At 44.8% G+C, this 144,179-nt stretch overlaps 2 protein-coding genes, 1 long non-coding RNA gene and 2 pseudogenes across 3 annotated transcripts; 3 read left to right on the top strand and 2 right to left on the bottom strand.

Moving 5' to 3' along the window:
- Window positions 1-27,769: 27,769 nt before the first annotated feature.
- Window positions 27,770-30,286, bottom strand: LOC149998099 (acid-sensing ion channel 2-like). Its single transcript, XM_090257549.1, has 2 exons — window positions 29,576-30,286; window positions 27,770-27,844 (listed from the first exon to the last, which is right to left on the bottom strand). Exons 1-2 carry the CDS (start codon window positions 30,128-30,130, stop codon window positions 27,770-27,772), a joined length of 630 nt encoding a protein of 209 aa, XP_090113675.1. The 5' UTR covers window positions 30,131-30,286.
- A 238-nt stretch (window positions 30,287-30,524) lies between these two features.
- On the top strand, window positions 30,525-38,433 carry LOC149998098 (uncharacterized). The gene is made up of 3 exons (XR_016514035.1): window positions 30,525-30,784; window positions 31,049-31,164; window positions 38,194-38,433. It is a non-coding gene; the product is annotated as an uncharacterized LOC149998098 (long non-coding RNA).
- An 11,062-nt stretch (window positions 38,434-49,495) lies between these two features.
- LOC149998097 (protein L-Myc pseudogene) lies at window positions 49,496-88,993 on the top strand (annotated as a pseudogene).
- A 17,470-nt stretch (window positions 88,994-106,463) lies between these two features.
- Window positions 106,464-107,926, bottom strand: LOC149998096 (eukaryotic translation initiation factor 2 subunit 1 pseudogene; annotated as a pseudogene).
- Window positions 107,927-114,791: 6,865 nt separating this feature from the next.
- LOC149998095 (C-C motif chemokine 2-like) lies at window positions 114,792-116,690 on the top strand. Its single transcript, XM_090291086.1, has 3 exons — window positions 114,792-114,935; window positions 115,731-115,848; window positions 116,189-116,690. Exons 1-3 carry the CDS (start codon window positions 114,860-114,862, stop codon window positions 116,292-116,294), a joined length of 300 nt encoding a protein of 99 aa, XP_090147212.1. The 5' UTR covers window positions 114,792-114,859; the 3' UTR covers window positions 116,295-116,690.
- Window positions 116,691-144,179: the final 27,489 nt, after the last annotated feature.

The following is a 144,179-nucleotide window of genomic DNA, read 5'->3' as shown; positions in this document are numbered from 1 at the left end:
TGCAACCCAGGCAGCACCACTAAGATCACGCCCATCGGGCGCCATCATGCAGAATCCCAGTAGGAAGCCACCCAGGTCTGGAGGGAGGAAGGTAGTGCCCTGTCCTGCTGCCTTCTCATCTCCTGCCCTCTCAGGGAGTGGCAGAGGGCTCACTCCTGAGAATGGCAGCCAGATCCTGGCAGGTGTCCCCCGAGAGTCACCTTGGTCATGTGCATGCCTCTTTCTCAGATCTCTGCATCACTGTGACAGTGACAACAGCCACACAGGTAAGGTTTTGGCTAAGAGCCTGGAGCCGATGGCCACACAGTCTAGGTCTAGCCTTGGAGCTGCCACATCACCCAAATGGTCACGCAAGCCTCAGTTTCCCCGTCTCGGATGGAACAATGCCACCCCACCTCATGGGATGGGTGTGCTTGTTGACCACCTCTACTGAAGGCTTGGCCAGGCGTAGGGATCATTCCAAGCCCTTTAAAGGTTATCATGCCATTTTATCTCCCCAACAACTTTGTGAAGGTGGTTTTATTCTTCTGGCCATTTTACAGATGAGGAAGTGGAGGCATGGAGGTCAGTAAAAGAAATAGTACATAAGAAGTGCTTAGCACAATGCCTAGCCCCTTGTAACAGCGCAATGGCTGTTATCACCTGCTGTTACTACATTTAACACACTTTCTAAGTAGTTTTAAAGCTGCTTCAGGCTCCTAAGCATCATTGATCTGTACAATAGCACTTCTAAAATCCAGATTACTACAAGAGCCTTAGAAGTGGCCTCCTGACCCTCCGATCCGTGCTCTTCCGTGCTGCTAGGAAGATCTTCCTAAAACTTCCACAGTTATCTTCCCTCTGTGGATGCCCCATGTCTTTTAGATAAAGTTCAAACCTCTTACGTTATAGGAGAAGATCCCCTTAATCTGGCCTTGGTTTGTCAGCCCGGTCTCGGATCCCCATGCTCCCATATCACGATGTACACTCCAACTACCCCCCAGTTCATTCATGAATATGTCCTGATCACTTACCCATTAGGACTTTTATGTAGGTCGTCTCTCTACCTGTAATAATTTTCCTTCCTTATTCTTGTAAACACCTTCCCTTCCTAATAAGAGTTACCTCCTCTGCCGAGTTTTCCCTGCACCCCGCGGCAGACTGGCACTCTCATGTCTCAGGGTCCCCAGTGAGCCTCATTGCCCTCCCCATGTCCCCTGGACACTGCATGTGTCCACCCGCGGTCTGCCTCTCCTGGTAAGCCAGGGCCTGCGGGGTGGCCAGGCCTTGACCTTGGGATACGAAGCTCCCCAGCTCAGGTCGTGGCACACAGCAGGTGCTGTGTATGTCTTGTGTTGTTTTTATTTTGAATTATGACAAAACACCATAATCTTGTCCTTGATGAGGAGACAACTGAAGGTCTCAATGCAGTCTCGGGGACAATGGTAACTTAACAGAACCCACTGTAGCTCGTTTAATCAGAAAAGGAAATTATTGAAGGAAGTGAGGCAGCTCGTGGGATCCCCAGGCGGCCAGAGAACCAGCCTCAGAAGGGAACAGCCTGGGAGGACACTCGGCTGACAGGACCAGGCCGCTCCAGTGAAGTTGCTGCCCCTGTCATCTCTGGGCAGCGGCACGCCGGCTCCTGTCCTCATGATTTAATAAAGGAGCAGCAGTGCTCTGTAGGGGGTAGTTATTCCCATCTGATCAAGGAGGAAACAGGCATAACCGTGGGCTTGGCTCGCAGCCCCACAGGCGGTAGGTGTTCTGATGCCTGGAGGCACCCACTGTGCTGCAGACACCTGGACATGGGTGGGGCATGGGCGCTTCCAGAGCTGAGGAGCCCAGTGAGTGCCCAGACACCTGAACCCCCAGTTGCAGGGAGCACTGAGGAGACAGGGCGAGAGGTAGCCAGCACCCCACCCTGCGCGTCTCCTCCTCTCAGGCACAAAGCCGGACCACGCGTCCCAGCCCCCGCTGCAGCGGAGCAGGGCCCTGGGATGGAGTTTGCTGCTTAGCAGAGTATGAATCCAAGAGAGGTGGGTCAGCTCTGGGCTGGAGCATCTGAAAACTGGTGTGTCTTCTCCACCATCTCATGGCAAGACACAGAGGACCTGGTGGAGGGCTAGAGGCCCTGGGGGAAGCAGAGCCGCCACCTAGGAAGAGCCCCAGCTCCAGCTCATCACTAGCAAGGCCACCCTCCAAAAGCTGCAATGTGAGGAAGACGTGAAGTTTGTCGTGGCTACAGTCTAAGCCAGTGGGATGGAGGGATCACTGTTAGAGCGGTCAGCCCACCCTCACAGGTGCACACGGGAAGGGTGGCCCACTGGCTCACACTCCAAACCAAAGCGCCCCAGGCTGGCAGGCAAGCAGGGTGCGAACGCGACTCTGCTCGGGCGGCAGCCTTCCAGGCCGGGGAGCACCGTGAGGTGTGGGAGGCTGGCACAGCCAGAGAGGGCGCGGAAGCCCTGTGCCCCTACCCCTCTTCACCCTATATATCTGTTCCTGAGTTGCACCTTTAGAATAAACCAGTAATCATAAGCAAAGTGACTTCCTGAGTTCTCTGAGCCATTTTAGCAAATTACGAAACTCTAACAAGAAATAAGGGGAGCCCTGGTCCATAGCCAAGGTTAGAAGTTCCAGGAGCCTGGGACTTGCGATTGGCATCTGAAGTCGGGGGTAGTCTCTTCACCTGCAGGGGCAACTATCTTCACTAGTGTAAGAATGGAATGGAATTGAAGGACACCCAGCTGACATCCTGAGAGTCATAGAAGAGGCTGGTGTGAAGAAACCCCCACACACTTGGCGTCAAAGTTTAATGAGTAGAAATAGATCAAAGAGGTGCCCGAGTCAGGGCTTCTCCAACCAGAAGCGAGGGCTAACGACTGCAGGACCTGGTCTCGTCTCTCTGTACCTACCATCCACTCAGCCCACTGTCCCCCTAACACATCTGCTCATGGCTCCTTAGCTGCATTCCGAGCTCTGCAAAGCAAACAGCGAGATGGTCTTTGGAGCTCCCCTTCTACATCACATTCTCAAACTGACTCTGAGCTGACAGAAACAGCAGGCCTCAGCCTCAGTTTGGCTGGGGAATGCGACCCCTTCCTTGCTCCAGACCATTAAGCTCACCCCATTCCCAAACCAGTCATGTGGCAATCAATTCTGCCCCACAATACATAGCTAGAATCAAGAAAGAAGACATGGGGTCAGGGGCCCTTCCCCACCTGAACACATTCCTTCACCTTCTGTGGAGTCAACCAGGAGCCCCAGCTCCCCCTCCCCCCACCTGGAAGATGTTATCAGCTCCAAGGAGGAGTCAGATGTCACCTGAGTCCTTCACAAGGAGGCAGGGACTCAAGAACTTAGAACCTGTCCCATTCAAGGAAAGAAGTAGGAAAAATGGTGAAAGGGCCATCAGGGTGTACAGAGTGCAGACTCAGACCCTATGGGCTCAGAGTGTGGCCAGAGACAACCTGGCCATTCCTGTGCTAAGCATCCCAGGCTGTGGGCAAAGGAGGCTGACCCACTTTGACCCACATTCCAGCTCTGTCATATTCTAGCTGTGTGACGGTGGGGAAGTTACCCAACCTCTGTGAACCTCTGAGTCATCAATCTGTAAAAAGGGGATTATGATCATTCTGCCTCACAGGGCTGTTGTAAGAAGTAGATGAGGAAAGCACAGGGCATGAAGGGCACATGGACCCAAGAGCAAGGAGATCAGCAAGGTTCTGTGCCCAGCACAGTGCCTAACGTCTTACACAAGTTTAGAAAATGTTTGGGAAAGGGAAGAGGAAAGAAAAGAGAAGGAAAGAGGAAGAAAGAAGAAGGAAGGAAGAAAGGAAGAAGGAAGGAAATGGGTGGTAAGATGCTCAGGCCAGAGCCATGAATAATTAACACATCTGATCTGTGCAAGTTTCTAGGGGGTGCAGGTAGAGTCTCACAGTCTGATCGAAGCACCCCATGGGATTCCACTCTGCCTTCCTTCCCAGCCCTACGGAGGAGCCCCACTCACCAGCTGCCAGTGACCCCAGGCATAGGGACCCCTCCCCCTGCCCCCCCCCCCCCCGGGGCCTGACACCAGTAGGGGAAGCTGTCCTCGTGAGGGAGCCAAGGGACCCTTAGCCTCCCTGGGCCTCGCTGTGCCTGCAGAGGGCGACCTGCTTTCCCCTGCAAAACACACTTATTCAAGGTGATAGGAGAGGAAGGACCTGTTGCTGTCACTGCATGACTTCAGGCAAGTCACTTAACTTCTTAGAGCCTCAGTTCCCTCATCTGTAAAATGGGAAGGATTAATAGCCCCTGCCCTGCAGACCCTCATGGGTGGGGTAGTTCTAGCACTAAACTAGGTGCTAGATAAACAAGTGATTATTAGTATTGCCTCCAGCACTCTTTGAACAAAGCATTCATTGGTGTCCTGCAAAAGTCAAGTAGTCAAGAGCTGGTTTCCTTCTTGTTTTGCAGAGAGCTTGGTTCAGGGGTGAGGATACATCCATGGTGAGGGTGTGCCAGGTCCAACTCAGTTCTGGTGGGTTAGCACCTCCTGGGTAGCTTGAGAACCACACCGATGCCTTGGCCCCTCAGCAGCCATTCTGATTTGGTGCATATATGGTGGGGTGGGTGGGCTCATTCTTTCCTAATGTTCATAGGTGTTACCTTACGTTGAGAACTCCTGGGCTCCCCAATGAAATGAATGTGAATAAACCAGAGGAGGAGAATAATCTAAAACTCAGCCCGCAGAGTGATGAATAACCCCCTCCCCCAGAGATCAAGGGCCCGTGAACTACGAGAATGAAACATTTATGAATCTAGTTTTTAATAGCTTAGATTTATCATATGCGAATTACATGTCAAGCACTATGCTAAGCTCATGATAGCTTATCCCACTGAACCCTCGCACCAGCCCTATGGGGTGGGGACTGGTGTCACCCCATGTACAGAGGCGGAAACTGGCAGAGCTTATTATTCCTATTTACAGTGGAACCAGCACCCAAGCCCAGCCATGCCTGACTGAGGCCACGCTTTGTGTTGCTTCGGTCTGCTGACCAGTGCTGGAGAGAGAGACCTGGATCCTCACCCTGTCCTGCAGTCCTGTTTTACTTTGGGCACATCACTTGCCCTCTCTGTGCCTGTTTCCTCATCTATAACATCAGGTCTCTGGGGTGCCAGCTCTGTCGTTCTTAGACCTACAATCTTATGAATCCCTCTTGCTTAAATCCATTGCCCCTTTATCCTTCTTCATATTTCAATTTCCTTAACCTCAAAATGTATTTCAAACCAGTGGAACTAGCCTAGAGATCTGCTCTTAAGAGAGGTTATTACATTTTGGCTGCTCCAAGATATGAAGCAGGGAATCCTCTTCCTGAGCTTTTCCCCCTATAAATCCAAGAACTCTAGGGAATCGTTGCTGAGCAGAATCAGCTTTGGAAATCCTGCTACAACATGACTACATTTGATAAACACACATATCATAGGCTAGAAACCCATCTCACAGTCCTAAAAGGCTATAGCTCATGCTCTACCTGGGATTGCTAATTCCCCCAAAGTTTGCTCTGGTGTGTTAAAATGCTGTTGGCTAAGAAGGGACATCACCACTTTCTGTATATACCCTCCTGGAGATCCACAGTGTATGGCAGCCAAGTAAAGGTGCTAATAAGTCCTGCAGTCAAGAAACTTGGGCAGTTTCGATTCATCCAGATTCTTCTCAAGCTTCCTTGGCCACAGATCCATCCCTTTTACTGAATACCTAAACTGAATCCTTACAACAGGGCATACTTGTCCCTGCCAAAGCTATGTGCTATCTTCTTGATTCCAAGACCTACGCTTCCTTGAAATTCAGAAGATAGGCTGTGAGCAAACCAAGTGTGGAAGGAAGGCTATTGCTAGCTGACACCATCCCAGACACACCGCTTCCCACCTTCCAAGCAGGTCTGATGAGCTGGGAAGGCTGCAATTAACAAGGCAGCTGGCCCAGCGGCACAGGAAGCACTGTCCCCCAGCCGCCAGGTGGGTCCAGCTGGGTGACAATAAAGCCACCATGGGAACTTGCACCTTGTCATTTTAAGGGTGGTTTTTCACCATCCAGGCTGTCTGTGGGGTCAGGGGAGGGGGGAATTAATCCATTTGCACATATAAAAAGACTAAATTAGGGACACTAAGATGGACAGTGATCTAACTGAACCTTCCACGTTAGGTCCAAGGCAGGATCAGTTAGGGAGCAATCACTGCCACCATCACCTCACCCAGCAATGCTCCTTCAACCCTCACCCTGTGCAGGCTCCGGCGACAACGCATGACGAATGAGATTCAACGACGGCCTTCCAAGGGCTCCCAGCTTGCATGGAGAGGGATGTGCAAACAGTTAGCACACTGGACCCTTGTACCAGAAGTTAAGGACAAGGGTTCAAAGCAGCCTAGAAAGAGGAGAACTTGATCTGCCTTTTTCCAATGCACCATACATGTACTGAGACTCTTCCATGTCCCAGACACTGTTCTGGGCACTGAGGGACCAGACAAGAAAGACAGCCTCCCTGTCCGAAAGATCCTTTGCCTCCAAGTGTTTTAGCGCCCACACCCCTCCTCCAATAGAATGAAACCTTTCTTCCTCTAAAGTCTGGAATTCCCCTCCTTGGTGCTTGTCACACCATAAGGAATTTGTTAGAATGTTTGTTTTCCCAAAGGGCCTGCAAGCAGCCTAGGGGCCAGACTCCCCCCAACTCTGACTACTGATGTAACAGGAGCACCCCTTAGCAACTGCCTGGAAGACAGCAGATGCTCAGCAAATGCCTCTGAAGAGATGAGTGCGGGGCAAGGGAAGTTTATGAATCACTGTATTCTAACGTCACTTGGGTGCATCCCCAGGAGAGGAAAACACGCCAAGGTGTTCCACGCAGGGAGAACACGGGTCTGGTCTGGGGAGCAGGGAGAGACCGGGAAAGCGCAGGGAAAATGTGGAAAATGGGTGGACTGTGAACAAAAGGACACTAGGGAAGAGGGAGAGGAATAAATCCTAAGCATGAACAGTGTGAGCAAAACTGAGGTATCCAGGGGGAAAGCAAGGACTCAGGGAAGAGTGAGTTACACGTCCAACCAGAGTTTAGGGAACTGGAAACTGAGCCTGGAAATGCAGCGTGGGAGGCAATGGGCACCTTGACTGATTATAGAGCAAAGCAGTGACACCCTGAAAGCTGAGTTAGGATGGGGCCATGTGACAGTGGTGAATAATGGCATGGGAGGGAGAGCAGCTGGGCAGGGGCTGCTTAGAAATATCCATTCTGAGTCCATCATCATATCCCTCAAAGGAACTGCCAGCCCCGGCTGCACTGCCCAGGACCCAGAAGAGTCATTCTTACGCTGGTACTGCTCCCTCCCCTTTGAACTATAAATAGCCACACATCAAGGTCTCTGCCCCCAGCGCAGACACAGACGCTCCAGGGCTGGGCTGTCACCCACCAGGACCTACACACAGCCAGCCCTGACTGGTCACCCCACTGTCACATGGGGGAAGCCAGCCCATGGTCCTCTGAGAGCATGGGCAGTGGCTAACCGGAGGTGGCATCCTCCTGAGCTGAATCCTGTCTCCAGGTCCCCAAGCAGTATGTTAACCTCCACCAGAAGAGCGAGGGAGAAAGATTTCAATCTGGCTGTGCATGCCTTTTCTTTAAACCTACCCAGGGGCCTTTGCTGAGGACCACTGCTCACCTGGGACCCAGCCTGAGCATCTGGAGCAGGGTGTCTGGAAGTCTGAGTGCTGGCCCTTCTGTGACTTACCTTGGGTCTAGCCCCTGCCCTCCTCTCTGGGGGGCATGGGTGCTCTGGGAACTTTTGAGACAACTGTGGGTGCTGTCCTGGAATGTGCGGTACCGTCCTGTACCCAGAAGCTTCATGCTGGGGTTCGCTGAGGAAGAAGATCCTAACACCTTGTGCAGGGTATCATAATAAACTAGGAATGACAAGTGTGGCCAACCTCGCTCAGGACCCTGACTTTGCCACCTGCTAGACCGTGACTGCAGAAAAGCTCTTGAACTTCCTGAGCTTCAGTGTCCTCATCCGCGAGGCAGGGATGATGCCTGCCTGCCTGACCACTGTGGGCTCCTGAATCAGATGGCAAGGGTACACAGGAATGTTCTCCATAAACTGAGGGCTCAGGAAAAGCAGTCTGTGGCCTGCACCTGTTGGCCTCTAGTTTCATGGGAGGAGAGGAGGCTCTTGGGGAATACAGTCTCCCCTAAAGAGAGGCATAGACCTCAACCTAACCAATCAGGGGCCTGACTAGAGTCATCACCCCAATTTAACAACTGCCTCCCTCCCTTCATAGAGAAGAATAAACTGGGATCACCTTTGCGAAGGAAGGGAAATACCAAATATTTACTGTTTATTGTATGCCAGATTCTATAGTGAGCATCCATTAGCTAATTTAATTAAATATTCATACCAACTCTATCATATTATCATACATAAAAGACATCATATGTATCACATATGTGATATATATGATGCATTACATATGTGAGATATATGTATATATTTCTCATGTTAGAGATGGTGAAAGGATACAAACTCAGGTCTCCACCTTTTTTCTTGGTGCTTTTCTACTCTTCTCTTCCTGGTGCAGAGGAAGGGACTTTCTCTGGGTCAGTGGGGGCAGTGCCATGGTAAGGCCAGTAAACCATAGCTCTTTCCCCTTCCCTTCTAAAGAAAGTGCTGGGAGGAGCCGGGAGGCGGACCCCGAGCCGGGAGGTGGGCCCTGAGCCGGGAGGTGAGCGCTGGGCAACTGGTCCACATGGACTGGGAACAGAACATCAGTCCACATGCTCCGGGAGCAGCACTGGCTCTGGGACAAAAGCCCAGAAGGATGACACCCATGTGCATGGCCAAGGACCAGGGGACCAGTGGTGCCAACAAGTGTGGCACCCACCTGGCTCGGGGTGCCTCCCAGGGCCTGGCAGCAGCAGGGGAAGCTGTCCTTGCAAGGTAGCCAAGCACCCGCGGCTTTGCTGGGCCTCCCGGAGCCTCCCTGTGTCTGCCGCACACCAGCGCTGTCTCCCGTACACCACACTCATCTGCAGCTGAGGCCAGCCCTCGAAACAGGATTCCATCCCGTCTGCAGAGTAAACCAGCCATGCTCAGCCAGGAACAATTCTGCCCTGCAGGAGACACTGGGCAGTGTCTGAGATATTTGGGGTTGTCAAAACTGGGGAGAGGGGGGGCATTGCAGGAGGAGTGGGCTAATACTGGCCAGGAATACTGCTAAGCATCCTACAATGAGTAGGACAGCTCCATCACAAAGTTTATATTCCAAAACGTCAATAATGCCTAGGCCAAGAAACCCTGAGAGAAGAAATGGACTCTCAGATACTCACTAAGTGCACACAGCTGCTGAGTGCTAGACTTGGCTTCCAGGTACTGCTTCTCTGATCCAAAGCCAGGGCTCCTTCTTTACATCTGGGGTGGGGAGACCCATCCCAGCCAAGGCCAAGGAAACTGAAGGGGGAACAAGCCTGAATTCCTTCCAGCAAACAAGAGTTGGCGATGCCATGGGCCTGAGATGCTCCCCTGACGTCTGAAATACCTGACAGACACTGCCCTGAAGCTCCCCAGGACCATGCTGCTACCATTGGTTGTACCAGAGGTTTGGGAGTTGAAACAGCGACTTATTTGCATTTGGAACTTTCTAAGTGGTTGGTTCCCACTGTGACCATCCCCCGCCACCCCGGCACCCCAACTGTCTTTATCTGCTAACTGCCAGGATGAACTCCCTACAGCCCAGAAGGAGCCACAATGCCCCCCACCAGGACAGCCACCTTGACCAGGTCCCTTGGGTTGTCTGTAAAGACAGATAACACAGGGCAAAGAGTGACACGCAGGCAGCGCTCAGTCAGGGAAAGAGCGGCCGGCCAGCAGGTGCGTGAGTGCGGCCACAGGAGCGAGGAGGTGGGAGCAGCCGGCCAGGCAGTGAGTGCCATGGAAGTGCAGGGGGAGGACTCCACCTGAGTCCCGGACGAGACAGGATGAGGTTCTGGGTCAGCGAGTGATCTGACCCCGTTCTCCATGCCAGGTGGCATCATGTACCCCAGAAGCTAAGTCTCTGTTCTGACTGTTCCAAATTAATGAGGTCAGACCTCAGGCAGGAAGGCTCCCTCCAGACCCCTCTGGTGGACGGACAAGCAGCCTGTCATTCCTAAGAGGGTAGCAAAGCTGCAGCCCTTCCTCTGGTGCCTTGGACCCTCCCCCCAGCGCATACCTAGGTGGTGCCTTCTGGGACACCTGTCGTCTACACCCCTTGCGCTGACACAAAGAACATCACCCGGAACTTAGAAGTCCTAAGTTCCTGGGCAACTATTGTCAACCACACCACAGAAAGACTGGCAACCAGAGATGAAGTTTAGACGCCACAGGCAGGTTTGTCAGAGCCCGGGAGACAAATGGAGTCCTTTGCCAAAAACAAGCTCTTCCTGCTAGCGAGGTTGGAAGCCCCGCTTATCGTAACCGCAACAGCAGACCCTCGCAACTCCCCCAGGTTCTGGCCGGCAAAGCCTCAGCCAGCAGCCAGCTACGTGCGGCTTGGTCTTCTGTGGCCCAGTGGTCACACACAGGCCTGCCCTGGGTAACAGGAATGCTGAGCAGGCACATGGCAGGCACAGACCATACGCTGCAGATAAAGCGGCTAAGGACCAGGCTACGCTAGCACCTCAGGGTGAGGAGGCCAGTCAGCAAGCCCAGCGCTGGGTTTTGCTTCCAGCCCTCCAGGCTGCTGCTTGTCTTGCTAGCAGCTTTCAGTCCTGGCTGAGCCTTAGCAGCAACCTGGTGAGGTTTGAAAAATCCTGATGCCCAAACTTCAGGGCAGACATCTCAGGGGCGGGATCCAGACACCAGGCATTCTTAAAGTTCTACAAGTCATTTCAACGCACAGCCAGCGCTGAGAAGCATAGGCTTAAATCTTCACTTTATGCCTTGATTAGTTCTGGTAGCACTCAATAAGTTTTTCACTGCCTGAGGATTGTTTACACTCCACAGTCCTCCACCCCAAAGACTTCCGAAGCACAGAGATGACTTCAAAGTAAGAGGCCCAATTAACATAAGACTCTTATTTTGTAAATAATAACTAAAACAAACGGAAATCCTTACTTTTGTAACCTCTTTCGTATTGAAACCATCTTCAACCAGGATGCCGCCAAGCATGATTCTTAAAAAAGGTAAAATGTGATCACGTCACTCAGGACCCTCAACCGCTCCCCACTGCCTGCAGCACTCAGTTTCTGCCCTACCCCGGTGGCACGTGCTCCTGCTCCTGACTCAACTCAAGCACACGCCTGGCACACTCTGGGCCCACCTGCCCCGTAACTTCATTGGCACAGTCTCCTGGCCCTGTGATGTCTTCACCTGCCCCTTCCCTTTGTCGAAATTCTACTCCTTTTGAAGATCTAGCTAAAATGCCGCTCCAAAGCCCCTCCCCCATTAGAATGAATCCCTTCCTCCTCTGCTCTGCCTCCTGCCCCATGCACAGTACAGCCACTTCCCTCTTGACAGTTCTAATGAGAAGCACGTTTACGGGGGTGCAAAGGGTGAAGGGGAATACGAAGGACAAACTTCCAGTTATAAATAAGCCACGGGATGTAGTGAACCACACAGGAAATATAGTCACTATCACTGTAATAACTGGGCACAGTGATGGACAGTTCATAGACTTATCTTGGTGATCACATCGTATCTGCAGCCCTCTAAAAATATGAGAGTCCCCTCAGGACAGGGGACGTGCCTTATCTATCCTGACCCAGGTAGGCCCTCGGGAACGCAAAGTGAATGAATGTGCGAACAGCAGGTGGAGTTAATTTTGCGTTGTGGATATATGCTTGGCTCTCCTCCACTGAGACCTTAGCTGTCACATGCTCTTTGGTTGTGAGTTGCTTTTCCAGCAAACAGATTGAAATATATTTTCCCAGGAAGAGAGATTTCAACCCATCTAGTGAAATCATCACCCATGATCTGGGCTCATTAGCGTGCCACATAATTAGCGCCCCTAAGCAGGCAAGGCCAAGAGGGGGTTACACAGAAGAAACGTTGGGTCTGCTTGTGGAATATCAGGCGGGTGATGCCAAGTAAGAGTCAGAGCCACAATGCCAAGGGCTCCTGGGGACAGTCATGCTTGCATCCACTGGGCACCCCGCCCCCCCAGAGAGCCCCACCGCACTGCACATTTTGCACCCAGAAGTCCCTCCCTGAAGGCTCAAAGCCAGAGAGCTGTTGAATTATCTAGTTATCCAGGGAAATACGGGCTGAAGGCAGGAGAATGTGAAAGGGCACCAATTGCCCCATAGCGCTCTGCCCCCTCCTAGCAGAAGCTCTTCTTCACGCACTGCCTAGAAAGGTAGAAGAGGGCAGTGAATGGGACCATGAACTTGGAGACCTTGGCAATTTCTTACATTCTTGTGCCTCAGTCCTCATACATACAATAAAATGGGAGAAGTAAAAGGGTCCCCCTCATCACACTAATGCAAGGACACAGTGCATTCTTAGGAGATGCTTTCAACACTGTCTAGCACATAGCAAATGCTCAGTAACTGTTAGTACAGGTAGTACAATGAATGGACTCCACATGGGAGACTTTCTTTCCTGCCCCACCTCCTCTGCTGCCACTGAAGATGGTCTGTTGCATGAATTCCTAGACACAGATGCAAGACAGCACAGGTATCGGGCATCTTCTTTTTTTTTTTTTTATATTTATTTGTTTATTTATTTTTAGAGAGAAGGGAAAAGAGAAAGAGAGGGAGAGAAACATCACTGTGTGGTTGCCTTTCATTCGCGCCCCCAACTGGGGACCTGACGTGCAACCTAGTCATGTGCCCTGACTGGGAATCGAACCAGCAACACTTGGCTCACAGGCCAACACTCAATCCACTGAGCCACAGCAGCCAGGGCCTGGGCATCTTCTTAAGAAGCCTTTAGGGAAGTGAGGAGATACCATGGGACAGGCCAGATAATTAGGATTCCTATAGCTGATACTTCATGACCTGCCTTATGCTATGTGGTAAGTGTTATCACAGCCCTGTTCCACAAACCCCAGTGCCTGTCACCTCTGCCCCAGGCCTGCCTGGGCTCAGCACCAGTGAGGACCATGGCTGTAAGAGAAACATCTCCACCTTGGAATTCTGTGGGATCTGGAAAGTGTCTGTGGTTGCCTTGAATACAACTTCTATTGACCTCCTCTCCCCCCTTATTCCTTGTCCTTCCGGGAACTCACCATCCCTCAAAGCCCTACATGGCAATTATTACACCAACTCTAGCCTCTGAAAACTGCTAAGTAAAAGACTTCCTTAACAGGAGGAACTGTAGTTGACCTCCACTTGATGAAGGAAAGCCCTTCTTTACTAAAGAACATCAGCTAATAAATGTAGAGAGAATGACAGAATTGGGAAATCACTACTTTGCAACCTCTAATGAAACTGTTAGCTCAGGTTCAAATATTATGGTAAATAGTGTATTTGCAGGGTGCCATAGTACCTATCATGTCACAGATGGTGGGAGATGACTTGATGATGGCAGGTGATGCAATGAAAAGACCCCACAGTTGCTACCTTAACCAAGTGACCAAAACTAGCATCTCTAAGAGTGGGACAACCACAGAATATGCCCTCCCTGCTCTGATGCAACACGAAATGAACAGCTTAATTTATGGAGTCCCTCGTGCCAAAAACATTAACCTGCATCTCATCAAGTTCTTAAATGTAACTCCCAGTTTATAAGAAATACAGGGGAGCAAGGAGCAGGCTAAGTGAAACCACAAGTAATCAGACAGACTCATAGTGTTAAATAATTGTAAAGAACAATTGGTCTGTTTTCTTCCAAAAGTCAATACTAAAAGAAGTGTGAATAGCAGCATTACTCCCAATTGCCCAAAAATGGAGACAACTAAAATGTCCATCAACAGATAAACAGATAGATAAAATGTAGCATATCCTTATAATGGTATACTATTTGGTAATAAAAAGAAATAAAGTAGCAATACACACAATATGGATGAACCTTCAAAACATTATGTTAAATTGTATACCTGAAACCTATAAATTGTATTAACCAATGTCACCCCAATAAATTCAACAGAAAAGAAAGAAAACACTCTGCTAAACAAAAGATGTCTGTCACAATAGACCATTATGGTGTATAAACGCATTTGTAGGAACTGTCCAGAATAGGCAACTGTATAGAGAGAGAAAGTAGATTAGTGATTAGAGATTACCTGGGGCTCGAATGGTGGGGCTTGGAGGAAATGAGGGGGTGGTGGTGATGACTGCTAATGGGTACAGAATTTAATTTGGGGTGATAAAAATGTTCTAAAATTCAGACTGAGTGCACTATATCCTAAGTCCACTGAATTTTACACTGTATCGGGGTAAATTATATAAGAATGGTACCTGAAAGCTATTTTTAAAAGCTCTGTGTGTGTGTGTGTGTGTGTGTGTGTGTGTGTGTGTGTGTGTGTGTTATGTTGGGGGAAAGCTTTTTGATTAAAGAGAGAATAACTGAATGCAACACACAAATCTTGATTGTATCCTGAACGGGTCCTGAATGTTTAAAACTAAAAAGACATAAAAAATTGGGGGACAACTGAGGAAATCTGAAGAAGAGTGGAAGGCAGCCTGGTAGCTGCCGGAGTACACCTAAGGAGGGTAGGCATCGGGGCGAGACAGGAGGGCAGCCGGGTGGGGACTGGCCCCCTGAGAGGAGCCATCGGAGAAGAGCAGTAGTCCGGTGGAGAGAGGAAGATGGGCACCATTCATTGAGCAAATAAGTGAATGAGATCATGGGAGGGAGGTTTCCTACCACTGGAGAAAGGAGGGACTGATACGGAATGAGGAAAACCCTAGGATGGCTCCTGTGGCGTTAGACTGGACCTGGAAGTATCAGTGTAAACTGCAGGTTTACAGTGTAGATGCAAATGTGTATGTGGATACCCCAGCTCTGCCCACTGAGTGTGGCCAGAAGCAGCAGCAGCAGCACCCTAGTAGCAGCGAGCATACCTAACACCCAGATCTTCTGACTAGCATTGCCCACCGAAAGGAACCAGGGTTCGCTAGGAAAAATGACTCATTACGGGACGGAGGGAGGAAAATAAAAAGATAAACCTAGAACATTTAGCTTGGCCAGAAATTTTTGAAGTGCTCGAAAGTTACAGGAAAATGTCAGAAGGGACAGTCTAAGCTAAAAGGAATTCCCAACTATGGGAAAATTTGAGTTTTGAAATAAATAATGATATTAACAGATTATAACCCAATGAATAAAGAAATCTGAATCTATACTGATATAAACAAACAAATGAATAAAAATGGAGAGGAGAAAGCTCTTCTGTATTTCAGAAAGCCAACTAATAAATGTAGATGGAATGATGGAATTAGAAAACCCACCATTTGGCAAGCATCGCTGTAATAATTCAGGCAAGAAAAATCAATGGATAATGAAACTAGAGGGTGAAAGAGGGATGAGAAATGGGGTTTTACATAATTTCTAAATATCTCCCCAGAAGATACCATATTAATCAAGTGATAAAAGTGAACACTCTAAGGATTGGGACAAACAGGTATCACGTGCCTCCAGATAGGATGCACTGCGAAGAATCCTGCCTCAGCTCCGTGAGATTCAGCCAAAAATTCATTATCTGGGTTGGATCAAGACAGAACATCAGACAAACACAAACTGAAAATCATTCTGCAGAAGGACTGTCTTGACTTATAAAAAATGTCAAGGTCATAAAAGGCAGGGAGAAACCAAGCAGTTCCAGAGTCAAGGACTCTAAGGAGATAGGACACCTGAGTGACCCTGGGTGTGGTCCTTGGGCAGAAGAGGACATCACTGGGACCACTGAAGAAAGGATACATGGGAATTCTTTACACTAGTCTTGCAACATTTATATGTTTGAAATTATTTCAAAAGGGAAAAATATACAAATCCCTCCTTCTAGAAGCCTGTTGAAGCCTACCCTGTGTTGCCTCTGGACTGTGTGCAAATTGCTTGTTTGGTGTAATCTGTCTACTGCTTAGCCTCTCCACTAGACTGTAAGCTCCTTGAATTCTTGGACTGGGCCTTATTCATTTCCATTTCTCTGGAGCCTCGTACAATGGCCAAAACATAGAAAGCGCTCCGTAGCTGTGTATTGAATCAATGTGCTGGGCTTGGCTGGCACATCCCTGGGCAGGCTGACTGTTGGTAAATTCCTCTAGATATTAAGCTGAAATATGCCTCTCTGCAAACCAGAGAACATCTGTCTGCCCTTCAGCAATGAGGTATGAGTCCTGGAACAGTGTCCTGCTTCTAGCAACGTGGTGTGTGAGATCACAGGCTCCAAGGGGCAGCCTTCCTGAGCATTCCTGCCTCATTACTTCGGGGAGAACAATAGCCCCTGTTTGTTTAATCCCAGCGCATTGTGGCAGAGCTCACTTGTGATTCATGTGTCACTTGAGCTCCCAGAGGTTTGCAGCGTAATTCAACATTTGTTAATAGCCACTTAAAAATGTCCCTGAAATAGCTAAAAGGCCCAAGGGATAGAAGGTATTCTGCTAAGAAATCATTCCAGGAAGGCAGACACAGCCTCAGACCAAACTTGAGAAGACACTGTTACTTCCTGTGCATGGAGAGATTTCTCTCTCGTTGGCTGCCTTCTTACATTCCATGAAGGGAGAAGCAACACCTCTCAGGGCCACCATGGGGAAAGCAGACCTGGAATTCTCTGCATCATCATGGTGGATGTGCTAGAACCCCTTCCCAGTCGTTTCTGTGCAGAAAGAGCTCCCTCAATTGTTATGTCCAGGGTGGGAGGAGAAAACACAGGAGAACAGTCCAGAGGATTCCAAGAGAAAGCCCCCAGTTCAAAGAACGAAAATGAGGAAACAGAAACATAGTTATTGGATCAGAAGTTCCAAGGTTTTTGCGTAGGTGGAGATGGCAAGAGGCGACTCATGTAGGTTGAGGTCTACTGTGCCACATAACGTAGTTTACAAATTATTTAATTCTCCCAAAATCAAATTACATAAAATTGTCCGAGGTCACCCAACCAGCATGAGAGTGTAGGATTTGAACAGAGATAGTCTCACTCCAGAGCCCACTGCACCCTTAACCATTGTACTACACTGCCACCTGCAAATTCGTCAGTCAGAGCACACTTGGACGGAATGCACAAAGTCAAGCCACTGAGTCAAAGACAGAAGCTCAAGCTCCCAGTGCCAAGCCCTAACAGCCTGATTCCTTAAACACAGATGTTTCTCCTAAAGTTATCATTTCTGCCACCCAGAGTTGGGTTTAAAATGGGGAAGTGTAGACAGAAAGAGCGAGCAGGGAAGAATCACATGCCCATCTGAAAACTGACACTCATTTTCCAAGGTCAGACCCTCTGAACGCCCCAGTTGGCAACTTGGAGAGATAGCTGGTGCTACCCTGGCAAGAAAAGACTTCTCTGTCTACTCAACTTTCCTGAAGAGGGTGCTGTGGAATTGCGTGGCCCTTCCACCTGTGCATTCCTGAGCCAAGAGGCTGGGCAGGAGAGCGCAAAGGGTGCCTAGCATGCAGAGCTGGGAGGGCGGGAGGACCACAGGCACATAAACAGCTCCTGGAGGTGTGGGTCTTGCAGTCGGCAGACATCATGGCAGCGGGATCCAAAGTCTACCTTCTTCTTAAAAGGGAAAGGTGAATTCATGAAGCTGATGCACAGAGCCCCAGCTGTGCAACCAGTGACACCAACTACACCCAAGAAGCATGACCTAAGCCCCGAAACCACCCACCAAAGGAAAAGGTCTGGAGTGGGCCACCTCTCAGAACCAGCCTTTTGACTGCATCTGGGCAGGCAGGAATTGTAGCTGAAAGGTCTTGTTCTAAAGATTTGGAATATTCACTTGCAACATAAAACCCCTCTTCTGGCCTTCAGCCACAGAAAGCTAGGCTGCCTTTGCCTCCTTCCTCAGTTTACCTGCACAAAGACAAGGGCTGCAAACTGAGGCTTCCTCTGTATGCCACCCTCCGGCTCTGTGTCAGCTCTGGTAGCTGCCAGGCTCTGGGTCCTAGGGAAGGATACAGATAAATTGAGGGATCTTTGGCCTCAACTTTAAGTCTTTCGAGCTAAAGAATTGCTGATGAATGGCCTGAATTCACTCAGCTCAGCCCTGCACAAATAAGCTTGATATCTTCACAGAGAACCCCCAGGGAAGATTGAAAGGCATGAATTCTAATCCGGGATGGTGCCACTTTATTGCTGAGAGACCTTGTGCCAGTAACTAGACCTCTCTGAGCTTGAGCCTTAACTATGTTCAACTGTGAAATAGATACATTGTTACCTTTTCTACTTTCAGAATCATTGTGAGGCTCAAATAGCATCTTATAAAGAAAGCATCAAGGATCTGGAACCAGAGTATCTAGTTCAAATCCCACTTCCACCAATTCTTAGCTAAGTGACTGTAGGCCCATTGTTTACCCTTTCTGGGACTCAATTTTCTCCACACAAAAAGCAAAGCTACAAATATTACATATTTAATAAGGCTGCTGTGATGCCTGAGTTTTTCCATGTAAAGTGTTTAATTTAAAACAGCACCCAGAACATAGTACATGCTCAGAAAATGTAAACAATTATTAGCAGGTTTTGTAAATTACACAGTGCTGGTCAAATGGAAGGAAGTCTCCTTTTGATGTGGTGTCTACAGCGTTTGCCACCAACAGTAATGCAGGCGCTGGGTGCCTGGCTTGACTGCAGCCTCATTCCCCATAGTCAGGATTTGCTGATGTCATTCTGGATTTCCAAAATATCCTTTTACTTTTGGATGCCCTATCACCATGTTTTATCACCAGCTCATCTTACTAATAATAAAAATAAGAGCAAAAAAAGAGCTGACACTCTCACCCAGAGCTAAAAGTTGCACTTACATTCTTTCATTCAACTGCTACAAAAAGTCCTATGAAGTAAGTGCCAGTATGGTCATTATTTAATAGGTGAGAAAGCGCATGCCTGCAAGAGGTTAAGGGAATTGCACAAGATCACTACCAAGATCTTTTTTTCACTCATAGAACACTTCACTTCTGACACCAAATGTGTGGGTTTTCCCCGCACGCCAGGCAACTCTGACACTAGCTACCCCACATCAGTGCGGACTCTGGGTGAAGGGCTCAGTCCCACAGGACGGGCCCCCACTTCAAATGCCAAGCACAAATCCAGGCCCCCTGTTCTTCTGACCAACTTGCTATAAATCAGGGATTCCCATGATCCCCTCCTCAGCTTCAATAAGCTGCTGGAATGGCTCACACAACTCAGAAAATGTCTGCTTCCTATTGCTGGGTTAGTAGAAAGGCTGTAACTCAGTAGCAGCCAAATGGAGGAGAAGCGCAGGGCAAGGTATGAGGAAAGGGACAGGGAACTCCCAGGCCCTCTCCAGGCGCGCCGCCCTCCCAGCACTCAGGTGCTCACCAGCCCGGGAGCTCTCCAAGGCCCTTCACTTAGAGGTTTTGATGGAGGTTCTGTTGATGAGGCAGAATTGATTAAATCATTGGCCACTGGTGCTTAACTCGATCTGCAACCCCTCTCTCCTGCCTGGAGATCTGGGGGTGGAGCTGTAAGTTCTAAACCTCTAATCGCAAGATTGGTTCCTCTGGCAACCAGTCCCCACCCTGAAGCTACCTATGTCCCATCAAGGGTCACCTCCCTAGTATAAACTCTGGTAGGGCTGAAGGAGTTTATTAAGAATAACAAAATATGCTCCTCTCTCTCCAATCCTTCGAGAAATTCCAAGGGTTTTTCAAAGCTCTTGTTCCAGGATCTTGGGATGAAGACCAAATATAGATCTCTTATGATATCACATTATCAGTGATCCAAGCCTGGAACCTATGTGTCTTTCACTGAATTCCATGGTTGAACCACGAGTCCAAAATATCTCAGGTGCCAGAGCCCTGCTAACAATTGCCGCAATCCCCTGGTGCTTCTGGGAGGTAGGTGCTCCCGGTGAGCCTCCTTCCCTGCCGATGGCCGGATCTACCTCGAGCCCCACCCACCCCAGAGTTACTGCTAATCTGCATACCTCTAAGTCTCCCCAGCCCTCACATGGAACCAGGCCAGGCCCAGTGGCATTCAAGATTTGCTCTCTAGGATGACATCTAGCATGCAGAGCTTTATGACAAATTCCTCTGTGAACTGCCTTTCAAAGAGCCACGTATACTCGCTTTGAGAGAGGCCAGATCATGGAAGAGCCACTCAGATCCCTAGCTACCGACACCCACACACTTCCTGAGTGAATGTCTGCTCTTTTTTCTCCAAGGATTCTCCCCCCGGCACTATTCTTATTCCCAACTTCTGAAACACAGCCTCAAGGCCACACAGTCCTGGGAAACGGGTGTTTCTGCAGGCCGCATGTGCTGGCTTACCTCTATTATCCATTCTTTCGAATGCCAGCTGCCAGTGGCCCTCACCTCAGACCCCAAGTTATCTGTTCAGGAAAGAAATAAATTCCAAGACACTCAGAGTTGGAAGTAACTTCAGAGGTCATTAAATCCAACTCTTTACCTGATATTGATCCACCTCTACGGCACCACCAATAAGCAATTGCATGGCCTCAGCTCGAGCCGATGACAGGGCACAAGGACTCTAAACTCCCAGGACGGCTCCTTCCAATCAGCTGCCATCCACCTCTCTGAACGTCTGCCTGCCCGTTGGCACTAGCTCTGCCCTCTGGCCTCGCACAGAGAGCACCTCATTCCTCTTCCCTGGGATTGCCTTCTAAGTGTTTGAAAACAGCAATCATTTTGCCTGGAGTCACCCCCTTCCCTTTTCAGGCTAAAGAGTCTCCGTGCTATCCCACGCTCCTCATCACTCATGGTTTCTGTGACATATGAGGAGCATCACCCCTGGTCAACCGTACATTTCTCACTGCCTCCTGCTTTATAGATGGGCCAAGACACTGCCAACATCAAACGCAGCTTCCCCATCCTTGTGGCTTGAAGCCAGACTGATGCACATGCAGGAAGCAGCAGCAGGGAAGGCTGGCGGGGGGGGGGGGGGGCGGGGGGGGCAGGGAGGAAGAGAAGCTTGCAGAGAGAACTGGGAAATGATGAGAATGCAGGTGTTGAGGAAGGTGTGAGCTGGAATGTGAGCAGCTTAGGGGGTGCAGAAGCTGAAAGAGTAAGGCTAGCTCAGCTCTTAGGGTACGGGCAACTCTGGAAAGGGCTTTCCTTGGGCAAAAAGCTCCGAAGAAGAACAAGCCAGCTGTGCCCAGGTAGTGAATCCTAATTTGAGAGATGCTCATTTGAATTATGAAAAATCTCCCTTGAAAACAGTTACAGGTCCAAGTTGAGGTCACAGATCTAAAAAGCCAAGGTTTAGAGGACTTGAAATGGGTATTATTTTCTTTCTAAGCCAGACATAGGTCCACATGCCTAGACGATTCTCCTTGTTACCAAACAGAGGAGAAACTAGAACTAACTGCTATACAGGTTGAGTTCCCTAGAGGTTGAGAAACCCCAGAGATGGGGGTTTTTGACCAGGTGATTTATTTTGGGAACAATACTGGGAAAAGCCTGGAAATGAGTGAAGCATGCAGGACGGGGCAGGAGAAATGGTGAGCCAAGTTGTGGCATTAGGAGAAGTCTAGCTCAGCCTAACCCCTTTCAAGAAGCTCAGGGGTGTAAACTGCACCACAATTTGTTTGGTCTTGAGACAAGATAACTGGCATTTTGTCCTCCTATGTCAGTGAGGCACGAGCCACTGGCTTCCCCCAGGCAGCAGGGAGGTGCATCACTTCCTGGGAATCTCAGAACAGACAGTCCCAGTCAACGAAGGGCACGCTCCTGTTCTCCATGCAGATAGGAGAGGGCGGGAGCTGCAACCCTGCAGTAGTCAAGGGGACCTGGGCGGCACATTCATAGCATCTTCCACGGATGACCTTGTTCATTTACACATGAACCCCACTCACAACTGCAGGATTAGTGTGATGGAAGCATTCAGTCAGCCCAGTGAGGTACAGACAGACACGTGGACAGGGTTTTCACAGGAGGTTTCTGTGCATCCCTTAGCCCACTGATTGTCACTGATTGTGGGCATGTGCCTGCCTCCATTGTAGAGCTCTATCTAAATCATACAGACAAAAAAAATGGACAAATACATCTAGTTACAAAATAACATCAACCCTCTCCCCCAAAATGTAAAGTTGTAGTTGCAGCCAACAAATGTGGAGTCAGAAAATAAAATTTGATCATGTTCTATGGCATTTTTAGAGTTTCACAGGTTGGTAAGTCCTTGGGAATCACCTAGTTCAACACCCTCCTTTTACAGATGAGGAAACTGAGGCCCATAGAGACTAATAACCTTGCCCAAGGTTGTACAACTCAGTCAACAGAAGTCATTAAACCCGGGCAAGTATATTCTTTCTGTGTTTCACACTTTATGCCTTCTGAATATAAGTTTCCATGTTCACTGAGGTAATCAACAGAGAATGCACCTGAGCCATGAGCCAGTAAGTGCCAAGGGATGGAAAGATGTTTCAGAATCCAAAGGATAACACTTTTCAGGAGGCTGTTCCCAAATAAACAGGCTTCTATCACAGAGTTCAGATTTATCAAATAATGAACATGTATTTCTGAGTACTGGAGGCCTCCACTAGCCAATAACCACCAAGCCCTGTCTGCGCAAACTGGTTTTGAGTCCACTGCAATGGAGAAATGGCATTTCAATCTCGCGGGGATGACGTAGGCTGTCAGTTTCACATTGTAATAGATCATGGGTCAAATGGCCCTGCTGGTTAAGTTCAGTATTTCAACCCAGTTCCATCAAAGATAAACACTCAGACAAAAAAGAAAAAGCATGCAGCACACTTCCAGATAGCTCTAGACGCAGGTGGTATGTTTTTGTTCTGATGGAGAGAATGGAACACTTGGTACTTTGAAATGTGAACTGCTCTATAGAGCAACATCTCTGACAGCAAACTTAGTGCTCACAGCTACCAATTCAGTCTTTGGGGGACTTGTTTCAACAGGATCTCTTACTACAAACATCAGTCGCAAACTAGGATTCACTTTACAGAAAATTTTCTTGAACTCATCTCTTCATTAAAGGAAGGGCTTTCTGTAAAGAGAAAAGGGCACCACTGTAGAGAGAAGGAAAAGGACTAGTTCCAATTCAGTATGCCCCCAGGTGGCGGTCTTTCATCAGCAGTGCTGAGGTCTAAGAAGTCCCGAGGACAGAGGCACAGACATGTAGGCTCGCCCCATGAGCAGCTGGGCATTAATTCAGTGGCCTGGACCGTAGCTTCAGCTTTACTTTGCAAGTAGATGGTATGGGTCATTATAATAGTTAGCTCCCAGTCACTGTCCTACCCTTCATCACATCAGAGAAAATTCAGTAATCTGTGAAAGCTTTACTTCCACTGAGCTCTGCAAACCAGAAAATTCCCAACCAAAGGCTGGCACCATGGCAAACTACTCAACCAGCCTGGCAGTGGTTGTGTCTCCAAAGACATGGCAAATACTCATACAACTTCAAAGGAATATGAGTGATCATGTGATCATCTAATTTGCATTAGGTATCATTTAGACTATCGATATAAAACTAGAGACCTCACAGGTCGGGGAGACCCAGCGTCTGCATGGGTGTGCTGAGGCATGCCATGTAGATGGTGGTATGAGGAGACTCACAATTGGTCCTCAACCGGGAGCAAGGTCAGGCCACATTCAGGTCTAACATGGTGTCAGCAAACATATCTCTGGGTTATCCTAGCAAACATCCAGCAAACAATGGGCTTCAGGTAAATGCGCGGCTGAACTGTCAATAAAGTCAAGTCACTGGTGTTCAGTTGTGAACCTAAAACCCAAAGAGGCTGAGCTAAGAAAGGAATCTCACAAATTATCCCTGGGTGCTTCTGGCAGATAAGATAAAACATATTCCACAAAGAGGGCAGTGATCAGACCATGGAGACATATCTTTGGATTTTATTTTTACTCTAAATGGACCTTTGAGGAAAACTCAACACGATGGACACCACCCAGGGACCAAGAAGACAAGAGCAAGCTGACTCTGCCTGGGTGTGTACTGTGCGTCAGAGATGGCACCTATGGACAGGTGGGATCCCAGACATAGGGATACACACACACATACACATATTATCTGACCAAATGGAGCTACTCCCAAAATGCCAAAATAATACATGTAATGATATCTGGGATACTATTATGGACAATTTTTCTCCCTTTTCTATTCTTTCTCAACTTACGTTTTCTCCAATAAGCATGGATTGTTTCTATAATCAGAGTATGTTTTATTAAAATGATAACAATTATGAGACAAGTCACCTCAATGCAGGTGGTACCCACGTACCTATCCTGAAAAGGGAGGCTGAAAAATGGCTGTTACACTTTATTTCAACTATTGAGTCATGTTATATTCAAAAACTTTAAGCCCACTTAGCATACTCTAAAGACACATTTTGAAAGCTTACCATGTGCTAAATAGTTCTAAGTACTAAGAATAAAAAGTTAGTCAAGACATCATGTCTTACAGGGAGGAGAGGCAGAAATAGGCAATGCATAAAAATGATCAGTGGTTAGAGAATTCAAAAATTAAATTAAATTATCTCTAAGTCTCCTTTAGCCTAATCGCTTCATGATTCTAATGCAAGGAAAAATGTACCAACTGCTCTAACAGAGGAATAAGCCAAAATGCTATTTGGGAGACAGAGAAGGAAGAGATTAATTTAGATTATGGTCATGGGGAGACACGCTAGCAATGGTTTCCTGGAGAAGGCTACAGCGACATTAGAGCTGGGTTTTAAAAGATGAGTAGGATTTAAATAAGTCGACATGGAGAGAGAGGTACAAAAGGTAAAAAAAAAAAAAAAAAAGGTAAGAAAGAAAAGGCCCATGAGCAAAGACTTCTGGGTCAGTTCAGGAAACAGTAAGTAACTATTTAATTGATAAGCCTTTACTGAGTATTTACATCCTTATACTTGGTGTGATGTTTGCAGAGAATGTGTTCAATGAGACAAGACTCCTGCTCTCAACTAGCCACCCATCTGGAGCGGATGGGAAATGGGTTGTGAGCTCTCTGATGCCAAGAATCTGGTCTGTCTTTATCCCTGCTACAGAGCACAGCTCTACTTGATTGATAAAGGAATGGATGCACATGCACTAACACAACACAGACACACTGTGATAAAAGCCATATACCTGGTCCATAGGTCACTTAGCGCCCACGAGTTTCCTGGGTTGAGTTTAGGAGCATTGGTTGGAACATGGAAGCCAAGACGGTGGGTAAAGAGAGGACGTTTAGGCAGAATTGATATGAACGAAAAGTACTGGGAGAAGGGAAAGTTTAACATATTATGAGAATCACAAATCCCACAGACACAGAAGTTGCCTGTGCTCTAAAGCTGTTGGTGAGTCACAGCATGGAAGAGTGGGAAGAGCACTGGATTGGAGTCAAGAGAGCCAAGTCAAGTGCAGTCTCAGTTAGTATTCCTGTGGGACACTAAGCAAAGGAAGGGCCTGCCCTGCAGTTGGCATCTACCACGCTCTAGAACTTGACATACCTCGCCTCGCTGGATCAGTACCACAGCTCTAGGTGGTAAGTATTATTTCTCCTGTTTTTAGAAGTGGGGAAAGTGAAGTTAAGAAACTTGCCCAGGATTACAGAGCAAATATGGGGCATAGTTGTAATTCCAACTCAGATCTCTGCCCAAAGCCTACATTTTTCACACACCCACCTCCTCATGCAATAAGAAGTAATTTCAGGTTAGCTATGACTCACCAGCCATGTGTAAGAATACCCAAGAAATGCTCTTACTAAACCTTTCCTCCATGTCTCTACAATGCTATGGGATATAGATTAAAAAAAAAAATCCATATAAGTGCCTCTAACAAGATCTCAGTGGAGAGATCTTTCAGTAAGAAAAGAAATGCTTTTCCTAATAAATGTGTTTTAAAGTACAAATACACACAAGTAAGGAAATAAGGTTAAACATGCAAAATGAAGGGTCATTTGCATTCCTGAACATGAAGGCAGATGAACTTCAAAGTAAGAGCAGAGAAGCAACATCAAACAGTCATGTGCTAGTCACAAACAGTGGGGATGCCCCCTGTCAGCACTAACTAGCCACTGAACTCAACTGTGATCTCCATGCTAAGAAACCCCAACTCAGTAAGACTGGGCTTTATCATGGGCTCAAAAAACAAACACACAAAGAAGCAAAACCAGCAGCAGCCACCTCTCCCTTCCTGGTTTATCCTGACAGCATTACTCATCAACTGACCCTATGGTGGGCTGCAAACAGGGCAGGTGGGTTGGACGATAACCTCTTCCACCTGCATAGCTGTCACAATGTGTGAAAGAACTTTCACACATACATTGCCTCATACAGTTCATCTTCTCAATAACCCTGTGGGTTAAAATTTACGTACTGCATTACTATCACATGTTACAGAGCCTAGAGAGGGTACACGTTACCATCCAGGAAATAGGCTAGACAATGGTGGAGGTGGCACTGTCTTCCTCCTCCTAATCTTAACCTCAGATCATCCAACATGGCCAGAGTACCCCCCTCCCCAATCCAACCCTCTTCATCTACTCTAGGTCAGTGGGGGACTCCCCACTGCATGAACACTGAGGAAACAAAGCCCTCTTCTGCTTTCCCAGAAAGAAAAAGCATGTATCTAACTGAACTTAGATTGTCTCGGATGAGGGCTAACAGTGCATCTGCATGGGATGGAGCACACCTGTTTACATGGCAGTTGGAATCCCACACCTGGCTTCCTGGGGCCCTTTAACCTCCACAAACAGCTTTTCTCTCTGCTAAAACCATGGCCTGTTCACTAATTAAAGAGTATTACGCACTTCGTTGCACAGCAGCTGAGAGCTTGGTATAAGGAAGCTTATGTGAAAGTATTAGCCCTGGAGATGGCATTAGGTATGCTTTATAAAAACAAACAGAAAAAGTAATCCACCTGTGACATCCCCTCCCCCATACTTAACTTCTCTAAGTCAGCCACAGTACTTAGAGATAGAAGCCATCCAGCTTAGTAATTAACTCAAACAGAGAGGGATGTGTAGCAAAGAGAATGAAAGACAGGCCAGTGAACACGCTTCTCCAACAACTACTGCAAGCTTTCTGCTCCCTTCCGATGTGGGAGTCCAAGAATAAGCACAACTACCCCACCACCCCAGGCCAAAGGACAGGAAGACAAGGGGCAATGGGAAGGATTACCCCTCACTGCAAAGTCTTGGAACAAACTTAGCATCACGTTCCCTCTCGTAGAGGCTCAATATGGCTGCTCACTGTGATCAATGAGTGAAAAAGACCAGCCTCCCATGTGGGGTCTCCTCCAGGTTTCCGGAAGTATGTGCCTTTTGTGACCCTCCCTGAACAACTTGAAGATCCAGCCCTGAGGCTCATCCTCTTTTCAGTCCTGGGGGAGCACACACACTGAGGGTCAGTCCAAAAAGGGACTCGGTGAGGATGACAGGCAATGACATTTCACTTATTGAGTAATAAACCTTATCCACAGGCAACTTCACTGTTAAGGACACATCCTGGAGAAGTCAAAGGCTCGGGAAAGGCTTTAAAAGCTGATCTTTAGCCTCTTGGAACCCCAGTAACTCAAATGATGGGCCAAATGCAGCCCGAGGTCAAGGAACCTTTATTTCTAATTGGAACTTGGTCATGAATTGAGAGGAAGCCAATGGCTGAACATGCGGTTATGAGAATGCTTGAGGACTCTGTCCAGGGTCTGCTGCTGACTACAGTCTCTCTGTACCATCCTCTCTCTGCTGTCTGTGTTCCCTGTGGGCTCAGACAGACAGAGGAACAGCAGAGTGCATTTCGAGCTGCATGGTGCAGTGGTGAAGCTGAGCGTTGCCACGACACTAGAGAGAATGGGCTGGAATACAGGGATGGTTGCAGCCTCCAGAATGAGGCATTTTTCCCATCTCTCCCCAAGCCACCTACTACATCATTTGTGTGTGACGTGTTTTAGGATCCCGTTTGCTTTCTTTAGAAGGGCTTTCAGTACTGCTGGTCCCTTCTCCCAGCTCAGATTCACTTCTTCTTTAGTACACACTACTACTTGCTTTGCTGTGCTTTCCCCTCACAATGTTTAAAGCAGATACTACAAAACAGCTCCACCAGGAAACAGAGCTCTGAAGGATGTGAGAGGCTGTGCCCCCCGGCACTCTGAGCTCTTCCAGAATCAGAGACAGCCAACAGCAAGCATAGAGACTGTGGGCGGAGACTAGTTGTAGCATTAAAAGAAACTCAGATCAAGAGGCTGGTAGGCAGTGAATCTGAGAGCAGGCGGAAAATGGGTACACCATGGGAAAGGTAGGGTTCGTCTTCATTAGGTGAGGGCCCCAGTCTAGTGCTGACGACAGTCCCTTCACAAATGCTGCACCTGCCATCCTGAACTTACAACTGCAATTTGGCTCAATGCTCTGAGACTCCAAACCTCCTGATTCTCCCTAAGGCAACAATGGGAGAAGCAGCCACACTGGGCTTTGGACGTTCCCACAGACCCTAATGCCGCAGACTTGCCTAGAAGCAAGGAGTTGTCTGCAGCTGCAGCCTGACCTGCTACGCCAAGTTATGCTTAGCAGCCCACTAATTGGGCCAGCAGAGGACCCCGGCAGCAACAGCTCTCTTCCCCACCCTTCTCTCTCTGCCCCTCCAGGAAGACCCAGCCTGAATGTGAGCCACATCCCCTCAGCTTTGCCTCTTGACTAAGCTCCCCACTCCTTCCCCAGGCATTCCCATTCCACAGCTGCTCACCCCCTCCCCACGCCACTCCTCCTGCATCCACATTGTGAAGCGATTGTACAAACAGCAAACTGAGCCTCTCGGTTTGAAGCTGACGCTCCCCGACAAGCCAGCCTGGACCGCTCCACCCTCACAGCCCATCCTACACATGGGCCTCCACCTAGACCCTTCTCTTTGGCCAAAGCACCCTGGACACCTCTTTGCTTCTGACCAGCCACCAGAACAGTGGAGTCCCAGGGTCCCCAGCCTCTCCTCTCCCCACACGGAGCTCAGAATCCACACAAGAAAAGGAAGCAAAGAGACTTCCACACCTTTGCAGCATCACCTGCTCCAGCAAGATCCCAAAGCCACTGGAACCATCCAGGCTGCCTGGGTCCCCACACCCCCTCCTCTGGAGGTTTTAGCTCCAGCCCAGCCCACAGGATGCAGTGCCTGCTGGCACTTCCGAGCACATAGAGAGAGAGAAAAAAATGCCACCTCGTCAATGACAAGCTGTTCCAATCACACAGCTCAGACACCAAATGCCCCAGACAACAGACAAATCAGGCCTCCTCCTTCTGGTTGGGAGGAGGCCAACTAAGCACATCTGGAGAAGTGAACCCCCACGGTAAGCTGTCTTCTCACTCCCCCCACATCGGACCAGACAACAGTGCCCCCTCCCAGCAGGCACACTTCTCCAGTCAGTTCCAACAACTCTGGCCAACTACCCTCTTGGCCTTCAACGGAGGCACTACTCTCTCTCCTGCTCCAAAGCACAGAGAGATGCCAAACCAAGCAGGAGACCACCAGCATGGCAATTCTCCACAGGACCAAGCACAAGAGGAAGCTGAAAACCAAGGACTCACTGTGGTGAAGTCTTGGTGGCCACACTCCTGCCCTTTGAACTTGCAGTAGAGCATCATGTCCTTCAGGTCATGGCCCACGCGATGCAGGAACTCCAGCATGCTGAACTGCTTGGGTTTGTAGTGTTTGAAGTTGGCCTTCTGCCGCAGGGCCTCCAGCACTGTGGGGTCAGCCAGGTGCGGGTCGGGGATCTGCAGGTTGACGTCCAGCAAGGCCAGCAGCTCCCCAGCGTGGTACAGGTCATTGGTGGTGAGCCTGGAAAAGCGGAAGCCATTGAGGTTGCAAAGGGTCACAGCTGGGAAGACCAGGCTTTGGGCCACTACCTCATCCACCTTGGTGACGTGCTGGTAGGAGAAGTAGTAGGACACCCTCTCGGAACTCTCCACCAGCAGCAGGCCCAGGGAGCCCACGAAGGCCACAGCCCACAGCACACGCCGGATGGTCAGCGGCCCGTACACGAAGATGTGGCGGATGCCATGGAGGGTCGAGGTGTTGGCAAAGATCTGGAGGCTAGAGGGCTGCAGGCTGCCCTCGCTGGGGCTCTCCTTGAGGTCCATGGGGACTCTGTGCAGTTCGGCAACTGGCTTCAGGTTGATCAAATTTCAGAGAAGAGTTCCCAGTCCTTGAGCTCAGCTTAAACCTTGACGTTCAAGGCAGAGAACCCAAAATGAGCCTCGAGCCAGCTGCCGTGAGTTTATCCTGAGAGCCCAGCCGCAAGCTGACACGGGTGAGTGTTTATATAAAACCCATTCAAACTCTAGCTCCTGATTTTTTCCAGGCGATAAGGAGGGCTGGTTTTATTTAGGGAGACACCAAGGTGATGTGGAAGAGATGTGGGTGGGAAGGGAGAGCTTAGCCAATGGAAATACAGTCCTCCCCCCTACACACGCCACTAGAGACAAGATTAAAAGCGAGAGCGAGGGAGAAAATGCTTAAAACAAGTCGCTGAGCAGCTCGGAGCCTGTTAACCGGCGCATAATGCCCCGTGTTAACCATCCCAGGGATGTCAGGGCGGCCACGCTGATGCACTGCGGGCGGGCGGCGCCGTGCCGAGCCGAGCCGAGCCTTCAGAGCCGCCGCTGCCGCCCCGGTCCTCTCCCCCGCACTGTTTTAGACTCCGGATTCCGTTTCTCGCCACCGGCCTCGGTCCTTCCTCTTCTCCTCCTCCAGACCCCCATTTTTGGGGAAAATTCCAAATGCCGGCGGCTACGGTTAGCGCCTCGGAGAGGAGGCAGCGCGCGTCCGCGGAGAGGCGAGGGCTGACCGGCAGGCTGGATGGCGGGGGCTCGGGCCGGGACGCGTCCCTCCCCGCCTCCCGGAAGAAAAGCAAGACCCTCAGCGCGCAGAGCGAGCTGGCCTCTCGCACCCCTCCTCCACCAGGCCGCTGGGGGAAGGGCGCAGCGAGGAGGGTGGAGGCGAGGCCTGGTGGGGGCTGGGGACTCGGTGAAAGTTTCTTTGTAGCCTTTTTTTTGCAGGGAGCTAATGGGGGCTTCTCCCCGAAGGTGAAAAACCGGCCCTGGAGTGAGGACGTGACACCTCGCCCTACAGATGACAGAAAGACACTTGACTTGATAAAACTCCCATGAGCCAGGTATGTGGGTGGAGGTGGAATTCCTTAGCACCAATGTCTGCTCCCGGGCCAGGCTCAGCGTGGGGTGTCCAGAGAGGAGATGGTGGTAAAGGTGGAAGGAAAGCAGCGATCTAAAACCTCTGCTGCCGGCGGGAGGGGGACAGTCCAGGGAGCAGGAGCCCTTCCTGAAATGGGAAAGCCAGACGCCCCTTGGCAACAAGTAGCCCCCACCCCAGCAGAGCCAGCAGGAGATTCTAGCTGAAAATGAAAGGCAGCTGGGGTTCCAGGTAGGGATGGCTGCATTCTTTTCCGGGTGTGTGTGTGTGTGTGTGTGTGTGCACGTGTGTGTTCTGCCCCAGAATATGCCAGATGGAAGCACAGCTGGAGCTATAGGTGGGAGCAAAGGATTGGGCTTCCAGCCACCTACCTACCTCTTTTTTTCCCTGAAAATCCGCTGGATGTCAGCCCCTGCTAGCAGGTGGGTGTGGTTTGTCCGGGCCAGAGATCAAATGACTGGATCCTATAGTCAGTGATGTTAAATCTTCATCAGGAGTTAAGGAAGAGAAAGTTCCAGTGGCCAACCCAATGCACATTGCCAAGTGACCAGGAGGAGCCTTACTGAGCCAGCCTGGTGTCCCCAGGGTTTGCCAGGCTTCAATAATGCTCCTTGGGACATGGTGAAGGAGGTAGCTTAGGGAATGTCCCTCCTGGTATGTAACTGCTCTGAGCTGTTTCTCTATCCCATCTGCTCTCTTGCTAAACCAGATCCAAACTGAGAACAGTGTCTTGATGTACTCTCTGAGGCAACATGTGACATTAAATCAGTGGTTTATTGATCTGGGAGCTCAAAAAGCAGAAACAGTAAGCACAAATGACAGGCTAGTCAACCACATGCATGTGCTATCACAGAGGTCCCAGACCCTGCCTGTAGGGCTATCTGGATGGGGCGCCAGGGTTTCAAAACAGGTGCAAAAACTAAGCATCTATCATATATCAGGACCTGTGTGAGTGTGCCTTCTCATCTCACTTAAACCCTTCATATCCGTCTTGACAGGTGTATGTTGTTAGCCCTAATCTGAGATTCACAAATGGAAAAAGCCCTGACCAAGTTACAAGCTAGGAAGAGTCAGAGCTGGGACTTGAACTCAGGCATGTTTGCCTTTAAAACGCAGCTTCAAAAAGCAGATCCAAAACATTCCTTCCCAAATTTAGGAGGTGGGCAAGCATTTTTACCATCACACACACAACTGCCTGCCAGAATCTTAAGAGGTTATAGAGAGGCTTTAACCAGATTCAGTCATCCAAATGCTCTCAACAGCACCTTACTGTCTCAAGGCTGTGTCCCTGAGGCAGCTTCTAGAGCGGGGAAGGCAAATGGAATGTACATTTTAAGGATATGGAAAGGGGAGAGGAGCCTTTCATTGCCTGGACCAGCTCTCGGTTAACGGACAGTCATATCCAATGGACAAGCTCCCCCAACACTCCCTCCCCTGTGATAGCTTTTACAATCTTACATGACCCCTGTTCTGCAGTGTGCCTTCAGAAGGGTTTCAGTAGTATGGAGAGGGCTGTTTTGAACAGCTGTCTTACTGCACTAGAGGCAGATTCCACAGCAATAGTAGGGGCACGATAAAGAGAAAATACTGATTAAGATAATGATTCCCAAAATAAGGAACAATTTCTCCAGAGAAAGCCCCACGATCTGAACCCCTGGCTTGTTAAGTCCCCTAGGTTGGAGGGTCAGATCACTCAGGGCTTTCACTTGTGTCCTCACATGACTTTAATTAAAGAATATTAACAACTCATCAGCTATAAACATGCAACATTTGTTTGGATGATGGCACAGGTGCCTCCCTGTAAGGCAGTAACAATGTCCAAGGCTATCCTGTTTTGGAAGACAGCTTTTCTCAGAGACATTTCAGGGTTCAGTAAAGATAGGCTTTGCCCGCTATCATTTAAGTCGTGCTGGGTGAATTCAGTCAGGCCTTCTATGTGTTACTATGTCCCCAGGCCCATGGAGGGGGACAGTGACCAAGTGATTGTACCAGTGAGAAAAAGCAGTGCCCACCTGGCCTTGAGAAGAGGGAGGTTGGCAGCGTTAGGAACTTGACCTGGTTGTGCATACCATTCATATTGCCAGGGAGGCAGCACTCTTCAGTTGTGAGGAGATGGACTGGGGGTAGGATATGTGTGACCAGTACCCCTACTTTCTCCCCTCCTTTAATGGTACATATTCCATTCCAAGTATAATACATTTCAACAGGTCCTGTTTGCAACAGGACAATGAAATCCCGGTGGAGACTGAGTAGCTCCCCCTTGCCCAGGGGTACCAAGTAACTCACCCATGCCGGTGGATGTCCCATTGCCAATTCTAGTGGATAATGGCCCCCTTGGCTGTGCTGGGGGTTGGTGTTCTCAGCAGCATAGCACGTTGGTCCACGTGAGAGTTGGGGCAATGGCTGTTCCCCACAACTTCTATACCTTTTCCACACTAGATGTCTCACCAAGGGTCCCCAGCCTGGCTTGTGAGGCAGCAGGCTCTGCTGGTACTGTACTCTAGTCCACACGGAAGTCACTGGATCCAACTCAAGTCCAACATGAATCCACAACTTGGGAGCGTGGCGGAGAAGGAAACAAGCACCAGCAGGTCGATTGTGATACAGCCCAGCTGTGGAACAGCTCAATTATGAAATAGCAAAACTGGAAGGACTGGGCAATAAAGCGGCCCTCAGGTGGAGCCCCTCTCAGGCTAGATGGCTAGGGGGCTCTCCTCAGCTCTTCTCTGCTCAGGCCTGCCCAGTCCAGTCCATACCCACGCCGTACCAGGAAAGGGGAAGTGCGCGTCCTAAGCCCGAGGGGAGCGGACTTATATAGTGAGAAGCCCCTGCCCTTGATTCCTGATTGGTCTACCCTCATGCAAATGAGGACTCCAAATCCTTACAGGTCCAACAAGCACTGTCCTGATTGGTTGGAGTGGAGCCACTCTGATTGGTCGGTGAAAATACAAATGAGGATATAGTGCCTCAGTCCTATTAGTTGAATAGGATTCCAGGAACTCCTTTATAAGGGTTGGTTCAGAGGATAGGAACCCAGTGCAGGCTTGTCCCTAAAGCACAGTTTGCATGAGAGACCATGTTTGAAAATGGCTGCTAGGTTCTATTTTTTAAATTTCAGCTCAGTTTGCCACCAGGCATCTTTCTTGGTAGGTATTCTTTTTCTCAGGGTCCACATGGCCAAGGTGCTTTGACTCATGAGTCATTTCATCTGTTTTTCTTAACATTCCATTTTTCCTTTCCACTAACCATGCCGCTTGCAGGTTTTAGGGGACAGGGAACCTCCGTTCAATGTCATGTCTTTTTGCCCAGTCTTGTGCATTATGACCTTTGAAATGTGATCCCCAATGACTGTCTACTCAGCTGGAGTATCCACAGCTGGTACTATGCTTCTCTAATCCCATAATGGTGATAAACTGGTATGCACAGCAACAGGGGAAAGCTTGGATTAGACCAGATGCAGTGTCCACACAAACCAAGGCATATTTAGAACCCTCCCTTGGAGGGACCAGATCCGTATAATCTGTTAATCTCTCACAGGTGGGAGCTCCAGTGGATGGCCACAAACTCCTTGGGCAGTTGCCTCGGGCATTGTTTAGAACACACACGGTCTGCTGTTAGTGCATTAACCAAGTCACTGGATTTCAAGGGCAATCTGGCATCCTTGACAATATGCCATCCCACCCAGGTGCTACAGTGGGCACTCTTCCTGTGTACTCAGTCTGTTGTATCTCCTGAAAGGTCTGTTGTTAAGGCTCATACCTGGGCTTCCTGATTGCCAGGGTGTATCAGAGCATTATGAGCCAGAACAAGGAAGACAATGAGAACTTCCCGAGGCTCTTGCAGGCAAATCCAAATGTCTTTCCACCTATCCTGACTTCCCGAAGTGTTATTCACAGTCATTCCTTGGTTTTCCAGTGTCCGAGCCATTGGTTAGTCTCTTTAGAACAGCTCAACTGTCAGTGCAGCGGGTTAATGGCCAGGGCTCATGAGTGATCACCAGCCAAACCTCTCTTGAGTTCAGCCCACAGGCTGCTGTGGTTTATTCCCGCTTCCAGGAATCTGTTTACCAGGGCTCAGTGGAAATTTCCCCCATTCTCTCTCTACAGGCCACAGGTACCGCCACAGAAATAAGGGTGGGGGCATTTGGAGTATCTGCATGCTCTAGAGGACCTAGGAGCACCTGCATCTGTCAAGATAGTGGGCTGGTGGGCAGGGTGCTCCTCTGCAGCAAATAGATGTGCCATTAGTCAAAGTGGCAGTTTGAACCATAGCAGAGGTGGTCAGTGAAACATCTTCTCCACCCACCCATTGATAGGAAGTGGACTGGACTTCTTGCCATGGTGTGCTGTTCCTTCCCGAGAGGCTCAGCCTGGAGGAACACTGAGTTACTGCTCTCTGGGAGTTTATAGTTTTCTGCCCCCTTCCAGAGCTGCGACCAAAATCCTAGGGATACTGTCCTGTTGCCTCCACCTCAGAGCCCAACCCATACCCTCTGGAGTCACAGACACATATAACTTGAATGGTAGCCCAGCTTGGGAGGCGCCCAGAGCTTTAATCTCTTTCACTAGCATTTTTGCCCTCTCAGAGGCGGCTTGCTGCTCTGAGCCCCAGCCCCACATGTGCCCGTTCTTGACCAGGCAGCATAAGGATGGAGGCACTGGCCGGTGGGAATGCAAGTCCTCCACAGCCCCCAAAGCCCTTGAACCTTTTTCACAATCTCGGTTGGATAGGCTGGCGCTTTATCAGTCACAGCCTCTGGACAGCGTGCATCTCACCCAGCCAAATGACCCCCAAAACTACATTGGTGCCTGGGCCCTGAATTTTCTGTGGATTCACCTTGCAGAGGTTCCGGCGAAGTCTGCAGTGTCCTACAGCAGAGGCAAGTCTTCACGTGTTGACATTATATCATCAACCTAATGGGCCTGTTTTACTGATGTCGGGGACGATACCAGGGACAGGTCTCAAGCTACCATTTTATCACATGTTGTGGAACTGCAGGTGGCCATGGGAAAGCACTTGAAGGGTCTATTATTGCCCCTCCCACATGAAAACAAATTTATCTTAGTTACCAGAAACCTATGCTTGTCAGAGTTTTTCCAGGAATCTCCTCGAAGACAAGCTCTTTTGCAGGAACTTGTAGAAAAGCACAGAGTAAAACAATAACTGTTTGTAAATAACAAAAGACTTAAAAACGGTCATCATCAAAGATCTGATGAGGGTTCATTGTAATGCCATTGACAAGGAAATTTGGTTATTCCTTTGATATATTTTTAAATTACGACTGATAACATTATACCAGAACATGTCCGATTTTTAGGGATTTTATACAAACATACCCTAAAGAAAATTTAGCATCATTTATTTGACAATGCTTCACATGTAATTTAACGTATTAAATAAGCCTAATTAGTTTAATATCTCCCTTTTATAAGGAGAGAGAACATATCTTTTGAGATGTTCCAGGGGGCCCTCTGGAATATCCCCAAATTAGTTCAAGGTCAACAAGAATTCATTTAGAATTTAATTTGGGGGAAGTTTATCAAAAATATCAAAAGTTTTTAAAACTCTGTATGAAATAGGACTCTTAAGTCATTGTGACACAGTACATTACCCATTTGACCAAAGCGACAAAGACTCTAAAGGCAATTACAGAAAGTTACATAGTTGTAAAAAAAAAAAAAAAAAAAAAACAGAGAGAAAGAAAAAAAGAAAGGAAGAAACTTAGCTCTTTTAATAAAGAAGACTCGGTAAAGACAACATAAAGCATAGGAAATTATTTGATAAAACACAGAATCTTTGTTTTCTAGGCAGATTACTTACAAGGTAAAGAAAAACCTTTCCCAGTCTTATCAAGAATAGACACATAGTTCAAGAAAATTAAGTTTTCATTTTACATAAGTACACTATTGATATTAAAGCTTATTTTTCTTTAAGCCAATTAGATAGAGCTATTTTATAAATTAATTTTGGCAATACCCTCCAGAGGTAGATAAACAATTAGCATTATGGTTTATATATAAACATCAGATATTCCAACATCCTCAGAAATGCTTTTGTGGTATTCACTTGATTAAACATTCCCCTCTGCAATCAGCTTTACAATACCTATTTGCTTTGCGCTGTGGGCACGTGTAGGAGGTGTGGGGACTAGGTTTAGATTGGGACTACTTGGCCCAGCCTTTCGGGTACTGCCTTAATTGTGTGTAATTGTGGTCTTTTGATGAAGGCAAAATGCTAAGTGTATAACTAAACATTTAAGGGCTTTGCAGATAAATTAATTTGCAAGTCAGGCCATTTAACCCCCTATTAGACAATGTGCCCGGATCTTTGCTGTGGTAAATGTATTCACTTAAGAATGAATAAATGGACACATGGACAAATTCATGTTCTCTTGACATAGAGACTGGTTTTCTGAGATGCATGAAGAACTGAACTCTCTTCCAGCTTTGGGGAACCGGGCTTGTCTGGAGCCTGGAGCCCCGGAGACCATGAGAAGCACAAAATGCAGCCTCCCTCCTGCTTTCAAATAGTCACAGGTGGGAAGGTTAGGCAGCTGATCTACAATCAGCTCTAATGCCAGTTTGCTACTTAACACGTGCCAGATGCGTGGTGCTGCCATCACTCCCTGATTTTTAAAAAAGAAAGAAATAAAAAAGAGAAAGACATATTCTTTTCTAATATACAGATGACATTATTATTTCTAACTCAGAGGGGCCTCAATATATTACAACTTTTCTTCCTGGCTCGTCATTGCCATAAAGAAAAGTTAAAAATCAACAATTATAAACCAAAGTATTCCCTGCTGTTGGTTGGCTTATAAATAAACACCTCATACAACAACTATTCCCATTTAATTACCTCAGTGTACACTTACCAAATAATTTTTCATGAATTGTATACCAGGGAGGAGCATTGAGCAAAGCTGGGCATTTAGTGCATACCTTTTGAGATTTTATTTATAGTCATTTTATTATTTTTTTTTTTTTTCTTCTAGGAGAAAACTAGAGAAGCCAGATCACACAGCGTGGACTTTGGTGGCTCAGCTGCCAGTTCCTCTGAGCCCTGGCATGGACTGAATTTGCTGTGTGGCCTTCAGAAAACTATGTAACATCTCTGTGCTCTTTCCTTGTTTATGCTAAATAATTGCTGAGGCTTCCACCTGCACCAGCTTTCCGTCCGCTGCAATTTGACCCAAGCCTTGACCAAATCATAAATGCAGAGTTAATGGGACAAAAATTAGAATTGGGGACTCTGCTCATTGACCCCATGTCACCATCTGCTGGAGCAGTGTGATGACAGGGCCCGGTGAATCTGAATTACCCAGCACTGGTTAAACCTGCAGATTCCTGCCCCACTCCCTCGGCTCCACTGAGCCCAATTCCGGGGGCTCTTCTTTCAGAGGGTTATGGAGGGCAGAACGGGCTTTCCACCCAGAACCAGCCGTGCACCGAGAACTGCTACTACCTATCAGACACCACAGACTGGTCTCTGGAGTTTGACACTTGCGTTTCCCGCCACCTGCCGGGACCGATTTCCCCTAGGGCTGGCTTCTCATTTGTCCTCTCCTCTGAGAGGCCTTGGCTGGCCTCCCCGTCTTCACCTTGCACCCCACTCACTGTCCCATTATGTGTTTCCTTTTCTTCTCATCACTAGTCATTTTCTGAAATTCTTCTCACCTGCCTAGAATTATCTGTTGCTCCTGCTGGAATAAAGGCTTCCAACCTCTACCCCCACTCCCACCCCTCCCTCACTCCGCGGGGCAGAAGCCCAGCCTGCCTTATCGGAGACTGTGCCCCAGCACGCAGCACATGGGAGGTGCTCGATAATATGAGACTTCATGAATAAATGAACACTGGCTGGACTCCCTTATTTCTGATGCTGAGACTGCTTCTCTGAGATGCAAGAATGAGGACCCTCTTCCAACCCTGGGGAACCTGGGGCCTGCCCTGAGCCCAGGTCCTTAGGAAGATGTGGGGCACCTTCTGTCTCCCAGCACCTGGGGAAGACCTTAGTGGAGCCAGAGTCAGGGCATCTAGCGGGGGGCTGTGTGCCTGGAGAACCTCAGTGGGGGTTACCTGATGAAAAAACTGACTTCAGAGCTCAGGACTAAGTTCTCCATCATCTACAAAAGCATGGGTGCTGGTGAGAATATGAATTGAGTGCTTCTTCCCTCTCAGTTAAAGGTTTACTCCATCTTTATCCCCCCTGACTTTGAATACCTAGCTGACGTTGATACTTCCAATTCAGACTTCTCTCTACTTTCTTAATCTGATGGGCTAATGATGTCATAAGGAAATAACTTAAACAGTAAATGTTGAATCAATACTTGCTGATGTGAAATAAGGAAGTTCACCAGATGACCTCCGAACTCTTGCTTACCTTCCATCCATTTTTTGATAACCAAAATTTAGTTTTTACTATGAGCACTTAACCCTTTGTATAGAATCAATGGCTTCTAACTTTCTCTTATTTTGTTTGCTTTCAATGAGACACATCTACCTATGGTCCCTTAGTCCCAGGTAGGCTGATGAGAGACTTCTGGACTGCACCTGACCACACCCACTTCTGTCCTGAAGGCCCCTCGTCCAGCCCCTCCGTGTAAACACACGAGAGTCCTGTTGTAGAAATGAAACAGGCCTGGTTCAATTGTATGCCGTGGGGGAGACCAAGTTCCAGGGCTTGGAGGCCCCGCTTTCTGCTTTGATTTCACATCATTTCCCGTCTCCTCGAGGCTGTGGAAGTCCACCCCACCCCAGCCTTCTCCTGCCCAGCCTCTCCGCTCTGTTTTTTTCCTCTAAATATTCTTTTTTTCATCTTCTTGTCTTTACACGTCCTTCTCTTTGAGTCTCCTAGGTCCCTCTGTCCCGGGGAAGAAGTAGAAGAAAGAAACCATCACTGTTTGCTTTCTCTCTGTCCCAATCCCTGGAGCCCGTGACTCCACGCATAGAACAAGGAAGCAGAGAGGCCCCCAAGTCAGCAAGCCGCAGACAGGCTTTCAACAAAAACTTTATTGGCACCACCTGGGCCGTGGGTGAGCTCGCCCTCCACAGAACACCAGCGGCCGGGAAACGGTGCCCTAGAAGCTGGGCTGCCTTGCTCTTGAGTGGAACTGCCTCTCCCCCTTGTGGTTACAGTGACTGATGTTGGGGAACAAGTCATTAACGGTGGTGTATTTTATCATCCCGAGAGCTCCCGGCTTCTCACACAACCTCTGACTCACCACCCTGTCTCACCCACCCACCTGCCTTCTTACATCAGTGCCCTCCCCTGTCTGTTCACCCATCCGCCCCTTTAAAAAGTGCTGCGGCCCGTATGGATAGGTGCGCCCTTTGTTTGTGTGCCTGTTTGCATTTGATGCCTTTTCTGTAGCTTCTGTATTCATTTTAATTCAGTGTGTTACTCTCTAGCTCTTGTGTAAAACAACGTGAAATAAGAGGAACGAAATAGGAATAAGAAAGCAGGAAACAGGATTAAGAAACAAGGAGCAATGCATTTACATTTATGATCATGTTCATCTTTTTCTCTGCATTGATATACGTTCTAGTCCAAAGTCACGACACAGGTTTGCATGTGCCCAGCCCCGAGGTGGGCAGACAAGGGAATAACCGAGGTGCAGAGAGCATGGCCCCTGCACTCTGGGACTGTTCCTCTGACAGGCAAGGCACTGACGTCACATCCATGGTGCACTTGATGGGAAACATGGCCCCATTCGATTTCTGTAAGCAAAAGAGGGGTCACATTTCCATGACAAGAAAGAAGAAACTGAGACTCCAGAGAGCTGGCTGGCCCTGAGAAAATAGCAGGAGAAGCTGGGCCTCAAATCCTGGCTTCCCGACCCCAGATGTCATGTTATTTCCACGCCGCCTTTATTCGAGCCAGGCTTCCTCACAGATGCTTCACAGAGCTGTGACAGTGCCACATCCACTGGCCGTGAGAAGAAGAGTCGGCTCCAGGGAAAAGGAAATCAATGAGGGCTGGAGAGAGTGAAGAGAGAGCCGGGGAGGGGTGGGTGGGATTCGGTCCGAGGGCTGCTGTGGGGAGGTCCTTCCAGACCCTGTGTGTCCTTGTGTGTGCCATTCCAAAGGGCCACAGAAAAGCTTCCAGCAGCTGGGTTTCCAAGAGCCTATTGTAGAAGGAGCGAGAATGAGGTAAACGTCTATACCTGCTATCTCTGTATATAAACATACATAACATATGTATATCTGTTTCCTTTTTCTGGGTCTGATTATACGTTCAACGCAGTGAAGTTTTATTGCCTGCTAATTTTGGTCTGGTCGCTTTGATACAGCAACGTGGGAGGACACCAATAAGGGACACATTTCATTGTTGTTGGAGGAAGTCATCAAGAGAACATAACCACTAGCTGAACCCGGTCTGGCTCCCATTTTACAAGTGAGCACACTGAGACCTGGATTGACGGGAGAGAAGTGCCCCGAGTCACAGAGCAGCCAAGCCGCCAGAGTCCAGGCTTGGACCCACATCTCGTCACTCTGTGCCCTGCAGTGCTGGGTGAGTGCCGTCAACACCAATTAAACTGCGGGAGGCAGGCAAGAGACTTAATAAAAAATAAATGCAATCCAGGATGATGGATATATTTAGGGGATGAATTATTATGAGATGATATAAAAATAGATCAAGAGAGAGCACATGAAATTACAAGCCCGACTGTGTGAAAGACGGGGAAGTTACAGGGAGAGCGTTGGGTACATTTAATTAATTTTGCTTGGAAAACATTCTGAGGCTGCCACCTGAAACCAAAACATGCAATCTTCACTTAAAGTAACAATACCTGTGGTCCTACGAGGAGGAGTTAAAATCCAATAGAGCTTGCAGCTGTTGATTAAAATAATGCCAACAGTCAAGCGCTTCAATGGACAACCCCAATTCCAAAGTAACCACATGCTTGATGCCAGTGCATCAGGTGCGTCTGTGGGCTGAACACCCACCGACACTGAAAAGTCCCACTAAGTTTCTGTCCAGATTGAATTTCCAGAAAGGGAAAGGAATCAACACATATTGGGAGCCAAGATCTCCCTTTTTCCTGGGAGGCTGTTCTGCCCATTTTACAGACAAAATGACTAAGGTTTAAAGATGTTAAGCAAACTGCCCATGGCCCCACTGAAGGTGTGGGACTGAGCTTCCAGCAGAAGCCCCAGGTAACTCAATCACGCTGTCGCCCACGCACCTGTGAGACTGTGGCGTGCCGCAGCCAAGTTCAGGTGCTGGTGTCGGACAGCTGTGAGTTGAAGTCCTAAATCCACCACATGACCTCTGTTACTTGAAGCATGCCATGTAACTCATCTAACGCTTGGTTTACTCATCTGTGAAATAGGGATAGTCCCAGTACCCCCCTCTTAGGGAGGATGGGAGGACGTGAGGAGCCAAATCGTGTAAAGTACTGACAAGTATCTAAGAGCTCAGTGACTATAGCACCATTATTAACATCGTCATTATTATCAATACTATTGTCGAAGGAGACCCAGCTGGCATGGCACCACAGCTGTGGACCTGTGACCTTTCTTGGCCTCCATGCCACTCACCCTGTCCCCATGTAAAAGGGGAAGTGTGCAGCCATGAATCTGGGTTTAAACATGACCGCAGATACTCAGGGTGACATCAATAATCATAAACCAGGCTCCACTCAGGTCCCATGGGCAAGGAGAGGACTCTCACAACAGCCTTCAGGACCTTTCCCCTGACATGGGTGAGAAAGTCTGATGGGGTCTCCCTCCCCTGAAAGTGCTCATTTGGACACCGCCCCCCCTTGTGGAAACATCATAGCACAAGGATCCACATTTAAACCCCAAAAGATTCTCATAAAACTTATTTAGCTTTCAGAAGAAACAGTGATCAGGCATTCCCTGGGCTTCAGCTGTTTTCACATCCATTTTATCTTAACCTACAACAGCCCTGCAGGTATTGCGACGCTCATGACAGGTGAGGCTCATGAGGGACGTGGAAGTTAATTCATTCGTTCATGGTTCTGATGGAACTTGGAGCATTAGCACATGGTGGGTGGGCATGCCTATGTCAGATTTCTCCTAAGGCATATTCAATGTGGGTGGAAAAATGGAGAAGGCTTGAGGGGTCTGTTTGTCTGAACAAGAAATGAGAGAAGCATGGAGAAGGATTATGCACTTCCCCATCTCAGAGTAAAATCTAAAATGCTTTCAATGTCCTGTACTTGCTACAATAGAAATTCCTAATATTTCTCCTATTATTTACATCTCTCTTATATCGTCTACTTCCCCAACTAGAATAGGAACTTCTAGACGGTAAGGACTTGGGGCTGCCTATTCCCGCCTGTTCCCTAGCATCAAAAATAGCTCCTAACACATGGGGGAGTTTTGATCAATATTTGTAGAATTAATGAATGAACCTTAAAACAAATAATTGTGTTCCTGATTTTCCAAAAGTGCTCCAGGTCTTGTAGTCTTCTATGAAAACAGATATCCAACAGAGGTGAAAGAATTTCCTTAAAAAGTAACAAGTCAGACCTATAGTGTCTGAAGACCTCATTATGTCACTTTACCTCTGTCTCCCAAATAGGAGAATTGCCCCACTAACTATAAGCCTTGTGAGGATATAGAACACACCCTATTTAGAGCATTCAGAGACTAGCAGAGAACTTGATACATAAGAAAGGCTCAAAACAATTTAGAAAAAGACAAAAAGTGTGGCCTGGAAGAAACAAAGCTTCAGCTCATCTTCACCCTTTTATTCAAGTAGTGGTTGATTTACTCCCCTGTGCCTGGCTCTTACATACAATGTATACAAGGCAAACGTGCCCGCCACCCTCCCCCGGCTGGGTCTAACTAGTGCTTGCACACAAATGAGCTTCCAGCTGTCACAGTTTCTCTGATACTGCAAGATGGACGACAGGCCCAGATAGGAAGGAAGGAAGGAAGGAAGGAAGGAAGGAAGGAAGGAAGGAAGGAAGGAAGGAAGGAGAGAAGGAAGGAAGGAAGGAAGGAAGGAAGGAAGGAAGGAGAGAAGGAAGGAAGGAAGGAAGGAAGGAAGGAAGGAAGGAAGGAAGGAAGGAAGGAAGGAAGGAAGGATAGGAGGCTTAATTTCTTGTTTCTTGCCAAAAGAGACCAGAAACCACTAGCAATTATGTCAAAACCATTACTGCAATGCCAGTTTGCTTCTAGAGTTACATCTGCACTCCAGGAACTTGAGTTACACTCCAGAGAGGTCGTTAGTGTCTGTACACACGTTATTGAGGGCAATAGTGTCCTTGCCAGTCTGGGATGCTCTCAGTCAAGTGTGACAGCGGGAAACGGGGGTCAAAATAATTAACCTCATGTGATTTTGGCAGGACTCCTTGCATTGCCCATATGCATGTAATGTTTCTTTCAGTTGAATAAGCTGGAAGTATGTTTTTTAAAAAGGTTCTTCTCCTCTTCTTTTTCCACCACTGTGCCTGTTCCTTTTTTTTTTTTTTTTTCTTTTTCTTTTTCTGGTTCTTGTTCCATATATTTTGTGACTTACTTTCTCTTCTTTATTTCCTTTTTCCTCCCCTCTTCCAAAGGGGCTGCTGGTGATAGTTCTGCTGGGCTTTTCAGAACTATAATTCGTACATCAGATCATAGCTCTTGGGAGAAAACCAGAATTTCTCACTTGGTAAAGGCCTTTTGTGACTTCGTTTTAATTAAATTACTTTTCGATTCCTAGGCCTCCGTGAACTATAATCACATCCAAATATTCCTCTTGACCATCTGTACCTGAGGATGCAGCAGACACCCCTGCAGCCTCCACCTGGCCAAGGACCAGCATGGCACTGGGAGTCAGCTCTGGGCTCAGATACTATTTCTGCTATTTGTGACTGTAATGGGACTCTGGAGTGGCTCATCTGTGAAATGAGGATGATGATATTTATCAGATTATGAGGAAAAAATGAGAGGGGTAGCTGAAGTTTCTCTCAGAGTGTGAGTTTTAGTGAGTGTTAATTTCGTCCCTCCATCTACTCTATTCAACAAACATGGATTAACACCCAACTCAGTGCAAAGTGTGCACTCCATAAAAGTTTTATAACTGGGATGACCTGTTTCACCAAGTTAGGGTACATTTACAGTCATATGTTTTTATTGTTGTGAAGTGAATCACTCAAACAATTTTTCCTAATTGACACGAAGTCCAGAATCTTTCTCCCTCTTCGTGTTTTTCTATTTTACGCTGGCCTCATTCCCACCACTTATCCGAGGAGCCGGGGGCCTTGGCTGTCTGTGAAGCACCAGTGCAAATTCTTTATGGTCAGACTGCAAGTCGAATTTCTCCTCTTCCCCACTAGAGGTCACTGCTGAGGAACGGTCTCAGGCCCTCGCGGCTCTCCCACCACCATTGAGGGGATGCCCGCAGGTGCTGGCCTAGATTATCGCCCAGACCGCAATGGGGGGTTGTGCTTGGGTTAAGATGTTAGTTCTACTCATTCACTAGCACACGTAGGGGGGCCAGGAGTTAAGAAGCTTCCAGACTCATTCACACTCAGCTTCCGCCTGACCTGCTCAGGGCTCCCTGATCAGTCGGCCTGGCCCCTTCTCTCCAGGCCGTGAGCTTGGCAAGGGCTGGCACTGTCCATTCTGCTGATTTCCCTCCTCACATGCCTCTAGGGCAAGGGTTCCCATCTCAGCCCTATCTCACCACGTGGGCCCACAGGACCCCTTTGCAGACCAGTCCACACCATCCCAGGCCCCTGCAATGACAAGGAAAGAGGCAGCTTCTGTTAAGTACCAACATGTCCCCCAATAGAACACACTCCCAGCCCTGTTAGCACCTTCCCGCAAGGCACAGATTCCTCTCACAAGAGGTCTCTCCATGCTTGCCCCTGGTGCTCCGTCACAGAGAAGGGGCTGCCAGTGTTTTTTCCCTACACAACTGCAGTTGTATATGACCAGGTGCCCAGCCTTGGGTTTTAAAGACATAAAACAAAGCCAAACAAATGAACAAAGCACTTAGGAAAATGTGAAATAACCCCCAGAGCACTGCTCTATTCCTGTAACCAAATCCTTCTCCATCAGAAACACCTTAAGAGAGACAACGACCCCCTATGTACCCAAGAACAACTAAGAAAATGGCCACGAAGGCATACGCAGGGAACAGTCACCTGGAGCAGCCCGAGACTATTTTTGTCGCTTCCACTGTCTCCCAACCCCTGCCGCCCCACCAGGAGACCGCCCTTCATAGCGCTTCCGGGTGGGGGCGGGGGTGAGGCTCTTGGGCTCTTTGGGCTGCGGATGGGCCTGGCAGAAGGGCAATTTCCAAGTCAGTCTCCATTTCCCATCCTTCGCACACTGTCAGTAACTGTAGAACTTAGGAGGTGAAGGAACCAGCGCCAAGGACAAACACCACCCATTCTCTTCTCCGAGGTAATTCCCTTTGAAATCACACGGCCTGAAGCACTTCAGCGTTGACCTGTATTCTCTGCCTCTGCTTCCCTTCTGGGGACACCCAGCGAGGTGCTGCCATGCTCTGCACAGGGAGAATGCGGGGGCCGGGGTTAGCCAACCTCAATAAACAAAGCAGATGAGGCTGAGCAACTGTTGACACACGAAGAATCTGCTTCCAGCAGTTCAGGGTCTTGCTTGACTCATAATTTAACCTTGAATACCGCTTTCAAAAGTCATTAAGTCCCCGAAGCCTTCATCTCTAGCAGTGATTAGCCATAATGCAGTAAGCAGGAAGTTAATATATTTATGTGTAAGGAGGCGTGTAACGCGTGAAAAATCGATTCATTCTGCATTCACTTACCTGACTGTTTACCCCTGTCTGCTCAGTTACAGACACCGCGCTGAGTGCTGGGAGGCATGGCAATGAACAAACACGGCCTCCATTCCCCCAAGGAGCTTACAGTCTCTAACAGGCGGGGACAAGGAATCAGCATTTATGGAGTACCTGCAGCATGCCCAAAATTCTGCTGGGAGCTTTGGTACCCATTCACCCTCACCCCAGCCATGCAATGTTCTCCATTTTATGTATCCATAAACTGGGGCTCACAGAGGTGAGATAGTTTACCCAAGTTCACGTGGTTAAAACAGAAGACCCAGAATGCAAACCATGGTCTGTCTAATTCCAAAACCAGTGCCATTCTTAGCACTTTCATTCTCCAAGATCCAAACAGAAAAAGAAGCTGTCCCACTGGCTTCTGGGCCGGGTCCTGCTTCCCGGTCGGCCCCACCTGTGTAATACGAAGGTGTAAGCGCACGTTGGCTGAGCCTCAGCAGCTTGGGGTATTCTTCCTAAGAATATTGAGTAACATGACCACAAACTCACAACTATCAACAAATGAATCTGAAAAAACAGGACAGGTTTCTTTTCATTTAAAATCATATTAAGATACCCAAAAGGGATGGTTGAGAAGATAAGAACCCTCTCTAACATGAAAAATAACAAGAAAATAATGTGCTAACCAACAGCACTAATTATTATAGCACTCACTGTGTGCCAAGTACATGCTTTGAGTGTGATATGATTAGAATTTAATCCTCACAACAACCTTATGGGGTAGATATGTTGTTAGTCTCATTTTACAGATGAGGAAGTCCAGGCACAGAAAAGTTAAAGAACTTGTGAGTCACATATCTAGTGAGTAGGGGACCTGAGATTTGACTCCAGGGTCCAAGCTGTTAGAATGACAAACACTAATGATGATGTAAAGGTAAGGTGATTGAAGGACAGGGAGATGGTAGATAGATGATAGATAGACAGACAGAGAATGATCTGAGGTGCACAAGACTTCGAGGACTCAGTGAGGAGGAGGAACCGGGAGCCCCGACTCCAGCAGAACTCTCTGCCTTCCACTCTGGCAACACAAACACTGTATGGTTCCTGTGGAAACGTCCTGCCAAGACTGACCCCAGCCCTTCCACCAGGGAGGAAAAAAAGTTGGTCACATCTGGATATGTTTTCTTTTATCCTGGGACACATGGCACCACTGGCCTTGGGGACCCTGGCACCTGACCCGTGATCTGGCCTGAGGCTGAGCAGGAAGTTGCTCCCAGCACGGGGCTCTCCAAACCTGCTCTCTGAGATCACGTTACTAGTGGGACCCCTGTGTGCTGCACCCCTAATAATTCTTGGCACCTTTCATCAGGGAGGGGGGTGGGTGGGGAAGAGCAAAACTTCATGTTACCGAGTGTGCTTTGTTTCCCAAGGGAAGAGTAGAGGAACCTGAATTGGTTAGGGTTAGATGCTCTGGAGCCAAACGCTTGCCTGTCTCATTTCCTAGCCTGTGGCATCCAACCCTGTACATCCCTAAAGTACTGATCACCACCCAAAAGTAAAATATCTGACACTGTATATGTTTATATATTCATAGGTAGTGTTATATATAAATACATAATGACATGTGTGTGTATTTATCACCCAAACTCTGAAGACCTTTGAAATGGGAAGAGGGCACTGTTAGTGATGTTGGGACAGTAAGCACAAAATGAGACTGTCCTAGACACATTGGGATCTAAGGTCACCTTACTTATATAGGACCATCCACATCACAGGCATTGCTCTAGTGACACACATGTATCAACTCATTTAATCTTCACAACAACTCCTAGAAGGAGGAACTATTATCACCTCGACTTTGCTGATGAAGAAACTGAAGCTCAAGGTCACATGGCTGGAAAGTAGGCATTGCTCTTACTCTAGCGTGTATGTACCATTCCCTCCGCTGTCCAGCAAGAGACAAGTATGCCTTTTCCCTGGCTCTGGTACTAAACTTGGCCTCTGCCAGAGGCTTGGGGAAGAAGCTAAAGGAAGAAAAGGAGAAAGAAAAAAAGTGGACCGAGGGGAGGGGATCCCCAAGGGTAGACAAAGCCACAATAGGAATCTAAGCCATAGGATGTGTCGGTGCAAATATCTAGTCACTTTATGCATGTTTGTGACTCTCAGGATTGGCAAGTGGGGCCTTGAGGTCACCAAATGAAAAATTATCCTTATCATCATGTACCTGCTTTGGGGGACATGCCTGTGAGAGCCTGTCAGAGGTGAGAATAACATGGAAGAATTACACATCTCAGCCTCTGTGTCTACCTGCCCCACCAATTGTTCTCCTGTAGCTCCCCAAGCAACAGTTCAGTGAAGTCCAAGAAACTTCTCAGTTGCCATGAAAATGGCAAGGATGCATCTAACAGGAAGCAAGAACAGAAGAAGCTGTTTCTATAGCTTTCTCAGGTGACCACGGAGCAAGTTCTCCAATTCCCCTTTACAGCTGGAGACAAGGGTTTCTCTGGATAATAGAACCATCCTCTGACTGACATGGTGGTTACCACATGTTCACCCTGTTCTGTCCCAAGTCCACTATGCACAGCAAGCCAGGTTCCCCCTTTGAGCGTGATGTCTTCTGTGAGAGTGTCATTTCCAAGTAGGTCATAAAACTGGAGCAGGAACAACAAAGAGGGGTTCCCCAATGATTACACAAAGCCATTTGCTGTCTGTAGCAAACTCACATTGGGGCATCAGTGGATGGACGTGGAAAGAGACCCCACAGGAGCGCCTGTCCTACTCATTCGTGGTTGGTACCAGCCCCCAGGTAAATCAAAATAATCCCGCTCCCGGAAGGATGGTCTTATTTCCCAGGCAGACTCATCCCCTTTCTACCAAACCTATCGGCATCAGAGGATTTGTTTTACAAGGGGGTACAGGGAAGTCTAGGAAGAAGACAGGGAACCACAGAGCTCACAGAAATGCTGACCATGACAGGACAAACGGGAGCAATGGGGGAGGGGGAGGGGCAGGCCACAGAACTGCATCCCTCGTCCGCTGTGTCCTTGAGCAACTCGCTCCTTTTCTCCGAACTCGGCTCTTGTCTCCTCGGAGATCTCATCCATCTCTGACATTTAGAGCTTTTACGGACAGAGTGACAGGGCACAGGGGGCTGACGCAGTGTCCAGGGGACATCTGAAATGCCTGTAGAGAAGCTGATGCTTCGGCTCAGAAAGACATACCGCCGGTACATTTCTTTCCCCGTTTTCCTGAAGACGAGACGTGCCTCTCCCTGCCTCTCCCAGCACTGCGAGCTCATCCCAGCTCCCTCCCAATGCAGTTAAACCGTTTGCCTGACTGGCCCTCTCTTAATTAGCGATGTGATGAGGAAGTCGGAGATAAAGTGTAAACAAGCAGAGAGTCCCCCAACTTCATTTTTGTTTCGACTTCCAACTTCCTCCCACAGATGTATTTTTTGCTCTACAATCATTTCCTTTCCCACCTCATTTTCTAGTCCTAAAGCTTGAGGGGGAAGCACTCAGTCTTATTTAACCACCAACTGGAAAAGAGCCATTGTTGCCTACACCTCAGAAAAACCGAGGCCTGAGTAAGAAACAAACACCCGTGCAGACACACAGATTATCCCTGCGAAAGAGTCGACTTTGAATTTAGCTTAAACCTAGAGTGCGGTTCCGTCCCTTCACCTGCTTCTGTTATAACTGTTAAAAACAGAGGGTTCTGGCTTCGGAATAAGGTAAGAAATCCCAGCTCTCCCCTCTGTAGTTATTGCAAAGACCTTTTGTTTGCTTTGCTACTGCAGAAGCCAGCCTGGAGGACCCAAAGCCAAGACCACGTTTCTGGGTTCTCACTACCCCTTCTACGTAATTCTAAGCTCACTGGGAAGGTGCCCCTCTCCCCTCCTGCCGCTCTTATCCAGATGTCTGAGACTCACAACTGATCAGAATATACCTTCTTTTTCTGTCTCTTCCCCAGGGTACAATATTCAAATGCATACATCTTCATTCATTATCTTTTAAAATATGTTCATTTATTTTAGAGAGAGAAAGAGAGAAACATCCATTGCTTGCCTCCTATATGTGCCTTGACTGGGAATTGAACCTGCAACCTAGGTATGTGCCCTGACTGGGAATCAAACCCCAAACATTTTGGTGTACAAGACGATGCTCCAACCAACTGAGCCACATTGGCCAGGGCTTCATTCATTATCTTTCCAAAGCCTTTAATACAGTGCACACCAAGATGGGTATTCATCCTCATTTTACAGAGAACACCAAGGCGGAGAGAGGAGAGGGGACTCCCTCAGGATCACACACTAGGTATACCAAAGATGTAAGTATTTTAACTGCAAGCTTGACTCCAGAATCTGTGCTCTCCTTCACTTCTGCTTCTGGGGTTTTGGGTCCTAATTGGTGGGTAACAGAGGGCAGGGAGGGGGGATGGAGGTAGGAAGAAGTGGGTCAGGAGTAAAGAAATGTTGCTTACTGTATTCTGCCACATTTCCTTGGGTCTTCTTTCCTTTCTTGGCTGAGAGCATGCATTATTTATTCCTCACACTCAGAATTTTTGCAGCCGTAAGAAAGGTCAGAAGGGGAGAAGAGAGTTATCGAAATCCACAGCTATACTCAGGTGCACTTAGAATGCCATATTACGGTCTAATGGATTCCATTTGGGACCCAAATAGAGATGTAAGTTGCGATGTTTCTTCTTTTCTTCTCCTTTGTTTTTCTTCCTTTTTTTTTTTTCTATATGAAAAAGGTTTACAGGCAAATTTGCGCCATTCCTGGACCCACTCCCCTCCCTCCCTCCCTGCCCCAGTGCTGTTTTCACACCTAAATCAAGGCACCTAGGATGAGTGTAGTGACTCTAACGCCCTCTGGCATAAGCTCTCCACCTCTGATTTTGCAACCCCCTTGGACATCTTCCACTTTCTCATTTGAAATCCTCACACCTATTCATTTTAATTAAAACAATAAATACATGCTCTTTAGAATTCTGAGGGAGTGACTTTGAGAATACCAAGGCATAAAAGCCAACAGATGGGATGTTGCAGTTCCAGAAAAGCTGGGAGCTCCGGGCTGGTACTTGTCAGTGTGGTGATGCCCGTCCCTCAGCCACAGGGGCATTCCCATTGTGGGGTACTGACCTTTCCATCCCCCTTGCGTGACAGTCCCTGACCTGATTTTCAGTCGTGTTCAGCCACAGTGAGCTGTCAAGATGGTCTGTTTGCATCAGAGCCCGGAGACCTGCGGCTTTTACCAAAAAAAAAAAAGGAAAAAAAAAAAAGCCTGAATATCTAGTTCATTAGTTAGTTCTTTTTCCCACTGCGTGAAAGAAATGAGCCTGGTTCAGTGGAGGAACTTCAGAAGGGTTTTGTTCCTCTCTCATTCCTGGAACCCCATAACACGGCCCGAAAGATAAAATATTTCTTCAATTACTGAAGCAGGGAAACTGCCGAAATGCTCCAGACAACTGACTATTCATTATATCCACCCAGTATTGCCTAGAGGGAGATGAGGGAACCAAGGAGGCGGGGTGTGTGTGGGGGAAGACAACACACAGCGCCTCAAGTCTCTGGTAGGATGACAACATCTCCTGAGAAAGTGTCCCTTTCCTGAAGTTAATACTCAGGGAGCTTTGGGTAGAGGGGCAGCATCTGGGGTCATCTCACGCTGCAGGAGAGATGGACAGAGGCCGTGGAGAATGAATTCTCACCTGTGGAAATGAGAGGGTAGGGGAGCCTCGAGAGCAAGGATGGCAATATGCATTTTGAGATTCGCGGTCAATGGGAAAATGGCAGTATAGCATTAAAATAAAAAATAAGATTGCTATTGGAGAAGGAAGAGCAGGAAGAGAAGAGGGAAAGGGAAGGAGAAGAAGGCAGCTTGGGTTCAGGCATAGAGAAGAAACGTCACTTCCGCACCTTCTTTGTGCCAGGCATTGTGGTAGGTAATTTAAATATACATTTTATTTTATTGTATTCTCTAACTTGTGCGAGAGAGAGATTATTATCTATTTTAAATACAATTAAATTTATAGTTATAGAGATTCAATAATTTTAACAAGGTCAAACAGCTATAATAGGCATCTTAACTCAGGTGTTCTGACACCAAAGCCCTTGCTTCTTCGATGACATCGTCTTCAGCATCACCTTTATCTTCAGCATCACCATCATCTTTATCACCCTCACCTTCATCTTCATCGTCACTGGCAGGCACGGAGCCCTCAGCTGTGTCATCAGGGTCAGATGCACATTCTTCATGTAATTCTCACAACTCCGTTTTCCAGTCAAGGGTACTGGGGGGTGAGAAAAGGCAAAATCACATTTCCCAGGTCACACAGCAAGTAGGTGACAGAGCCCAGACGCGTCTGATCCCACACTTTTAACCAGGCCGACCTGCTTCCCCCCACCTGCAGAAAGATCTCGTGATCCCACCTCTTGGTTAACACATCATCTTTCCTCTCTTGGACTTGACCTCCTCATCTGTAAAATGAGCTCTCTGTGCTAAATCAGATAAGATTCCTTGCCAAACCGATCTGACAAAGTAATCTAATTTCAGAGCAGCAGTGGGGAGGAGGTGTTCTTGGTTTGGGTTCCTATCTATTTTCTCTCTTCCCAGGAGAACAGCAATACATATACAGATGGACCAGAAAAAAACAAACAAACAAAAAACAAACAAACAGAAAAACCCCTACAGGTCCTGAAAAAAATGAAATCACATGGCAAAACATGATTATTCCGAGGAAAAGAACAAAACAGTGCCGTGGGCATTAAACTGTGCCTTTTCACACAGCTGCCAATCAGAAGTGCATCCAGGCGCGCTTTCAAAATAGCTGCTCTATCCAACCCAATGGTCCAAGGGACAGTTTGGAGCTTAGCACAGTGAAATCCCATGACCTGCACCCAGACGCCTGATGTGCTCTAACCCCACCTGCATGCACCCAATCAATCACCCAGACTCCCTGATTTCACCCCTGGAATAACCTGCAATAACCGTCCCATCTTTAGTGTCTTTGCTCAGGCTCTTATCTGCTCCCTGGACTACTGCTGGGGCCTTCTAACTACATTTGCACACTACAGCACCAACCTTTCGGTGCAAATATGGTCAGGACACTCTTATACTAACCATCTTAAATAATAAAATAAAAAGACATCACTGACCTATGTTTAAAAACCATTCATAATCTGACCCCACCCTACCTGTCAAGCTTCACCTGCCTCTCATTCCATTCCCTGTGCCTCGGCCACACTGGACCACTTGTGCTTCTTCGACATGTGGTGAATTTTCATGCTCTCCTGTCTTTTCCCCCCTCTCACCCAAAATGCTCCCTATTCTCTTTCCCACTCCGGGACCCGATGGCCTGAAGAACTCTCATTCATGCTTCAAAACCCAGCTCAACTGCCAGCTTCACTGGGATTTATGAACTTCCCTGTGGTTTCTCAGCTTGAGTTAATTACTCTTGAAGCTCTAAATCTCTAACACTTAAAAAATGACATTTTAGATACTTGGTTTTGTGTTCATTGCCTTTACTAGACTGAAAACTCTCTAGGGAAAGGAAAGCTTTAAAAAAAATAAAAAAAGACTAGACTATGTAGTGACTTTGCTAGGTGAATTAATAAGTACTTTAATGATTTGTTCAAATGAATTAACTCAGAAACCAAGGAGCATCCACCCCAGAATATTTGATAAAAAGCACCTGATAAGGTCATTTTACCAGAGTTTATAAGGTCCGTTTAAGAAACACATGTTAACTGCTCTGTAGCTATAGATTCTCATAAAATTATGCATAAAGCAGAAGAATTATGTGACAGACACCTTCTTCAAAGGTTGTTAATGGTCTGCTGGAGAAATCAATATTCACAACCATGAAATAATCACAAAAAGAATTTAATATACCACAAATGAAATTGTGGGATTAATAAAATCCAAATCATAATTCTAAAGGGATTTTTTGTTAAACCTTGACAAAATGAAGTTTATTTGTAAGATCAAAAACAGACAAGAGCAATTTCAAACAAAATTCCAGGAGGTTTTTGTGTGGTAATTGATCAATCTATTACAAAAAATGGAAAGGAGACAGTGCTTTCTCTAAGACAATCTTATAAAAGAACAAAGCTAGAGGGCTTATATTACCAATTTAATAATTAAGACATTGTGATATTTTCACAAGAATAGATAAATTGATGAATGGAATAAAATAGAGAGATCATAAACACATTATGACAGGCAAAGAATTATATTGTCCACCCCCTTTTGTGTCTGTCTTCTTACATTCAACTTTGTCAGTTCATCTGTGTTGTTGCACATTATATGAAGTTGTTCGTGCTAATTGCTGTGTAGGACTCTTTCATTCAGTGTACATCTCTAATGCAGTGGAGACAATAATAGTCATTTTAATAAGTGGTTCTGGGTCAATTGAATTTTGTCCAATTGAAGAACATATTTTGTCCTCCTTATGTCACACTATACAAAAATAATAATTTCAGATGAATTGCATGTCTGAAGTGAAGGTTAAAACAATATTTTATAAGAAAACATGTTTTGATAATGGCTAAGGCAGATATTTTAAACATGTTACAAAAAGTGCTGACTATAAAAGAAAAGAGTAAAGTACTAATTTACCCTAAAACTTTAGTGATGTCATTAAAGGAAATCATTAAAAGAGTGAAAAGGTCACTTGAAGAGTAAATGATGTATTTGCAACATACATACACAAAAATATACACAAATCCTGGATATATAATGAACTCCCACATCAGTTTTTTTTTTTTTAAGACAACTCAACAAAAAGAAGCTAAAAGACTGGAAGAGACACCTAACTAAAAGAAAAAAAGATAACCAATAAAACTGCAAAAATATATTCTACCTCATAAGTCATCATAGAACTGAAAATTCATATCTCAATACCAATCCCACCAGAATGGTTAAAGGGACAGAAAACAGCAAGTGTTGACAAGAGTGTGAGGAACTGGAACTCTTATTCACTGTTGGTAGAACTGTAAATTACTACCACCATTTTAGAAAACTATTTGGCACTATCTACAAAAACTTCAGTTTATAACTCAGTAATTCCCCTCCTAGGAGTAGACCAAACGGAACTGCATATATATGGATGCACACCAATAAGTCATATGCAGATGTTCACATATAGTACTAACACATTTATAACAGTGTTATTTGTAGTAGCTTCAAACTTGGAAACTGCCAAAATACCTATTGATAGCAGAATGAATAAATAGATCATGGTATATTCACACAAAGAAATATACAACAATTGGCATGAACAGTTTAAAACTATATTCAGCCACATGGTTGAATCTCACCAAGTTGCATGGAAGAACAGAGAAACAGACACAAAGGGGTACACAATTGTATTATTATGTAAAATTCAAAAACAGACCAAATCATTCTGGATCAAAGTCAAGGTTATGGTCACCCCTGGAGTGGACAGCTGGAAGAGAGCTTGATGGTGGGTCGTCCTTCTGGGCTGCTGGTTCAGACATATGAGGTCTGTTTGTGAAAATTCCCTGGGCCATTCGCTTACAACATGTTCACTCTTCATATATATATTGCATTTCAATAAAAATTTTAAATATATTTAAATTGTCCACAGAAAAAGTGGTTAAAGAAAATAGAAGGAAATAGATTTTAAAGCATATTACAATGCTACAATAATGCAGAAAGTGTAGTATGGACACAAGACTAGAAACACATATCAATGTAACACAAGCCAAGAAATATACCTTGGTACATATAAGAATTAATTACTTGATTAAGATGCTACTTCAGACCAGTGGGGGGGGGGAATTATTCAACAATAATTTTAAGATAACTTATTCACCAGTTAGGAAAAAAGCCTAAATACCTTTCTTAACCAACTATTAAAATAAAGTTCAGATGAATCCAGCATATATACAGATGTTGCATGTCTTTAAATTCTCATTTGCTTATACAAAATGTTTCCATAAACATGGAACCATAAAGCAGTAAGAGAAAAATGCAGGTGAGGCTATTTGGTAATCTTGGTAGTGAGGGATGAGGAGAACTTCCTCAACATAAAAAGAGATGAAAAAACTACATGCAAAGTATTACAAGTATAATGTAAACTATAAAATTATAAAATGTAAATTAAAGATTGGAAAGACAGATCACCTATAATCTCAAAGGATTAATGCCCTATGAATATAATGAACTCTTTCTAAATAATAATCATATAGATACACTTCAATAGAAATACATACAAATATAAAAGTATGTATTCTGCAAAGTAAGATACAATGTCTAATAAACTTATAAAATTCTTTCACCTCAGGAGTAATTAAAGAGATACTAATTAAGACAATAATGCAATACCACCCAATATTGGTGAAGGTCAGATGAAATGACAGGATTTTAAATTAGTCTTCCCCTTCTGAAAGATAATTTGGCAATCTATATAAAAAGTCACAGAAGACCTATACTAGTTGACCATATAATTCCACTTAGAGGATTAATTCCTAAGGAAACAATGGGAAATGACATCAAGGAATTATACAAGATTGATTGCAGTTGAAACAAACTAAGTCTTCAATGAAATACTTGTTAAATAATTACAGGTTGAAAAATATGCAACAAATGAAATTTAAAGAAAAACAAAAAAATTCAAAGCCCTTTTGGGTCTGGAAGAGGCCACCAGAACTACTTGTTCCCCCTGACCCATGGGGGTTCTTGACCACACGTTCCTTTGCCATGAAAGGCATTGCAGTGGGAAATCTGGGAAGCTCTTCTAGTTATGGTGACCTGCCAACCTGCCTGGGACTTTTAAGCCTAGGGAAGTTCTTTATGTGTAGAGTACACCGTTTGCAATGTTTATATGGATATTTTGTGTGTCAAAATTGCACATTTTAGAAATAAAAACCCAATTCTCCTTAAACCTTTAAGTTTAACTTGTAGATGTTTTAAATTAATAAACCTAATAACATAGCACAAATATTAAATGATCAAAAAGCATGTTTTTAAAGGCTAACAAATGACATGGGAAAAAGGACAAAATATATACATAGGTGTGTTTTGATACACGCGTATGCTCCAAAGTGTCTATAAAGAGTAATGAGATGAATGGATAACTTTCAATTGTTTATCCGTATATTTTTGAATTGTCTGGATCTTGAAAAAATGTGTAGGTGTAATTTTTATAACTGTAGCACAATAAAGTGATTTTCATTTTGAAAAGATATTAAGCAGAAATCAGAATGATGCCACAGAACATGATTTCCTATCTAAAAATTGCTTATGGTAATGGAATTTCTCTTCAAGTGAAATCTTACACAGGAGATGAATATTTGAACAACAACAAAAAAAAATCTCTGTTGAGTAAGAGTGGTAGATGCAGACCTCCCCTGCTTGGTCTTATTCTTGCTCCCAGCCTGAGGCTCATCCCCTCCCCTCCCAGCCCCCAGCACCTGAGACACTTCCCAAAGAACCCTAAGGCACCAGGGAACTTACTATTAAAAGGCACATTTTACTTTCATTTATTTATTGCAGTATAGAAAGAAATATAGTTTAATATTGAATTGGCCAATCTGGAGACAGGGAGCTAATACTTTAAAGACTCCCTGAGGGTGTGTATGTTCCAGACAGATTACATAGGGCAAAATCACAGGACACTGTGGGGTAGGGGTCTGAAGTCCTGCTGGGAGCTGGCTGGTCGGTGGGGAGGTGAGGTGATGAGTCATTTCTTCGGGTCTTGAAGGCAGCTCTGAGGTCTTTTGGGGGGTCTCTCTGTCTGGTTTCATGGGAAAGTAGCCAGGGATGAAAACGCTTATTTTAAATGACCATTCATTGGTATAGGTACAGTATAAGTCTTTCATGGAATACTCCAAAGTGTCCTAAGAAGATTGTAAAAGAATTTTAAGGGTAAGATCTCATTTTTAAATGCCCCCCATATATTACATAATTGTATACACATCTATATAAACATATAGGCACCAACAAGTAGTGGATAGAAACATGCTGGAGTGTAAAATCTTGTTATATCTGAATGTAGAAACAAGGCTACCTTTCATTTTTACATTTTTGCTCATCTGTATTTTGTAATTTTCCTACAATGAACATGTATTGCTTTTATAATAAGAAAAAAATGTGTTTTTTATGGGAGAACAAGAGTTGAGAGAATGATTTATTTCAGATATGGTCTAGTGTTATCTCTCCACCAGTAAGAGGCCCAGGTGGTATTTAAGAATAATGACTTGAGGTCTAATTACCTTTTTAAAAAATTGTAGCTGTACTTTATTCAGGCATATTTTATATACAATAAAATCCTCACATTCTGAGTGTACAGCTGGATGAATTTTGGCACATACATATTCCTGTGAATGCAATTACTTTTTTGTTTTGTTTTTTTAAAGAATATTTCATTTTTCAGTTACAGTTGACATACAATATTACATTAGTTTCAGGTGTACAGCCCCATAATTAGACATTTATATAACTTACACAGTGTCCCCCTGACATTTCCAGTACCCACCTGGAACCATACATGGTTATTACAATATTATCAACTATATTCTCTATGCTGTGCCTTACAACCTGGTGACTATGTAATTACATTTTGTTGTTGTTCCTCTCCTCAATTTTTATATCTAATTTTGGATGCTGCTTACAAAAACAATTTTATTGAGGTGTAACTGACTTACAGTAACCTGCACATATCTAACTGTACCGGTTTTAATGAGGAAAGAAGGGTCAGCTATTGCTGGGTTCCAGTTCTGGATCTTGATCTTGTTTGATCTTGGGTAAATTATTTTATCTCTTTGAACCTGAGTTTTCCCACCTGTGGCTCATGTACTTCTCTTGCAGAGTTGTTGAGAGGACTAACTAAATCATGTGTGTAACTATGCAGTCCAGACCCTGGCACACACACTGGGCGCCCCACGAGTAATGGTTGCCACAGTGGGTCCTTCCAAACAGGGGGCCTGGCGCTCAGAAGGGGTTAGAAACTTGCTGAAGGCCACACAGCTGGATGGAGAGTGCAGGTGACTTTACAACCTCTTTCTGAAGGTGCCTTCTCCTGAGGGGAGCCCCACACAGTGTAAGCAGGGCTGTCCAGCCTCTGTAAGGCTGGGAGAGAGCCTGTGCCTCTCAGGTCCTCTTGCTCCCTCACCTGGAACTCTGGCCTCAGAGGAGGTGATGGTAACCAGTCCTCCATGTTGCCTCAGCCAAGTTGCACAAACCTCAGTTTCCTCAACTGTTAAAGGAAGCAAGATTAATGATGGCAATCTTTGGAGGCTACTGTGGCATCACGTGAGATAACAGCTAAATCAATGGTTAAAGTTCTGCAAATGGAACACAGTTGTCCAGCATTAGCTCTTTGAGAGATGAGTGCTGACATTTTACAGCAGAAAGGGCCTTCAGAAGCATCTTGTGCTAGGTTTCTAGTCACCCTAGTGATGTAATAACAATCATACTAATAGCAAAACACCTCGCAGTTGTCCAGGGCCCAGCAGGGACACTACCAAGCAGCTTTTCAGGTATCGCTCCACCTATTCCTCCCCACAACCAGGGTACTGGACAGTATCAGCTCCACTTCACAGATGAGAAAATGAAAACCAAGAGAGTTGAAGTTGACTGTCCAAAGTCACATAGCTGAGAACCCTCTTAGTTCAGTCAGGGCTTGTGCTTCTATAACAGAATTCTTCAAATTATTTCAGATTATAAAAGAGCAGAAACCCACCGAAGCTCATTTCACGAATCTAGCATAACCTTGCTACCAAGGCTAGTCAGTGCCATGAATATATCCATTTGTAAAAATTCATCAAGATGTATATTTAAAATTCCTTCATTTTATTATATGTACAGAAATTGTACACTAATACATTTGATTTAAGGATAATAAAGTTCCCCAGGTATTTCCGGGGTTCGTTAAAGAGTAAGCACCACTTTTCCATGCCAGACTGCCTCTGTCTCCTTTATTTTCTCGTTGCAGATAATACAATACCCGACACACTGTTACTACTGCATAGAGAGAGAAACTGAGAGAAGGTGGGACAGGACAGGCATATTGTTGGAGGCGTGTGGGGAGGAGCAGGGTCCCAAGCCAGGGTAGGAGCAGTGATCTGCTCTCTGTCACAAACCTCTTCCACCATAAGGTGGCATCGGAGAGCACTGAGCTACCATTCCCGCTCAATCCAGCAGGTGGCAGCAGTCCCACACCAATCTCTAAAGATACCGAGTTGAATTTTCCGGATCCTTTGTGCCCACCATGTCTCCTCTGTATCTCTTTCCTCCAGATGCCACTTTCTCTGCCCAGCCAGTCTGCCAGGCACAAATAGGAGACGCATATGAAAGTGGATGGGGACACACCCATGAGCCCTATATATGCCAGGCCCTGTTCGCCATGCTTACTATACAAAATCTCATACCCACCTCAACCCTGTATCATGGGCATGATCTTTATTTTAAAGAAAAGCAAACGGAGGCTCAGAGGGGGAGCGTAGTTGTCTGATCACTAAGCTAGAGGTGGTAGAGATGGGGTTTGAGTCAGATTTTTTTTTCCATGTAACACTGTCCAAACCTTAGGACAAAATGGTCAATGTACCACCTCACAAGAGTAGCTTATACTTATTGATGCCCTGACTGGTGTGGCTCAGTTGGTTGGGCATCGTCCTACAAAGCGAAGGGTCTTCTGTTGGATTCCCAGTCGGGGCACATGCCTGGGTGGTGGGTTTGGTCCCCGGTGGGGGCGCCTATGAAAGACAATAGATTGATGATTCTCTCCCTCTCTGTCTCCCCCCCTTCTCTTCTCTCTATAAATAAACAAACAAATTAAATATTTTCAAAAAAGAGTAGCTTATATTTATTGAGTGCTCACTGAAGTAGCATTCTAACTGCTTTAACTAACGTGCATTAACTCATTTTATTTTCACAAATGGATGAGGTAGAGACTGTTCTTATTCCCACTCTAAAGACAGGTGGAGCAGCTGGAGCACTGGGAGATTTAACACACTTGCTGAGGGCACCCCATTCGTAAAAGCTGGAGCCAGTACTGGAACCATGGCTTTGGATCTGGACGCCAGGCCCTTCATTACTGTGCTATTTACTGACTACTCAACAAGCCTCGTGGGGACGTGGAGGAGGCTCCTGGCTGCGGAGGGAGTGTCCACCCATTTTCTCCAGCTCTTTCCAAATGCCCAGGAGTAGAAAAGAATGGCTTCTTCCTCCACCACGTTCCCTAGCACTGGGGGCACAGAAGCACCCCAGTTATTTCTGTCTGGTATCCCCAATCCTTAAGAGTCTTCTCAGAACCACGCATGTCCATCTGTCCTGCCTTTCCTGAGTACCTACTGAATGCCAAACCCAAGCTATGGAAGCACAGTGCCTGCCCTCAGAGAGCTCTCCCGACCGGAAGACCATATGCAAATCCAGGTGAAAACAGAGCCACAGAGGAGTAATTCTGCAGGTGACCCAACAGCACGTGTGTGGCACAGAATTTCTGCCTGGTCAGAGAGGACTTTCTGAGGGGGGAGGCCTTCCGTGTGAGTCTTCAAGGGTGAGTAAGGCTGAGAGAGGCAGAGGAAGAGGTCAGAATATGGTCTTGGCATGAGCGGGAAACCGATGAGAATAGAGATGACAGTTCAGTTGGAGGGAAGGATCTGGGGGTGTGGTTGTAACGTAGGCTGGAGGGAATTTGGGGACAGATTGTGGAGGGTCCCAGGGCTCAGAGAGGGCCTTTAAAATATGCTTTGTAAACTGATATCCTAGCATGGCTCAGAGCCACTCTAGGCGTGTATGGAGGGAGTGGCAAGATAAAGCAGAAAGGAATGGAGTGGCTGCAGGGCAAGGGAAAACAGAACTAGGTCATGTCAGCTGTTTCCTCTGTGTCAGGCACTGAGGACTTAGCCACTATGATGACACCTCACCTTCCCAGGCGTCCTGAAGATCTGTGTAATTACCACCTCTGCTTTGTAGGTGACTAAAGGAAGACACATGAGATTAAGGAGGCTTCCCAAAGTTACCTGGCTTCAACCCAGGAGAGCTGGGGTTTGAACCCAAGGTCACTCTCTGAAGCACTGTGCCATGTCACCTGTATATCACTGACAAGGAAAAATCCAGGCTAGCTACGTCTAGATCTCTCCTCTCATCTGGGATACCCAGCAAGCCTGAGGGTGTAGGACTGATGAAGGTATTCAGGACTGTGCTCAGAAAGATACCCCAGTGCTCAAGATAACCAATGTCTCTAAACAATAGTTGCAAACATGTACTTAGAATCTGAGAAGGCCCATAGCTGCTTGTGAACGCAGAGGCTACAGAGAGCAACACATGGTGTCTATTCTTCTTTGGCACTCATAGAAGCCAGAGCAGCCCCAGGAGACAGAAAGCACCAGCATTGGCAGTGTGAGGCCTCTCCATCACTGTTCCCTGAGAGGGAGAAGACGAAGCCCCTCCTGCCACACCTGAGGTCCAGGTACACCGGAAGCCTCAGGGATAGGGTGGGGAGGAAGCACTCCTACAAGAACATGGAAACTTCTCCCCCCAGCTGTGTGGGTGTGATTGGGGATGTGAATCACAGATTGAGCTTATCAGGCCAAGCCCCAAAGCGATCGCCCCAGAAGCAAGCAGAGTCCTGTTTGAAGGTGCAAAAGCAGCATATCACCTGGCACACAGCAAGCACTCTTGAAGTCTGTCAATGCTGATATGCATGTTGAACCCACTGCAAGAAGAGATGGGGGTGTGTATGGGGTTGAGAAATGGGATGCATCATGTCCCCATGGGAGGGGACTGGAAGTCTGGTCAAAGGCAAAACAGCATTTGTAGCTCATAGGAAATTGGGAAAACCTCCACATGCACCATACCCTTTAGCTTTCAGAATATAGGAGGTTAGGTTCCTGGAGGGGCTCTGTTGTTGGGAGGAGAGAACTTTGAAGTGGGGGCAGCAGTGAGGGAGAGGAACGATGGCCAAGTTAGCCCTCTCTAAGGGAGGCTGTGCCAGGTTTGGGCACTCCATGATGAGCTCGTGGAGAATCCTTACAAGTCTTCCAGCTGTGGAACTGAGCCATATCCTGAGGTCAACCTTGAAGGGAAAAAGAAACTAGTCCAATTAGGCTAAATGGGTAAGGACACTTTTGTTAAGAGAGGTAAAGTTTGGCTGCATTAGTCAGGAGAGGCTAGGTTGTGCTGCATGACAGGCAAGCCCAAATCAGAGAGGCTTTACACCTAAAATTTTATTGCTAGTTATGCCCTGCAGAAGGAGGACTCTGTTCTCCATATTCATGGACCCAGCCTCTGGAATGTCATCAGTTCATGATTGAGAGCAAGAAAGAATAGGTCCCCTGAGCTTCAAGTGGGAAATGACATCACTTCCCTTCAATTACCAGAACTAGTCACATGGCCCCACCCAATCCAAGAAAGCCATGCAATGTCAAGGAACAAGCGGGGTATCTGGTGATCTCTACCATCTCTGCCACACTTAGCAGAGGCTGGTACCTATCATTCAGAGAAATCTCTTGACCTAGCTCCTAATGGTCTTATGAGTACCACTGTTGGAGAATATGAAATAAAAACTCAAAGTGTTATTTTACTAAAAATGCCATTTGGCATTGAGGTACAGCCACACTGCCTGGACGCTGTTTCCGTGGCCAATCTTCGCGCAGGAAGGGAGAGATGCACCACCTCCACGGAGACAGCTGCACAGCGTGGAATTCAGGACACCGGAGCAAGCCCCCAGTGGTCCCCAGCAGAATGCTGCCCAGCTTCTCAGCACGGAGGCTTGTGAACTCATCTGTCTGCCTGTGGGGGACACTGCATGAGGGCCCCTCTGTGCTGCATTGTGACTGGGGAGCTATTGCAGAAGGCTGAGATCCCTTATGATGTGTGTGGAGGATGAGCCCTGGAAAGTGTGGCCTCCAATTGACTCTGATAAGGCTGGTGACACTCTGATTGCATGGTGTCCATATTACACATGGGAAACAGGTTTGGGAAATCTAACTGACTTTCCAACGTCACCAATTAGTGAATGACACTGCTGTTGATTCCCTGGCACGATTTGAAAGCCATGCGCTGTGTGGGAGGTGTAAGACATGTGGGAAGGACGGTGACCTGGCTCTGGTACTAGCCCTGCCACTGACTTCCTAAGCCTCCATGGGCACATGTTTGATCTAAGCTCTCTATTTCCCCACCTGCAAGAAGCTGGATGAAATGGTTCAAAGTTCTTGTCAGTTCTTTATTAAATCTGGAGTTGATGGGTGATGGTGGCTGGAAGAGCCATCACCCACCAGGCAAGAGGACTCAAGCACCGGGAAGCCTGGCATTAGAATAACAGGGTCCACTTCCCCACCCTCCAATCCTTCTTAGACAAGCTCCTTCACAGGTGGGGGTGTCCCTGGACAGCTGCTGAAGCCAGATGAGGGCTCAGTGGGGCCACTCAGGACCCCCTGCCTCTGCTCCCTGCTCCAGCCTGACCAGCCCCAGCAGCCAGCAGCCTCAGCCCTGCAGTGAGCAGAGGTGGGGCCAGCAATTCAGAACTGCGGTCCACAGGCTGCCTGAACTGCCCCTGCCCCTGGGAGGTGTCATGTCTACTCCTGCCTGTCCCTGCATGTGGCCCAGCCCAACCGTATGCCCTGTGAGGACAGGCTGCTGTAGCAGGTGTGGAGGATGAAGCAAGGGGCAGTAGGCAGAGTATGGCAAGTGGGGAACTGTGGCCAGGTCTCAAGAGTTCTGCGCCCCCATGGAAGGTTCTTTCCTGGCCATCCCTGGCCCTAGCCTCCACTATTCTGGTTACTGAGCTCCCCCAGAAATCTAACCATCTGAACTCCCATCTAGGGATTTAGTCACCCTTAGGACTTGGCTTCCCACTCTGGCACTTCCATCCCCTCTCTGTGCACTGAGACTTCCCTGTCTCTGGCCTTTATTGTCCCCATCCTGAGCACAAGTCCGTCCTTGGTACGAAGGCTCCCCCTCTGCCTGGCATTGAGTACTGTCCCTTCATAGTGCAGAGATCAGGTCCCTGACATTAAACCACCTCCCCCCTTGCCAGATGCTGAGCACCCTCTCCGCAACCTCGCCTCCTGTCCTTAGTCTGCCCCTCATACTTAGCCAGCCCTTTGCTTTGGGCCCTCCTTCCATTCTATAGTCTTAGCTCCTCTGTTCAGTCATCCAGCATTTGCTGCAGTTCTACTGCAAGCCAGTGATGTCCCCGTGGGTGAGTTCATTAAACCCATTCATCCCAGACTCCTGAGTCCCTGCCTGTGTCCCCTCTCGTTTATCTGCATGTCCTTCCATCCCCTGCGTGCTCAGTCTGAATCTCCCTACATAACCTCCAAAATGTCTTAAGAATCCAGCTACCACAGGGCTGAGTTCACCAGATGCCTGGGGTTACCATTCCTTGGTCTAACAACCTCCCAGTGTTATCAGAGAAACCCTGGTTCTTCTTGTCCACACAGTAAAGAATCACAGATCGGCCAGCCTATTAGTGTGCATGCAAAATTTATTAGTGAATGGGAGAGCAAAAGCAAGGGTGGCCAAAGGCCAGGGTGGTAAGCTCGCCCTAGGGTGGTCAGAGGCCCGGGAACCAGAAGGCCAAGAGCGCCATGAGGGCCAAGAGAGCGAGTCCTTTGTTCTGAGGACTTATATAGTTGGCGGGATGGGGGTGAAGAAGTTACATATTGATTGATGGATAAAGGTGGAGCCTGCTTTTCTTGGTGGGGTGGAGGGGAACATGACTGCCCAAACTTAGGTATGTGCGGGGGTCTATTAGCCCGAATCCTTATCTTGCTCCAGACTCTATTTGTTTATCTTGTTGTAAAACACATAAGTGAAGGGAGGCAGTTCATTAAAGTTGGAGCAGTTACCCAGAGTTATTTGTGGGCTCTTTCTGTAAGCATTGGGGACTCTCTGTGAAACAGATAGTGACTAGAGGTAGGCAACTAACCAAAGCTGTTTTATGGGCTTTTTCTTTGGGGACTGTGGACTCTCTCCTGTCTTTCTGGCCTTGGGATGAAAGCAGTGTTTCTAAGGCTTTCTTTCCCAGATAGCGGAAAGGATACACAGAATTTCAAGGACTGCCCTCCCCCCGTGCTAGTGTGGTGTTTCCTGTGATGTTGGAGCACCTGGCAATATAATGGGACCAGGCCCAGGATGGCTGAGTTAGCAGGTGAGACATGTCTCCCCCTGCTTCTAGCCTCTTCTATTAAGTTCTCTGTTAGATGGCAGTGGTGAGGGTCCTGCCTTTATTTCTCCTCTGCTACTCATTCCGGGTACCACCAGGATTAGCATTTCTAAGGTGCTACATTCTCCCTGTGGCTCTTTTCACTTTCCAGCCTGAAAGGCTGCTCTGACCCCTCTTCCTGTCTTCTCCTGTAGCTCAGATGTGAACTCAGCCTCCACCACGCTCCCTCCTGGCATTCTCCCGCTGTCTCCGGGCTGGGTGGTTCTACCTGCTTTGCGGAGGTTTCAGGAGTCACCTTACAGATGGACAAACACTGAACGTTATATTTCAGGTCCCATTCTCGGGTCAGCCATCACCTAAGATACCCTCGCCCCCCACTATGGGGCTCATCCTCAGATCTGCGTCCTTTCTTCCATTTCCTCCTCCCTCCTTCCCTTGGTCCCTCTCCCAGTCCTTACACCTGCTGATGGAAACTGAAAATGCCTTACTGGTAAAATTCATATCTGAGAAAAGAAGTTCCCTTTTCACTTTCTCACAAGAAATGAGCTCTTCTTTGGAAAAATATTCACTTCCTTTACCCATTTTTAAGTCAGATAGTTTTGGCTTTTTTGTAATTGAATTGTATGAGTTCTTTATATAGTTTGGATATTAATCCCTTATTAGATATATAGTTTGCAAATATTTTCACCCATTTTATAGGTTGCTTTTTCATTTTTTTGATTATTTTTTCTTTGCTGTGCAGAAGTTTTTTAGTTTGATGTACTCCCGCTTAGTAGTATTTGCTGTTGTTCTTTTTGGCCAATGGGTACCCAGAAAAATATGCGTTATCACTGATATCAGGAAAATGCAAATCAAAACTATCATGAGCTATCACTCACACCTGTTAGAACAGCTATCATGGAAAAGGTAAGAGATAAGGAGATCGTTGGCAAGGAGGTGGAGAAAAGGATACCTGTTGGTGGGAATGTAAATTGGTTCAGTCTCTATGGAAAAGTGTGAAGGTTTCTCAAACAACTAAAAATAGAGCTACCATATGATGTAGCAATTCCAGTTCTGGGTATATATTCAAAGAAAATAAATAGGGAAGAGGAAAAAAATGAGCTCTTTATTTCCAGCACTTCCCTTTCCCAGGAGGCTGGAGATCCAGATTGCTGAACAGCAAGGAGTCAGCAGGCTTCCTTCCTCATCCAGGGAGCTGGAGAATGGCTGTAGTTGGCTCTGGGTAGCACTAGTTCACCTCTTCTGGGCCACTATACACGTTTTCAAAGACACAGACCTCACTGACTCTCTCAGTGTTGCTTGGGACCTGGTCGCACCAGTGTGTCCTCTCTGGACAGGGCATGAGGGATCCCGGCAGAGGAGGCACGGAAGTTGAGAAGGAGAGACTATAAAAGAAGTTGAATGCTGGAGCTCCAGGCCAGGCAGAGGCTCATTGCAGGTCCCGGCCTGGGCATGCTACGCCTTCTCCCAGGCACGCTAGTTGAGAAGTGGAAAATATCCAGAGTCACTGAGTGACATCCAGCTCTGATAATCTGATGTGTCTACCCGTAAACCATAAAAATGTGCCTGAGACAATGGGACACCAGGCTTCAAGGAAACTAAAGTTATAAACTTGACATCCAGTCCAATAAGCTGACGCCATCTGGCAAAGACTCTCAGATGCAAGCAGTCCAGATTGACGTCCTAGGCCCACAGTGGAAGATGAGAAGAAGGAAAAACTAAACATTCACTGAATACCACTTATGTGTTAAGTAATATTCAAGGATGTAAATCCCTACATGCATTATTGAATAGTCTTTCCAAAAACTGAGATGTAACTTACACCATAATATTCCCTCTTTCAAACCGTACAAGTCGGTTGTTTTAGGACATTTACAACGTTGTGCAACCATCCCCGCGGTTGAATGCCAGGATATTGTCATCACCCTAAAAAGCAAACCCGTATCCATTAGTCATCACTTTCCCTGTTCCCAGCAGCTGGCGACACTCATCTAACGTTCTATCTCTACTGATGTGTCTCTTCAGGACATTTCACACGCCACACATGGCATTTTGTGACGGGCATCTTTCACTTAGCATAGTGCTTTCAAAATGCATCCATGTTGTAACATATGTCAGTAGTTTATTCCTTTTTACTCCATTGTAAGGATATGCAGTGATCCCTCACTTATCGCGGGTATTACGTTCTAGACCACCCCGCGATAGGTGAAAATCCGCGAAGTAGGAACCTTACATTTATTTTAGTATTTATATATATTTTAAGGCTTTATAAACCCTTCCCACACACTTATTAACTGTTCCCAGTCCCTTATTAACCTTTCCCACTCCCTTATTAACCTTTTCCACACTTTTATAAACACTACTTATGTTCTTAAACATATTCTACACTCTGAAACCCATGTAACTTTAACAACATATGTATACAGTACCGCAAAATCCTGTGATATAGAGAAAAATCTGTGATAAATAATTAAATATAATATTTTATTAAATCCCACAATATAATGAGGCTGTGATAAGTGAACCGCAATATAGAGAGGGACTACTATACTATATTTTGTTTATCCATTCATCAGTTGATGGATATTTGGGTTGTTTCTTCTTTTTTGGCTATTGTGAATAATGAGGCTATCAACATTCATAGACAAGTTTTTACATGAATGTATGTATTCAATTCTCTTGGGTAGCTCCCCAGACTAGAAATACAGGATAACATGGTAACTCGATGTCTGACTTTCTGAGAAACTGCCAAACTGTTTTTTATAGTAATTGTACCATTTTACATTCTTATCAGGCATGCATGAGGGTTCACATTTCTTCATATTCCCACCAACATTTGCAATTGACCATCTTTATTATAACCATTCTTGTTTGTATGAAGTGATATACCACCGTGGTCTGATTTGCTTTTTCCTAATGACTAATGATGTTGAGCATCTTTCCGTGTGTTTATTGACCATTTATATATTTTCTTTTTACATCTTCTTTGAAGATGGTATTTTTCTAATTTGTCCTGCCAAATCCAATCTTTCATTGAGTGTTTAATCCATTTATAGTTAATGTAATTATTGATAAGATAGGGTTTAAATCTGTCATTTCATTATTTTTTCCTATGGCATGTCTTTTTTGACTTTCTAGTCCTCTACACCGTCTTTGTATTAAATAGATGTGTGCGAGTACCCCATTCTAAGTCCCTGTCTTTTATTTACTATTCTTTCCAAAGTTGACCTTCTTAGTACATGCCTTAGGGATTCCAATTAACACCTTGATTTATAAGACTATAGTTTGGATTAATATTGGCTTAACTTCAATAGCATACAAGTATCTGGTTTCTATATAACTTACTTTCTCAACCCTGCTTTGTTTTGTTATTATTGTCACACAAATCAAATATTTATACATTGTATTTCTATTAACACTTTCATTGTTATTCTTTATAGAGTTGTCTCTTAAAGCAGACAGGAGAAAAATAGAAATAAAAAACCACATTCATACCATCTTTTTATTGACCTATCTAGTTTACTATTACTGATGCTCTTTCTTTAGTCATGTGACTTCTTATTTCTGCCTAGTATCTTCTACTTCAGCCTAAAGGACTCTGTTTAGCAATTTTTCTAGAACAAGTTTGCTAGCAGCAAAGTCTAAGTTTTTTTTTACTTTCTACTTCACTTTTGAAGGACGGTTTTGTCCAATCTAGAACTCTTGATTGATAGTTTCTACTTTCGGCATTTTAAATAAGTCATGCCACTGTTTTCTATCCTATGTAATTTTTGATGATAAATCACCTTTTATTTTTATTGAGGTTCTTTTATATGTTATGAATTGCTTTTCTCTTGCTGCTTTTAAATTATCTCATTGTCTCTGGATTTTGACAGTTTGATTATGATGTGTCTTGGTGTGGATCTCTAAATTTATCCTACTTGGAGTTGGTTGAACTTTTTGAATATGTAGATTAAAGCTTGTCATCAAATTTTGGGATTTTAAGCCATTATTTATGCAAATACTCCTTCTCCCTCACTGTCTCTCCTCTCTGTCTCTCTCTCTCTCTCTTTTTCTCACCCGCCCTCCCTCACCCATGCCAATTACATATACATTGGTGTGATTTTTGATGTTCCACAACTCTCAAAGTTCTGTTTATTTTTTTCTTCTGGTCCTCAGAATGGCTAATTTTAATATACCTATCTTTGGTTCCTGATTTTTTTCCTCTGCCTGCTCAAATCTGCTGTTCAACTTCTCTAGTTAATTTTTATTTTAGTTAATTCACTTTCAACTTCGGAAATTCTATTTTACTGTTTTTAATAATTTCTATGTCTTTATTGATATTCCCCCTTTAGTGAGACACTGTTCCCACGCTTTCCATTAGTTCTTTAGCTATTATTTTATTTGGTTTTTAAACATATTTAAAATACCTATGTCCGGCGCAGTCGCTGGAAGGGGAGTCTGGGGACCAGGTGTGAGGTGTAAGCAGTTTATTAAGCAAGTGGGGGAGGGGTGAGAGGGAATCTACTCCCGGACCAGCTTGGGGGCCTGCAAGAGCAGGGGTTGATGGGGAGTCCTGGACCTCCTTGAGGGCCTGTAGGAGCCCCACCCGGCTTCTGCTGAGATGCACCTTTTAAGCCTGCAAACCACAACAGCCAGACGCTCTGGGAAAGTTCCCAATTAGGGCGATTCTTGTTATTTTGGCCGTGGGGTCAGCAATTGTTCATTGCTTCAAGTGGGAACTGTAAGTCACGTTTGTTTTTCCTGCCATGGGATCAGCAATTTTTCACTCTGGCTGCCTCTAGATTGACATTTAGTTCCTGACAACCTAATTTATTTTTTCTGCTTTTTTGTTTGTTTCTTTATACTATTACAGTTGTCCCGACTTTTTCCCTCTTGCGCCCTTCCACTCAGCCCACCCCTCCCTTCCATAATCAACCCCCTCTCTGTTGTCCACGTCCATGAGTCATTCATACACGTTCTTTGACTAATCTCTTCCCCTTCCTTCCACCATTCCCCTCTTACTCCTCCCTGCTACAGCTGTCAGTCTGTTCCATGTTTCCATGTCTCTGGTTCTGTTTTTCTCATTGGTTTATTTTTTCATTAGACTCCAGTTGTAAGTGAGGTTGTATGGTATTTATTCTTCGCTAACTGGCTCACTTCACTTAGCATAATTGTGTCCAGTTCCATCCATCCAGGGCGTCCTTCTTTCTTTCTGCTGCATAGTATTCCATTGTATAAATGTGCCACAATTTTTTTTGTCCACTCATTTACTAATTGGCAATTAGACTGTTTCCAGCACTTGACTATTATAACTAGTGCCATTATGAACATAGGGGTACATAACTTGTTTTGAATTGGTGATTCTGAATTTTTAGGGTACATTCCCAGCATCAAAATCACTGGGTCAAAAAACAGTTCCATTTTTAGTTTTGGGGGGTAAATTCCATACTGTTTTCCACAGTGGCTGCACCAGTCTGCATTCCCACCAACAGTGCACAAGGGTTCCCTTTTCTTCACATCCTCGCCAGCACTCATTATTTGTTGATTTTAAAATACCTAATTCAAAGTCTTTGTCTAGTAAGTCAAACATCTAGGGTTCCTCAAAGATAGTTTATGTTGACTTCTCCCCTTCCCACCCCATCCCGCCTGTGTATATGTCCTGCACTCATTTCTTTTCATGTCTTATCATTTTTGGCTGGAAACTATACATTTTAAATAATATGATGTGGCAACTATGAATATTAGATTCTCCTCCCTCTGCAAGCTTGGTTATTGTTTTTTTTATTTGTTTGTTTAGTGACCTTGCTGAACTACTTCTATAAAGTCTGCATTTTTTTTCATGTGTGGCCTCTAAAATCTTTTTTCAGTTAGCTTAGTTGGTAAACAGTGATTGGACAGATTCCCTTAGATGCTTGGAAACAGCAGGTCTCCCAGTCTTTGCCAAAGGGCTCTGAGTGCTGGAGTATAACTTCAACAATGACTAGGTGTTTACAGCTTCATGCTAGTCTTTACTTCCTGCTTGCTCAGTGCCTCAAGGTTAGTCAGAGGTGAGAACTTAGGGTCTTTTCAGATCTTTCTGGAGCCCATGCACTGTTCTATGCATATGCCTGGCCTTCAATATTTTGCATAGTTTTTGAGGTGTTTTTAATCCCACTCAGGGATTTGCAAAAAGAAGCTCACAGGTATTAGGTGATTTGCATAAGATCTCTGCCAAGCAGTGAGAGACATTAGATTCAAATCCAAAGGCATGCTTTTTCTACTTCAAGAAGCAATACACCTGCAACATCCATGGGTGTTACTCTTCCATGCTCACTGGTATTCCTGGCTTTAACCCAGCGTGAAAGCCCTTTACACCAAGTTTGAGATGAAAGGGTAAGCTCTTGGCAGTTGTCAAGCACCTGGGAATAGATACTTAAAGTCAAAACTGATTCCAAGGAATCTCAAGGATGGAAGAAGGAAGGCTTGTCCCATGTGTAGTAAGCAGGGAACAACTGCTTGTGCATTATCAGGAGTGGGGGACCTTCAAGATCATCACAAGTGACTCCAGCCTCTTATAAAAGCTTCATTTGCTGGGCCCTCACTATCAGCTATCTGACAAGAGCAAAAGAAAGACTCAGCAAATGAATTACTAAGGTGGCATATGATTCCAGAGTTAAAGATCTTCACTCCTAGGATCAACTTAACTGCTTTTATTAAATTCCTTCCATGGAATTCTTGACAAGTGGTCACTTTCCATGACAGGGAACTCACTACCAAGGCAACACATTCTATTTTCAAGCTTCTGTACTAGTCAGACAGCCCAGCACAGCAGAGCAAGATTACTCCTCCTGATCTGTGTGATTTTGCTAAGTCACTTCCTCTCTCTGAACCTGTTTCCTCGTCTGAAAGAATGGAAAAAAGAATGCCTACTTTGCAAGGTGGTTGGAGGACAGACTGGTGACATAAAGCATTTTGATGTACTTGGCAGAAGAACCCATTCACGGGAGCTGTTTTTGAAAATTCTTTTGTATATGGAACTGAAGTCAGTGTCTCCGCAGTTTTCACTTTTTGCTTATTTTTTCCTAATTCCATTCCTTCAGCCCACTTCCTAAACTTGTATTTTCAGATCATTACACACAGCAATTGCGTTGTTTATTTGTATTTAAGCTAAACCATTCTACTTCCCAAACAAGTCCTCAAAACATATGGTCTTAACTTCTTTTACCACCTTATTTCCTCTCCTTCAAGATAAGACCTATTCTCCCCCACCCCCACCCATGGTGTGGAGAGGTCTTAAGGCTGTTTTGAGTAGCAGCAGGGAGAAAGTTTACCTCTCACTCCCCCAGTCTAAAGCTTTCACTTCCAGCGATGCAGTCCAAGGTCACCTTCATTTTTCTGTTAGCTATGCCACATTGTGGGACTATTCAGGGCTTCATGCTTGCACTTACATTCGTGGAGACAAGGTCAATATCTTTCCCCATTCCTGTTAAAATACATCTTGTTAGTGTCAGCACTTGTCCCAGACAGCAGAGATCCTGATTTCTACATCCACCTCAAAGCCTATAAATCAGCAAATATCCATGTTTCTTCTATCTCCCATGCCCTTCCACCCACCAACTCTAAAGGTCCTCAGTAGATGAGCACCTGAGGCTATTTCAACAAAAAATAAGACTGGGGCCTGAGAGATGCTGAATTTAAATCCATAAACATTTACTGGACACCTGACATGTAGAAGGAACTTGCAAACCCAATGTCTTATGTGATGCTCACAACAACCCTCTGCAGAGAGCATCATAAACCCGTTTACAGGTGGAAGTCCGTGAGGTCAAGTGAGTTTCACAAAATCACGCAGCTAATAGCTACCGGGATGGGCACAGATCTGGATTTACCTGACTCTGAAGCCTATAATTTTTTCCCTGTATTGTCTTTGTTCCCCATTTGGCTAATGGAGTCTATGAATAGTTCCCAGACTTCAAGGTGCATAGGAATCACCTTGAAAATGCATTAAAAATGAAGATCTACCTTCACTCCCCAAATTAATTAGATCCAGAGTGAAGTTGAACACCTTTAATTAGCAGTAGGTGATTGTGAGGCTGGTGGCTCACAACCAACAGCCTGCTCCACCACCCCAGCTACTGGGCGCCAAAGGTCAATCCTCAAGGACTGTCCTGTTGGTCAAGTCTACTTTGGCTCCCTTCCTTATCAGATCAGCACAAATAATGAAGTTAAGCCTCTGCTGGAGGCAAAAGGGAGCTGGTGAGAATCCTCCTCAGTCTCTCCCTCTTGCTGCTCCTGTGGGATTTTTCAGCCTGGACCCTAAACCTTGCCATCTTTTGTGACCTTTGATTTGCTTTACATATCTGGCCGGAGGAAGTGGGAAACCCCAGGCATGGATTTTGCAATAGCCAGTTAGTTAATATAACTGGCGTGCTCCCTACATCCTGGAATCCCCCACAGTAGGAAAGGATACATTCTTGGGCAGCCTGCCAGGCTTTGTCTCCAACCATGAGAGTTTACACAGAAAAACAACGCCCATCATGGCTGCTGCCTCTCCATCCCCCAGCCCCCACCCCCACTGCAGCAAGACCTGCATCAGACATTTGCATTAAAGGACTCTTGCTTCACGGAATCTGTGGACTTCCCTATCTTTACCTAGTATTCTGCAGGCCTATTCTTAACGGCATGCATCTTGGTCACGAGAAAAATAGAGAAAACTGCTTCTTCCTTCCTTTCTGGATATGAGTAATGGTTGAAACTTTCTCGTGGTTAGTATGTGGTGACAGGGCTTCTGCAGAAAGAATTTCAATTTAATGAGAAGTTCATGGACTCCCTGACTGCATTTTGTTTGTTCTGTATGGTAAAAAAGATTCAGAGAGACTGGGCTAAAATGTCTGTGACTTGAACAAGCTACATAATCCCTCCGAGATCTAGCTCCTTTGTCAGAAAAGCAGGGATAACAATCCTACCTGCCTCTTGCTTACTACTCAGAGTACCGAATAAACACACAGAGCAAAGAAAGGGCTCAGCAAAGTTGCTGACATGAGGCAGGAGCTCTTTGTTCCTACACATGCTTTCATCATTCTCTGCATCTGGCTATACCCGGTGTGCTTCCCAGAAAAGCAGCATCTGTGTGACCTGAGATCCTGTTACAAATGCAGGCTTTCACCCCCAATCCCAGATCTATTCCACCAGAATCTGCATTTTACAGGTTTCCTCAGGATTCAAATAAACATTACAGTTTGAGAAGCAGAGGTTAGCTCATCACACAGCAGGGTGGGGAGGCCGGGAATGGGTACAGCAACAGCTTTCTAACTAATTTTTCCATCTTCTTTGTTATTGCTCACCATCCCTGCCAAATTGTGCCGAATTCATGTTCATTTTCTCATGAGCCTTAACCAGAACTCGGTCTTATCTGTCTCCCATGTGTTGGTGGTTCCCTGTTGCCTGAAGGATAAAGGACTGACTCCTTGGAATGCCATTCAAATCCCTTCCCTGTCTGTTCCAATCCTACCTTTCCATCCACAGTGGCTGCAGATGTCACGCTCTAGCCACCATGGGCCATGTCTGTCATTTCTCAAAGGCAGTCTTCACTTGTAGGCCCTCAGCTCTTAATTCCAGAAATAGTCCCTTCCCCATGAGTCACTGTCTTTTCATCACCTTCTCCAACTTACTCAGGCTCCCCTTCCTGGAATGTTCTTCTCTGTCTCCAAAATCCTAATCAGACTTCAAGACTCATCACCACGGTCACTGTCAGAATTTGTGCAGGTCAAGCTCACGATGGATGAGCATCTCAGAATCGTGAACTTGGGTTCTTGCCTGGCCCACCAACAACTCTGGAGATCTCTTTTAGAAAATCACCTGAATTTTGGAGACTTCACACTTCTGTTAGTCCTATATGGGTAAAGGAGAAAATAAAGTTGCCGACCTCAGAGAATTATTATAAGGATTTCTGGAAGCTACTGTGCTGAGCACAGGGACTGGCACATAGTAAATGTTCAATAAAACTTAGTCAAACACATTACAGTGTGAACCTACTTCAGCATAAATTTCACAGAATGAAGTGCCTATATCTGTTTTGTTCCCCATTAAAATCCCAGCACCACCTAACCCAGTTTCTCATACACAGTATATGTATATGTTCAAGAACTATTTGCTAAATAAATGAATGCCTAAAAAGTGTTATGGAAATTGTAAAGCTCTATACAAATGAAGGGTGAATCTTTGTTTGTTTTTATTTTATTTATCAGGATTTATATGGCTTGAGAGAGAGACAAAGATCACAAATTTATTATCATTGCAGTTGCTGACTTACACTCTCTTCTATGACTTCTTTACACACAATTCAAAGAATATATATCATTATTTCAACATCTGTCCAACCTGTTTTCAATTTTCCATCACTATAACAACCTGTACACCCCCCCATAATAACTATTTTGAGACACAATGTCTCTAGAGCACCTGGCATCACCAATTTAAAAGCTCCAGCACTCAGTCTATATCCAACTTCTTGGGCCCATGTCTGTCCTTGATCATCTCTCAACCTCAAAAATGCCCAAAAGAGATATCTTTTCTAAGGAACAGTAGAAGAGGAGCTCTAACAGGATATGGACCAAATACCTGGATGAGGGATAGCTTCAAACAGGGCTCTTAATTAGGAGGTCAAGGGCAGCCAGCAGGCCTGTTAGGTCACCCCAGCATGATAATCATCACCTGTTCTCTTCCAGGCCCTCACACCCCACCCTCACTGTGTCTCTCTCCAATTCGGGGACTCAAGTAAAGAGGTTGCAGATGACCTCTATCCCAGGTAATTTCAATCCATTATGTGTATATTTTATTAAATGAGAGGATTGCCTGCAGCTCTTGTTAGATGGTGGATTCTGAGTCAGTAGATCTGTGGTGGGAACCAAGATTCTGTATTTCTAATAAACTCCAAGTGATAAAAAAAATAAATAAAAGGTGGCTGGTCTGTAGATCACACTTTGAGTAACAAGGCTCTACTGTAACCCGGGACTATGAATCCCATCATTCCCCTGAAACCTCAGACGCCCAGTCCTCTGCTAAATACTTAAATTTTTTTCTTATAGTTTTATTTTTTCAATTATACATAAATAGAGCTAGAAAAAAAACGCATATGGGAAAATACATTTGAAATATGGAAAATTTTTTCTATAGATTATATAATCTAAATTAGTAATCGATACCACAGTAATTGATATTGAGTATTTTGCATATGAAATAAAAGATTAGTTCCAATTATAGTGCACATGGAATATTTGCTCTCTTAGGTTTTGAGATTGCTGAGTCCCTTTCATAGACATACAGATTTTACCATTAAAATAGAGCTTATGTAGTATTTTGTTTGTTATTCTTAAATCTCCTTTCCCTTTTTATACTATTTTACTACCAACAATGATTCATAATCTAAGAAATGGTCCTTCAGGTAGCAATCAGGATGAATGATGATTTGGCTACCTGTCAGTAAATTTGAGGATAGTATGATAAAATAACGACAATAAACACTTATTGAGTATTTACTAGGAGTCAGACTAAGTGCTTTATAAGAATTTACCTCATTTAGTCCTCAAAATAACCTTATGTGAAAATAAGAAAATTGAGGTCAAGACAAGTTAAGTAAATTCCCCAAGGCCAGTAAGCTGTAAGGTGAGTATTTGAATGAGGGTCTGCAGATCTCCAGAGCTCATCCACCCCCCTAAAGGCTCAGTGCACAAAATCTCACTCGCAGCCATGCACCCGGGGCTCTGGAGGAGGAGGGGCGGCTCAGTGGACTGCGGTCATGTGAGGAGAGCCTTGGTTGTGTGGCTCCGAGGTGAGAGCTGGAAGGACAGCCACCAGGGTCCTGGTGCTGAGTCCCTCTCCTGCACTGTCCACAGATGCCATCTTTCCTGATTGGGCACTAGCCCCACCCTCCCAATTCTTTGTCACCTCACCCTGCTGAGCTCACACTCTTCAGAAAAGTCTACGCCTGGACCCATGGTGAAGACTTTCTTAGAGGGGTCTTCAAGAAGTCTGAAGAGACCGAGTGGGTGGCAGAGACTGAGCTGTGTGGCTCTGGGCAGGGACCATGCCAGCCCTCCGACATTCCTGGCTGGTGCCACCCAATGGGAGATCTACGAGCCCCACCCTCCTGACTCCTGGTGGCCTCACCCTGCCAAGCTTATACCTTGTGGAGAAGCCAGCTGGCTGTGTCCAGCCTGGGAAGTGGTGCAGACTTTCCTGGAAGGTTCTCGAGGAGATCAAGGTAGACTTGGAGGAAAACTGAGCTGCGTGGCTCTATGGCAGGGAACCATTTTTTTCTCTTGCATAACTGAATGGCAACACCATTTCTGTGCAGTGCCCTCACTTTATTCAGCCAAATCTTGGTCTGTTTGGACCTGATGAACTCTGTTGGCCTTACCCTGATGACTCCCTGAGACCCCACCCCACCACGAAAGTGTCAGGGTACCTGGTGCATGGTGGCTGGCTTCGGTGTACCCTGAGACTTCTGCTGAGTGACCTCAGACCCAGCACTGGCACTGAGTTTGAATCTGTATCAATCTGGTGAACACAACCTGGTGACTCACTGAGAACCTACCTCATGCAACTCACATATTGCCAAAGGCTCCTTCAGTGACTGAGACTAACAGGCAGCTGGAAGAGGTAGGTTTGGGAGTGCCTTGGACCTTTAGCTGATCAGCCCCTGGGTTCAGTGCCAGTGGAAACTGGCCTTGTTGTGGAGTTTGATCCCTCCGAGGCACACCCAGGCTCAGCAGAGGCAGCCAAAACCTCTGGATCACTTTGTAGCACCAAACAAGCAGCCTAGGGCCAGTCCCAGGCAGTGCCAGAGCCCCTCCCAACAGGCTGCAGAACCGATACACCCAGTGGTGGACTCCAGACCACATCAGAGAAAGACCCAATTAGCTCCATGAGTGGCACACCCAAAGGGAAATTGTGCAGTGACCAGACTCTGCTTAGGTGAATCCCACTTTGAGGGGTCCGCCCCCACACAGCGGCTTGAACACTTTGGTTGGGATTGATCCTCGTAGTCAGCCAGCCTGAGGATAAACAGCACCCACGAAGGGGCCAAAAGCAATCAAGATTCAACTGCAACAAGAAGGCTCACATGACCCACACCAGAGACATCCTGGAGCACCCAGCTCTGGTGATCAGGGGGACTGTGCCGCTGGGCCCCACAGGACACCTACTGCGTTAGGCCATCATAGCAAGACTGGGAGACACAGCAGACCTATCTAAATCACGGAAACAAATATAGAGAGGCAGTGAAAATGGGGAGACAAAGAAACATGCCTCAAATGAAAGACCAGCACTAATCGCCAGAAAAAGAACTAAATGAAATGGAGGCAAGCAATCTACCAATCCAGAGTTTAAAATAATGGTTATAGGGATGCTCGAGGAACTTAGGGGAAGAATGGGTAAACTCAGTGAGATCTTAAACAAAGATACAGCAAGAATAAAAAGGACATAGGAACTGTAAAAAGAGTCCGTCAGAAATAAGGAGACAAAGAAGGACATTACATAATGGAACAGAGATTGATACAAGAGGATACAACCCTAATAAACATTTATGAACCCAGCATAGAAGCACCTAAATATCTAAAGCAAATCTAATGGAAAAAGGAAATAAAGATAGTAGTACTGTCACAGTAGGGGACTTTAACATCCCACTGACATCAATCAGACAGAAAACCAGCCAGAAAGCAGTGGCTGTAGATGACACATTAGACCAAATAGATGTAATTGATATTTTCAGAGCATTTCACCCCAAAGAAGCAGAATATCCAATCTTTTTCAAGTGCACATGTAAATTTTTCTAGGATAGACCACATGTTAGGACACAAAACAAGTCTCAAAAAATCTTTTTAAGGATTAAATCATATTAAGCATCTTCTCCATCCACAATGGTATGAAACTAGAAATCAATTACAACAACAAAAAAAACCAACCTCCTGAAAAACATATAAACAAATAAAGGCTGAATAACATGCTACAAAACAATGAACTGGATAACAATGAGATCAAGAAAGAAAACAAAACATACCTTGAGACAAATGAAAATGAAAATGCAACAACCAAAATTTATGAGACACAGCAAAAGCAGTCCTAAAGAGGGACATTCATAGCATTGCAGACCTACCTCAAGAACCAAGAAAAATATCAAATAAACAATCAAAGTTTACACCTAAAAAGAATTAGAAAAAGAACAATAAACAAAGCCCAAAGTGAGTAGAAAAAAATAAATAATAAAGATCAGAGCAGAAATAAACAAAATAGAGTCTAAAAGAAACCTAATACAATAGTCAATGAAACCAAGATCTGGTTTGTCGAAAGGTAAACAAGTTTGATAAACCTTTATCCCAGACTCATCAAGAAAAAAAGAGAGTGAACCCAAATAAATAAAATCAGAAAAAAAGATCAATTAACAACTAACACCATAGTAATACAAAGGATTATAAGAAAATATTACCAACAACTATATGTCAACAAATTGGACATCTGGAAAAGATACCTAAATTTCTATAAACATACAATCTTCTAAAACTGAATCAAGAGAAACAGAAAATCTAAACAGACTGATTACAACTAACAAAACTAAACTAGTAATTAAAAAGCTCCCAACAAACAAAAGTCCTGGACTGGATGGCTTCACAGGTGAATTTTACCGAATATTCAAAAAATAACTAACATCTATCCTTCTCAAACTATTCTAAAAAATTTAAGGGGAGAAGAGACTCCAAAGTTTAGTTCACAAAGCCAGCATTCTCCTAATTCCAAAACCAGATAAAGACACTATAAAGAAAGAAAATTATAGATCAACATCCCTGATGAAAATACATGCAAAAATTCTCAACAAAATATTAGGAAAATGAATTCAGCAATACATGAAAAAGATCACACACTATGATAAAGTGGCACTTGTTCCTAGGCTGCAAGGTTGATTCAACATCGGCAAGTCAGTTAATGTGACAAACCATATAAACTAAATCAAGAACAAAATTATATAATCACATTAAGAGATGCAGAAAAAGCTTTTGAAAAAACCCAGTACCCACTTATGATAAAAACTCTCAGCAAAGTGGAAGTAGAGGGAACATACCTCAACATAACAAAGGCCATGTATGACACCCACAGCTAACATACTCAACAGGAAAAAACTAAAAGCATTTCCTTTAAGATTAGAAACAAAAAGTTAGTTACAGTATGTCCACTTTCACTTTAATTCAACATAGTACTGGAACTACTAGCCATGGCAATCAGAAAAGAAGAAGTAAAGGGCATCCAAGTCAGAAAGGAAAAAGTAAAACTCTTATTATTTCTAGATGACATGATACTGTGTATCGAGAACCCTAAAGATTCCACCAAAATGATGGGAAACTAAGAAAAAAAATCTCATTTACAATTGCATCAAAAAACAAACACCTTAGGAATAAATTTAACCAAAAGGTAAAAGACCCGTACTCAAAAAATTATAAAACACATAAGTGGAAACATATACCATGCTCATGGATAGCAAGAATCAATATCATTAAAATGTTCATACTACCCAATCTATGGACTCAATGCAATTCCTATCAAGATACCAATGGCATATTTCACAGAACTAGAAAAAATACTCCAAAAATTTATATGGAACCACAAAAGACTTTGAATATCCATGGCAATGCTGAGAAAAAAACAACAAAGTTGAATGTATCATGCTATTTGATATCAAACTGTACTATAAGCCTGTAGTAATCAAAACAGCATGGTAGTGGCATTAACACAGACATATAGATCAATGGGACAGAATAGAGAGCCCAGAAATAAACCCATGTCTATATGGGCAATTAATATTTGACAAATGAGGCAAGACTATACAATGTGGTAGAAAACAGTCTATTCAATAAATGCTGTTGGGAAAATTGAACATGCAAAGAAGGTGGAACTCAACCACCTCCTTATACCATATACAAGAATAAACTCAAATTGTATTAAATAGTTAAATGTAAGTCTCAAAACCATAAAACTCCTAGAAGAAAACATAGGGAATAAAACCTCAGATATTTCTTATAGCAATGTTTTTTCTGATGTATCTCCTTGGGCAAGGGGGGGAAAAAGAAAAAAACAAATAAGACTACATCAAACTAAAAAGTCTTTGCATAACAAAGGAAAGCATCAACAAAAGAAATAAGACAACCTTCCAAATAGAAGAAGATATTTGATAATGATACACCTGAGGAGGGGTTAATATCTAAAATTTATTTAAAACTTATAAGACACACACACACAACCATTTCAATTAAAAATTGAGCAGAGGACCTGAATAGACACTTCTCTAAAGAGGACATACAGATTGCCAATAAGAAAAGATGCTCAAAGTCACGAATCATCAGAGAAATGCAAATTAAAACCACAATGAGATGTCATCTCCCACCTCTCAGAATGACTGTCATCAATAAATCATCAAACAAGAGGTGCTGGTGAGGGTTTGGAGAAAAGGGAACCCTATTGGTGGGAATGTAGTCTATTTTAAAATATTAAAAATGAAACTGTCTAAACAGTCCATTTCTGGATATATTTCAGAAGACACGCAAACACTAATTCAAAAGAATATATGCATCTTTATGATAGTCATCATGTGGTACATTAGATTCCCATAACTTATTAAATTTATCATTGGAAGTTAGTACCTTCTGACCACCCCCTGTTAAGTATTAACATGCACTTTTAACATTTATTATACTCCTAATGTATAGCAGGCCCTGTAATAGGCATTTCAACTAGCTTATTTGATGTAATGTATTCACATTTCTACTTTATATATGAAGAACCTGAGTCCCAGAGAGATGTATGGAGTCCTTCAATCCCTGAGGTGTGATTAGTAGATGTGAGCTGCAGCTGGGGAAGCTATGGCTATGGACAAGAAAACAATAGGGCAAGAGTGGGTGTTGGCTTTGTGTGTTTACATTTTTGTCCTTACAAGCCAGTCTCCACGATCTGAAAGTAGATTAGCACCCACCTGCAATTACTCACACAGGTGCCTATAGATCAGTGTTTTCTTTTCTTTTCTTTTTTTTTTTAAGGGAGCTCCAAGCCATCTTTGTTAGAATTCCCAAGATTACGTGTAACAAATATATACTCATGTTCCCATCCAAGGTCATGGCTGAGGTTGGTAAGTCCTTCACCAAGTTCCCCTTCCCTCCTGGGCCCGCAGCTAGACTGTATTTCCCACGCCTTTGCAGGGGGCCAGGAGACTAGTTATTGCTGATGGGAACGTAAGTGGAAGCAGCACAGTGACCTCTTTGCTGCAGCAATTAAGAGCAGGCATGTCTTCTCCATACCCCCACTTCATTCCCTTATTTGTGTTATGAACACAGAAGACCTAGTAAAGGACTCCGGGGTCATAGGGAATTATAAAGCCACTAGATGGGGTCCCAGAATGACTGAGTGAAATAAAGAACTCCACCCCCAGTGGTATGAAAAACAGACCTTTATCTTGTTCAGCCATTGTAACTGTGGGGAGGTTTAGTGCAAAGTTTGCCATTCCTGACTAATAATACCTACACTGAACGGACATTATGGAAGAGCCCAGAAATCGGTATCTTTAGAAAGCCTTCAGTTAATTCTGAAAAACTAGAGTTTGGGGAAAGCGGTCAGGTCTGGGCCCAGGAATAGAAGTGCATTTGCGTGGTCCAGAGAGTTGTGTAAAAGACAACAGAGAGCCATAATGTTTTCCCATCATGTATTATCCTCGTGCCAACCCCTTCTCTCATTCCTTCTTATGGTGTGGAAAATTGAGGTCTAAGCACACCCTGTACAGACTATCGCAGTAATATGTGCTTTCTCGCAGATGAGAAAGTCAGTTTCTGAAATGTGAGCTCTATCTCACAGCGCTCTGATAAGCTGGTTGAAAACCCGAAGTCACAAGCTTGGATGCACACCAGGCATTTTATCTGTCAAAATAGCAAAGCTCGAAGAAGATTAATCTTTGCTTTCACATTTATCATTTTGCTTGTCGCTTCAGAGTCAGAGACCAAACCCTGGGACAGAGTGGAGGCTGGGGTTAGGTGAAAGTAAATAGTAACATGCCCATTTTCAGGAGTGGGAAAGTGTGTGCGGGTCTGGAAGTTTCTTTTACCTGCCAACTAATACTTGAAAGCAAGTGCCTGCCAATGCAAAGAACTGGCCTCCAAGTGACTCTTGTTTCTCTGCCTCCAGCAGAACTCTAGTGGCACAATAGCATGGAAGCTCTCTCCGTCATCAACACACACACACACACACACACACACACACACACACACACACACACACACACACACTCACATACACGTACTACTCAGAGCCCACCAGGGAAGAGAGCCCCTTCCCTTTGTGCTTGGCTGGCGTTGCCAGTAGCCGGGTTAAGAACTAGGGGTGGAGAGCATTTCCTGTTGAGAAGAAGCTAATCTCCCCCAGCACCTTCATAGCCTATAAGGGGCTCCTTCTCTGTTCATCACTCACTGTTTGTCTCAGTTATGGATGACCCATCACTGCAGTGAGCAACCCTTTCTCCAGGACTGTCTGAGACTTTACCACAGTCTGGCAGGGAAAGGATAGAGGGTGAAGAAGGGATGGTCATTGTTCAGCCCCCAAATCCCAGCATCAGCCAGCTGGATCAGACCATGGGCGGGATAACCCCAAGGTTGCCTTCAAAGCTGAGAAAAGCAGTCTTCTGTACCTGGTCCTCCAGACGAAAAGAAATTGGCCTCCTGTCCAATGTGAAGTGAAAGAAGTCTACACAGACAGTCCCATTTCAGCCCAAGGAGGATAATCTCCCTGTCCTGACTCACAGATACAAGTGTTCCAACTCCATACCTGTTTCTGCCTAGCTGGGGGTGGGGTGCAGTGCTTTCTTAAAGTCTTACTGGCTCAAAAGAAAAGAAACAAGTCCCATGGTAAACCCTGCTTACAAAGCAAAGGCAGTATCCAGCTTCTGAACATTCAAAATTCAAGTTTTTCCCCTTTGGAAAATCTGGCTGCTGCTGTGTGCAAACTCCCATTGCAGCAGATATAACAGTGAAATATAACACGTTTTGGGGGGTCCATAGACCTTGAGCCCCTTGAGGGGAGGGCCTTGACCTTATTCATTACTGTAATACCAAGGGCATAATATGCACTCAATAAAACACTTGCCAAGTCAAAGAATGAATGAATGAGGAATGTCAAGTGCTCGATTTTCCACATGCAGTTTACATGACCCAACTCCATCATAAAGAACTATCTCCACCTGGCTGCTGTGACTCAGTGGATTGAGCGTCGGCCTGTGAAGCAAGTGTCGCTGGTTCGATTCCCAATCAGGGCACATGACTAGGTTGCAGGTCAGGTCCCCAGTTGGGGGCGTGAGAGGCAACCACACAGTGATGTTTCTCTCCCTCTCTTTCTCCTTTCCCCTCTCTCTAAAAATAAACAAACAAATAAATAAATAATTAAAAAAAAAACCTATCTCCAAGACATGAATAGATATAATAACTAGACTACATGGAGGTAGAAGGCCCAAACCCTCAACTTTTAACTAAATGCATGAGTCATCAGTGTGAAAAAAAAGGTTGTGTCCTACAGACCCAGGGAGCTGGTTTGAAGTTACATTTGCTCCCGTGACCTGATTATTTTAAGTAGTCACGGGCATCTGGAAGTAAACCAAGACATACCCAGCAACTCAGAAGAAATGGAGAAGTAAATAAACAGATGTGTGCTTTGGATGAATATTGGCTATAGCCTTGGAACTTGCATTACAAAATCAAGAAGAATATAAAAAATCTTGGATTCCAACAGAAGCATGAGACAGGCAGGGCACTTGTTTTCCCAAGCTCTGTTCCCAATGATGGAGTCTAGTTTCTTTCACTATTCACATCTCCACCTCCATCTCCAACACTGAATGAATTAAAAGAATTATTATCAATGCTTCTTTGGTTTTGAGCTACCCATCATTAAAATGGAATGGAAAATTGGGCCATATAGAATGTTCTTGTTAAGGGGTCAGCCTGTAGACCACCTTGGGAGGAAGTGCGGTACAGGGGAGAAACTCATGGCTTTGCATGGCCGCAATCCCAGGACCACACCTCCAATATGTCACTTGTTAGCCCAATCCCCACAGCGGATAAATCAGTTAACTCTATTGAGCATCAAGTTTCTCACCTATAACGTTGAGAACAATAGCAGTACACACTTAAAATGAGTATTGCAAGGATTAAATGAAATACCATATGTAACATGTCTCACACCGAATGAGTTCCAGTCTCTTCTCTTCCTTTCATCCAAAACCCTCTACAACCTGGATTTAAAAAAAAAAAAAAAAAAAAAGTTGCTGTACATATACACAACAGAATATTACTGGGCCATAAAAAACAATGAAATCTTACCATTTGTGATAGTGTGGGAGGACCTAGAGGACATTTTGCTAAATGAAATAAGTCAGACAGAAAAGGGCAAATACTATATGATTGCACTTACATGCAGACTCTAAAGAACAAAACAAATGAACAAACAAAAGAGAAACATACCCGTAGATTCAGAGAACAGACTGATAGTTGCCAGAGGGGAAAGGGCTTGGGGGGCTGGGTGAAAAAGTGAAGGTAATAAGAAGTACAGATTGGCATTTACAGAGTAGTCATGGGATGTCATGTACGGTACAGGTAATACAGTCAATAACATTGTAGGAACTGTGTATGGTGCCAGGTGGGTACTGGAAATATCCTGGCAACACTAGGTAAAGTATATGATTGTCTAACCACTATGCTATGCACCTGAAACTAATACGAAAATAATACTGAAGGCAAACTGTGATTAAAAAATGAAATTCAGGTGCATGTGTGCAAGGCTGCCGGCCTGCTCTCGGCTGGCCAGGAGCGGGGCTGCTTCTGGTGGCAGGCAGCTCGGGGAGGGAGCAGGCAAGGGCTTTGGTACCAACACTGTTTCTACAACTCTGACCCAGGGTGGGGCGGAATTTCTACTCCTCTACCGGGCCCAGCAAGGACATCTGGAAGGAATTTGAGCTGATGCTGTCACTCTGCACATCACTGCCATGGAATTGGTACCCCAGAGCCATGGCCTGGAGTGGGCACCAGGCATAAGGCCAAACCCTGGAGCCTCTTGAAAGCTTGGGGCAGGAACTATGCCTCCATCATCTGCCATAACTGCATGCGGAGCAGCTTCTTGGCCCCGAGGGAATAGCTGGAGACAGCAGTGAGCCAGTGAGATACCAGCTGGTCACTGACATGCCCCTGGGGAGCCCCGTCCAAGGTGCCAGCCACCCCAGGTTGCATGCCCAGCCTCCAAGCCTGCTGTCCCCTGTCTGATGGGCAAGCCCAAGACCCAGCCTGCTCTGGGTCTGAAAGCCCAAGGGACTCAGAGAGTGAAGAAATCAACATGGTGACAGCGGAGAAGAGACAGTCTTTGGTGTATGGAAGCTGGTTACCATCACCGAGTGAGCAGACAGTTCAGGCCCCTGCATGAAAGGCTTCCACATCTACACCCATCAGCAACAACACGGCTATGACTCCGGTTTCCCTCTAGAAAGCTCCTCTCCAGGAGGGGCTCCAGAGGGGTCCCCAAAGAAGAGGCTCTGGAGACAGGTGCCCAGAGGAAACAAAAAATGAAGTGCATGAAGTGCCCTCTGCCTGAGGAAAGCCAGGCTCCCCAGTCCTGCCATTCCACACCTGTCATTTCTGACACTGAGGGTGTGGCCAAGGGGAAGAACCACAGCTTCCTAGAGTGCAAAGGGTGGAGTGCCTGCCGTTCAGTTCCGACCCGGTACTCACCCTGGCCAGCTGCTCCAAATCCTCCAAAGCGGTGATCCTGAGCAAGGCCTTGGAATCCCTGTAGCCCTGGGGGCCGAGAAGAGGATGGCTACGGCGCAAAGGCAGCTCCAACGCTGGCAGCAGCAGCAGCAGCTGCAGAAAAGAATCGCTCAGTGGCTACTGGCTGGCCGAAACGCCTGACCGCTCTGTCTTACAGAGACCCCAGTTTATTTTCTCACCTTCCCTCTCCCCTTTAGTAATTTGCTCATTTTTGGTTATGGTGGGACAGTCTCACAGTGGATCCCAGGATGCTTTGCAGCTGGCACCCACAATAAGGGCTTGCACTCTTGGAAACCAGAAACCCCAGCTCTCCCTCTTCCCTGACTCAGGGGAGCCCAATGTCTTCTCTGGAGCCTCCAGCTTCTCAGGCAGCCAGCTGACCGAGGCGCCCTGGGATCCGCCTAACTCACTAGCTCTAAAGAAAAATGCATGTGTTGGGGATCTCCAACCTGCATGAAACCTCAAACTCTGCATGAGTGCTGGGCTGGGCTGGGCTGGGAAAGGATGCTCCCACTGTTGTCTCTGGGGTGATCCTCGATGCTCTCTCTGAGGCTCCTTTTTCCAAGAGACGCACAAGCTGTCTTGGATGAAGACCGGCTCACAGACTTGATCAACATGGACCATTACCTCACTGTCAGACACTTCACAGCATCAGGGGAGTTAGACATCTTTAAATATATGTGTGCTCTTACTGTATGGTATCAAGAGAAACTGATACAAGCCAGAGCCTTTGTAAGGGGGCATTATTTTCTTGTCTTTGCGCTGATTCAAGCTTAACTCCAACAAGCACAGCCTCCCACACCCAGCCTTCTCATCTCAGGAAGGCGGGGAGACGGGGCGATCAGAAAGACAATAAATCAGACATCTCTGTGTAAACCATACCCTTCATGTGCTGTAAATGACCTCCACTGCTTACCCAAGGGACAGATTCACAAGGGTCCCAAGAGCTACTTTCAGGAGCTATTCCCACCCAGTAATGGGAGCTTCTGCTTGGAATAGAAAGAGGACCCATCTTTGGATCTGTCCCACTGGATGGGAAACTGGGGGTATCTGTTCTATCACTGAAGTTTATTTTAATATATGCCTGAACAACTGTCCAAGTTTATATAAAATGATGCTAGTTGACACTCCGCCTCACACTCTTGGTGCTGCGACCTTCAGGACATTTAAAGAGCTTGGCCTCTACAGTCTCTTCAAAGCCCTCTGCGGCCCTTCCTCTGAGGGAGAGACCATCTGTCCTCACAAGGGACTTTTTGTTTCCTCTGCTTCTGTTACGCAATGGGCTCTAGAGCACCCTTTTCCCACAGGTCAGAAATATTTCCACAAGACACAGGGAATCGGCTCCTAGCCTGGAGGCTGTGAACGTGTTCCCTACCCAGGTGTCTTCCATCCTGGAATCTTTTCACGAGGCAGAGAGATGTCAGGCACCCCAGGAGCTTCCTCTTTCCCAGAGCCTTCTCATTTCAATCCCCGGCTTCCAAGTTTAAGTTCTACTAGAACCATGCAAACCTGTTTTTCTTGTGCAATTCCAAAGAGCTTGCTAACTCCAGTCACCCTGGGGCCCCCGCCAGCCTCACCTGAGTCAGATCCCTCTCCCAGAATCTGGGCCCTTACTGGAATTCTTACTGGGAGAGCTACTGGGATTCTTCCAGCACTGCAGAAGGTGGCCTGGCTTCCTGTGGGTCTTAAAGGAGCTTCTAGGACCTCTGCTTAGTGGACCATGATGGATTTTGCTCCAGCTGGACGTGGCACCTCTGAGTGGGTTCCAGGTCCAGCCTCCAGTCTGTGAAAAGCACCCAACCCTACAGCTGTCTTATGGGTCACCTCAGGAACCCCTAAACCTAGCTTGGAAGAAGAGCCAGCCCCTTCAGAACTTTGCCCGGGGCCTCAGTGGCCTGCTGGTTGTGGGTGGAGGGCGGTATGTGGCTCTGGAAAGCCGGCAGCTACTCCCAAACCTCTTATGCACGATGGTCTGTTTCAGAGGCTGCTCGCTGACCTCAGAGAGCCCCAGTGGAAGTTTGGGAAAAGCGTCTCTACCTTTTGGAACATGGTATTTTGGGAGCCAGCTGATTTCTGGGACTGTCTTTGGAGAACAGATGGGATGCAGGTTACTGATACCTTACCCGAATAGCTTGTGTCTTTTATAAGCTGCCGTTGGGTATAATGCAGGGAGTGGTTTTTTTTTTTTTTAATATTGTATTTTTGTATGCCTTTTGCAAAGCGTGTTGGTTTTATACAAGGAAAGCGCTCTTGGGCAATTAAACAAAAGAAAAAAATTTTAAAACAAAGCAAAACAAAACCCTCCACATCTCACTTTTTTTTTTTTATGTAAATTTATTTACATGAAGGCCATGTGCAGGCATAAATGTCACATTCTGTGACACATTTAGCAAATTGTATTAACTGAAATAAAGTTGAAATTGTTTGTTCTTTTTTTTTTTTATCTTTATCCCTTAGTTAATATTTCACCTCCTTCCATAGCACTGGATATCATAAAGAGACTGAATCAATGAACATTGAATTGAGAGGCATCCAAGTGAGTACAGGCAAATTAAATACCTTGTTTGGTCAGCTCTCTCATCTTGAAGCCTTGGCTCTGGTCTCCTGTGGTTCGGTTCAGTTCAGCTCAATGGTTAGAAGCCCTGGTCTTAATTGGGCACTCAGGGAAGCATGAGAGTGGCTGTGCCCATATCCGCGTCCCTCCTAGTTGCTGACAGTCTGGAAGAGGGCCTGGGGAGGAGAGAGACGCCCAAGCAGGTTGCTTCAGCATTTTCTGTGTTGTGATCTTTCTTCCTCCCGCAGTGGGAGTATTCCCTCAGCATGCACCATCTACCTGTCTGCATTGATCACTGCGCATGGACATGAGGATCCCCCTTCAGAACACATAGAACTCAGGACTTCCTCTGAGCCAGTAATCACAACCTGTCCCAGAGGACAGCTGTTAATGAATGTGTGTTATCCTTTCTGGATTTAGGAGCTCCCTATCCCCAGGTTTAGCTATCAATCTAGGGATTGAAAAACCACCCTGACACTGCCCCTGTAGCTGTAGGAACCCTACAGTAGCACCAGGGCTGCTCTCCTCAAGTGGGTCTTCTACAAAACTGTCTTATTCTTGTGACTGCAAGAAACACCCAGGCATCTGTGTTATCCCTATGGATTTTATGACCCTCCTACTCTCTCTATCCCGGGCTGGTTTGGCTCAGTGGATTGAGCGTCGGCCTGCGAGCTAAGTGTCGCTGGTTCGATCTTCCAGTCAGGGCACATCAGAGAAGGAAAACTCTGACTCCAAAAAACCTCCGCTGCCTTGCGGCATACCTCTTCAGGGGAAAGGCTAAGGGAGTAAACCCCGACAGAAAATCCGGAGCCGGAGTCCCTAAGGCGGTTTGACGTTGTAGTCAACACCGGCAACTCCTGCGGCGCACCTGAAGCCAAGCTGTATTGACTCCGTCTTTCCCTTGGACCCTTCAGCTGCGAAGAGAGGGGGGGTCTGCTGCATGGGCAACAGCAGACCCTCCATATCACCCTGCCCAGGCTCTGTAGCTTCAGCTTCACTGGAGAGGACACTCCAGCGTCATCGCAAGATGTCGATTCAACACGGGAGGAGACAGATACCGTGTCACTCCCGAGTCGGACTGCACAGCCATTCTCGGCGGTGCAGATAGACTCTTAAGAAGCTACACCATCGTCTCTCGAGACGGACGGCTGCCGACGACGACGACGTTATCCTTTCCTCACGCTCCCCTCCCAACACACACACGTGATAACTTCCCTATGACAGACACTACAGGTCATGTAGAACAACGTTCTGATCCTGAGTCTGCCCCTCACGAGCTGTGCAAACTTGAATGATAACAGCAATGATACTTTCTGAACAAGCTACACTTTCATGGTCTGCAAAATGGATTTATTGCAATATTCAGAGGAGCAGAAAGAAAAATAAATTGTCCTCATCTCTTCCCTCATGTCACCCATTGTACCTGGACCCACCCCTGGGGAACTCCTGGCCAGTGTGGGGTCCACCCCCACTACCTACTGTGTGGCAATGGCTCTCCCCCCGACACACACACACACCAAGCATCCTTAGGGCCCTGTCTTTGTAAAAGACATGCTCTGTTTCTGCACTCAAAGCCTCCTGGACTCCGGCTCACACACATGCTGCATGCTGGGTGTTGCCATGAGGGGAATGGGAAATATGGGGAGGGGATTCCCCCAGGAAGGGCATGGGGCCAGTGTGGCAGGACTGTCTTCTTGGGTCATTTCTTACAGACATCCTTGGCTGGGCTCTCTGCAGGGAGCAGAAAGGCCAAGCTAAGGGGACAAGAGGAGGCAACACTAGGGCCACACCTATCCACGCACTCATCACCCCCTCCCCAGCTGGTGACTGAGGGCAACAGCTACAGCCATCTTCCTGATGGTCCCAGCCCTGCTGTCCTCTCCCCAGGACCCATTACAAGAAAAAGTGGGGCTGCCACCCATGCCAAAGCCTGCTTCCTCCACATGTCCCTCCCACCTCTCCCTGCAGGCTCTGTTTCCTCAGGGCCAGACTGTCGTCTGGGTCTGAGTCTTCAAAAGATAGCTTCTGGCCCTTCAAGAGACAGCCCGGAATTTCCTCTGCCTTTGTTATGCAATGAGCCCTACAGACCCTGAAACTGGGAAAGTCCCAGCTCTGTTGATTATACCCCCAAACAGGCTAAACTTAATAGGCCTGTACTCTGACCCCTGGGGCAGGTCACTCCTGGGCAGATCACTGTTGGGTCTTCTTTTCAGGCCAACTTGTAGAGCTGCCTAGTGGCTGACCAGCCACATCTCCTCTCCCTCCTCCCCACCAACACCCATCCAGGCTCTAGGACTTTGGGACTTCTCCCTACCCAGGGGAATAAAGGAAGCCATTGCAGGCACTCCAATGGGCTGGACACCTGCTAGAATAAGGAAGGCCAAGTTGACTCAAGTGTCTGAGCCTTTCTTTTCATACCCATGTGGGGGAAAGGGGACTTCACAGAATTAGTGAAGATAAGTAGAAGTGGGGGGTGGGGTTGACTGTGAACTCAGACTGTTAGAGGCTGCAGCCTTACTTTACCTGCGCATCATCTACCACCAAAGGCATGGAGGCCATGTGGGCAACCGGGACGGTCTACACCTCTCCCCGGCTGTGAAGTCTCTGTCTATGGTGGACCTCTCTGGGCCCCCATTGCCCATCCTGTTAACTAGTGATGATTAAACCATGAGGTTTAAAGGAGCAACTGCTCCTCAGAGCCCCACCTCTGAGCCTGGCAGGTGGGGTCCCATCAGCGCGTGCTGCATCTCCTCTCCCTGCCCCAGATGCCAGCCCTTACTCCACTTACCACCCCCTGTACCCTTTCATCATATCCTCTGCCCTGCCCTCAGCATATCTCATGTGATTTTCTGAGAAGTTTCTCTTCTCTTTTGTCAAATGTGCAGCTTGCAGGGGGGGATCTCGGCCACCCAGAAGGCCTCCGACAAGGCTTTTCTTTCCCCAAGTTCTTCTAGGGGACAGCAGCCAACACCCCCCTCCCCAATCCCTCAGGGTCTTTCCAGAGCTGGGCAGAATGGGAGCAATCCAAGCCTCTCCTGGGGCTTCCCCGTCACCTATCATCATGAATTTGGTGCTCCAAGAACACCCTACCTTCATTACCTTCATCCCACTTTTCCCCACACTCTGCCTGGACCACTTGCCTGGTAAAGCCCAGGTCATCTGGCTGTACCCCAGCTGCCCTCAACAAAGCATGTCAGTCCTCAGAGGTGAGGGTCACTGTTAGCTACCCCATGGTGATCAGTGTGTAAGGCATGATAGGCCAGTCCATCATCATCGTAGACCAGGACATTTAACAGCAATGAATCACTGGAAGAGAGGGGCATTCCTTTATTGTTATCTTTTAATGAATTTGATTCAATCAGCCTCAGTCCTTGTCAGTCTCCAGCCTACAACCACGTCCTTTACTCTCTCTCCCTCTTTCTCTCCAACAGGAGAGTAAACTTAGGGCTCAGAACATCAGACTGGAAGCTGCCTCAAGTTCAAATGGAAAAGCAATGTTTGTTTTGATTGTGTTTATAGCAAGCAATATTGGTTTCAAGTTTATAGCAGTTATACAATATTACTTTTCAAGATGAATGTATTTAAGTTAAAAAAAACAAAAAGTCATGTTAAAGAAAACCACTAAGGATACAGTATAAGAGAAAGGTGTTATGATGGTAGAGGACCCAAACTGAGGGTGTGCTTTAGCTGGAAGAAACTCCATAACAGTGAGAATTCTAGGCCCTTAAGAACAGCTGGTAGATAAGGGGTTTGGATCCCAGAGCTTCTTACTGTGCCCTGTGATCCCAGCTCTGAAGGTGTCACTTACCCTTAGGATGAACTCCATCTCTTTTCCTCTGTCCAGTCATTCATTCATCAAGGTAAGTATGTTTAAAAAAAAAGGGGGGGGGCGCTAAAATACCAAAAGTGGCTGAGCAGGGAGCCCCATGCAGCACCACATTCGGGCTCGGGGAGGTGAAGTTGGGGAGAAGAGAGAGGGAGTCAGCAGGCAAAGTCTCTGGTTATGGGATGGCTTCCAAGGTCTGGGTTCAGTCAGGTGAGACCTGGGCTCGTTGGAGTCAGGCTGCGGGTATGTGGGTGTCCGGATGAGGGTGGCCATCTGCTTCTGCTATACATGTGACATGTCTGAGTCAGGGTGGTGTGCCCAGACAGGTCTGCACCATGATCAGAAGGTTAAATGGAAAGACTATAGAGAGTCACTTGTTAAAATTGTGTCATAGGAAGACCACACATTGAGAAGTCATAAGCCCTAGATTCTGATTTCAGTTCTGATTGCACCTGATTGCAGAACCTTGAACAAGTTGCTTTACCTCCCTGGGCCTCAGATTTCTCATTTGAAAAATGTCAGCAATGGGTCATATTTCTTATATGGGAAAAAGTAAAAGTGAGGTCCACTGAGGCAGGAACCTTGCCTGTTTCATGAGTTATAAAGTAGAGCCTGTCTCTGTTCCATGTTAAGTTCTAATTATTTTCATAAATTAATATGTGAAGTGTCCAAAAGAAACATCCTTCATATGGTAGGTTCTTGAAAATGATAGTTCTAATGGCAACTGTCTTTCCTCTGTTCCTAGCAGCACTTTTCCACAATGAGGATGAATCCACAGCAGGGCAATAAACAGGGAGGCTAGTTGAGTTCAGTAGTTCCCTGAGGTTTCAAAGAGACTTCAAAATTGGCAGGTGCATGGATCCCAGTTTCTGGGTTCAGCAAAGCACCTGTGTGCAAGCTCCAAACTCCAGCTTGTTAGTTTGCCCTGGGTGGGGAGAGAAGCAAGATTCTGCACTGAAACCCTGGCCATTGAGCAGGATAGAGAAATGCTGGCGAGCAAGAGAGAAAGGTCAAATAATTTATTATTTTCCTCTTGAAATGCATCCAAAGACCTGTGTTACAGGGAAAAACCACGAGAAAGCATGTGGACTTTCCCAATCATAGTGACTAAGACTCGCTCCTATTTTCTGGAGCCTCTGTGGGCTTGAATGCGACCCCTTGTTCTACAGAAAAACAGACTCAGACACATTCCTTCCTTCTGAGCCCCAGCCACCCACAAGGGTGGACCAAGTTGGCTGCATTTTACAAGCAGTCTTAGAGCAGAAAGAACAAATAGCTTCTCTTTTTGTAACTTCTCCTGTGTTCATTCAATAGAACATCATTAAGCATCTTCTTGGTCCAGGCATTATCTATGTATTATGAACCCACAGATAAAAATGGAGGAGTCGAGGAAGACCAGGAATTGCAAGACAGTATGATAGATAAACATTTGTTTAGGGTAAACACAGATGCTGTAGATCTGGGTTCTGCAGGATGAGTAGAAGTTGGTCCAATAAAGGAGAAGGATAAGATCCTCCAGGAAAAGGAAACAGTTTGTGCAAAAACCCAGAATTGTCCCCCTGGTTGGAGGGGAAGGAAAAGAAAGGTCTCTACAAATCAGCTTGGCCTTTCTGGAACAAGGGTTTATGAGGCAAAAGAGGAGGATTGAAGATGGAGAGGGAAGAAGGATCAAGCCATGGCAAGCTCTGGGCGGGCACACTGAGGGATCTAGAGTTCATCTTGAGGACAGAAAGGAGCCATAGAAGGATTCTCAGTAGGGAAGAGACCAGCTGGGTTGACATTTCAGGCTTTGGCATAAGGGTGGGGGACAGATTACAGGTGTATGACTAGGGGCTAAGAGCCCAGCTGGGAGCCTTGCAGTGTCCAGGAAAAGAGTTTTAAAAACCTTAAGAAGACTTCCGGCCAAGATGGAGGCCTAGACAGACACTCTGCATCTCCCTCCACAACTAAGAAGGAATACAACTACCTCAAAACTAGAAACAACCAGAAGTTCTAGAAAATCAAACTGCATGGAAGTCCAAAAAACAAAGATATAAAGAAGAAATACTCATCCAGACAGGTAGAAGGGGTGGATCCAGGATGGAGAGGATGAGGTGTGGTGGTGGCAGCAGAAGCAGCAGCAGCTGCAGCAGCAGTAGCAGCGGCAGGCAGTCAGGTGGAAAGAGCAGTCACACATTTTAAAAAGTCAGGAGGGATACATGGGGAGCATTCCCAGCTCCTCACAACTCACTGTCCCAACACCTGGGAAAATCAAGTCTCATTGTTTCTGACTGTGCAGACCAGTGGGGGTTGGGGTGGAGGCATAAACTGATGGTCTCTCAGCAGAATCTGCTTATTTAAAGGGCCCCCATGGTCCTAGAACATCTGCCGACCCACCCACTCTAGGAACAACGGCCAGGGTAGCAGCTAGAGGGATGCCAGTTCGGTGCATAAGTGGGAGAGGTGCCTGGAAAAGGGGTGAGTGCTGGGTAGGTGGCATTGTTCCCTTTCAGACCCCCTCCCCACATACAGCACCACAACGTGGTGAAACAGGTCACCCTGTACTGATGAATCCCTAAGGCTCCACCCCTTACAACGTAACAGGAGTGATAGCTCTACCTGGGTCGCAGAGACAAACAAACACAGGGGCCTGTCAGAATGAGGAGACAGAGAATTATGGCCCAAAAGGGGAAATGGATCAAGGTTCCAGTGGGAGAACTAAGCGATGAAGAGAGAGCCAATCTAACAGATGAGAAGATAGACAACCTAACAGACACAGAATTCAAAACACTGATGATAAAGATGCTCACAGGCTTGACAGATATGCTTGAGTATGGCAGACGCATAAGAGAAGAAGTGAAGGCTATGCTAAGTGGAACGAAGGAAAATCCACACAAAACCAATGGTGAAGGAAAGGAAACCAGGGTTCAAATCAATTATTCAGAACTAAAGGAAGAAAAAAAAATTCAACCAGTGCAGAATGAGGAAGCAAGAATTGAAAAAAATTAGGAATATTTCCCAAATTTTGCGAAGGAGTTGGACATACAGGTCCAGGAAGTGTGGAAGGTCCCGGGTGAGCTGGACCCAGAGGGGACAACACCAAGACGCATCATGATTGAGATGCCAAAGGTCAAAGATAAAGACAGAGTCCTGGGGGCAGCAAGAGAGAGGCAGAGAGTTGCCTACAGGGAGGGTGTCTATAGGACTATCAGCTGATTTCTCAGAGGACACTTTGTAGGCAGGAAGGGACTGGCAAGCAGTATTCAAGGTGATGAAGGGCAACCTGCAACCAAGATTACTCTATCAAACAAAGCTATCATTTGGAATGGAAGGACAGATAAAGTGCTTCCCAGACAAGGTAAAGCTAAGGGAGTTCATCATCACCAAGCCATTAATATATCAAATGTCAAAGGGACTTACTTAAGAAAAAGATCAAAACTATGAACACTAAAATGACAACGAACTCACAAGTATCAACAAATAAATCTAAAAAATAAAAACAAAATCCAACTAAGAAAACCAGAATAGGAACAGAATCATAGGTATGGGGATCATTTGCAGGGTTATCAGCTGGGAGGGGGAAGGGGGAGAAATGGAGATATGGTGCAGGGACTAAGAAGCATAATTGGTTGGTACAAAATAGACAGGGGGAAGTTAAGAATAATATAGGAAAAGGTGAAGCTGAAGAACTTATAGGCATGATCCATGGACATGAACTAAGGGGGGGTGGGATTGCTGGAGGGAAGGAGGGTACTGAGCAGAGGGGAGCAAAGGGGAAAAAATTGGAACTACTGTAACAACATAATAAAATATACTTAAAAAAAACAACCACCAAAAACCTGAAGAAGAAGAATGTCCATTAGGATGATCAGGATGGGGCTGGGTTTGATAGAAGAGACCAGGATGACATCCATGTTTCTGCTCAATCTGCTGAACCAAAATTCTGCTCCTTGAAGTCATGTAACATGTTTTATGAGTTACAGGGTAGTGCAAGCAGCTAGCATACTGTCTTGTACAGAATAGATCTTTGGTAAAACTTTGTTAAAGGATGAAGGGATGAATGAGTGGGTGAGTAAATGAATGAATGAGTAAAAACTTCCTCTAATAGCAGGATGTCACTGCTGTCTAATCGATGTTGGTTATCACATCTGGCTTTAGCTTCCCTCTAGGGAAAGTGAAAGCCCTAGACAGATGAGAGTGGCAGGAAACTTCAGTTTGCTCAGACTAGAAATCCCCCTCCTTCTCTCCAAAAAGCTCAGCTGGAGCCAGTGGAGATAGAGCTCTGGCAGGAAGAGGATTCCTGCTCACTGTGCTGGCCTTGGCCACCTGCCTGTAATGCCCCATGGGGCTCCGTTGGGGATTTCATTCTGTAGCTGGGCACCTGGGCATGGGAGACACATCCTGGCTGTGGATGATGATCTGACTGTGTGGTCCTATTCAGTCACTTAATCACTGAGCCTCAATGAGGGTGGTGTCACAAGATTGATCTAAAGATCTCAGAGGCAAGGCTGTTGAAGATACGTACTGCAGACAAATTTCATGCTAGGAGTTTGTGTGAGAGATCAGCACAGGAAAAAAAAACCAAATTTAGAGCTTTACTTCTGTTTTTTGCTCTTCAAATGTTCCTGGCCAAAGTGGTTAACTTCTCTGAATCCTAGGTTCTCAATTATAAAATGGGAAAATAGAGCGCTGATTACAGCAGGCTGTGTAGAGACCAGGAATGAGAGGCAATGTGCAAGTGAACTTGATCAACTAGAAAATGCAAAATACCTCTAATCTAATAATGGTAAACTCAACACAAGGATGGCTCTTCTTTGGGAACAGATTGTTCACTGGCCTTAGAGAGTTCTCCACACTGAACACAGGCAGGTGTTCCTGCAGTTTGGAGACAGGCATGTGAATGACCAATAGTTAACATGTTCCTGCCTCAGTTTCCCTTCTTAATGCTACAGATGGCTGAAACCATGTCTATAAAGAGCTCTGTGGCTAGCCTCTGACCCAGAGGTATAACTCCCTTAGGGTAACTTCTTCAGGTTTAAAGGTATGAAGTAGGAATGACTGTAAGAGTTTTATCCAGAATCCATGCTCAGAGATTCTGCAAATCCCTTACCAAAGGCTGCTGATGCTCCAAGTCCCTTGTGGTAGAGGAAAGACTCCTTCCCAGAAAAGAAGTCAGAGACCCAAGTATCAGCACCAGCCCTTAGGCCAAATTAGGGCCCAAGATAGCCCTAATTTGCTGTGTGACCTTGAGCAAGTCACTGCTTTCTCCTTGATTCTGAATCCTCATTCTGCAAAACATGGCTTTGGTGCCACTGTCTCTTCCACACCTTCCCATTCTCAACCTAGACATGCAATGCTCATGTCAACCAACCCTCTTACCTGTAAACCCACAGGTGCAACTGTGGTCTCTTAAGCTGACAAAGTGTTAGGAACCCTAAGCTCTGATTGGCATGGAGAACAGACCATGAGCAAAGAGGGTCTCAAGTCAGAGTTGCCTCTTGATTTCCCCAAGGGCATGAATCCAGTAGGCCCCAGAAAGGTGGAAGAGCTGTTTGCTTCACAAGATGCAAATAATGGGGAAAGAAAGGCTAGTCTGGTTTTCTTTTTCCTAGAAGGTTTAGACACTAATACCACCCGGAAAAATTGATGTTGTCCTTCAAAGGGATGTCTGATGTAACCAAAACTGCCAGTTTAGATGATGACAAGTCTCCAGAGATGAAAAAGAAATGAGAGAAAGAAGAAATGGTGAACTAGAAAAGAACAACTCAAAGAAAAAAATGAGCAGAAGCTGATGACCAGAAAGGGAACAGAGTCTGGATGTTCAGCCCAGAGCAGTGAAGATAAGAACTGTATTACAAAACACATCTGAGAATCAGAAATGAGGAGGATGCGGTTTTGGCCAGGATGTGAGTGCAGACCCTACTGAGGACTCACTGGGTTTCAAATCTGGGTGTGGGGTTGCTTTTTCTTACTGAGATACTTGGCAAAGCAGTATTGGAGAGTCCAAACTGGGCTGGTCATAGATGTGAAAAACCTGCTTTCCAATCCTTGCTCTGTCACCTTCTGGCCCTTGAACTTGGGCATGATTGTCTCTGACCTGCTCATTTTGCAGGGCTGTTAGGGGTATGAAGTGAAATAACACTAATGTTGGGCTTGTGAGCACGAAGCCTGATGTCCTATCTAATGGGGAATTTCCAAAACTGAGATATTTCCTTTCTCTGCAGCTGCCTCAGAAGTGAAGCAGTGATGTGATAAATAAAACTCAGAATTAAAAGAAGATTCAGACATTTCTCATTTCCCTTCTGCAGAGGAGAGCCCAAGATAGCCAACCACTCAGTCAAGGTATTACAGTGAGTCAGTGGGAGGCATAAGTCTGTTGGATGGATGCCCCGTGCAGCTCAGACCCAGTCAAAACACAGTCAACGTGCAGGAGCCAATTTTCTTTCAGACCTTGAGCTGTTTGTTTAACTGAGGTCTAACCATTCCCTGACTCTTCACTCATTCATTCAGAACATATGTGCCTAGTACAGAGCTCATGTTCAGCACAGACTAAGCACTTAATTACCGCTAGTTAAGTGAATAAATCAATGAATGGTAAGTACATGAATGAATGAATGTTAACCCTGTCTTAGGTGCTGAGACAGAGTCATAGAAGAATAGGTAGATTTTACCTGTCCGTGCTTACAGTGTGGTGGTGCAAGCTGTGCCCCAGTGTTGTAAAGAGGAAAGTGTAGAGTTTTAAGGGAAGACAAAAGATTGTGTGTCCAGAAGACTTCTTGGGCAAATTCTAGCTACCTTTCCAGACAAAGAAAACCATGCATTCAAGGGCCACATTCTGGGAAAGATAAACCAATTGGTGTTACTACAGCTAATGGTATTTAAAAATAGTGAGTCATAAGTGAGATGTGGCCTGAAGGGTATGCTGGGCCCAGGTCAGGCTTCTTGGTGGCCATCCTGAGAAATTGGGCTCCATCAAGTAGATCGGGGGAGCTGCTAAAACATTTTTAGCAGATAAGATTGGTGGTTTGGGATAGATAAATTTGCCAGCAGTATAAGAGATAGGCCAGATGGTAGAGTTTTCTCTTGCAGGAAATCGCATCCCACTGTTTTGCTAGACCGAAAGCTGAGGCAGGGCTGTTTGGGATGAAGAGGAAATGGATGCATGAGATGCTTCAGAAGTGCAATGGACAGATCTCAGTGACCAACTGGACGTGAAAGGATGTGGTGGAAAATCTGAAGATGAATCTCTGCTTCCTAGCTTGGCATTCTGGGTGAGTGGACATCTGAATACTTTATGGAGGAAGCAGATGTGGGAGTAGTGTGATGAGACCAGGGACTGTGGATTAGGATTTATCTGTGCTCCTTGTGATCAGCATTGTACCTGGCAGAGCAGGCACACAGTGGTGGCATCAAGAGATGCTTTGGGGAACTTGAAAATCCTTCCTCAAAAAATTCTCCATTGACTTCCCACCTAAAGTGACCCCAAATAAATAAACTAAAGGAAAATAATATGCCTCTTGGACAAATACAACCTCAACACTAGGTCTCTACTACATCATCCAACCAAACTATTTCTTAGGTAGAAATTTTGCATCTGCCACAGAGACTTATTACATCTTGGTTGAAAGAAGAAAATATAGAAAGGAGGAAGGGAGGGAGGGAATGGAAAGATGCAGAGGGAAGGATGAACTTTCTGGAGTTGAGTGGCATCTACATATAAATGTCCTGTGGGCAGAGGAAAAACTCCAGTCTAGAGCTCATCTAAAGAGTAATTTCCTGGGTAATGAGAGTTTAAATGTGGAAATCCATAGGAAAAGGAGTCTAGACCGAAGGTTACAAATTCCACTATAATGGGGCCAGGTAGATAATATAACTCAGTGAAGGGAGCCCCGAAATAGATAACGGTAGACAATGGAGAGGTTGTGGGGGAGCTGGGAGGCAGAACAGAGAAGGGGGCATCTCTGGCGAACCTGCAAAGCTATGGTTCTTCCAAAGGGATGAGCCAGCTGTTTGCAAATTCTTGTGAAGAGTAAGAATAAAAGTATGAATCCTTAGAGAAGACCAGTCTTTAAGGAAACACAGAGAAGAGACGTCGGTGAATACAATGAAAAAGGGAGAGGCAGAGTAGAAGGCGAAGAGCACAGATCCCCAGACACCACAGGAAGGGACAGGATATCCTGAAAGAGGGAGTGTTAACTCAGCAGTGGTTTCTCGTTGGATCGGAGTCATGAAGAATTCTCTGTAGTTATGAAACAACGAGGAGTCACTAAGGAGACCATACAACTTTCAGTTGAATGATGGCTGTAGAAAGTAAATGGTAACAAGTTAAGTGATTAACTGTAAGTGAGACTGTTGAGACCCACAAGCAGAGATCAATTACTCAATAATTTTTCCTAGGAAAAGAAAAAAGGAGAGAAGGGAGTATCTTAAGGGAAGATGGGGTTAGGAAGAAATTGGCTTTTTTTTTTTTTTTTTAATAGTGAAGAACACTTGCACATGCTGGTTGGAAGAAGGGAGAGGAAGAATGGAAAAAAGGAGATAGAAAGGCATGGAGTTCATGGAGAAGGCTAGGTTCTGGACAAGGTTGCTGGAGAGCAAGGATAGAGGCTGACTAGTGACCCCCAACAAGGGGGACCAGCTCTTCTCCTAATGCAGGAGAGAAGAGATGCAATATCATGAAGACAGAATTAAGTTTTGATCTTGGCCTGAGGGTGAACATCGAAGGAATAAGTACCTCATAGTGTCTGCTTTTTAATTTTTTTTTAATCGTAGTTTTCATTCAACATTACTTAGTATTAGTGTCAGGGGTACAGCATAGAGGTTAGACAGTCATATACTTTACAAAGTGTTCCCCCTGATATTTCCATTACCCCCCTGGCACCACCTGCAGTTATTACAATATTACTGACTATATTTCCCATGCAGTGCTTTACATCCCCATGGCTATTAGTAACAACCAATCTGTGCCTCTTAATCCCTCACCTTTTTCACTCAGTCCCCTAACTCCCCTCCTCTCTGGCAGCCATCTGTCTGTTCTCTGTATCTCATCATCTCTGCTTTTAATGGGGAAGATATGGTCTCCTGAGACTGCTGAAGCCTGAGGCTGGAGCAAGAGCTGGAGGGAATGGGGATTGTCTGAGTTCCACTGTGGAGCACGGCAGAAGGAAGCAGCTAGGAAAATGTGAAAGGACTGCTGGCCCAGGCAACAGAAGAGCAAGACTTCCAGCAAGCCTGACAACCTGGGAGTGATCAGGACTAAGGGAGGCGATCAGGTGGTCTGGGTGCGGGCACTGACCTATGGGGAGACAGAATCACAGAAACAGAGAATCAGCACGGCTGAGGCTGGGCCGGGAAGGAAGGGAAGCCAGGTAGGGACGGAGAGACCTGGAGGAGCTGACACAGTGGTTATAGAGTTGCTGAAGGGGAAGAAAGGGGGAGGCTGCGGTCAGAGGAAAGGATTACTAAGTTTAATACCATGAAATGGAGAAGTTCAGGGAGATGACAGAATCTAGAAAGTGACCATGAAGCAGAGACTGAAATGATGTAGTGGTGAATTTATTTGAACAGGGACCCAGAGGATGCAAGAGAACTTCCTTATTAGTTCATTTACATCCCCTAACATTTCCTTCCCTTAACCTTCCACCTCCTTACCAAGTCTTCCATTTATACAGTGGATGGAGATGACCTTGAAAGGTGATCATTAGGATGAAAGGAAAGGAAAATAACCAGGAGAAGGAAAGCACAGGCCGAACATAAAGAAGACTGGCCGGTCTTGGAGGGAGAAAGACTGGATTTCCATCCCAGCACTTGTACTTCCCTTCCACCCCCCAGCTCCCTTGTCCTTGAGCAAGTCAGCTCTGAGCCTCAATTTCCTCATCTGTAACACGGGGACAATGATACCAGTTTCACCCACATTACCATGCTCTTGTTAGAGTCACATGGTTTAATGACTCATAAAACACACATAAGAAATTATGATTGTGGGTGCCCAAGGCCTACAAGTTTGACATCTTCCCTTGTTAACAGCACACAAATTCCAGAAGGCATTCAGTAACTACTTAAAATGAATGTTTATCATCATCATGAAATCAGAATTGTAAAATGGCAAAGCTGGTCATAATTTTGGGGATACATCCTAACTGTATTGGGAGCAGAGTGGGGAAAAGAAAGTGGGCACCTCGTATGTGCTGGAGCAGTGAGCGGTCCACAATAAAGAAGTGTGTTTGTGTTACTAATATAGTCCCTCCTGTTACCTTGGGGCACCAGTGGCTCATACTCTGTTACTATGTTCATTTAATCACTGGCACCCCAAGTTGTCCAGATCAGAGGGAAATTGAGTCATTTGTGCTGAAGCACCCTCTCCCAACTTCCTCGCAGTGCCCAAGAACCTTGGCGATCTATCCATTCCAGCTGACAAATCCCGCTAATAAATTTCCAGCAAGGTGAAAGCTGGGTTGCTTGGCCAACAGATCAATAACCAGGCCTCCTGGCAGCCATGGCTTCTGTCACTTCCCAGAGGGTTACCTGTGTACCCCACACCACCCACAGCTTTCCCCTCTTTCTTGCTCTGACAATGGCCCCTGGTAGTCTTGGCCATGGTGCCACCCTTGGGCACCCATGGTTGCAGCATCTCAATTTGAACTCACAGGTTTGGCCATTGCCCTGAAAACATGACTATTACATGCACATGGAGGGCCCAGGAGGTCTTCCATCTCCGTTCCCACCACCTGACTTCCCGGACAGGCTTGGAACTCAGGCCACCCATTGAGTGAGAACCCCCTCAGACTCTCAGAGAGTGCCTAATAATTTTGGATTCAAAAGAAAGGACCTCAATTCCTCTCCATTTGGGAGGTCTCTGGGTTCTTAAGCAGATGTCTGTTTGTTCATTTCCTCCCCCATGTCCAGCTCTGCGTAGCAAAGGGGTTTAGGAGGGCCGTCGCTCCTTTTGGCCACCCATCTACAGCAAGTGCCTACTTGTATGGGGCCTCAGTAAGATTCCTCTAAACAAAGACTCTTTGTCCTAGAGAAAAATGCCGCTGGCAGTCTCCCTGGAAAATGTTAAGATATCCCACCAGGCGCTTCCTACAACACTCACACATATCACACAGAGATGATCTGCACTGATTTATGAGGGCATCATTCTTTTTATCATTTTAAGTTAATCAGGGCCGGGACTCTCAACACTGGGATCTCTACAGCACCTTCTAGCTCCAATTCCCTCACCTTCCCAGTCCATTCTTTTTTTTTTTTTTTTTTTAATATCCCAGAAATTTATTTAATGTTTGCTTGATACATTTATATAGAAAGGTTGGGACTATTTGCTTTGGGTGCCCCTGGTAAATCACATGGAGGCACTGACAAAGGGGTGTCAATCTGGAGACGTCAGAAATGGAAAACCCAATTTTATGACTGTTCTTAGCTTGAAGATTTGTCTCTAGTGAAATTAGGCCACTCCCTTAAAAAATGCTCAATGTGTTGGAGCTACTGTGTGAAAACAGCTGACATTTTAGGAGGGCATTTCACGTTCTGGTTTGTTAGAACATTTAAATACTTGGAAATAAAAAATATTCAACTTTGAAGTTTTCAATACTGGAAAACTTTTAAGTCTAGGGTTTTTAGCCAGGAAGGGCTGTTTTGTGTTCCTTAAACTGGACTCTTTCCTATAAAGTTAATCTTCGGCTTTGGCTTCCATTTCTTCTGCATCGTCATCTCCATCCACTTCTGCATTTTCTCTCTCAAGCCTTTCCAGCTGCCTTGCAAGTTCGGTTTCATCTGTATCTGTGACCACTTTGGGCTCCATTTGAACATTGAAGACACCCCTCTTTTCTTCAATCTTTTCTTTAATAACAGCCATAGCTTGATTGAGGACAGAGAGGCCTTCTGTCCTCTCCAGGGTTGTTGTAGTCATCACATACCGAGGAGGAGCTATTAGATTAATCTTGATGGGCATGGTTTCTGTAGAACAATTCAAACCTGCTCTCAAAGCTTCTTTTACGGCATCAATGCCTTCGTAACCATAACAAGCCACTTCAATATCTGCTCGAATTTTGACAGCCTGTGGGGTCAAACGCCTATTAATATTGTTAATGAGTACTTCCCGTTCATCTTCATTCAAATCTAAACTATCCAAAATAGATGGGTCTGAGACTGCGTGCTTAAATGCATCATAGGCACCGAATCCGGGTCTCTTGTATTTGTCATCAAAGACCCAAGCGGTCCTCTGGAACAGGCTTTCCAACTGCTCACCCTTGGTGCACTCTAACACCTCAGCAACATGACGAAGGATGCTGTAAACAGTTTTGGATTTGGTGAATTTATCTTCACATTTGATTGCTTCCTCTGGAGAAACTCTTCTTTTCGACAAATCAATGTATCCTTTTTCTTTGTCCACTTTAATGACAACCACACATTCATTCCTGCCAATTCGGATGAGTTTGTTTATGGAACGAATACGTCTTCTGGACAACTCACTAAGAAGAATCATGCCTTCAATATTGTTGTATTCCAACAGGCTGACGTAAGCCCCCATTTCAGCAATGGATCTTACATTCACCATCACTACATCTTCTACCTCAGGAAATTTGTGTTGATAAAATCTACAACTTAGACCTGGCATTCTGAGGTATACGTGTGAATACCGTGGCTGAGTCCCCGGCTGCGCTCTTGAAACTGAGAGAACAGCAGTGATCCACTCGCAGCAATCGCCGATTCTCCTCAACGTCCCAGTCCATTCTTCATCATATATTTGTTCTGTGCTTAATGCTGGGTGGTGGCGCGGGGGGAGGGGGGGATGAACTACACAATCTCTGCTCTGGATGGATTGTGTCAAACTCCACAATGTGCTGCCAAGTTCCTCTCATTACCTGAGCTATATCTTTAGCAATAAAAAGTTGCTAAGTTGAATTATTTGGGAATGCTTTGTTTTAAAATCTTGCAGCTAAGTCATAAGAGGTGTGTGTGCTTTGGAAAACCATTTCCCCAACTTCTTCCCACCCCCAGACAAATGCCATCTGTATTCTCATTCGGACTTTCAGATTCTAAATGATAATAAATGCTTTTGAATGGAGCCCCGCTTTGCAACCTGGGGCGCCACCAGGAAGCCAGCTGAAACTGAACCAGCAAAGAAAGCGCTATTCTGGGCAGTTGAAGTTTCCCTTTTTCAGTACGCAACATTTTGCAACCAAGAAAGAGAAACAGATCATCGGCAAAGAAGGGTCTATGGGGTCCCCAAAATCACTTTCTGCCTCCTGGCTGTCCCCCTAGCACTGCTACTATCTGGTTCCCAAAGAAATAAGTGGGGAGCTTGGGAAACCAAAAGTCTTGCTTCTTCACTCATTCTCCTCTCTGCTGTTAAACAATCCCACAATTCAGATGTCTGGGGAAAATGACTTGAAATTCTTGGACTGTTCATATATTTGAACAATGTTTATTGAGGGCCTACTATGTGAAAGGCACTGTACCAGGTGCTGGGATCTAGTATGGGGAAGGGCCATGATAGGGGATGGAGCATGGAGAGTTCTAGAAGTGGAGGGGGACTGCCAGAATGTGAATGTCTAGAGAGAGAACTGGCTGCCATGTGAGTAGCAGAGTCTCTAACTCAATTCTGGGGCTGCCTCGCTGACCCTTCATTTTTTCTGTTAGTCCTAAAGGTTCTCTCTCTGTCCACAGCAGACAAGAGAACAGAGATGAGAATGAACTTAAGAAATCTAAACCTCACTGCATTATATAATAGACACTCAGTAAACTTTCATAGCAAGACATAAGAGTGGAGGCTTGGGCTGTGCATTGGGGCACACAGATCTGTTGCCTGGGACTGGCTGTGTGCAGCCCTGAAATTGCCTGAGGGCTGTAGCTTGCTCAGGCCCTTAAGGTGACACAGCTGTTTACACACTGCTTACAAAGCACCCTTGGTTTATTATTTCAAACAAGTCGCATGACAACGTTAGAAACAGCTGTCTTACTAATCAAACTTCACAGAAGAGGCCCAGAGAGGTCAAGTGACTTGTGCAAGGCCACACAGTAGATAGAGGAAAAGCCGGGCTTCTGGCCCTAGTGTTCTGACACTCTCTGGGGCTCTTTACATGAGACTGGATTGATTCTTCTTTCTCCCCCCTCTTCTCTTCCTCCCCTTTTTTCTTTCTTCTTTTCTGCTTGTATCTTTTTCCTGTTAGTGCCACCCAGCCTGGCCAGCATAGCCCCTACCTCATGTATCCTACACTTTAGCCCAGAGGTGCCCAAACACACACTGGCAGGCACCTGAGGATGAGGAGAGACCTTAGATAAAGTATAGCTTCACACAGTAAAGTTACAGGTTGTAATTCATCAGGTCTGGGATGGAGACCAGAACTCACTATGGTTGATAGGTGCAATGGCACTAACTACTTAGAAGGGATGCCTTTGTTAATCTGAGGGAAGCATGGAACCTGCTCTGCAGAAAAATCCACAATCACATAAATGTGGAAGATAATCTCAGATGGTTCCTGGAGCCTAGCCAAGAGCCTCAGACAGAACCCTGGTCTAGACAAAATGAAGTGCTCACTGTTTCCCACAGCTGTCCGGCTTCCTGACTCCGAGCCCTTTTAAGGACCAGAAATGCAAGCCGTAGGTCTACCCAGAATCTGAAGAATCAGGACTTGTACTTTAACAAGCCCCAAAGGGAATGTGTAAGCACCTTAAATTTGCAGTCTCCCTAAGTTTGCACCAAAATGCACCCTTTCCCACCGAATAATCACCCAAGCCTCAAAACCTGTCAGCCATTGAGCGTATCTTACATGTCCCGCCACAAGGGCTTCCCTGAGCCCCTCAGCGGGGGCTCTCACAGCTGCGTGTCTCCGGCTACTGCACTAACTCTGTGTGATGTGTTTCCCTCCGGTGCTCTTAGCACAGGTGTTGAAATAAGGATTCAAGGAAAGGCCGTCTCTACCACCTGCTCCTCATGATCTCTGTTTCCCTAAGACTCCCGAAGTTCAGCGCCTTCACGGGAACATGCTCACCAATCCCCTTGATGTCCTGGGCTCACCTCTCAGGCCACCATGGGCAACACAAGCCCCGAGGCGGCTTCCCTCCAGCTGTGCTACCCTTGGCTACAATCTAAGGAGGGAGCTGTCAAGTGCCTCACAGTGCTGTTATCCTGCCAGTTTGCTTAGATTTGACCCCCTCACCCACAACAGCCCCCTCAGCGTAGGGCTCAGGTGCTGATGACCTGTGATGGCTGACCCAGAAGACAGCCTAAGTGACAGGCCCCCACGTGGTCAGGACACCATTGCCCACCCTTAAACAGCCCAGGCCATTGCAGGTGAACCCGCCCTTTCTCTTCCCATAGGCTACCCCCACCACTGCCCCCACCCCACCCCCAGACCCTTGGCTGCTTCAAACAAATAGACCTGGGGCTGATCCGCAGGATGACAGGAAATGCCAGGAGCCTGGGGTGAGCATTGCTCAGGTCTACTCATAAACTCAGCCCTACTTGCCATGAAAGCCTTCTTTATCATCTTGTCTGGAAAGCAAGCTGCACGTCTGTCCCCTCCTCCGGCCCCCTAGGCCCCTGCCTTGGTCTCTGTGCAGAGCAGATGCGGGCTGTATGAGTGTCATCGTAAGGAGCCATGCAGTACCTCAGACGGAGTGTGACGCTGAGAGCCCGGAAGTGAACCAGCCCCCACAAGCTCTGCCATGTCTTCAAGTCACCTCGAGCCCATCACGAACTCTTTCTTGGCCTCAGTTTCCCCACCAGTGAAACAGGAAGATGATCTCTAAGGTCTTGTTCATATGTGACATTCTGTGCAAGAGGAAAGAATGGCTTCCCAGTCCTTGGAAAGAAAAGGGTTGCAGAGTTGGGGAAATAGGCACTGTCTACCAGGAGCTCAGAGCTAACCTGTAGGAGAAGGAAAGGAGGGGCTGGAGGAGAGGCAGAGCAGCAAGGGGGTCGGGGGTTCTGGAAAGGACTTGATGGGCCTCACTCAAAGCATCAGCAAGCACAGTTGAGGGCAGGGCAGGGAGCTAGGTACTGGCTTCTGATATTTCTAGAAAGCTCACTTTCGATTCCCCTTTCCTTTACCCCTGACACTGAGTGGGAGTCTTGAGCAATGACAAAGGCCCACGTGGAGGATTCAAATTTGGTAGGGGGAGGGGGAGGGTTAGTTCACTGGGAGGAAGGAAGAAAGGATTATTCACCAAGAGGAACTTATCCATTTCTCATCTATGATTTGATGGGGTGGGGGTCCCAGGGGGATCAGGGATTTTGAGGAGCAGTCAAACCTCCCCTCATGGCCCTTCCCAGGGCCTTTTACGCCCCCTCCCCCACCCCATCCCCAGCAAGGGCCCAACCCACACCATGTGAGCGTCCTGGCTCCAGGCCCAGCATCTGGAATGCAGGCTTGGCAAGCTAACTCTTTTTTACAGGATTCGGGAACTTCCAAAGCTGCCTCAGAGCGGAGATTCCCACTCATTTCTCCCACCCGGTGACTGCCCTTCCAGCTGAGGGGAGCGGACATGGGAGGGAGACAACTAGCACCTGCCAGAGACTTTCTCTTCTGACTCAGACCTTTTCACCTTCCATCTTCTTCTGACGCTTTCAGTGACCAAATCACTTCTGAGCAATGATTCCTCTCTGGAGGAGATGTCGCGTTACATACTCTAAAACCTGTCTAAATACTCAGAAAAGCCTGTGAACTTTTCAGTGTGACTGTGGGCCAGATGGTCTTCCCCTCTGAAATATGGTTTCCTCACATAAAAAGAGGAGGTTGAAATACGTGATCTCTACAGGTGCTCTGATTCTAGGACACTAGGAATAATAGTGACATGGCTGAATAGTGACAGGGGAGAATACAGGTCACCCATGAGCAAATCAGGGGTTTGGGACACTAAGCCCCTGCCACCATGTAGTTGAAAATCCACATGTAACATTTGACTCCCCCAAAACTTAACTCCCCATAGCCTGCTATTGACTGGAAGGTACACTGATAACAAGCAATCCATTAACACAGATTTTGTATATTATAGATATTCTATACTGTAGTCTTACAGTAAGTAAGCTAGAGAAAAGAAAATGTTATTAAGAAAACATGAAGAAGAGCCCTGGCTGGTGTGGCTCAGTGGATTGAGTGCCAGCCTGCAAACCGAAGGATCGCCAGTTCAATTCCCAGTCAGGGCACATACCTGGGTTGTGGGCCAGGTCCCCGTTGGGAATGCATGAGAACCATACATTGTTGTTTCTCTCCCTCTCTTTCTCCTTCTCTTCCTTTCTCTATAAAAATAAATAAATAAATAAACAAACAAACAAACAAACAAACAAATAAATAAATAATTTTTAAAAAGAGAACAAAGAGGAGAAAATACATCCACAAGGTTTATTGGGGGAAAGAAAACCCCCAAAACACTTATATGTGCACCTGCACAGGTCAGAGATCACATCTTTAACCTGTTAACCTAGATAGGAACCAAAGAGGGACTGGATTTCATAGGGAAACAGGAAGGAAATCCTCCAAATCCATGGGAAAATGCACTCTTAGATTAGAGAGGGGTTCCATTAATATGAGGAGTAACTTCTTGGAAGTTAAGGTGAGATGGTCTGGAATGACTTGTGAAGTTGCTCAGTCTACATTCCTGAAATATTTTACTCACTCAAGAAGAATAAACTGAGTCATTGGCAGAGCACTGAGCCAAACACAGAGAGGTTTGAACATGGGCAGGGGGATGGCTTGGTTACCAAGATTCAGGCAGAATTAAACTAAGGCTCTGAGAGAGGTGTAAGCAAAGCAGCACCCCAATTGATTTGTTCTCTACTCATTCTGTCTTTTTGGAACGATACCCAAGAGTGTGCACTGGCCTATCTGTAGATTCTCTGCTCTCAGATGCTCTGGGAAACCAATATCCATCATGAGACAATAAGCCCAGGACTTGGGAGTAGGAATTCTGGCATCAAAGTGCCTTGGATAGAAATCTCAGCCCCACCTGCTGTTACCTGTGAAATTTCCGTTTCAACCAAAGAAGGTTGTGTTGTTTGGAGGACTAATGTAACAATGCCGGAAAGCACCCTGGTCGTGTGCCTGGCCCCTAGTAAGCACCCAATGACACAAGCTAGTCCTTTGCTTGACCACTACTGACCACTTACTACGGACCAGACACAGTCATTGGTTCCATGTAACCCATTTCTTATGACAAATGTAGAGATTGGCAGGTACGTCTTCCAAGATGTGCCATGCATTTTTCTAGACATTGTCTCAATGACCCTTAAATAAAGAAAAGTCACTAGACCCTTCCATGCCCACAGGGCAGAGGCAGAGCAAGGCTCAGAGACGGAAGGCAGCAGAATGGGGGACTCCAGAGGTCTGAACTCCAGGCTCTGCTTAACCACTCACATGCCTCTTAGAAGCCTATCATGTGTGTAAAAGGAAAGAGCTCACTGAAATGAATTCCAAGGTCTCTTGGGTGTTGACTACTATGATTCTATGGTCTCTGAGGAAACCTAAGCAGAGCTGCAACATGAAAGCAGGCATCCTCATTCCCGTAATGCTGTTTCTCTGCTCACTCACGCTCCCTGGAATCCAGAAAGAAGCCGCAGTAACAGCCTCCAGAGCAGGCGGCACACTTCTTGCCACTGCTGCCTGCTGTACTAACCACAGGCTCCAAAGGCAGAGTGGCTTTACCGCAAGGAATGTTTCTCAACTCCTCTTTAGTTGGCACCAAGTTTGAAAGGTGCTGAGGATGGTCGGGGTTGCTGGGGGTGGGAGAGCGGGGTGGGGGAGCAGATATATAACCAGGCAGCCGGCTGGAAGGACAGGTACACAGTCCATCCAGAAGTATGTCATGATGGTGTCAACAAGACACAGGATTCTGCTCAGGAGGACTTGGGCAGGTTCCTTAACCCCCCTGGGCCTTGGTTGTCTGATCTATAAAGGGAATTAACAATACCTATACTTGATGGGGTTGGAGAATTGAAAGATTAGCATTTTTAAAGGCCTTAGAATATTCCCAGCACAGAGCAAACACTGTGTGAAGTGTCACATGAGTATTTCTTTGGCAGCACTGCATAGCTTCTTCCAAAATCCAGCAATTCTTAGAATTCAGCTCTATGGTTGTAAAATCCTGTAGATGTGCTAAGCTTCAACCACCTCCCTGTGTTTTAAAGAACAGATGGATTTAATACACTATTGGGAAGTCTGCCAAGATGTCAGGGTCCCTTCCTGGCTGAAGACCCCTTGCACTACTGTCTAAAGGTGGGCTGGGGCAAGCCCTGAGGTGTTTCCTTTACCCCCTTGGCCTCTGCTTCCTTTCTTTTCTGCCGAGTTTTCACTTCAGAGAAAGCAGAATCCTTAAGAATAACCCACTTGGTTCCTGTCTGTGGTCACTCTGGATGTCACTGTGTCCTGTGGTGCCTGCCTCCCCCCCCACCCCCCGCCACTGCTTTCCTCTCCTGCTTCCTGGAAATTGCCCAGAACGCTCCACATACCTCAGCATATTTAAGATTTTACTTCATCATTCATTGAGGATGATGCTGCCCAAGGCAACTAATACTCCACCCACTCCGGTTTTTTTTTTTTCTTTTTGTTTGTATAAAAAGGCAGGCAGAGCAGCCAGAGGAGCAGAGAAGCTGGGACAAACTCAGACACCAACAACTCCCACACTGAAATTTGCATCCTCACCCTCCAGCATGAAGGTCTCCGCAGCCCTCCTGTGCCTGCTGCTCACAGTGGCCACCTTCAGCCCCCAGGGGCTCGCTCAGCCAGGTAAGCCCCTGCCCCTCCTCCCCTGTGAAGCACATCACCCCATGGGTGATCATGGGCTAGTAGAGCAGAGGGGGTACCCACCGCCTCACGTTAACAACTGCTTTCACAGGATCAAGGAATTCAGTGGAGGATGAGGGGTCAGCCTGAGCACACAGGTGCTCCTGGGCAGAGCCAGGGGGAGAAATCCAGCTGTGGACCCCAAATCCAGCTCCTTCCAGGACTCCAGCTCTGCAAACACACCCTCAGTGCAGTTACTGCCTCAGCTCTGTTCAACAGTTACTGGGGGCTGGGGTGACCAAAGAGAAGGGCCTTTGGTGGTGGGTGTGCAGGTACAGTGAAGGGGAGAGAAGGAGACCCGGAATCTGGACTGTGCTTCCTTCAGTCCAGCTTCCAGCGACACGGCTCTGCAGAGGTGGTGGGTATCAGGGAAACTCATGATCAGGCATCGATTACTTGGAGCCCAAAAAGGAATGCATAGCTGGGGTCCCTGAATTTCCCTGACCTTGAGAGTTTGCATTATTAGCTCCCCCTAATGACATTGCCAGGAATTATGTAGTTTTAACGGCGCTCCCTTCCCTCTGTTGCCAATGCTGTATACCCATTTTACAGCATAGGAAACTGAGTCAGTATGACATTCTAGCTCCACGGTATCAGCGGAACTGTTGGAATTTATGGGTCCTTCCTCCACTCCTGATTTCTCTTTGCCTTCTCCTCACTACTTTTTTTGTGTTCTGATTAAGAATAGAAGAATCCAGTCCATCCTAAAATGTTTTTTCTTTGTCGTTCTATCTCTAGATGCACTTAGTTCCCAAGTCACCTGCTGCTATATATTCATCGAGAAGACGGTCCCAATGTCAAGGCTGGTGAGCTACACAAGAGTCACCAGCAGCAAGTGTCCCAAAGAAGCTGTGATGTAAGTTGATTGCACTGGCCCTCCCTGGTTTAGTTCTTCTTCAGAAAAACAAAACAAGAAGAAGCCTCAAACCTTAGAATCAGAGAGCCAAAGGTGCCCATTAGGACAACTGAAGCCACAAGGGAAAAAGTGCCTCCCAACATCACTCTCCAAATCTAGGCCATTCCAATTTCTTTAGCCAGAAGTCAGGATGGCTTCACCTGGGACACCCGTCAGAGCAGCGAGCCCCGGGTTCTCTCCTCCCACCTCTAGTTCTCAGGGCAGTTGGGGCAGAAGAAGCAGCACTTGTAGGCTGGGATCTCAGGAGAACCGCACCTCACTCTGCCTTCTCTCCTCACAGCTTCAAGACCAAGCTGTCCAGGGAGGTCTGTGCGGACCCCATGCAGGGGTGGGTCCAGAGGTCCGTGGAGTACCTGGACAAGAAAAACCAAACTGCGAAGCCCTGATCGCTCACTCACAACCCAAGAATCTGAACCTAATTTATTATCTTCTCACTTTCCCTAAATGCCCTCTGATATATTATATTATTATATTTTCAAAGAACATGAACTCTGTGCAGAGATATGAAGCATGGTGTCTTAAGTAATGATGTTAATCTTATTTAAGTTATTGAGGTTTTAAGTCTGTCTTCCATGAATCCTAATGTGTTTTAGATACGGAGACTTAGGCAAACTGCTTTCCTCTGTGAACTTCCCTTCCACTTCCGAAATGGAAATGAGTATCCCGGCAAAAGTCATTCACACAGACACGTGTTGTTTTAAATTCTGAAGTATTGCTAACAATGTTACTGTGGAAATATAGATGATGTAATTATTGAGCAATATATATATTTTTGTACAAAACCTGACTTTTTGTGTTTTCTGGAAGGAAGTGAAAAAGCTGAGTATTTGCTTGATGATGAGGGAGTGGCGTGGTTTCAGAAGACAGGGTTGCCCTGGTCTTTTCAATGGGGTGGGCTCGTCTGAGTGCCTATAAAGAATTCTTTAAGGCAAGACCCAATGGGGCGTCTACCACTACCACTCCAGTCCGACACCATCTGTCCAGGTCCCAACTACCCTTATCACTTGTTTAGCAAGAGTCCCACCCCCATTTCTTTTCTGACAGCCCCTGAGCCCAGCCCACAATCTCTCCCATAATCTTTTGCAACTGCCCCCAATCTCTCTCCCTTCAATTAATCTTCCAACTTGGAGTAGTACAGATGCTGCAGACATTGGGAAATCAGGGAGAGACTTATTGACCATCCATAAGATGGTTAGGTTAGAATTTCATAAAGAAAGAGGTGTGACTTGAATTTATCCTTAATGAATGATAAGTTTTTCTTTAAAAATTACAAGGTCAGCCTCAGCTGGTGTGGCTCAGAGGACTGAGTGCTGGTCTGTGAACCAAAAGGTTGCTGGTTCGATTCCCAGTCAGGGCACATACCTAGGTTGCAGGCCACGTCCCTGGTCGGGGGCGTGCCAGAGGCAACCAATTGTTGTTTCTCTTGCATCAATGTTTCTCTCCTTCTCTTTCTGCCTCCTTTCTCCTCTCTCTGAAAATAAATAAATAAAATCTTTTGAAAAAATTTTAAAAATTACAAGATCATTAAGAAAAGAAGGAAGAGTCTAAGAAAATAGCTAGAGGTAGAAAAAATGACATGTGCACCAAAGAGAGAGAAAACCAGTCAGATGGCACTTGGGGTCCATGTCTGTGTCAAGTGATGGGGAAATTTAGAAAGGAAGTTAGAAGGTCGAGTAAAGGATTTTGAATATAAAGATAGTGAGTTAGTGCTCCACTTCATAGGTTGAAAGGAGATGTTGAAAATATCTGGTCCACTGAAGAAAGACTTGCCATGTTAAGAGGTGAGTTTCGGGAAATGTAACTTATAGGCTTCATGCACACCTGGAGAAATAGGGATAAAGGGAGAGGCTTCGGCTGTGGTCCAGGCAAAAGATGACAAGAGCCTGAGTACGCAGCCAAAGAATCAGCCTTGGAAAAGAATGAGGTAGTCAGGGAGAAAAATTTAGTCTTGTAGACAGAGGAGAAGGACCTGTGACCTAAGATACAAAATAAGTCCCTTCTTCAACCCACATTTTAAGGTGTCAGCTTCCCTGAAACCAGAATGTACTTCTCTCTGTCACTATGCCCGCATCCTTATCCCAGGAACCTGGGATTATCCATGTAGATAGACAAGCCTTTTTATCCTGAAGGTCCACCTGAAGTCTACATTCCTTTGCATGGCATTTGACCTAGCTGGGAAGTATCTGACCCACGTAGGCACAGACAGTCCCTCCTCTAAGAAAAGCACATATCTTGCCATATTGAATAAATTTGCATGGTTTTGACTGTCCCAGTCCAGCAGGAAGGTGGCTGCTGGCTCAAGCTAGACCAGAGAGGGCCTTGGGCAGCATGAGGTGCTGGGGAGAAGAACTCTGGCTGGCAAGAGGGACACTTGGGTACTAATTACAGAACTGGCACTGGCTCACTGTACTACTTAGGGCGGGTTGAATATTCTGAGTCTCCATAAATAAAATAGGAATGATAATGTGTTATAAATAGGAAGCAAGCAGGACCTAGATTTTAAGATCTGAGAGCCCATCCCTTGGAAACCTTCAATTTCTGCTAGCTGGAGCAGGAGAGGAAGAGAGGGGATTCTGCTTCCTCTGGGGGATTCCATCAAAGCTTCAGGTAATACTTTCCAAAGTGTCCTGACACGTGAGTGAGCAGACGATTTCTTGGCAGCTATTTATGGAACTCACTGACCCTCCTGCCAGGTCCAGCAGCTTTCCCTTCCTCTCTCCCTCTCCTGCAGTCTGCAGTCTGGATCACCAATTAGGAGTAAATTTCTCCTTGCAGTGGGTGCCAAGAGGCCAAAGGGAGTGGACAGGAAATCAATGGGGCACCATTGTCTAGTTTACTGAGCGTCAGGCCCTCTACTGCCAGGCAGATTGAGCTGTCGGGTCAGGAAGGAGGGGAGGCCAAGAGAAGGGTGACCCATGTGCTCAAACCCCCAAATAATCTGCTCACATCCCCTTTTCATGCCACATCTATTTATTTTCAGTAAACCGAAACTAGCTAAGCATGGGATTCCTTGCTCCTTGTGTGAAGAAACGTGAGCAGCCGAAAACATTGGCAACAAGCCCTGTTTTAGGAGGGAATGCCAAGTATAGTGAATTAGTTTTCTGTTGCTGCCAATAGTCTCTTCCAGGAAATGTGGGGTTTTTTTTTTATCAGGCTAAAAAAAATGTCCCAGCCTCTGCCCATTGTCAAATTCCTAAGCTACATATATATATATATATATATTTTTTTTTTTTTTCCTGTTACAGCAGTGCCCTACTTATAGTTACAAAAATCTGTATTAGTTTCTTATTGCTACTGTAACAAGTTATTATAAAATTAATGACTTAAAAAATACAATATATTATCTTAAGTTCTGGAGGTCTGAAGTCTTTCTGGAGACTCTAAGGCAGAATTCATTTTCTTGATTTTTCCAATTTATAAAAGCTTCCTGCATTCCTTAGCTCATGGCCCCCTTCCCACATCTTGAAATCCTCTTTAAATATCCTTTCTCTCTCCTCCTCCTCCTCCTCCTCTGCTGCTTTCATCACATCTTGTCTCTGATTCTTATCCTCCTTCCTCCATCTTATAAGAACATTTGTGATTACACTGGGCCTGTCTGGATAATCCAAGATAATCTTGCCATCTCAAGATCCTTAAATTACTGACATCTCAAAGTTCCTTTTGCCATGTCAGTAACATATCACACTTTCCAGGGACTGGATTAGGATGTGGGCCTCCTTGGGAAGCGGGCATTATTCAGACTACCACAGCTAGGCAAAAGTTTACAGTAGGTAGCTGGGCACTGTGACCTGGCCTTGGAGATCTGCCTCTGATATGGTCTATAAATTCTGAGATAACTTTGTGCAAATCACCTTTCCTCAGTGGGCTCATAGGTTATGGATTCATTTTGTGCATCGAGTAGTTCCTAAGTTTCCTGTTCCTTAAAGTCACCTAAGTTCCTTTAAAAATACCAGTACATCGCCAAGGATTCTGATTCAAGATATTGAAACGGGGGGAGGTTCTTAGGCATAAAACCTGGGTTCTGGGAATCCAGGCCTGGTTTTAGCAAAGCCCCCACAGTAACTGCTGGTGTTGGGGACTGCCTAACCCCGAACAAATCTGCTGCCCCTGGCGCCAGTGACTGCCCGTCCTTCAAAGGTATCCTTATGTGCAGACTGGACTTTAGCAACTTCTCTGTTCTTAGAATCAACTTCCACTCCCCAACCTGAGCCATCTGTAGAAAGTCCCTTCAACTCCTCCTGCCCCTACTGCCCTAGACTCAGGCCACTATCAGGAGATGGCAACTGTCCAAACGCCAGCCTGCTGGCTGTACCAGGGGGCAACTTAGCCCATCCTGTAATGCTTACATATTCCAAATCTCAGAACTCCTTAAAAACTTGCTCTGCCCTGCCCCTTGCTGCTCGTGTCTGCCCCGACTCCAGCCCACCATGTTGCAAACTCAATAAACTATCTTGTTCAGCATTTGGCTGCTGGCCTTCTCTACTTCTGCTGAGCCCCTGAAACCTAACAAAGACCCCTCTTCCCATTGGTCCATTTCATGAGTTCCTGAGGAGATTCACCGACAAAGATGGGTGTGGGGTCCTACATTCCTCAGTTCTCTCACATTCAGGATGCTGGAGCTGCCAGCCAGTTCTTCAACCTCTCCCTCAGGCTTTCTTAGGGTCCTTTGTTCTGACCTAGAGTCAATCGGTTTCCAAGCAGGAAGACAAGGGACTAAGAAGGCCAGAAATTTAGGACCTTGTAGAGTTCAAAAACCCAACTGTTTCACCATCCCAAGCAGAGAGGTGAAATTTTAAAAAGGTTTAAAACTACAAAGGATGCATAAAACCTTTCAGTTGGCTAGGGTGGCTTCAGGAAGACAGCAGCTTAGAGCATCGCATTCCCACTGAAGCCTGAGAGCCTCAGCCTCAAAGAAAGCCACAGATCAAGGTGAGGGCTACATGCAGGGCGGGACTTCAGTGTTTCAGAAAAGTCCCAGTAGTCATTTGTTGAGGAATTATGTTGCTAAGAAAATCAGAAGCCAAGACTGAAAAAGGCTTTAATTGTTCTCTGTGGAGAACAACTTTTGAATCTTCCATGGACTAGAGACAAGCAATGATGGCCACCAAAGCAGGACACCTTCACCAAGTTCCACTTCCAGAGTGACTAAGAAGAAATGGACAAGGAAGAGTGGGGCTGAACATAGAGCTAGAGGCCCTGAACAAGGGAGCTCCTCCCGAGGTCAGGCTCACAGCCCTGCTCTAGGAATGGGATTTCACAATGTCTACCCAGCAGTATTTCAGAACAGCTTTAATCAGTCACTGCTGGCTGCCCACCAGTGAAAGTGATCATTGTAATTCTACTGTTACTATTCCACCAGGTACATACATGGGTGGTTCAGGGATAAAATTTTCACTTTTGAACAGTAGAAGGGTTACAGAGCGAAATGGGGTTCTTTCACGTGGCGCCTTGGTGTAAAACCCAACAACTAGTGTTGAGGAAGACAGATCTTTATTTACAATATTCCTACCTGGGGAGGGCAGTGAACACTTCAGCTCAGAGCCCTGTTCTCCCACAGGACCCAGCACTTCCCTTGCTCCCCAAAAGGTTAGAAGCCAAAAACATGCCCAGAAGTTCCCCATCCCTCATCTGTCAGCTGTTTCCTTCAGGATCTGGAGTACAATGTCATCAGCCTCCATATAACAGTCCAGGAAAATATGTGCCATGTTGCACTGGATCACGCATGGTTCTCCCTTTGCCCTTTCAAAGCCGCATGGTATTCTCCCTTCTCAAAACCGCATGGAGAACCCAGCTACAATGTCTGCCACCTATTTTTAAACCCCTGACTGCGTTCTCTGATGCAGTGAGTGTGGTAACCAGTTCAGACCATTCACAGAAACTTGTACAGGCTCTGGGTGCTTTCTGTACCATTCCATTGTCCAAAACCCCTCCCACCTTCCTGGGGCCTTGGAAGAACCAAAGCTATTTGTGTAACAAAGACACTAGCCACTAGCCACAGGCATGTGAAAGCATCTTAAAAGCTCTTTCCTTTTTCTCATCCCCCAACCCGCAGGCTCTGGGGATTTTTGGACACCCCCACTCTGTAACAGAAGTATAAAATTCTTTTCTATATGGCCTCATTATCTCACTTTTTCAAACTTTGTAAGTTTTAAAAAACAACATAAAATTGACCATATTTACCATGTTTAAGTGTACAGTTCAGTAGTGTTAGGTATATTAACATTGCTGCACAGTGGATCTCTGGACTTCTTCATCTTGCAAACCTAAACCTCTGTATCCATTAAACTACAACTCCCCCTCACCCCCTTCTCTCAGCCTCTGGCAACCACTGCTCTACTTTCTGTTTCTGTAAATTTGACTGCTTTAGAGACCTCACATCAGTTGAATCATACAGTATTTCTTTTTTTGTCACTGCCTTATTTCACTCAGCATAATGTCCTTAAGATTTATCCATGATATAGCATGTGACAGAATTTCTTTTCTTTTTCAGGCTAAGTAATATCCCATTGTATGAATGCACATTTCGCTTATCCATTCATTCATCAGTGGGCATTAGGTTGCTTCTACCTTTTGGCTATTGTGAAAAATGCTGCAAGGAACATAGTTGTGCAAATATATTTTCAAGATCCTACTTTCTTTCAGTTCTTTTGGAGATATACCCAGAAATGGGATTGCTGGATCATACGGTAATCTTATTTTTAATTTTTTGAGGAACTACCATACTGTTTTCCATAGTGGCTGCACCATTTTATATTCTATCAATGGTGCACAAGGGTTTCAGTTCCTCCACATCCTCACGAACGTTTTTTTAAATAAGAGCCATGCTAATGGGTGTAAAGTGATACCTCATTTTAATTTGATTGGCCTTTCTTTAATGATTAGTGATGTTGAGTGTCTTTCCATGTGCTATTGGCCATTGGAGAAATGTCTATTCAAGGCCTTTACCCATTTTAAAAATTGGGTTATTTTGTTGTTGAGTTGCAGGAATTCTTTTTCTTTTTAAGTATATTTTATTGATTAGGTTGTTATAGTTGTCCCAAAATTTTTCCCCCTTTGCTCCCCTCTGTCCAGTACTCCGCTTCTCTCCAGCAATTCCACTCCCCATAGTTCATGCCCATGGACCGTGCATGTAAGTTCTTTGGCTCCAGCCCTACCTACACTATTCTTAACCTCCCCCTGTCTATTTTGTACCTACTAATTGTGCTTCTTAATCTCTGCACCATTTCCCCATTTCTCTCCCTTCCCCCTTTTACCATCACAAAAGGTAGGAGTTCCTTCTTTCTTTCTGCTGTGTAGTATTCAATTGTGTGAAAGTACCACAGTTTTTTGATCCACTCATTAATTGATGGTCACTTAGTTTCCAGCACTTGCTATTAAAAATAGTGTTGCTATGAATACAGAGAGTACATAAGTTCTTCAAAATTAGTGATTTGGGATTCTCAGGGTATTTTCCCAGAAGTGGAATCATGGGGTCAAAAGGCAGTTCCATTTTTAGTTTTCTGAGGAAATTCCCTACTGTTTTCCATAGTGGCTGCACCAGTCTGCATTCCCAAAAATGCACTAGGGTTACCTCTTCTCCGCATCCTCGCCAGTGCTTGTTGTTTGTTGATTTATTAATGATGGCAATTCTGACAGGTGTGAGGTCGTATCTCATTGTGGTTTTCATGTGCATCTCTCTGACGGCTAGTGATGTTGAGCATCTTTTTATATGTCTATGGGCCCTCTGTGTGGCCTCCCTGAAGAAGTGTCTGTTCAGGAACTTTGTTCATTTTTAATTAGATTGTTTGTCTTCCTGGTATTGAGCTGTATGAGGTCTTCATAGATTTTGGAGATCAAACCCTTGTCCGAGGTATCATTGGCAAATATGTTCTCCCATACAGTCAGTTCCCTTTTCATTTTGATTATGGTTTCTTTAGCCATGCTGAAGTTTTTTTTTAAATCTAATGTAGTCCCATTTGTTAATTTTTTCCTTTATTTCCCTTGCCCTAGGAGATATACCAACAAAAAATATTGCTATGTGAGATATCTGAAAATTCCCTGCCTATGTTTTCCTCTAGGACTTCTATGGTGTTACAACTTATTTTTTAGTCTTTTATCCATTTCGAGTTTATTCTGGTATATGGTGTAAGTTGGTGGTCTAGTTTAATTTTCTTGCATGTACCAGTCTAATTCTCCCAACACCATTTATTGAATAGGCTATTTTTACTCCCTTGTGTGCTCATGCCCCCTTTGTCAAATATTAACTGGCCATAGAGACTTGGGTATATTTCTGAGTTCTCTATTTTGTTCCATTGATCTATGTGTCTGTTCTTATGTCAGTACCAGGCTGTTTTGATTACAGAGGCCTTGTGGTATAGTTTGATATTGGGTATTGTGATTCCTTCTTACTTTTTTTTTTCCTCTCTCAAAATTGCTGAGGCTATTTGAGATCTTTTTTGGTTCCATATAAATTTTTGATATATTTGTTCTAGATGTGTGAAATATGTCATTGGTATTTTAATAGAAATTACATTGAATTTATAGATTGCTTTGGGTAGTATAGACATTTTAATGATGTTAATTCTTCCAATCAATGAACATGGTATATGCTTCCATTTATTTGTATCTTCCTTAATTTCTTTCTTCAGTGTTCTATAGTTTTCCGAGTATAAGTCTTTTACCTCTTCGGTTAAATTTATTCACAGGTACTTTATTTTTCCTGTTGCTATAGCAGGTGGGATATTTTTCCTAGTTTCTCTTCCTAGTAGTTCATTGTTGATGTACAAAAGTGCCATCAATTTCTGAATATTGATTTGTATCCCACTATTTTGCTAAATTCACTTATTAGGTCAAGTAGTTTTTTGGTGGACACTATAGGGTTTTCTATGTACACTATCATGTCATCTGAAAATAATAACAGTTTTACTTCCTCCTTTCCGATTTGGATGCTTTTTTTTTTTTCTTGTCTCATCGCTGTGGCTAGAACTTCTAGTACTATGCTGAATAAGAGTGGTGAAAACAGACATCCTTGTCTTGTTTCTGATCTTAAGGGGAAAGCGTTTAGTTTTTGCCCATTGAGTATAATGTTTGCTGTAGGTTTCTTGTATATGGCTTTTATTATGTTGGGGTATGCTCCCTCTATTCCCACTTTACTGAGTGTTTTTATCATAAATGGGTACTGGATTTTATCAAATGATTTTTCAGCATCTATTGATATGATCATGTGATTTTTGTCTTTCACTTCATTTATATGGTATATTACATTTATTGATTCGTGAACATTGTATCATCCTTGTAGCCCTGCGATGAATACCATTCAATGATGGTATATGACCTTTTTAATGCATTGCTGAATCCAGATTGCCAATATTTTGTTGAGGTTTTTAGTATCTATGTTCATCAGAGATATTGGTCTATAGTTTTCTTTGCTGTGTCTTTACCTGGTTTTGGAATTAGGATGATACTGGCCTTGTAAAAAGAGTTTGGAAGTCTTCCCTCTTCTCAAATTTTTTGGAATAGTTTGTGAAGGATAAGAGTTAGTTCTTCCTTAAATGTTTGGTAAAATTCACCCATGAAGCCATCCAGTCCAGGGTTTTTGTGTGCCAGGAGTTTTTTGAATACTACTTCAATTTCACTAGTTATTATCTATCCAGGCTTTCTGCTTCTTCTCAATTCAGTTTTGGAAGATAGTATGTTTCTAGAAATTTGTCCATTTCACCCAGGTTGTCCAATTTCTTGGCATATAGTTGTTCATAGTAATTTCTTACAACCCTTTGTATTTCTGTGGTATCAGTTGTAACTTCTCTTTCATTTCTCATTTTATCTATTTGGGTCCTCTCTCTTTTTTTCTTGATGAGCCTGGTTAAAGGTTTGTCAATTTTGTTTATATTTTAAGAGAATCAGGTCCCGGATATATTTATCTTTTGAATTTTTCTTTTAGTCTCTATGTCATTTAATTCTGCTCTGATCTTGATTATTTCCTTCCTTCTATGATTATTGTAGTCTGATAATAAGTTTTGAAATCAGGAAATCTAAGACCTTAAAGTTTTTTCTTTTCTTTTTTTCCCCAAGATTATTTCGGAGTTCCTTTATATTCTGTATGAATTTTACAACAAATATATATATATGTATATATATATAAAAAATATATATATATATTTCTTTTCTTTTTTTTTTTTTTTTTTTTGCCAAAGATGCCATTGGGATTTTAACAGGGATTGTAATGAATCTGTATATTGCTATGAGTGGTAGTGGCATCTTAACAATATTAAATCTTTCAACCTATGCACATGAAATATCTTTTCACTTACTATTCTTTCAGCAATGCTTTGTAGTTTTCATTGTACAAGTCTTTCAACTGATTATTTAATTCCTAAGTACTTTATTCTTTTTAACACTATTTTAAATGAAATTGTTTTCTCAATTTTCTTTTCAGATTGTTTCTTGTTTGTGTAAAGAAATGCAACTTACTTTTGTGTTGATTTTTATATGCTACTTTGCTGAATTCTTTTATAATTTCTAGAAGATTTTTTAATCTTTAGAGGTTTCTACATATATATCATCTGCAAGCAGAAATAATTATTACACTTTCTCCTTTCCAATTTAGATGTCTTTTACTTGCTTTTCTTGTGTGGTTGTTCCAGACAGGACTTCCAGTATATCCTTGTCTTATTCCTGATCTTAGAGAAAATGCCTTTCAGTCTTTCTTTATTACGTATGATGTAGTTTGGGCTTTTCACATATGGCCTTGATGACATTGAGGTAGTTTCTTTCTATTTCCAAACTATTTTCCGAGCTGAAGTATTTCACCCTGAAAAGGATTAATTTTGTCAAATACTTTTTCTATGTCATTTGAGATGATTGCGTGTGTTTTTATTCCTCTGTTCTGCTAATGTACTGTATTACACTGATTGACTTTTTATATGTTGAGCCATCCTTCCATTCTAGGAATAAATCCCACTTGGTTGTACTACATAATCCTTTCAATGTGCTATTTAATTCAGTTGTTAGTATTTTGTTGGGAATTTTTGGATCAATATGCATCAGGGATGTTGGTCTTTAGTTTTCTTATCTTATAGTGTCTGTGTCTAGCTTTGGTATCAGAGTAATCCTGGCCTTATAGAATGCATTTGGAAGTGTTTTCCCATCTTCAAGTTCTTGGAAAAACTCAAGGAGAATTGGTGTCAATCTTCCTTAAATGTTCAGTAGAATTCTCCATTGAAGCCATCTGATGTAGATCTTTTCTTTGTTAAGAGGTTTTTGATTACTGTTACAATCTCCTTACTAGTTATCATCTGTACATATTTTTATTTCTCATGATCTTGTGCTTTGAGATGTATCCATTTTTTCTAGATTATCCAGTTTGTTGGCATAAAATTGTTCATAGTGCTCTTATAATTCTTTTTTTTTTTTATTTTGGTGGTATCAGTTGTAATGTCCCTGCTTTTATTTCTGATTTTAGTAATTTGAGTCTTCTCTCTCTTTTTATTACTTATTTTAGCTACAAGTTTGTCATTTTTGTTGATCTTTAAAAAGACCCTTAGTTTTACTGATTTTTTCCATTGTTTCTCAAATCTCTGTTTCATTTGTCTCTAATCTTTATTATCATATTCTTTTTGCCAGCTTTGGGTTTAGTTTGTTCTTTTTCTAGTTCCTTGAGGTATAAAGTTAGATTGATGTCTTAGAATATTTTTCTTTATTAACATAATCACTTACAGCTGTAACTTCTCTCTTAGCATTGCTTTCTCTACATCTTATAAGTTTTAGTACACTATAAATTCAACTTTTTATTCTCAGAAAATTTTAGACTTATAGAAAAGTTTCAAAACAAATACAGAGGGTTTTCATTACTGCTTCCTCATCTTCCCCTAATGCTAACACTCTACTTTCTTTATGTTTTTAAAGTTTATTATGTCTTTTCTCCATATATCTTCTTCAGTATGTGATTCAGGCTGAATGGGCACCCTCATTTGGGTCAGGCCATCCTCATGATAAAGCGGGGAAAAGCCATAGTGGAACCATGAAATAGAAATTAAATTCTGCTCAGAGATGGCATAGGTAACTTCTGCTCACATCCAATTGACCAAAGCTAAAATCTTACTGTCACACAGAAACTGTCCTCACTGAGACGCATGGCCAAAATCCCTTTGAGGCCTAGAACATTTTTTCATCCCAAGCACTTCTAAGACTTCCAGGACCTCACCTCTCTCCTAGTCCTGAGATGTTCATCTTCCTTCAAGTCCAATACAGTGCTTCCTGGAAGCCAATCCTCCCCACAGTGTCTCAAGTCAGAAGAAACAGGAGAGTTTGGGGACAACTTGTTCAGGACGCTATCAGCATCACTCTGAATCTTTCTCTGTAACATTTTACTTACTACTGATACACTTATTTTCTACTATTAATAATAATGATAATTAACATATTCTGTAGCAGTGCTCTACTGAGTCTCATCCTGCTTATAATTTATTGACTCATTTATTACTTACAAAAGTTAAAAATAAGGTATTTTTATTATCTCTACTTTCATAGATATATAAACTGAATCACAGGTAGGATGAGTAGCTTTCCTGTGGTTGTCCAGCAAAGTGAGCAATGTTATAGTCCTTTTCTTAAACATGTCACTCAACTGCCTCTCCTAGAGCTGAGCAGCAGAAGTCTTTTCTGCCTCATCGTATCTCCCAAGATACTTTGGTTCTTGTTCAGATAAATAAAACTATTAGAACAATGTGGCTTTAAAAATCTTCAGGCCATCAAGTTTATATCTGGCAAATACAGGATGTAGATGGGGCCACTTCCTAAGTCCATACTCATGGCAGACATTGTATGTCAATCAAGACGCCATAAACTCAGACCCAAAGCAGGTCCACAATTCTGCTCAAGATATATCTCTCTCTCGGCAACTCTCACCAGACAAGAGAGTTGAAACTTGAATAGTATCTTAACTCAAGTCCCCTCAAATTCACAGTAGGCCCTGTTAAGTGCAATGTGGTATCCTGGATTGAATCTTGGGAGAGAAAAAGAACATTAGTGAAAACACTGATGAAATATATCAAGTCTAGAGTTCAGCTAACAGGAACGTACCTATGTGGGCTTCCTGATTTTAAAAAATGTACTGTGGCTATGTAAGATGTTAAAAGTAAGAAAAATGGATTATTTAATTTGAGGGAAGAATAAAATAAAATGAATACAGCCACAGAGGCCTATGCAACATCATCCAGTGCACCAATAAACACCTAATGAACACCCAGCAAGAAGATAAAAAAGAAAAAGGAGAGGAAATAATGTCTGAAGAACTAATGACTCCCCAAATTTGATGAAAAAACATTACCTTATACATCTAAGAAGATCAACAAACTCACAGTAGAAACAAACTCAAATCCACATCAAGATACATAATAATCAAACAGTCAAAAACCAAGAACAAGAGAAGATATTGAAAGCAGCAAGGGAGAAAAGAGTCATCACATACTGGGATCCTCAATAAGATTAATAGTTATTTCACAACAGAAACCAGAGAAGCTAATAATAATAATAATAATAATAATAATAATAGGGGTGACATGTCATATCCAAAGTGCTGAAGCAGTCAATCAACAGATTTATATCAGACAAAATTATCCTTCAGAAATTAAGACATTCCTAGCCCTCAAAAAAAATTTCTAAGAGGACTCCTTTAGGTAAAAGAAAAAAGCAACAGACAATAAGTCAAATAAATAAAGGCAAAGGTAACCACATACATAAATAGAAAAGATAAGTGTATATTTTGTTTAAACTATCTTTCTTGCATCTAATTTAAAAGACATATGCATTAAGCAATAATTATAAATCTATGTTGAGAAGAATGCCATGTCTATACATACAAGTTGTGACCATAGCAGCTTTAAGGTGAGGTGGGGGTAGAGCTATGCAGGACTAAAGTTTTCATATACTATTGAAATTAATATTGTATAAGTCTGAACTAGGTTGTGATAAATTACAATAATAATGATAATCCTCCAAGCATCCACTAAGAAAATAACTTAAAAATGTGTGATAAAAGGAAAAAGAAATAGGCGGACTTCTGGCCAAGATGGAGGCCTATACAGACACGCTGCGTCTCCCTCACAACTAAGAAGGAATACAACTACCTCAAAACTAGAGACAACCAGAAGTTCCAAAAAATCAAGCTGCATGGAAGTCCAACAAACAAAGAAATAAAGAAGAAATACTCATCCAGACAGGTAGAAAGAGCAGAGCCGGGGCAGAGAGGATGCAGTGTGGTGGCGGCAGCAGCAGCGCTGGCGGCAGTGGCAGGCCAGAAGAAAGCATGGTCTCATGTTTTTAAAACTAGGGAGGGACACCTGGGGAGTGCTCCCAGCACCAGACCAGACAACGCAGCTCACAGTCCCAGCGCCAGGGAAAATAAAGCCTCATTGCTTCTGACTGTGAAAACCAGTGGGGGTTGGTGTGGAGGAAGAAACTGCTGGTCTCTCAGTAGAGTCCGCTTGTTTAAAGGGCCCCTACAGTCCTAGAACATCCGCAGACCCATCCACTCTGGGAACAAAAGACAGGGAAACAGCTAGAGAAACACCAGTCCCATACGGAAGTGGGAGAAGTGCCTGGAAAAGGGGCAAGTGCTGGACAAGTGGCATTGTTCCCTCTTAGACCCCTCCCCTAGATACAGCACCACAACATGGTGAAATGGGTTGCCCTGTACTGACTAATACCTAAGGCTCCGCCCCTTACACTGTAACAGGTGCAACAACCCTACCTAAGACACAGAGGTAAACAAACAGGAGCCTGTCAAGATGAGGAGACAGAGAAGTATGGCCCAAAAGAGAGAACGGATCAAGGTTCCAGTGGGAGAACTAAGCGACGAGAAGATAGCCAACCCAACAGACATTGAGTTCAAAACTCTACCCAACAGACATTGAGTTCAAAACACTAGTGATAAAGATGCTCACAGACTTGACAAATATACTGAAGTATGGCAAATGCACAAGGGAAGAAGTGAAGGTTATGCTAAATGAAACAAAGGAAAATCTACATAAAACTGATGGTGAAGGGAAGGAAACCAGGGTTCAAATCAATGATTTGGAACATAACGAAGAAAAGAACAATCAACCAGTACAGAATGAGGAAACAAGAATTGAAAAAAATGAAGAGATTTGTAGGAACTTCTGGGACAACTTTAAACATGCCAACATTCGAATCATAGGGGTGCTAGAAGGAGAAGAGGAAGAGCAAGAAATTGAAAGCTTATGTGAAAAAATAATGAAGAAAAACTTCCGAAATTTGGTGAAGGAAATAGATATACAAGTCCGGGAAGCACCAGGAGTCCCAAAGAGGACCATACCAAGATACATCATCATTAAAATGCCAAAGATTCAAGATAAAGAGAGAATCTTAAGAGCAGCAAGAGAAAAGCAGAGTTACCTACAAAGGGGTGCCTATAAGACTTTCAGCTGATTTCTCAAAAGAAAATTTGCAGACAAGAAGGGACTGGCAAGAAGTATTCTATGTGATGAATAGCAAGGACCCACAACCAAGGTTACTCTATCCAGCAAAGCTATCACTTAGAATGGAAGGGCAGATAAAGTGCTTCCCAGACAACGTATAGCTAAAGGAGTTCATCATCACCAAGCTATTATTATATGAAATGTCAAAGGGACTTACTTAAGAAAAAGAAGATCAAAATTATGAACACTAAAATGACAACAAACTCACAACTATCAACAACTGAATCTAAAAAATGAAAACAAAATCTAACTAAGCAAACCAGAATAGGAACAGAATCATAGGTATGGGGGTAATTTGGAGGGTTATCAGCTGGGAGGGGGAAGGGGAAGAAATACGGAAATGGTGCAGGGATTAAGAAGCATAATTGGTTGGTGCAAAATAGGCACGGGGATATTAAGAATAATATAGGAAAGGGTGAAGCCAAAGAACTTATATGCATGACCCATGGACATGAACTAAGTGGGGTGAGATTGCTGAAGGGAAGGGGTGTACTGGGTGGAGGAGAGCAAAGGGGAAAAAATTGGGACTATTGTAACAACATAATCAATAAAATATACTTTAAAAAAAGAAAAAATAAATAAAATGGTGCATTAGAAATTATCACAAAAGACAATAGTCATGGAGAGAAGAGTGAATTCATAACCCCTCAACAACAACCATTTTGCACCCATCTACAGACAAAGGTGCCTTTTTGGCAGCTGTGGGATCTAGCAGCACATGTGAGGTGGCTGGAAGGAGTCTAGCCCACCCATTCATCAGGGGAAAGGCATACAGATCTCAGGCCTTGCTGTAGAATTGACCGTGGCACATGAATCAGCCTGAGTCCCTCTTGGCTGTGGTCTGGGAGCCCCTGGAGAACACTGTCTTAGGCCACCATCCACAGATGAGAACTTCAGCAAAGAAGTTCCAGCACACCACTGGAGCAAAAACAAACAAGTTTGGACACAGTGGAGAGGATCAAAGGGACAGGTGGACATTACCCACATCATCCCTCCCCAAAAGAGGAGTAGCTCAGTGCCAAAAGAGACCTTCTTGACCCATTGTTTATCCTGTGGGAGCAAGTGAGAGTGTGTGAGTGAGCTTCGCCCACGCCCCAGCTGTGCTGGGTGCTGCCAAAGAGACCCATTGCTCTGCTGCCCGGTCCCTGGTAGTAGGTTGTGAGCTGCACGACTGGGAGGCAAGAAGGAGGCTGGCAGCACAGCAGATAGGACTGTTGGGAGGTACTAAAGAGATACAGATCTTATTAAAGGCATTGTGAACGCCATCCAGTAACCCGCCCACAATCCACTGGCGAGGTCTCACCTGCAGATCCCCCTGACTAGGCCACAGACACGCCCCACTTGTGGGTGGTTCCCTGTGAGTGCTTTCAACAATGGTGAGAGCAAGTTTGGCAGACACCTGGTGAGCATGCACGGAAAGCTGGTCTGAACCTGTGGGCCAGGGAGAGACCACAAATTTCCCCTTTAGCTCTGCCCTTGAGAAACCAAAAGACGCTGACAGCATTGGCCTAGTGTGCTGCAGAATTGAGAGAAGGCATTCAAATTTAAGAATTCTACCACAAGAGGGAGCAAGAAGCACAGAGTAGCATACCCGTAGTATTCCGAGAAAGCCTCAAAATCCTTAGTAGGGCTGATGGAAGGTATTTCTTTCCTGAAATCAATCAGTAAAAACTGGAGCAGATAACTTTTACTTTAACAACACAAAAATGACCAAGAAAATATAACGCCACCAAAGGATCACAATAGCCTTCCAGTAAATGACCCCAAAGAGAAGGAAATCAAAAATACACCTGAAAAGGAATTTAAAGTAGTGATTTTATTGACCTGAAAAAGAGAAATACCAGTTTGCTGTTCTACTTATTCTTGTATTCATTTGTTTCCTCTTGTATGTGCCCTGACTAGGAATCGAACCTGCAACTTTGATATATCCAGACAATGCTATAACCAGCTGAGCTACTCAGGCAGGGCACAAAGTAGCCATTTTAAAGAACCTCAATGAGCTACAAGACAACAGGGAAAGACAGTTCAACAAAATAAGGAAAACAGTACACAAACAAAATTAGAAGTTTAACGGATAGAAATCACATGCAGAAAAAAAAGGAATTCTAGAGATGAAGATACAATGAATGAAATGAAAAATACAGTAGAGGTTATCAATAGCAGAATGGATTAAGGAGAAAAAAATTAAATTAGAAAACAGGGCCTTTGAAATTATATTCAAGAGAAGAACCAAAAAGAGAATGAAAAAGTGATGAACCCCTATGTGGAGAGAACCAAGAGGAACAGTCTGAAAATACTGGAGTCCTAGGAAAAGACAGAAGAGAAGCAAGAGAATGCTTACGTAGAGAAATAATGGCTAAGAACATTCCAAATCTGGAGAGGCATTTGGACATCCAAGTTTGTGATCCTCGTAGATCCCCAAACAAACTCAGAGATCTTCTCCAAGATACAACACAATAAAACTGTCAAAATCAAAGACAAGAGATATTTTTAAAAGCAGAAAGAGAAAGGGAGTTTGTAACTTTCAGGGGAACCCCCAAAAAACTATCAGCAAATTTTTCAGCAGAAAAAGTGGGTTGATATTATTAAAGTGTTGAAACAAAAAACTAGCAATCAAGAACACTGTCTGACTAAGTTTTTCTTCAGAAATGAAAGGGAAATTTTCCCAAACAAACAAAACTTGAGCGAATTTATTGCCACTAGGTCTGTCTTACAAGAAATACTGAAAGGAGTTCTTCAGTTCAAAATAAAAAGGACACTGATTTGTTCCATGAGGACATATGAAAATATGCAACACACTGGTTAAAGGCAGGTATATAGTCAAATTCAGAATATCCTAATACAATAATATGACAGTATATTAACCATTGAGCTCTAGAATAAAGGTTAGAAAACAAAAATATTGAAAATAAATATAGCACCCTGGGCAGGTAGCTCAGTTGATTAGTGTATCATCCCCATATGCCAAGGTTGTGGGTTCAGTGTCTGGTCAGGGTACACACAAGAATCAACCAATGAATGCATAAATAAGTGGAACAAGAAATTGATCTCTCTCTTTCTCTCTAAAATCAATAAATAAAAAAATTAAAAATAAATATCAATACAATAATTTGTTAATAATTACACAATACAAAAAAAAAGTTAATTATAACATCAAAAACATAAAAGGGAGTAAAATGGTGGAGTTTTTGTATGCAATTGAAATTGTTATCAGCATAAAGTAGACTTGTATCTAAAAGATGTTTTATGTAACCCTTGTAGTAACCACAAAGCAAAAACTTACAATAGATACAAAAAGACAGAGAAAGAAATCAAAGCATACCACTATAAGAAAGCATCAATTCACAAGAGAAGCCAGCTAGAAAGGAAGAAAGAAACAAGGAGACTACAAAACAACCAGAAAATGATTAATCAGATGGCATTATTAAGTCCTTACCTGCCAATAATTACTTTAAATATAAAGGGATTAAATTCTCCAATCAAAAGACATAGAGCGGGTGAATGAATTAGAAAAACAAGACTCAGCTATATGCTGCCTTCAGGATATTCATTTGAGGTTTGAGGATACGCATAAACTCAAAGTGAATGGGATGGAAAAGATATTCCATGCATGTGAAAACCAGAAGAGAGAAAGCATAGCCATATTTGTTTCAGACAAAATAGACTTTAAGCCAAAAACTGTAAGAGAGATAAAGGTCATTATCTAATGATAACTGGGTCAATTTATCAAGAGGATATAACAATTATAAATATACATGTACCCAACATTGGAGCACCTAAGTATTGTACATTAGGCAAATACTAACAGACCTAAAGGGAGAAATAGATAGCAATGCCATAATTGTAAGGGACTTCAGTATCCACTTTGAACAGTGGATAGATCATTCAGAGAGAAAACCAATAAGAAAACATTAGAGCAAATATACCTAATAGATATACACAGCACATTCTATCCAACAGCAGCAGAATAGATGTTCTTCTCAATCACATACAGAGCATTCTCGAAGACAGATTATATAATATAACAAGACAAGTTATAGCAAATTTAAGATCAAAATCATGTCGAGTATCTTTTCCAACACAATGGTATGAAACTATAAATTAATGACAGGAGGAAACCTGGAAAGTTCACAAATATGGAAATTAAAGACACTGAACAATCAACGGTTCAAAGAAGCAATTAAGAGAAAAACCAAAAAAATATTTTCAGACAAATGAAAATGGAAACACACAAAAGCACTTCTAAAAGGGAAGTTTATACTGATAAATGCATACCTTAAAATATATATCTCAGATAAACAATTTAACTTTATACATAAAGAAATTGGAAAAAGAAGAACAAACCAAGTGCAAAAGTAGCAGAAGAAAGAAAATAACAAAGATCAGAGCAGAAATCAGTGAAATAGAGACAAGTAAAATTATAGAAAAAATCAACAAAACAAAGAGCTGGGTTTTTTTTTTAAGATGAACAAAATGGACAAATCTTTAGCTAGACTAAGAAAGAAAAAGAGATGATTCGAGTAAATAATATCAGAAATGAAAAAGGTGACATTACAATGAATACCACAGAAATACAGAGACTACTATGAACAATTAGACACCCACAAATTCGATAACCTAAAAGAAATAAATAAGGTCTAGAAACATAAAACCGACCAAAATTGAACTATGAAGAAATAGAGCCCTGGCTGGTGTGGCTCTGTGTACTGAGTGTCAGCCTATGAACCAAAAGGTTGCTGGTTAAATTCCCAGTCAGGGCACATGCCTCAATTGTGGGCAAGGTCCCCAGCTGGGGGCATGTGTGAGGCAACCCACTGATGTATCTCTCACACATCAATGTTTCTGTCCCTGTCTTTCTCCCTCCCTCTACTCCCTCTAAAAATAAATTTTAAAAATATTTTTTAAAAAGAAATAGAAAATCTGAATAGATGATAATGAGTAAGGATACTGAATCAGTAATCAAAACCTTCCAACACATAAAATACCAGGACTGATGGTTTCCCTGGTGAATTCTACCAAACATTTAAAGAAGAATGAATGCCAATACCTCTTAAACTCCTCTAAAAAATAGAAGAGGTGGGAACACTCAACAGCACATTAAAAGATCATATAATACCATAATCAAGTGGGATTTATCCCTGAGATACAAGACTGGTTTAACATAAACAAACCAATATGATACACAATGTTAATAAAATAAGTGATAAAAATCATATAATCCTCTTAATAATGGAAGAAAAGCATTTGACAAAATGCTTTCCTTATAAAAATTTTCACAAATTGAGTATGAGAGATATGTACCTCAACATAATAAAGGCCACATATGACATCGACTTAAATGTTAAAAGGTGTTTCTCTAAGATTAGGAACAAGATAGAGGTGCCCACTCTCACCACTCCTATTCAACATAGCACTGGAAGTTCTAGCCAGAGAAATTAGGCAAAAAACCTAAACAAACAGCACTCAGATCTGAAAGGAAGAAGTAAAATTCTCTCTGTTTGTGGGTGATATAATCTTATATACAGAAAATCTTAAAGACTCCACCAAAAATTGTTAGAAGTAATCAACAAATTCAGTACAGTTTCAGGATACAAAAAAATGACATACAGAAATTAGTATTTCTATATAATGATAAAAAATATCTGAAATAAAATGAAGAAAACAAACCCTTTCACAATAACACTAAAAACAATAAAGTACTTAGTAATAAATTTAACCAAGAAGATGAAAGATCTGTACACTGAAAATTATAAGACTTTCATGAAAGGAATTGAAAAAATAAATAAATGGAAAGATATCCCGTGTTTATGGATAGGAAAAATTAATGTTGTTTAAATGGCCATATTATCCAAGGCCATTTATGGAGTCAATGAAAACCTTTCAAAATTAAAATGTCATTTTTCACAGAAATTTTAAAAATCCAAAAATTCATATGGAAACTCAAAGACCTCAAAGAGCCAAAGCAATCCTAAGAAAGAACAAAGCTGGAGGCAACACACTTCCTGATTTCAAACTACATTACAAAGCTATAGTAATTAAAACAGTATTGTACCGGCAAAAGAATAGACACACAGTCCAACAGAACAAACTCAAGAGCCCACAAATAAATCTTTGCATTATAGTCAACTGTCTACTGGACCAGAAAAAAAAAAAAAAGGACTAAGTTTCTGTTTCTTGGAAGCACTATGTAGCAGGAATATATATACTGGGTTAGCAAGTAAGCTGTTACGATGAGTTATATCAAAGTGATCTGAGAAGACTCCATGGAAAAGGAGGTAGAGTGTGGGTTCAATATTTACCAATTTCTGTTAACTGGGAGTAATGGAAATTTGAAGAAGAGCTAATATAGTAGCATGAGGAAAGTCGCAGAGGCAGGAATAAACTTGATGTAAAGCTAAAGCCAAAGTAAAAACCTTGAATTTCTTCCAAGTCAGTGTTCAAGATCGCATTGTATAACGCTCCGATGAAGAATTTTCCTCCCTTGCATCCACACTCATCGTGAGTGGCTGAGTTTGATGGCACCTCATCAATCCTGTCAAGTGAGCTCAAAAAAGAGTCTGGAGGCTTTGCTAGAAATAAATGACAAAGATTTATTCAAGTGTCTTAGGGTTTGTTTACAAACCAAAACCCTATTAGGCAATACTCAAAGTGTTCCAAGAATAACAGCAAAAAAAAAAAAAAAACAACAAAAACACTGAGTGCTCTTAGAGCAAAAAGTACATTTACAAAAACCTTCACCCTAGAATATGTTTATTGACTTTAGAGAAAAAGGAAGGAAGTGGTAGGTGAGAGACAGAGAGAAACATCAATGTAAGAAACATGGATCGGTTGCCTCCCATATGCACCCTGACTAGGTAAGGACCCCACAACCTATGGGCCCTGACCGGAACCAAACAGGCAACATTTTGGTGTATGGGACCACGTTCCAACCAGCTCATCAACCCAGCCAGGGCAAAAGCACATTAAAAAATTTGTTTTAATTACAATTGACACAAAATATTATATTAGTTTCAAGTGTATAACATAGTGACTGGACTTTCATTTAACTTAGGAAGTGATTACCCCAATAAGTCTAGTACCATCCAGCACCATACATAATTATTACAATATTGTTGACAATACTCTCTGTGCTGTACTTTACACCCTTGTGACTGTTTTTGTAACTAGTGATTTGTATTTCTTAATCCCTTCCCCATTTTCACCCAGATGCTTAATACCCCTCCTCTTTGGCAACCATCAGTCTGATCTCTGTATCGATGAGTTTGCTTCTGTTTTGTTTTGTTTTTTAGATTCCACATATAAGTGAAATCATATAGCATTTGTTTTCTCTGTCTGACTTACTTCACTTAGCATAATACTCTCTAGGTTCATCCATGTTGTCACAAATGGCAAGGTTTTATTTTATTGTTTTATTGGCTGAGTAGCATATTCCATTGTATATATGTACCACATCTTCTTTATCTCTTCATCTGTCAGTTAACACTTTGGTTGTTTCCATGTCTTGGCTATTATAAATAAAGCTGCAATAAATACAGGGGTGCATATATCTTCTCAAATTACTGTTTTAAATTTCTTCAGAAAAATACCCAGAAGTGGAATTGTTGACTCATATGGTAGTTCTATTTTAAATTTTTAAGGAAACCCCCATAATGCCTTCTATAGTGGCTGCATCAGTTCCCAATCTTGCCAACAAGTGCACTAGGGTTCCCCTTCCTCCACATCCTCACCAACACTTGTTGTTTGTTGATTTATTGATGATAATCATTCTGACAGGTATGAGGTGATATCTCATTGTGGTTTAATTTGCATTTCTATGATTATTAGTGATGTTGAGCATCTTTTCATATGTCGATTGGTCATCTATATGTCCTCTTTAGAGAAATGTTTATTAAGGCCCTCTGCCCATTTTTAATTGAATTATTAATTATTATTACTGTATTATTATTGGAGTTAAGTTGAATGAGTTTTTATATATTTTGGATATTAACTCCTTATGAAATATATCATTGGCTATATCTTCTTACATTCAGTAGGATGTCTTTTAGTTTTGTTGATGATTTTCTTCACTGTGCAAAAACTTTTTAGGGTGATGTAGTTTCATTTGTTTATTTTTGCTTTTGTTTCCCTTGATCAAGAAAACATATTTTTAAAAAGAACTTCTAGGAGGTGCTCAGTCAGCCAGGTAAGCCCCCTCCCCTCCTCCCCTGTGAAGCACATCACCCCATGGGTGATCATGGGCTAGTAGAGCAGAGGGGGTACCCACCGCCTCACGTTAACAACTGCTTTCACAGGATCAGAGAACTCAGCAGAGGATGAGGGGTCAGCCTGAGCACACAGGTGCTCCTGGGCAGAGCCAGGGGGAGAAATCCAGCTGTGGACCTCAAATCCAGCTCCTTCCAGGACTCCAGCTCCGGAAACACACCCTCAGTGCAGTTACTGCCTCAGCTCCTTTCAGCAGTGACTGGGGGCTGGGGTGACCAAAGAGAAGGGCCTTTGGTGGTGGGTGTGCAGGTACAGCGAAGGGGAGAGAAGGAGACCCAAAATCTGGACTGTGCTTCCTTCAGTCCAGCTTCCAGCGACACGGCTCTGCAGAGGTGGTGGGTATCAGGGAAACTCATGATCAGGCATAGGTTGCAGCCCAAAGGGGCACCCATGGCTGGGATCCCCTTGCCCTAAGCAGTTGGCGTATTCTATTAGCCCCTCCTGGCACCACCCAGAATCGTCATCCACTCCCTTCCCCTCTCAATTGTGGTGGTGCCCTCCCTCACCTTTGACAGTTCACACAAGTGAGACCGAGAGTTTAAGGAATTCCTCACAGGACAGACACGACTTGGGGGTGGGTAGTTTCCTTTCTTTTGGATTCTTCCTTATTACTATTTCCTACTTTATAAAATAGAAATTCTCAGTGCATACCTTAAGTACTCTTTTTTGTTGTTATTTTTTTCTTGCAAATGGGTTTGGTACTCCAGCCACCTGCTCCTATAGATTCACCCATCAGCCAGTCCCCATGCAGAGGCTGGAGAGCTACGGAAGAGTCACCTGCAGTCACTGTCCCCAAGAAACTGTGGTGTGAGTGAACCATGAGCCCCAGCACTGAACCCTCAGTCCTGAGCTTTCTCCCAGGCAATGGAGAGAGTTATTACCAGACTGAGATGGAGCTAAACCCTCAAATGCTTAGACCATCTCTAATCTGACTCCAGAAATCTCCCAATAGGAAAACCGAATTCCAGAAAATAAAGACTTCTTACTCCCAGCTTCCTTGCTTCCCTGAGGACCCTTCTTTCTCTTCTATCCCTGGGGTAGCCCCCTCACCCTGGCTAGTGAGCCAGGCAGGTTTCCCATAGGTTTCAATTCCTAGATTTAATCCCCAAGACACCCCATCTCTGTCCCCTCCGTTCTCCACAACTTCAAGACCAAACTTGCCAAGGAGATCTGTGCAGACCCCAAGCAGGAGTGGGTCCAGGATTCCACAGCAAACCTAGACAAGAAAACCCAAACTCCAAAACATTCAGCAACACATGTACAGTGAAGGCAAGTGCCTGAGAAAAATTCATATTCCTTATCCTTCCCAAGATGCATCCTGAGATTATTTTATTGTAATTCTAAGGAATATGAGCTTTGCACAATAAGAACCCTAGTTTTTCTTAAGTAACACTTCATCTTTTTTAAAGTTGTTAGTATTTTAATTAAATGTGCTCTGGATTTGGGTGGGTTTTCAATGTAAACTCTTGGGCCCATCCCATCACTCAGTCCTCTCAGAACTGTGGGTGTTCTGCTCCTCTCTATTTCACTGTGCTATTGTGAAGGTCCTTCCAAGAATCAATTCAACTTAAAAAAAAAATTTTAGGAGGAATGTTCCAGTTAAGCCACAACATTATTATAGAATTGAATATTTTTATGTACATGACTTTTTTTATTTTTCAGACTGAGCTCACCTGAACGTCAGGAGAGCCAGGTAGGTTGGAGCCAAGCCTAGCCAGCTCTAGAGCTCCAGACCTGATATCATCTTCAGCCGTGTGTTCAAATACCCTCCTCCTTTCTAAATCCATTTCTTTTCTCGTCATCCTATTGCATCAGCTCTGGGACTGGCTGGATTTCCCCTTGATAATGAAGTCTTGAATTCAGAATAATTCAACCATCACCTGCATTGAGAAATCAGGGTGGGGGCTGACATGCACAACCTCATAAGTTTCCCTTCACATCTGGAAACCATATGTCTTAAAATTTCTACCTTGGGGAAGAGCCAGGAGGGGGAGGATCTTAACCCCAAGAGGTTTGCTGACAAACCCTTGACAACATCAGGCTGAGCTTCTTGGAGACAGAGGATTTAGATCAGAGTAGAAATGTCAAGGTGTCAGGAGAAATCAGACACCTTAGTGGCAATCAGACAACATATTGGTGACAATTTGCTGCCGTGCTCAGGTCAGATCCAGCAGCCCTTTCTGCCTCTCCTCCAGTCCTCATCCCCAAACACCAATAAGCAGTGCAATCTCAAATTCCAGGGGAGACCAGGAGACACATCAGGGGTTGGAGGGGAAATGGATAGACACTTTAGTGCAATTAAGATGCAGCAAGCCCTCTGGTACAGGTAAATATTAAGCAGAGTATCAGCTAGCGTGACAGGCTTGGGGAGATGGACTCCACATGTCCAAGCCCAAACACAACCTGCTCATGCTCTCTTTATCAGGTCCTATCTCTTAAGTTTCAATAAATTCCAAACTTCCTTGCCCTCACATAGGCCTGGATCTCTTGACCCCTTGGGGTGTAGAAGACTAGAGAAAAATCCCAACTACAACCAGCAGCAGAAGCTGATACATATCTGAGCACTGGGTTAATGGCATTCAAAGATTAGACTGGTTATACTGCTAATATAGCTAATAAATTTGGGCAAGATGCTTTCCCTGTTGGGGCCCCCATCATTGGAGATTTATAGCAGGTCAATGACTCTCATATTGACATCTACATTCACCTAGAACTAATAAAAATGCAGATTTCCAGGTACCATCACCGAAGATTCTGATGCAGTGTTGGGTGGAAAAGTTCCCTTTCCATCTTTTTAATTTATTTCTTTTTAGAGACAGGGAAGGGGGTTAGAAAGAGAAGGCAAGAAACATCGATGTGAGAGAGAAATATTGATCTGTTGCCTCTCGCACTTGCTCTGACTAGGTACCAGACCTGCAACCTAGGCACGTGCCAGGACTGGGAGCTGAATGAGCCGCTCCTGCTTTGCATGACAACACCCAACCAAGCCACACTGTTCAGGGCATCTTTTTAACTAGTTCTCAGCTGTGTCTGTGGAGTAGTAATGGGATATATTTTGAGGTTCCCTGACAGTTTCTATTTCAGATCAGTGCAGTCTCTGGGCTTGACCTGTGCTTTTTATTTTTTTAAGATAATAATATTTCTTTTGTATATCTTATTGATTATGTTGTTACAGTTGTCCCAATTTCTTCTCCCTCTGCTCCCCTCCACCCAGCACTCCCCTGCCCTCCAGCAATCCCACACCCCCTTAGTTCAGGTCCATGTTTCATGCATATAAGTTCTTTGACTTTACCCTTTCCTGTTCTATTCTTAACATCCCCCTGTCTATTCTGCACCATCCTACTATGCTTCTTAATCCCTGCCCCATCTTCCCCTTCTTCCCCTTACCCGTCCCAGCTGACATTCCTCCACATGCTCCTTGTACCCATGATTCTGTTCCCACTCTGCTTGTGTGTTTAGTTTGTTTTCATTTTTTAGATTCAGTTGTTGATAGTTGTAAGTTTGTTGTCATTTGAGTGTTCATAGTTTTGACCTTCTTTTTCTTAAATAAGTCCCTTTAACATTTCATATAATAATGGCTTGGTGATGATGTACTCCTTTAGCTTTACCTTGTCTGGCAAGCACTTTATCTGCCCTTCCATTCTAAATGATAGCTTTGCTGGATAGAGTAATCTTAGTTGTAGGTCCTTGCTTCTTATCACCTTGAATACTTCTTGCCAGTCCCTTCTTCTCTGAAAAGTTCCTTTTGAGAATTCAGCTGATAGTCTTATAGGGATCACTTTGTAGGTAACTCTCTGCTTTTCTCTTGCTGCTTTTAAGATTCTCTCTTTATCTTGAACCTTTGGCATTTTAATGATGATGTGTCTTGGTTGGTCCTTTTTGGGTCTAGTTTGTTTGGGAATCTGTGCTTCCTGTACTTGTATGTCTATTTCCTTCACCAAAATTAGGAAGTTTTTCTTCATTATTTTTTCACATGTTTTCAACTCCTTGCTCTTCCTCTTTTCCTTCTGGCACCCCTATGATTTGGATGTTGGCATATTTAAAGTTGTCCTAAGCCTCTCCTCATTTTTTTTCAATTCTTTTTTTCTCCTTCTGTACTGGTGGACTATTTATTTCTTCCTTGTGTTCCATTTCATTGATTTGGACCCTGGTTTCCTTCACTTCACTACTAGTTTCATGTGGATTTTCTTTTGTTTCACTTAATATAGCCTTCATTTCTTCCCTGTCATACTTAATCTTTTCTGTCAAGTCTGTGAGTATCGATATCACCAGTGTTTTAAACTGTGTGTCTGTTAGTTTGGCTGTCTCCTTCTTGCTCAGTTCTCCCATGGAACTTTGATCTTCCCCCCTTTTGGGCCAAACTTCTCTGTCTCCTCATCTTGACAACTTTTTTTTTTTTCCTTCCCTGTGTGGTTGCCTCTCACTCGCACCCCCAACTGGGGACCTGATGCGCAACCTAGTAATGTGCCCTGACTGGGAATCGAACCAGTGACACTTGGCTCGCAGGCTGATGCTCAATCCACTGAGCCACAG

This window comes from Furipterus horrens, unplaced genomic scaffold (assembly GCF_987537825.1).
Source record: "Furipterus horrens unplaced genomic scaffold, mFurHor1.1.pri manual_scaffold_11, whole genome shotgun sequence".
In the NCBI taxonomy this organism is placed as follows: domain Eukaryota; kingdom Metazoa; phylum Chordata; class Mammalia; order Chiroptera; family Furipteridae; genus Furipterus; species Furipterus horrens.
Note: the sequence above shows the minus strand (reverse complement) of the source record. Positions and strands in the feature narration are given on the sequence as shown.

Bases quoted from the DNA above. Each gene is read 5' to 3' on its own strand.
- LOC149998099 (XM_090257549.1), bottom strand. From the start codon at position 30,130: ATGGACCTCAAGGAGAGCCCCAGCGAGGGCAGCCTGCAGCCCTCTAGC. The intron at 27,845-29,575 runs GTGAGTCCTTGG...CATTCTCTCTAG, and splicing joins GCCACCAAGACTTCACCACA to TGTCGTGGCAACGCTCAGCT.
- LOC149998095 (XM_090291086.1), top strand. From the start codon at position 114,860: ATGAAGGTCTCCGCAGCCCTCCTGTGCCTGCTGCTCACAGTGGCCACC. The intron at 114,936-115,730 runs GTAAGCCCCTGC...TTCTATCTCTAG, and splicing joins CCAGGGGCTCGCTCAGCCAG to ATGCACTTAGTTCCCAAGTC. The intron at 115,849-116,188 runs GTAAGTTGATTG...CTCTCCTCACAG, and splicing joins TGTCCCAAAGAAGCTGTGAT to CTTCAAGACCAAGCTGTCCA.